This window comes from Lissotriton helveticus, chromosome 3_1 (assembly GCF_964261635.1).
Source record: "Lissotriton helveticus chromosome 3_1, aLisHel1.1, whole genome shotgun sequence".
Taxonomy (NCBI): domain Eukaryota; kingdom Metazoa; phylum Chordata; class Amphibia; order Caudata; family Salamandridae; genus Lissotriton; species Lissotriton helveticus.
This window is the reverse complement of record NC_136061.1, coordinates 1,781,414,883-1,781,559,061: the sequence shown is the minus strand read 5'-3', so window position 1 is coordinate 1,781,559,061 and position 144,179 is coordinate 1,781,414,883.

The window sequence follows — 144,179 nt, the reverse complement described above, 5'->3', positions numbered from 1 at the left end:
GTCACAAGGAGATGACTTGAATGATTCCACTACATTGATTGAAATTGAGAGCACCAATAATGAAATATTGTCACAAGGAGGAGATGACTTGTATGATTCCATTAGATTGATTGAAATGGACAGCACCAATAATGAAATATTGTCACAAGGAGGAGATGACTTGAATGATTCCACTACATTGATTGAAATTGAGAGCACCAATAATGAAATATTGTCACGAGGAGATGACTTGAATGATTCCACTACATTGATTGAAATTGACAGCACCAATAATGAAATATTGTCACAAGGAGGAGATGACTTGAATGATTTTTTTGATCAATCTGTTGATGGCGAATTTATCGAATGTTTGGAGGCCATAGAGTTAGAAGAATTATCATTGCAGACTTTTCATGAGGAAATTGCTGATGAGGACATGGTACTAGTTCTTTCAAATTTAGAAAATTCTGAAGAATAAATTTATATTTAGAAATCAAAAATTGTTTGAGACATTATTCATTTTTATTTTTAATTCATGAGGTTGTGGCGAAGTGATTGTAGTATAAAATGAGACTTATAGTATAGAGTGCAACATTTTTATGTTACATGGTAAGTTTACTCATATTTACTTCCCTTCTGCCACTATATTATCTCCAATGTGTATTTGACATCTCTTCTTCATCTACGGCCTCCTTTCTCTCACTGTGTGTCTCCGATGCATCTTATCGCTGCTATTTTGTGTAATTACAGAAGAGAGTAAAATAAAATAGTTCGGAACGTGAAAAGGGGGCAAAGTAGAGTACCCCTCACCCCCTAGGCCTTTTTAGGCGGTCCCAAAAGGATCAGTTTCTGCTTTCCTGAGAGATTATGGTATGAGTTCCATATACCACAATAATTTGCATTACAACATGCAAGATATCTATCTCCTATTACCAACTTTTGGAGATATTCGCGCTAAGCGCGAATATCTCCAAAAAGTAACACCTGCCCTGAGCAGTTCTTAGCCATGTTATCCAATGGGAGGTGGATAACATGGCTAAGAGCATTAGCTCGGTAATGCATGAATATCGCTGACTTTTTAGCGATATTCATGCATTGCGGCCGTTTATTATCGCATTTGCGATAAACCTTGATAATAGCAAGGTTTATCTTCGATAATTTCTGACGATGCTTAGCGGTAAACAAATTCGTTGGTAAGCATCGTTAGCGATAAATATCGCTTAACTTTGGTAATATGCACCAACGTCTGTTAACGTTCGATTGGAAGGAAATAAGGAAGTGTTGAAAAACATTGTCTGCGCCATCTTGCCTTTTTTGAAATGCCACACTTTTGTCGTGCACGGCAGCCATTTTAGATGCCTTGAGCAGACCCACTCTCTGCACGGTGTCGATTCGTAGCATGGCTCCCCACCCTCGCAAGCATCTTCCCCAGGCACTGGTCACCCCCGCTCTCTGTCTTATGCATCGGCAATAAACCTCCCCCCATCTGCGCTGCTCTTCCCTGAAAATCACACTCTGTGCCCGCCCGACACCTCCCTTTCGCCCTATTCACTACCGCACCCTCTGACACTCCTCTTCCTCTGTGTCCGATTGTCCAGGCTATCAGCTAGCCCTGCAGATGTAGTTTATGGCTCCAGCTGTAAAGAATCACCCCTCTTCAAAGGAGTTATAGTAGATCAAGGCCCACACCCGATGAGATCCGTCACACCACACGTGTTCCTACTATCTGAAAACCATCCTGTATTGTGATTGGGGAGGGGACCGAGCCTGAAGCGGAAGATTCTAGGAATGACTCTTTGTACATCAAAGTTTTTACAATTATGTGTCACATTAAAAATATATAGCACTCCAACAAAGTAGTAGGAATATAAAACTTTAATAACATATAAATATATACAACAAAACAAAAACAGTAAAAACATTTAAACAACGAAGAGACCGTGGCAATTTCTTTTGAATTATCCACTACATTTATTGAAATTGACAGCACCAACAATGAAATATTCTCACAAGGAGGAGATGACTTGAATGATTTTTTTGATCAATCTCTTGATGGCGAATTTATCGAATGTTTGGAGACCATAGAGTTACAAGAATCATCATTGCAGACTTTTCATGAGGAAATTCCTGATGAGATGATTGAAGAGGAAATTCCTGATGAGGACATGTTATTAGTTCTTTCAAATTATGAAAATTCAGAAGATGTTGCCTGGGGGTGGGTCGTCAGTAGCAGTCTGTTGTGCGAATAGTTCCAAGGCAGCAGAACGCGCTGAAATCTAGATGGCACGAAAGTGATGTCTAGTAAGTTGCCGCCCAGCAAATAACGGCGTGGGGCGCCGCGGGGGTGAGTGAGTCCAGTAGGCACCACAGCTATTCTTACCGGCATTGCAGAATTACTGCTGGGGACAATGCCTGTGCTGTAGCAGGGTCACAGCAGAAACAAAAAGGATTCTGTTGAAGATGTTGTTGGTTTTCAATTTGAAAACAGTTCTGGTGTCAACTGCTATGCTAATGTAGTGGTTAATGTTTTGTTTTCTCTAGAAAATGTAAAAGAGGGGGAGGCAGTCCAAAGTTCCGTTAAAAGGGCAAAGGAAAGGATCGGTGGTTTGAACTATCAGTCAAAAAGGGGAGGGGGTGCAACAATTTTTCCTACCGGGTCACACTGTGCTTTCACCGGAACTGAGGTCTGCAGGATTCTAGTAATTCAAAGTGAGGCTGGCGCCAGCATGGGAGCGCCGACGTCCCGCGGATACAGTTTCGTCACTCCACGGGCGATCATGGCAGTCATTCCCCATCGGGGGTCGGAGACTCCCGCGGCTCCTCTAGAATCTTCAAGGTCGTGGAGGACTACGGTGGTGGAGTCAACCAGTGACCGGGCCATTTCTTTATGCTGGGCCCGCTCTTGCCAGGTCGACCGCCATTTTGAGAGTTCGGTAGCTACTGGCGATCGCGGGGTCAAATGAGCGGACGGGCTCCACCCTGCCGGGCGAGACGTTGCAGCATGGCTACAGTGGAAGAACCCTTTTCCGGGCGCCTGGAGCGCTGAGGGTGCAGCTGGGAAGCCTCCACCTGGAGAGGCGGGAGAGGCCTGTTCGCACCGTCTCTCCCTCCCAGTGCACCCCACGGCGTCTCGCTTGAGATTTGTTATGGCCGGACCAGGCGATGAGGACGAGGGGGGGGGGGGTCGGAGGCATGTGCAAGACATCCCCCCCCCCAGTGTTGTCGCAGCCATTATTCAAGAAAGAAGAAGTGTCCCGTCCGTCTTCGGGCCGGGCTTCCGGTAGATGTCGGCCGGACGCCCCTGGCTCTGGCCCCATGAACGGGTTTCTTGGTTTATCGGCTGCAGCCGGATCCCGTCGGCCTCGGCCCCCCGACCGTTGGTGGCCGGACCGGAAGAGCATGTGGCGGGACTACCTGCAACTCTCAAGGGCCACCGCGGCCAGACTGGGAGAGAGAGGGGAGGGTCGAGGAGACATTCCCCCCCCCTGCAACTGTTCAGCGTTGTAAAGGCAATCCCCTGGCCGGGTCCCGCTGGCCTCGGCCTCTCCTCCGGCTACACCCTACGTTAGGATCTCCTGGCCGAGGCGTGGCAGCAGGACCCGCCTTATATGGGCTGCTCCCGGCTGGGCGTAGCCGCAACCCTGCCCCACCTTGGTAGTTTCCAGAGTGGGGGCGGATGTTCTACTGACTTGCATTTTCCCTAGTCTATCGATTTTTTTGGCGTGGCAGGCGGTGGGACAGCGAGGGGTGATTTGGTTTCTCTTACTGTTTTTCTGGTCTCTCACCACTGGCATATTTTAACGTTTTCTTGTTTCTAGGACATTAATAGGTTTTATCATTACGTTATGTTATCGTTTCTTTGTTCGTTGTTTAATAAAAGTTCATGTTCATCAGTGGCCTACTGATTTTCGTTTTCCTATTCTTTTCTTTCCAGGTTGTTTCATGCTAAAGTTTCTGTTAACAGGATACAGTGATCACTTCGTTATTATTGCATATGTCCTTTTCACTAGGGGTGCTCTCTGGTCGGGCCAGATGACCTATCTCTAGTAAATGGTCCGGGTCAAACAGGTGCATCAATCAGTGGGGAGTAGATAGGCATGACAGATTACAACGGGGGAGAAAGGTCCGCATTACGTACCCTTTCACTACTTGCAAAGATTTTCCTACGTTTATTTGCAAACCGGGAATACCTCCAAAAAGAACTAATTCCCAAACAGTCAATGTTCGGACAATCAATCAATCAATGAGGAATGAAATAGGTACGACGTGTTAAAGGCTTGCGTTACCTACCCTTCACTATCTGCAAAGGGAGAGAGAATATTCCTATTCTTCCTCGTTTGCAGGCAGAGAAGATCCTTAAGAGAACCAACTTCGAACAATTCAATGCTCGATTCAAACAATCAACAAGGGGTACTGTGAACACAAATGAACGCCGCTTATGTACATACACATTGCTATTTTCAACAGGTTGTTCCTAATGTTTCTATTTTAGCGAGGTCAAAAAGAGATCCCATTAGTGGCCTACTGATTTTGCTCGATTCCTTTTGTTTTTTTACACGATTTTTCGCTATCTGCAAAGACTAAACAGAGTATTGCGACTCTGTGCTTGTTTGTAAATAGAGAATGAACCAAAGAGAACAATCAATCAAATGGAGAGAGAAGCAGGCACGACGGATTACAACGGGGGCAAAGGCCTGCGTTAACTACCCTTCACTATCTGCAAAGAGAGAGTACTCCTAATAGAAATGAGGGGTGGGGAGCAGCATTCAAAGCAGATCAGTGTGCATAAACACGAAAATGTTTTTACTTACCACGTACTTGACATTCGACAGTTTATGATATTTGCTATTAAAAAACCATTGAAATTCACTGAAAAAACCATAGGTTATAGACCATATATAGTTAGGAATTAGCATTTACAAAACCTTGAAAATTCACTGAAAAAACCATAGGTTATAGACCATATATAGTTAGGAATTAGCATTTAAAAAACCTTATTTTACTCACACAAAACCATTGAAATTCCATATATAGTTAGTTGCACTAACTATATATCGCGCACCCGCAATCCACTGCTGATCATGTCACATATTACATCATTCATGACATGGTCAGTGACATCACTGATGACATCACTGATGACATCTCAAATGACATCACTGATGACATCACTGATGACATCTCATTTGACATCATTCTTGTGCTAATACGATAAACCTCTTAGATACACTCAGTGTATACAGACACTCACACACTGTCACTCATCCATGGAGTTACTCACACACCTAGTCAGTCATGCAAAGAAACAATCTCACCTCCATTTCTTCAACTATACAGTTATACACACCTTACTTATTCAAACATATACTAACACATATTTACTCTCTTATACAATCCCTGGTACAAGTTCACAATGATCCATACAACCACTCACATATTCAGTGGCTCTCATGCACAGTTATTTATATATGCCAACTCTCACATGTACTGTGTTTTACATATGTACTTACTATGACATGTAGCATTGAGATATCCATTCACTCATCAATACACTGATGCACACAGTCAACTGCCCATGTAGCTGTTTCCACATGCACTCTTGAACTCATACACCTAGTGAATCAACTGCTCACACATCTATGCACAGAGTCACACACCTCCCAGCCACCCCTACACAAACTCAATCTCCCATACAAATCATGGGCAACCAATCAATAACACATATAGCCTCTCGTATAGCTAATGATCAACACATGCAGCAGTTTACATCACAACAGACATAATAATGCACAAATTAAGACAGTTTAGTCACTAACCCATGCATTCAGTGAGACACATTTAATCACTCACTCATACAGTCAGTCACGCACCTACTAAATCCTTCATCCAGACACTTATACATCCACTCATTCTTCAATATGTAAGACATATTTTAACTTTACAGAAACATACAGTCACTGGATGTTGTCATCAGTGATGTCATCAGTGATGTCATTTGAGATGTCATCAGTGATGTCATCAGTGATGTCACTGACCATGTCATGAATGATGTAATATGTGACATGATCAGCAGTGGATTGCGGGTGCGCGATATATAGTTTGTGCAACTAACTATATATGGAATTTCAATGGTTTTGTGTGAGTAAAATAAGGTTTTTTAAATGCTAATTCCTAACTATATATGGTCTATAACCTATGGTTTTTTCAGTGAATTTTCAAGGTTTTGTAAATGCTAATTCCTAACTATATATGGTCTATAACCTATGGTTTTTTCAGTGAATATATATATATATATATAAATATATCCATCAACAAGGTTACCCCCTCGAAAGAGCCTCACACAGGTAGGTATTCTTCACGTTTTATTAGATGGAAGCTGCAGCGCAGTTTCAGGACATCTCAGCACAATGTCAGTAAGCCGACGCGTTTCGTGCTCCCTCGCACTTTGTCACAGGCTCAATTACTTCAACAACGTAGAGCATACCAAGCACCTGATATAATTGATGACACCCGCCCCAGTGGGCGTGGACAGTAGCACTGCCTGCTGGTCTCCGTAGTGCTCGTGCATCTTACTCCAGTGAGCTGCTTAAACGTTGCAAAATTTGAAAAATGAAATACCCCAGTGGGTTCTGAAAATGTCACATTCATCCTGGGCTGCACCTTAGGACTTTCACCACGTGCCTCCTGTTCAATACATTGCTGACTACTGGTTGACATCAGCATTGATCCGCAGTATGCGGCGGGGCTGCTTTCACGGCTGGGCCAGCCGTTTAAAATCCATCAACAAGGTTACCCCCTCGAAAGAGCCTCACACAGGTAGGTATTCTTCACGTTTTATTAGATGAAAGCTGCAGCGCAGTTTCAGGACATTTCAGCACAATGTCAGTAAGCCGACGCGTTTCGTGCTCCCTCGCACTTTGTCACAGGCTCAATTACTTCAACAACGTAGAGCATACCAAGCACCTGATATAATTGATGACACCCGCCCCAGTGGGCGTGGACAGTAGCACTGCCTGCTGGTCTCCGTAGTGCTCGTGCATCTTACTCAAGTGAGCTGCTTAAAAGTTGCAAAATTTGAAAAATGAAATACCCCAGTGGGTTCTGAAAATGTCACATTCATCCTGGGCTGCACCTTAGGACTTTCACCACGTGCCTCCTGTTCAATACATTGCTGACTACTGGTTGACATCAGCATTGATCTGCAGTATGCGGCGGGGCTGCTTTCACGGCTGGGCCAGCCGTTTAAAATCCATCAACAAGGTTACCCCCTCGAAAGAGCCTCACACAGGTAGGTATTCTTCACGTTTTATTAGATGAAAGCTGCAGCGCAGTTTCAGGACATCTCAGCACAATGTCAGTAAGCCGACGCGTTTCGTGCTCCCTTGCACTTTGTCACAGGCTCAATTACTTCAACAACGTAGAGCATACCAAGCACCTGATGTAATTGATGACACCCGCCCCAGTGGGCGTGGACAGTAGCACTGCCTGCTGGTCTCCGTAGTGCTCGTGCATCTTACTCCAGTGAGCTGCTTAAATGTTGCAAAATTTGAAAATGAAATACCCCAGTGGGTTCCCAGCCCACTGTGGTGTTATTTTATTAATTTTCACTCCTGCAAGTAACTCACTTGAAAACTACTTTGAAACTACGAAGACCACAATGCTCGGGGCGGGCCTTCGCCCAAACAGGCATGAGGTTGCAGTATATAATGACGGCAAACATTGCACTAGTGAACTACAATGCCTCTGATGAAGTGCGGCCATGCATGAAACGTGTCAGGCAGTTTGAATTTTGGTGAACTTTCCCCGGCGGTGCCTTGCAGCTTGTTCCAAATAAAACGCATACTTTCACCTACCTGCGAGTGGCTCTTCTAAATTGGGCAAAGCAATGTGTGGATGTATACCGGCCCGCTCCGGTCGGAGAAGAGCCCAGCCATGATCTGATGGACCCGTGCAGCGGATGTTTTCAGCAGCACAACAAGGGGCAGATTGGTGGCGTGGGGAAGTCGTATGGTGCAGGACGCTGTATCGAGGAGTCTTCCCAGCCCACTGTGGTGTTATTTTATTAATTTTTACACCTGCAAGTAACTCACTTGAAAACTACTTTGAAACTACGAAGACCACAATGCTCGGGGCGGGCCTACACCCCAACAGGCATGAGGTTGCAGTATATAATGACGACGAACATTGCACTAGTGAACTACAATGCCTCTGATGAAGTGCGGCCACGCATGAAACGCGTCAGGCAGTTTGAATTTTGGTGAACTTTCCCCGGCGGTGCCTTGCAGCTTGTTCTAAATAAAACGCATACTTTCACCTACCTGCGAGTGGCTCTTCTAAATTGGGCAAAGCAATGTGTGGATATATAAATATATATATATATATATATTCACTGAAATAAACATAGGTTTTACAGACGTTATAGTTAGGAATTAGCATTTAAAAAACCTTAGAAATTCAAGAAAAAAACATAGGTTTCAGGGACGTTATAGTTAGTTGAACATTTGACTCATATAAAACCAGAGAAATTCGCCTGTTATAGTTAGTTGAGCTAACTATAACGTCTGTAAAACCTATGGTTTTTTTCAGTGAATTTCAAAACACTTTTTAAATGTTAATTTCATATTTTAATGTTTATAAAACCTATTTTTTTTCTATTATATTTTTTAATATTTTGATTCTCCATCATACTTCTTTTTTTTTTTTTTTTTTTTTTTTTTTTAAACCTTTATTGTACAGAAAGCACTCACAGATACGGGCCTACAACCCATCGGGCCGGCCACCACAATGAAAGAAACATATCAGGCAATACAGAAGCTCCAACAGGATATCAAAGCAGTCCCTACAAAAAGCAAAGGCAAAAAGCCTCCGAGCAACCATCACAAACAGGATGAGAGAAGGTTGATTTTATAATAAAGGAAAGGGTGTCACAGAATAATGGCAATCCGTAAGGTCCAGAGGGCTGTGGTGGGCCGCGAGCAAGCAGAAGTATCGAACACAGGAAAATGCAAAAAGAACAGTCACATTTTGGCAAAGGCAGAACGTGAGTCCCACAATATTAGCAATTGCAACCGCTGCCCAGCGCCCCCACCACTACGAGAACACACACTAATACACAAAACTAAAATTAGATTTGCAAATCAAAAAGCCCTCTGCCACAACAACCCAGGGGATGAAAGAAAAGGGGGAGAGAGGAAAAACAAAGGGGATGAAAGGACATAGGAAAAAAGGGGGGGGAAAGTAAGGACGCAGCGTCATTGCACGCACCCCATGGCTAACGAAGCACTCAAGAATAGACCGGCACAAGGAACTAGTGGTAACAGGAGGAATGAATGCGTAGTAAACCGAGTCAGCAAGAATACCAGAAGGCCCATGCCAGCAAAAGACACCCCAGGGGGCCACATGCCGACACCGCGTCACGAAAAAAGGGGGGATACATAAGAGCCATAGAACAAAAAAAGGGGGGGAATGAGGGAAAAACACAAAAGGACAGACCCCCCCCCACCCCGCACAACCCACCCTGTACCCCTGCAGAAGGCTATGGCCTACCCCCCAGCAGCGTGCCTGTCGCCCTAATCAGAACCCGAAATATAGAAGAAATAAAGTAAGAAAGAACCACAAAGACAAAAAGAAGAAGGGAAAACAGGGAAGTAACAGTGGGAGAGGAGCCATATAATCAAAACCCCAGCAGCTCCCACCCCCCGTCCAAGAACACTCAGAGCCCACGGGAAGACAACAAGCACAAGGATAAAGTCCAGGAACATGAAAAAGAATCGAACATAGTCTTGCAGTTACAAACGGATCATCCGACCATACCGCAAAGAATAGTCCACCGAGGCAAGTTCATCTCAACCCTGTCCTTGTTTATCCCAAGCTGTAGTCGTCCAACGCACAAGGAACCAGATCATGTGGAACAGGAGGTGAATAACAGGGAGTCCGATCGGCAATCCACACAAGCCGCATCGATCGCGACCCGGATGAACAGGAAAGGACGGCAGCCACCTCAGGCAATGCAGGCACAGTTCCGAAGACAACATGAGGAAAGCCGAGCCGGCGGAGCAATCACAGAATCTTCGTTCGGCCAGTCGAGGCAAAAAAGGAAAGGGAGATCCAACGAAGTTGGTCTGGACGGTACCCGTCCGGCGGACCCCCAGCCCAGGACGGAGCACCGGATGAAGGAGGGCAGGAGACATCTCAACACTCAAGTCGACGGCAGCCGCCGGGCCTACGACCTCCAGGAAAGTTCCAGCAGCACACAACAGAGATGAAGCCGCACACACCGGGGGGGGCCCAGCGGGCCCGGCAAAACGATCCTCCTCCAGGTCAATGATAGGTGCGGACGTGGGAGTACCCCAGGAGCGCAGGGCGGCGAGGATGTCGCCAAGCGTAGGATCACCTTTACAGTATTCAGCAAACGTGCCTTGCGGCGGACCAGTGTCGCCAGTCTCGGCCAGGCCGAGAGACATGGGGCCGGCCGCCATCTTAGAAGCCCGGCGGGGCCGCGGCAAACTCCAACCCCCGTCCGAACACCGGCGGGGCAAACAAGATACGGCCGACCACCAGCAGAGGCACCACCAGGGCAAAAAGGGGGGCCACCAGAAGAAGGCGAGTCGCCGGCTCCCCACACGCCGCCGGCACCGTTCTCCGAGTCCGGGCGGCGGAACTCAAAATGGCCGGACCGGAGGACAAAGGGGAGACGAGCCACATACACGGTCAACCCCGTCCATGGAAGGCAGCGCCCCAACACCAGGCCGCAGGACCGCCGGACCAGGCCCGGATAGCCGTAACCGGTCTAATTGCACATCGGCCTCTCCGACCGAGCCCACACCGCCACCAAGGGCCGGCCACAGCGCCGCGTCAGGCCCGGGCGCCGCCAAGGAGAGTCAGGCCTGCTCGCTCCGGAAGCCCCGAAGCAGACAAGGGCACAGCTCAGGATCCGCGGCACCCAGGAGCAAAAGGATCAAACGGTAAGTGCCTGTGAAATGTCGCAGTTCCATAGTCCATCAAAGAATACTTCCCGGGGCAGGATAAAAGACAGGATAATAGTTCCAGACAGGAGAGCGAACGGAGCCGAGCTAAAACGTGGCCATCTCGGACGCGAGCTTGGCTCCTCCCCCCCATACTTCTTTTTTTAACTTTAAAAATGATGTAATGTTTTATATCTTCCCCCAAAAATATGTATCTCATTTTTTTGGGGGGAGAAAACTGCACTCCCATACCGGGAGCGTACCAAGCTCCATCACCATGCGAATCCAATCCACCATATTGCTAAACTCGTAAATTATGTGCATTTCGTATCCGACGAGTTCATGACACTGCGTCCCACGGAACATCATACACGCATGAAGTCGCCCCAGCTGCTACTTTGTTATCCGATGGGTACGCAGTACCAAGCCATGCGTTACGTCATGTACGTATGGGGTTGCGACCACTGCGCTTTGCGTATGCGACGAGTGCACGCCGCCAGGCCCTGTGTTACGTCACAGACGTATGGTGTCACGCCGGGTATGCCATTCGCTCTTTTTTTTGTCTCAAAAGTATATCTAAATAACTTTAAACAGTAGATGACAGCAAGCGATAATCTAAAATATTTTCAACATTTATATATTTCTAAATGTAATAAACTTATATTATGATGAATATATTTTCTCAAAATCGCATCGGGTGCAGCCTCCTTGCAGGCTCGGTGAGCGATTGCCATGTGACCTTAAAAAAAGCATTTGATTGCTTCATAACATTTCTCATTGTAACAGTTGGACGACCCCACCCATTTTAGTCATTCTCTCTACAGTGTTTGATGAGAGACACCACTTCACCTTAAACAGCTTTTTTGAAAAGATTTTTTCTGTGCACACATATCTCATACTACACACAACATGCAATGATCATCTTGATCGATATCCATGGTCTGTACATTAAGCCTTCCACATATGATGGCCATGCATCTCAAACGTTACATCAAAAAACAAATGTGTGTTACACGATGCCCCTGGTTTGTGTGTGTGCCCATTATTGTGCTGCCTTTCGGCCTGGGTATTGTTGGCTCTAAGGAGTATCATCACCCAGAGGCAGAGTGCACATCCTAGATCACATGTGACAAACAGTAATGTGTAGATTTGTATTGCTGTACGCTCTGTTGTTAGGCTTTACCTATAGAGTAGTGTGTCATATGTGAGACTTTCAGATTCACGTTTGACACACATTGCTTGACTGTAATGAGCATCATAACTGTGTATGACGGAGCCTCACTGCTGATCCTCCCTCCATCTGAGCACATTCACATGTCTACGCTTCGCGATAGCAACACTTTCAATAATACCGCACACCATTGACCTGCATGTCTGTGCATATGCACAACCTTGACAACGACATGTAATGTTCGCCATTCTATCTTTTCAAACAGCTTCTCATTAGCGATAGTTGCCGCCCTACCGATACATGCTACATTAATATAAATTATGCATTCTGTGACATCAAAACTGCAAAAGAAACACACATAACTACACTTCCTGGCCAGGCAGTAACTTAACAACGCCCAGATCCCCGGAACAATTATGCACACCCCTACGCTGGCCTGGCAAACGAAAGCCCAGCCCACTTTGCATACGTATAAATAGGATAACCCTACGCCACATGTCCCAGTTCTTCCACACTGCCTCAGGTGATATGGCCGCATCCACCTCGCATACTACAATGCGTAATAAAAAAAAAAGGATCCATGAGGTGTACACCATCCTGAAAATCAACACTGGTTCTAAATTGTGAAACCTACTGCCTGTTGTGTTTCCAAAGTGATTCATGAGGTGTACACCATCCTGCAAACAATACTACTACTACATTGTGAACACTGCTGCCCGTAGTGTTTGCACACACAACAATGACAGCAGGTGAGCAGTGGGGCCTGGGTGCACAGCGGCTCCAATCGAGCGTGGTGCTGCGGGAGGGGTGGGCTGCATCAGACTGACTGCGCAGGTGCGAACAAGCGAAGTTCCCTGCGGAATGATGTGATCTCTCACCTCATTCAGTCACATGTCTGTCTCATTTTAAGGACCTGCTGGACCGTGCTGTATGCGTGAGCCAATGTGCAGGGCTGCCATACAGACACATGGCGTTGGCTTTTAGGGCACTGTAGTGAGCTCATTACTAAGTTTACATGCACACAGGCTCCTGCCACTGCATTACACGCGCACATTATGCTTCTAGCATGCGCTCTGTTCCTTTGTATGTGAATCTTTGTTATAACATTATTATTTAACCTTGTGTATTGTCGTCCAACTCCTCTTTGAACCACGATTACCACTAACAGTTGGTAGATCGTACTTCAAAAACGAAGGATGCACTCAACTGGTGTTTTCTATTAAGCTTGAAATAAACCTTCATTTACCTCCAGACGTTTCCACCATTAAATTATTTCTCCCTTTTCAGACACTGAATTTACCGAAAATGCGTGAAGCGGGTGCTCACCCTGTGATGATGCCCTCGGCAGTCTAACGCCTTCCATCGCGGTATCAAGAAACCGTCCCCGACCGGAGACCTGCTCTCCCACCCCACAAAGGTACCCCGGACTCGGAGCTTGCATCAACACGTCGTTGAACACACCAATGGTGACAGGTGAGCAGTGAAGCCTCGGTGCGCAGGAGCTACAATTGAGCATAGTGCAGGGGAAGGTGCTGGGGTGCTGCACCCTGGGTGCACAGGTGCAGGCAAGCAATATTCCCGTAGCTAATAATTTAATCCCTGGCCTCATTCATATGTTTCATTTTAAGGACTTGCTCGACCACACTCTTTCTCGCGGACCCCAGCGTCCTAGACAAACGGGTGACGGGACGTAAACACTGAGGGCTGGGTGCAATAGGCTGATGCTCTGTCTCCTCCTCCCTCTGTTCTTTTGACTCTCCCTCCCCTTCTCCCTTCCACCCACTCCCTCTCCCGCCCATTTTCACTATCTTCCTTTCATTCGGACTACCTTTCTTTTTCTCTTCCACATGGCACACATACTTATGTTTCATTTTTGTCTTTCAGCTTTTGTACGCTGCTTCCGGAGGAGTCCCACCCACGTATTTTATGTTATACTGTTGTTTGTTCTAATAAATTTGTGTTTCCATTTATTTGTGTTGTTTAATAAAGATTTTTTTTTCCATAAATAAGTGAGTGTATAGGTTTTTTTCTGACAACACTTGTCTGTAGTTTATTGTGAAAATTGTCTGTTTATAGGAGGTTTAGAGAGAAAACATTTGTAATTTTGTGGTGCACCTACCAAATATAAACCAATAGATTATTACATAAATGAAGCCTGCGTAATTCTACAACTGCAAGGGTTCTATGCGTGTATCACTTTATAACACCAAGAGTACTGCCCGTGTGATTACAGAACCAATAAGGCACTGCCTAGGACCACCATGACTTCAGGATTTGCCGAGGCCCACCCTGCATATTTAAGTAAAGCCCCGGAGAATGGCAATCTCCAGACTTCAGTTGGCCTCGAAGCCCCCCGAACAATTAGTAAACAACACCCGAGAAGGTGGCGATCCCCTAGGCTACGAAACGTCTCTGTGCCCTTCCGCGCCTGATTTACATGTGACATTAAGATCCCCAGTCCTACAGAGACCCCGCAATATAATATTAGGATTAGCCATGGAACATTACCCACCAGGAGCCTAATTTAAATCAACGAGTGAGACCCCGCTTTTTTTTCTCCATTTTTACCATACGGATCCGCTCTATTAAAGTGATACAAGGTTTTCCTCCTCTCGCTTCAACTAGTCAAACAAGTATTTGCTTTCACAGGGTGGAAGCCATGCACCCTCCCTCTAATAGCAAACATAAATGTCCCGCGGATGCTCACCCCGGAACATTATATGAGATGCGCCTGGGGGGTCGCACTCCCTAGGACCATGATGCATTGGTTAGTATAAACGCATACTAACACTACTTACACAGGTGTAGTACAGCGACCAGAGTGTAGTGAAGAGGCAGAGGAAGCGCAAAATCTAAAGATATAAATCCTACCAGAGGTCGGATGACATAGTTCAATGAGCCGACGACCCTGGGATGAGTAGAAACAGCTACACGAAGAAAACGGGTCTTCAGCACAACACAAGCAACTTTGAAGTATTGGTGACTGCTGCCTTCTCTTTACCTTTTCCCGCTCATTGCCAAATTTATGTAGTGAAGAGGCAGACAGCAGTGGATCTGATAAGTAAATTTATTGCAGAAAAACAAGACACCTTAAACACCCACCAACAGGAGCAGACAGCAAGGCAACCGTCTTCTCCAGCGTCGTGTACTAACTCCCCAAGGTTCCCCTCATGACAGCCCTCCATTCTAACATTACATACTTACATTCTAGTAGAATGACATACTAACATTCTACTATGTCTTACATTGGTATACTACACAGAGCACATGACTTTACAGCAATGAGCTCATGGTTTCATCCAGGAGTCTTCAGACCGGTAGGAGTGAGTAGTTCGCTTCCCATTCCCTATATTATATAAACGCAAACTAACACTACTTCCACAGCTATACTACAGCGCCCAGAGCATATCACTTTACAGCAATGAGCGCCCGATTTAGGCTCACGGTTTAATCCCCGAGTCTTCAGACCAGTAGGAGAAAGAATTTTGCCACCCACTCCCTATATACTATAAACACATACTAACACAACTTACACAGTTATACTACAGAGGCTAGTATCCTACAGCGCCCAGAGCCCATCACTTTACAACAATCAGCTCGGTTTGATCCCCAAGTCTTCACACCGATAAGCGTGAGTACTTCGCTTCCGGTATAGTATACACACACGGTAGCGGTCAGTAGTTCGCTTCCCACTCCCTGTATAGTATAAACACCTACTAACACTACTTGGACACGTATACTACATCGCCCAGAGCCCATACCTTTAAAGCAATCACTTCGGTTTGATCCCCAAGTCTTCACACCGGTAGGCGTGAGTACTTCAATTCCCGCTTCGGGTGTAGTATAAACCCACGATAGCGGTCAGTAGTTCGCTGTATGGTATAAACGTGTACTAACACTACTTGCACACGTATGCTACAAAGACCAGAGCACATCACTTTACAACAATGAGCTCGCGGTGTAGGCTCTCGGTTTCATACCCGAGTGTAGCAGCATATCATCTAAGCATCATGTCACTCTTAGCAACACCGCACTTTCAGACCGGTAGGAAAGAATACTTTGCTTCACACTCCCCCACAGAGCTTACAGTGCTCCTACCCTCCTTTCCTACTTTTTTTGCCCTTTTTCCCCCTTACTCGCTTCAACGGAATCACAAAATAGCGGCCAACACTTCCTAGTTGCAACCGCTCGCACCGCTCGCAACCAATAACCAGCAAGCTCGTGCTCGTAACTCCTCAGCCAATCAGATGGCAGAATTCCCAAATATCAATATCTGTAAATTTCGATATTTCTCAAAAACTACTGAATGGATTTACACCAAATAAACAAAAGCGTGCTTTCTAGACCATATATATATATATATATATATATATATATTATGCGGCGCGTCCAGTTGTGGAGCCGCACTTCTGTGAGGAGCAGTTCCAAGATGACACAACGTTGTCTGCACCGGACAGGTAGACCGCTTTGTGAAGGGCAGTACACGGTAGTGCTCATAAGGAGGTGGTCTGTGAGGCGTCACCCACTTGGGTGAGATTATGTTGAGCAACAGCAGAGCCCACTGGGGCATTTAGCAGCACTGCAAGTACCATCATGTAATTCTTCCGGAAACCTGTATAGGCGGACTTTAAAATATAAATTGTGTCATGTGACTGCCATAATTACTGATGACTACCGAGGCCTGTGAGCAAGGGCGCAATGCCCGAAACGCGTAAGGCCACTGATGTTTCCTGGCCGCATCCCTGTAACGCTGCAACCTTCAATAAAGATCTGGCAACCTACCTGAAGTGCGGCTCCACTTGAGGGCAACCTTTTCTTCCAGTATTATGCGGCGCGTCCAGTCGCGGAGCCGCACTGCTGTGAGGAGCAGTTCCAAGATGACACGACGTGTTGTCTGCACCGGACAGGTAGACCGCTTTGTGAAGGGCAGTACACGGCAGCGCTCATATGGAGGTGGTCTGTGAGGCGTAACCCACTTGGGTGAGATTGTGTCAAGCAACTGCAGAGCCCACTGGGGCATTTGGCAGTACTGCAAGTACCATCATGCAATTCTTCCGGAAACCTGTATAGGCGGACTTTAAAATATAAATTGTGTCATGTGACAGCTATAATTGCTGATGACTACGGAGGCCTGTGTGCAAGGGCTCAATGCCCAAAACGCGTAAGGCCACTGATGCTTCCTGGCCGCATCCCTGTAACGCTTCAACCTTCAATAAAGATGTGGCAACCTACCTGAAGTGCGCCTCCACTCAAGGGCAACCTTTTCTTCCAGTATTATGCGGCGCGTCCAGTCACGGAGCCGCACTATTGTGAGGAGCAGTTCCAAGATGACACGACGTGTTGTCTGCACCGGACAGGTAGACCACTTTTTGAAGGGCAGTACACGGCAGCGCTCATAAGGAGGTGGTCTGTGAGGCGTAACCCACTTGGGTTGAGGTTCCGTAAAAATTATTACGACGTTTTGGGCATTACCGAATATGGACGAGTTTGGTATCTACGAACCGTAAATGGTGAGTTCGATAAGTGTACGCATTTTCGCTACACTACCTGATAGGGTTCGCCTAATATTACGTGTTCTTCATCTGAACCCTCGGGTTCCATTTTAGATACGGCATCCATTTTGTTTCTTGCCCTCACGTAGTCAGCGAGCAGGTAACTGTTCGCCTCCTGACCTTCTGTTTCCCAAGCCTTACGGAAGACGCATATTCCTTTCATGCGTCTTTATGGCCGGAGGAATGACACAGCGAAGGCAGATGGCTCAGCTTGAGGGTAATCTGGTCGTGCCGGTCTATTGTGACAGCCGTGCAGGCGATAGGATTCAACTCTTTGATCCTACGATCATGCTTCCGATATTACCCCCACACTCTTTTCTCTACACGTGTCTGACTTCCTTGCAGCTGCTTTTGTCTCTTTTCCTGGTCATTTACAACTCTAATGGGTGTGCCTAATGGTGGGAAGATGTGCTTTTACAGTTGGGAACCGGCATCGCTACTGTAACTATGTTCCGGGGTTCTGAAAACATGAAAGCGACCCTTTTGAAGTTTACTGTGGGAACTGGGTTGTAATCTTTTGTTCGCATGTTGTGCAATGGCAACATTTTGTATAAAAGAGAGCGACCTACATATGCAATTTGAAGCAGACTCGCAGAACCTACATACCGATGTACTTCTAATGACTCTTGTTTCCCTGCAGTAAATAAACGCTGATCTTTGACGCCGAAGGAAGTGTCCCGTGTCTCTGTCACTTGTGCGCCGAAACAGGTATCCCATGAAGGTTATAGGTGTTGTTCCCTGGCACCGCTGGTTCTTTTAAAAGTCCAGTCCTTCAGTTGGCGCCCAACGTGGGGCGACATCAGCGGTACCGGTCCAAAGCCTGATGATCGTGAGGAACTTCGTGTGAAATCTCCGAGGGAAGGTGCACCCCGCTTCATCGATCCTGTTGTCGAAATAAGTGGCCCGAAGATTTTCCCTGCGAAGATTCCTGCCTCCTGACGGCTGCAACGGACCGATGCCCTGACTGTCGACCTGTCTTCGACGCCCGGCGTAGACCTTACGTACAAGCGAGACGATAGACGGGCCTTCCTGGTGACGCCATTGAAGTTCTGAGTTAAGTATTTGTGGGTCGCTCCCAGTCCTTAGTGGTTGTTGTAGCTTATTGAAGCTTTGTTGTAGCTTATTGAAGCTTTGTTGTATTGCATGGTTCCATTGCATTTGTGGTTCTTAGTTGTGGTTCTTAGTAGTTATTTGACAGTTGCAATTGCCAAAAACCGAGGGTTTTGTCTTACACGAAGATTTAGCACTTCGGTGACCCTTGAAGTTTGATACTAGGTTAGTGTGCACGATGCCTAGCCATAGTGGTTTGTTTGGTTTCTTCAAATGTTGCGCAATGGATTCCCGGTTGGAGGACTCGTGTCCGATACCTCCAGTTGGAACTCCGATATATGAGCTCTATAGTCGACATGGTGTGGGCCCTATTATATATAATGAATATTGGGTCCGTTACACGAAAAAAGACGGTGTCCTTAGTTGGCCACCACATGGAAGTTTTGAACTTACGATTTTAGATAATCTTGAAGCTAAATTATTTCAAAAGAAAGCTAGGCCAGCTATGTTTGATTCTTTTCGGCTGTGGCGTAAAGAGGCCAAGCAGAAAGAAATCAAACAGCTTAAAAGGGATCGAAAAGAAGGGTTTGTTCCGATAATGCAAGTTGTACAACAATGTAAGCGAGAAAAAGAAGAAAAAGAAATAGAAGTTTCCACTAGACTACATCACATGAGTGTAGATAAATGTTATCCGGTTTTACCGACTGGTCTAGATAAGAAAGAAGAAGATTCGAAGGAGGATTCCTTGTTAGCGTATTTAATGAAATCGCCACCTCCATATGCACAGGGTGCTACGGCTCCTGTAGTTCCTCCTGTCGCTCCTCCTGTCGTTCCAGCAGCTGCGGGTCCGCCCGTTGTTAATCCTACGTTTGTCCCACCACTTGCCCCTGTTCCTACTGCTCCTGTATCTGTACCTCCTCAATCTGTTATCCCTGTTACCCCAACTACCTTGTCTGTTTCTACTAAGCCTAGTTTCACTTCTAATGTTGTTGCTCCTGCTCTTCTGTCTTCTTCTCCTTCTGTTCGGAATCGAAACCCTAACACTGTTGCTACCCTTTATTCACCGCTTTCTGGTCAGTTATTCCCGTCTGATCTTTCCGAAACTCCCCAGAGACGGAGCCAGATCCCTAGTGGAAGGGAAAAAGAGACATTAGTGACTATGGCACATAGATGGATAAGACACCCTGCTAACTACACTCCACATGTGGTCTTCGACACGTTTTCTCAGTTTAATGAGCCTACGCAGAGATTCGTGTTCGAAGAAATGTGCAACTTTTTGAGGGAAGAATGGTATAACGATGATCTAGATAACGTACCGCCCGATATAACTGAACTCCAGAGTCACTTTTCGAACGGTATGATTGTAGGGGGTGATGTACGACGTGCCTTGGAACGTTTGTTAGCGTTCAGATCCATAGTGCATTCTCGAGTGTCATTTGATGATGCCACTGAGAATTGGAAAGCGGCTCCTGGTCAGTATCCTATGAGAGAGGTTCCGCCACTTTGGGTGCCTGGTGATCCGCAAGCTAACCCTGCGGTTTTACCACATTTTCGAAGAGTATGGATACACCTCCCATGGAAACGATCGGAAGTTTTGCAAGTGAAGCAATCTTTGCCTGATCCGCGTAAGAATCCGGCTGGTTATTATAAGGAGCTATCCCAATTGGTGGAAGCTTCTGTTATGAACCTTGCCGACATCGACATGTTGTTTGGTAATGTTGTACCACAACCAGTTTGGGCGAAAATTCGCCAAGCAAACCACGCAAATGAGTTAGGTGGTGATTGGGCTGCACTGATAGCGGCCGATGCATTACAAGTCGGTGGGGCTAAGCCTGAGCAGTTGATCTTGGATTTACCTCAGAAAATCATTACGCTCATGAAAACTCTCATGCCGGCGATGAGGGTGAATTGGGATAAATTATCAGCCTGTAAACAAAAGAAGGACGAGAGTGTCTCGGATTTCTTTACAAGGTTTGAGGAAGCGTTTGTCGACCACAGCGGTCAGGACATGGGCTCCGAGGGAGGTCAGCGGTTGTTTGTCGACAAGTTCGTGTCGAATTTGGTGCCTGAGCTATGCAACAAATTGAAGAATTCAGAAAGTGCATGGGCTGTTTCAACCACTGCACAGATATTAGCAACGGCCCAATACTATGAGAATAGGGAAAAGGAAGAAAGTGATCGTGCAGATAAGAAAACGAAGGAGCTCAAAACGAAGGTTTTGTTGCAGCAAGCATATCCTCTACGATCACATCAAAATGATTCGCAACAGCAGTATCGACCGCGAGCACAGCCCGATAGGATGCAGCCGCGTTCTGACAACTCTGACTATAGATCTTCACTTGGGTATAATCAGTGCGCATATTGTAGAAGAGAGGGACACATAAAATATGATTGTCCTGCTTTACGTGACCGTCTAAATGGTGTGTCAACACGAGGAAACCGTGGTGGTGGTCCTCAACAGGCATCACGAGGTAGAGGTCGCGGTGCCCCCCAAAATCAAATTGATCGTCCTCAAAATCCATCAGATATGAATAATTGTTTTGACCAGCGAAATGCGGGGTCAGTTCGATCTGCACAATATAATGTGGACGATTATTACGTAGAACATGAGACTGTTGCAAACGACCATTACTAGGACAGCCACCGACAAAGAGAGGGAGTAGTATCAGTTCCGGTTGATCAGAGTGGACCTTACGTTGCAGTGGCTACATCGGGTGTAGTTGAGCCTTTTCTGTTAGACACTGGTGCGACGAAAAGTTCCATCATGCATTCGAAACTCCCTGGCGCACCTTTGTCTGGCTTAACGAACGTTTCCGTTGGATTCTCTGGCGCCCCTGTTAGCAACCCCGTCTCTAGCCCTTTGCCTCTTACGATTGGTCCTCGTGAGCTGAAGGCTCCGCTGATTCTATCTACCGGCTGTGGTGAGAATCTTTTGGGCCTGGATTTGTTGAAACGACTATATGCGACTTTGTATTGCTCTCCCGAAGGAGTGGAGCTTACATTAGGTCGGAGAGTGATCTCTCCTATGTACTTGACGATCGATAAATTCCCACCGGAATTGAGTTCCCTTCCTGCGTCTCTATGGGCCACAGGTCCCAATGATGTGGGCCTACTGGACATTCCACCTTATGTGATTCAATTGAAACCAAATGTGCGATTACCACGTTTACCTCAATATCGTATCTCTCTTGATGGTGAGCGAGCACTGTTAGCAATCGTTCATGATCTAATTAAGAAAGGTGTTGTTGAAGAAACTCGTGGAAACGTGTGTAATAGCCCTGTATTGCCTATTTTGAAACGAACTGACCCATTAAAACCTCCTGTGTATCGTTTCGTAATAGATTTGAGAGAAGTAAATAAAATAGTGATTCCACAATTTCCCGTGGTCCCTGATATCACGGCCTTGCTAACAATGATTCCGGCCTCTGCCTCCTGGTTCACGGTGATCGATCTAAAGAATGCTTTCTTTAGTATTCCGATTGCTGAGGAAAGCAGAGACCTATTCGGATTCGCATTAGGTGGTCGCAGTTTTCGGCTAAAACGCGCTCCACAGGGCTACTGTGAGAGTCCGTCAATCTACAGTCAAGCACTTAAAAGTCAGCTTGATGCCTTTGTGTTACCGACGGGTGCGGCTTTGATTCAATACGTTGACGACCTGCTAGTGGCAGCTGATACAGAAGCTATTTGCAAAACAGCAACAGTATCATTATTGCATTATCTGCATAACTTACATCACAAAGTATCACCTTCTAAGCTACAATATTGTTGTCAAGAAGTTACCTATTTAGAGTGTCAGAAAGGTTTTTCTGAATTGCGTGATGCGTTGTGTTCGGCTCCTGTGTTGGGTACTCCTGACTACAGTAAGCCGTTTACCCTATACGTTCACGAGAGGGATGGTTGTGCATTGAGTGTTCTGACACAACCTTTTGGCGGCAAACAACGTCCATGCGCCTATTTTTCTTCGACTTTAGACCCAGTAGCTAGAGCCTTGCCGAGTTGTTTAAGAGCAACAGCGGCAGCTGCGGCGTCCATTCGACAGTCCGCAGGTCTGGTCATGGATAATATGCTTACGGTGATGGTTCCGCATGCAGTCGACACTCTTTTGAACCGAACGAAGACTCAACATTTGACGAGCGCAAGATTGTCTGGATATGAGTTAACGTTACTGGCTAGTCATATACGGATAAAACGATGTAATGTGTTGAATCCAGCAACATTGCTGCCGATCGACACGGAGTCAAGTGGTGAAGCACTACATGACTGTTATCTAAGAACTGAAGAGGAAACAAAGGGTCGTATTGACCTAAAAGATACTCCATTGGTAGATCCCGATGGTACTTTGTATGTGGATGGTTCCTGTTTTAAGTTGCCGAATGGTGATGTGACGACTGCGTATGCTGTAGTAACATTGAGTACGGTTGTAGAAAGCGCAAGATTGAGTCAGAATTCGGCTCAGGCTGCTGAGCTGATCGCCTTGACAAGAGCGTGTGTGTTGTCTAAAGATAAACGGGTGAATGTGTTTACGGATAGCCAGTATGCGTTTGGTGTGGTCCATAGTTTTGGGCGATTGTGGAGAGAAAGAGGATTCCTTACGTCGCACGGCACGAAGATTCAGCATGGTCAGCTTGTGAATGGCCTTTTAGATGCACTCACATTGCCTAAACAGGTGGCCGTAATCAAATGTAGTGCGCATCAGAAAGTGACGGATGATGTGGGTCGTGGTAATGCGTTTGCTGATGAGACGGCTAAAGAGACAGCTAAAGATTTGACGAATCGAATGTATGTTACGAGTTCAGTGAGATGGCCAACGGAGACTAGTATGTGCGATGACACGATTGAGAGTGTGAAGGGAATACAGAATGAAGCCACTGAGACGGAAAAGACTAAATGGAAAGAGAGCACGGGAAGGCTGGATGAGAACGGATGTTGGGTTGATTTGTCAGAGAAACAGAGATGGATGTTACCAGATGCGTATGTGCTCGCTGTCGTTACAATGGCCCATGGTACAGCACACATAAGCACAAAAGGCATATGCAAGTTGTTGTCTCATGTATGGAAGAATGATGGGATTACTAAGTGTGCAGAGAGAGTGGTCAAGAATTGTATGGTATGTTTGATGCACAATCCTGGTAAGGGCACTCCCACTCCACCTGGCCATTTTGCCCCTCCTACGTACCCTTTCGAAGTTATCCAGTTGGACTTCATCCACATGGAGAGGTGTAACAACTTGAAATATGTGTTGGTTGTGGTATGTGCATTCTCCAGATGGATTGAGGCTTACCCCCTTAAGGATAATACTGCCTTATCCACGGCAAAAATTTTGCTCAAGGAGTATTTTCCCCGATATGGAATGCCTCGGGTTGTATGGTCAGATAACGGAAGTGAGTTCGTGGGAAGTGTGATGAAGAGTGTGTGTCGTGGCCTCGGTATAAATCAAAAATTTCATAGTGCCAATCATCCACAATCAGCGGGCTTGGTGGAAGGATACAATGGCACCCTAAAACTAAAATTGGCTAAAATTCAGGCAACAACTGGTTTATCATGGCCCGACGCTTTGCCTCTAGCTCTCCTATCGACCAGGGCAACTGTACACTCACGAGTAGGGCTTAGCCCATACGAGATTGTGTTCGGTCGTCCTGCTAATGTATGGGGAGTCCCAAGGCCTAAAGAGTTTGATAGAATCGAATATCCGATGTTGATTGATTATCTTCATGATCTGACTGCTAAATTGAGTTTGATTCATCAACAGGTCTTTGAGGCTCTGCCGTCACGAACAGAGGGTCCTGGTCATCGGCTCCAACCAGGGGACTGGATCCTTGTCCGTAATTTCGGCCAAAAACGGAACCTTGAGCCGAGATTCGTGGGACCATACCAGGTGCAACTAGCAACGAGGACAGCAGTTCGGCTGGAGGGACGGAAGCACTGGGTACATGCTACCCACACCAAGAAGGTCCCGCTTCCTTTGCCGTCGGACACCTGGATGAGAAGAGGTTTTACTTCATCTGAAACCGACGTTCCACAACGTTTTGTCCCATTCAGCGAAGCTCAGCTTGTCTCTGACACCCTTGTTGGTTCCCCTCAAACAATTTCCTTTCCGTCAGCCCTGGAAAATTCGAGGGCTGAACAGTCATCTGAACAATCGGACACTCATTTGCCGTCCAATCCACTATTTGATGATCAGACTCGCCCTGGGAGCAGCCGATACTTTCTTCGTCCACGTACAAGAAACTAATAAAAAGATTTTTGGTTTTAGGTTTCACACTTGCCCTGAACATAGTGGACATTGTATATTATATCTTTTTCCTTTTCGTACAGCCAAGAATGTTAATAAATTGAATGTTCAATTTAGTTGGAACCTATCATCCAGGTTGGCCGTAGGGCCGTGCGGGTACTTCCTTCTGTTTAGCAGCTATCGGCACTAGGTCGGTTTCTTTTGTCATTTTCTGGGAACTCCTGGGAATTGATAATCGCTACTCAGAACGAAGTGCGTCAAGAACGTCGCGGACGGTCGTTAGAGGATGGAATCGTCATTGTCTGAGCTGTCGAAAAGAGAGAAAATGTTGGCGCAAAGATCTGCATTAGATAAGGTGTTTCGTACAAAATGGTTTTTGCTACAGGTTTTCATATTGTTCCTGACTGTATCTATGTTACTGGTAGGGGGAGTATATTTTGGGTCCCAATTCTTACTGCCTTCTACTATACCTACTCTTCCATCTCATGATCTAAATTTCGTTTCAACTGTCTCTCCACATTCCTTTCATCTTCTGCCTCAACACGAACAAGCCAGACGTGCAGAATTTAGAAACAACTCCTTTATTCAACTCTTGCATCAGCATCAGTTAGTGGTAAACACTACCAATTGTTGGGTGTGTGGGTTAATGCCACATACCATGGATAAGGGTATTCCGTACTTGGTGCTGCCTTATAGCTCACAAGGGTCAGCTCGAGCATTCCAAACTATGTTCCGCAGCGCACTAGATTCCTACCCCCATCGAGAACCACGCTCAGCAAACTTTGGTCCTGGCCCGTACCACAAGACTCTGGCGAGAGCTATTGCGGATTTAGATAGAGATATTTTTTACGCATCGCTTATCGCTGAGGAGGAGGTGTGAGCATATAAGGAACTAGGTGAGACTGAGTATAGTGTATCAGTAGGTGATAGACAGCTTAAAAGCTCATCACCGATATGGATTGTACCTCACCTTGGTAACTTCTGCCTGAAAGGTCTTGGTCGAAATCCGAGAGCTCAGTTTGGGGAGAGTGCGTGTACTGAAACGTATGTCTTACCAACGCTCTCATCCCCTGTCTTCCTAACTGCCAAGGGTACCTATTTTGTATGTTATGATCGAGCCTATACGTGGTTACCTCATGACTTCTCGGGTACCTGCTACATTGCAAATCTTTTGCCTCCAACGTTCACTGTTGCCTCAAATTATCACAGAACTAGAGTTGTGAGAGGTGTTGTTAACAAAGAAGATACTGCCGGTCAAGAAGCAGGAGACTTCTTTAAGGGTTTCCTACCGTTTTGGGGCCCTATGGTCAATAGCAGGAACCTGAGGCAGTTAACTCGTGTAGTAGAATCAACTGCCAACATAACTGCAAATGCCCTTGGTAATTTGACAGCCGAGCTTCAGGCGGATAGACTGATGACGTTACAGAACCGTATGGTTCTAGACGTTGTTCTAGCAGATAGAGGTGGTGTGTGTAAGGTCATCCATTCGAGCTGCTGCATATTCATACCTGATAACGCTCCAACGGTTTATCAAGCCATCTCTAAGTTGCACAAAATTTCGGAATCCATACACGTGGACGAAGGAAATTGGACGCTTCTGGGATGGTTTTGGGGCCTGATATCGACTTGGGGTTGGAAGATTCTAATGATCATAGGGGCTGTTGTGACGTTCCTATTCACATGTTGTCTTTGTGTGCAATGTGGTCCTGCCTTATGTGGCCTTTGTGCTACAACGTGTATAAGACAGCCAGTTGTCACCAAAGAGGCATTGATGGATAGAATAATGTATCAGCAACATCTAAATGATCTGATGAATATCGAAATCGATTATGATTCCGACTAGTGCTTGCCTACATGAGGGCAAAAGGAGCGTCTGAGGTTCCGTAAAAATTATTACGACGTTTTGGGCATTACCGAATATGGACGAGTTTGGTATCTACGAACCGTAAATGGTGAGTTCGATAAGTGTACGCATTTTCGCTACACTACCTGATAGGGTTCGCCTAATATTACGTGTTCTTCATCTGAACCCTCGGGTTCCATTTTAGATACGGCATCCATTTTGTTTCTTGCCCTCACGTAGTCAGCGAGCAGGTAACTGTTCGCCTCCTGACCTTCTGTTTCCCAAGCCTTACGGAAGACGCATATTCCTTTCATGCGTCTTTATGGCCGGAGGAATGACACAGCGAAGGCAGATGACTCAGCTTGAGGGTAATCTGGTCGTGCCGGTCTATTGTGACAGCCGTGCAGGCGATAGGATTCAACTCTTTGATCCTACGATCATGCTTCCGATATTACCCCCACACTCTTTTCTCTACACGTGTCTGACTTCCTTGCAGCTGCTTTTGTCTCTTTTCCTGGTCATTTACAACTCTAATGGGTGTGCCTAATGGTGGGAAGATGTGCTTTTACAGTTGGGAACCGGCATCGCTACTGTAACTATGTTCCGGGGTTCTGAAAACATGAAAGCGACCCTTTTGAAGTTTACTGTGGGAACTGGGTTGTAATCTTTTGTTCGCATGTTGTGCAATGGCAACATTTTGTATAAAAGAGAGCGACCTACATATGCAATTTGAAGCAGACTCGCAGAACCTACATGCCGATGTACTTCTAATGACTCTTGTTTCCCTGCAGTAAATAAACGCTGATCTTTGACGCCGAAGGAAGTGTACCGTGTCTCTGTCACTTGTGCGCCGAAACAGGTATCCCATGAAGGTTATAGGTGTTGTTCCCTGGCACCGCTGGTTCTTTTAAAAGTCCAGTCCTTCAGTGTGAGATTGTGTCGAGCAACAGCAGAGCCTACTGGGGCATTTGGCAGCACTGCAAGTACCATCATGCAATTCGTTCGGAAACCTGTATAGGCGGACTAATATAAATTGTGTCATGTGACTGCCATAATTGCTGATGACTACGGAGGCCTGTGAGCAAGGGCGCAATGCCAGAAACGCGTAAGGCCACTGATGTTTCCTGGCTGCATCCCTGTAACGCTTCAACCTTCAATAAAGATGCGGCAACCTACCTGAAGTGCGGCTCCACTCGAGGGCAACCTTTTCTTCCAGTATTATGCGGCGCCTCCAGTCAAAGAGCCGCACTGCTGTGAGGAGCAGTTCCAAGGTGACACGACGTGTTGTCTGCACCGGACAGGTAGACCGCTTTGTGAAGGGCAGTACACGGCAGCGCTCATAAGGAGGTGGTCTCTGAGGCGTAACCCACTTGGGTGAGATTGTGTCGAGCAACAGCAGAGCCCACTGGGGCATTTGGCAGCACTGCAAGTACCATCATGCAATTCGTCCGGAAACCTGTATAGGCAAACTTTAAAATATAAATTGTGTCATGTGGCTGCCATAATTGCTGATGACTACGGAGGCCTGTGAGCAAGGGCGCAATGCCCGAAACGCGTAAGGCCACTGATGTTTCCTGGCCGCATCCCTGTAACGCTGCAACCTTCAATAAAGATGTGGCAACCTACCTGAAGTGCGGCGCCACTCGAGGGCAACCTTTTCTTCCAATATATATATTGACACGCATGAAAATTACCGATTTGAAAGCGGAGGAGGAGAGAAATCCTTGAAACGCGTCAAGCCAGAGGACAAATTCACGGAATGAGAAGCTGCCTGCCATTGTGAAAATAAAGGGTGTTTCCTTACCTGCAGTCAGAGTGCGGCCTTAACTTGCTGATGCAATTTGGGATATATATATACATACACACACACACACACACACACCCATCTATATGGAGTTGAGTGTGAATATGAGACCTTTTTCCTATGTAATTTCTCTTCAACTAAACGTGCAAGGGCTTCTGACTCCGCGGCCTTTAAGTTGCAGTAGACCAATGTGCATATGTATAGACTGGCTGTCATTGCAACCCTTGTGTAGCACAAGGAACAGGTGCACACCCCTCCTCGCAGGAAGAATGCAGCAGGTGAAATAGCTCAGATAGGTGACCGCCTGCGGCAAGAAGTGTCACGGACTCAACTCAGCTGTTCACCCTCACGAGGATGATAAAGGGAGTTCGACTGAGCTGGAAAATTGTCACACCTGTTGTTTTCTTTGCTACCCGTTGGTATTGTCAGAGCATTCAAAATGTCGCCCTTTGAGGCTATGCCATATCTTACTCACTTGAAATCACTTACAAGGCCTGTCACCTTTTGAAGGAAGAATACATACTTCTGCAAGTGCACGCCCCAATGCACATGCAGGCGCATCTCTCGAAATAGAGTGCGCTTCTTGGTTGATTGCCTAGAAGGGACACAGAATACAAAATGTACCGCCAGTAGACAATTTGAGAGAAAGTTCACTGACTGACAGCGCCGAAAAGACTGTGAACTGGCCCGAAGCACTTTATTTCAAAGCAACAAAGGCAAGACACAAAGCACTCCTCATGTAGATCTAAAGTTTAGTCATGCATCGGTCAAATATTGTCACTGCACAGTGCGTTTCATGTGAAAGGGCACTATCAACCTGCCTCTGCTTTGTGTCTAGTGTGGCAGTAAAGCGACTTATTTCGAAGCACTAGACTAGGGAGGTGAGATCGCCAATGAGGCTCAAAGTACGCTCTGCGGACCTTTTGCTTTTAAGTAAAGCTTCATATTTTTGGGAGTGCTTTCTCAAATTTTACTGCCACCAATAAGTGGTTGTTTATAAAATAAGAATTAGAAACTTCCAAAACAAATTAGGCTTATTATGGTGGTTATAAATCATATAATTCCTCCATATTAATAGCAAATATATGAACCTGGAAATATACACCCAAATCATCCCGTTGTTTCATGTTAAATAAGAGTCGTGTGCAGCCATTCTATTTTTTTTTTATAGAAAAATGTCTTTAGACTCACTGACAGCAGCAGCCGGCACAGGTAACCGTGGTGTGGCGGGGCAGGGTGTCGCAGATGATGAAGCCGACAGAAGATGGAATAGGTGTTATTTATTTATTTAATTGTGCCTATTCCGTCATCTGTTGACCCACTCCGCCCACTGTGCTTACCTGTGTCGGCTGCTGCTGCTCAGTGATGCCCAAAGTACGGCCCGGGGTCCGCATCCGACTCTCTGTACTTTTACAAGGGGCCACTTGACTCAACTCAGCACTAACTTTAACGATCATTTGCAAAGCTAAAAGGATTCGCCGATCCAAGATTTTTTGGCTTCGTAAGTTGTTCTTAGACAAGTTGCACATCAATGACTGCACTGCTAATATAACATGGCTGAAAATAAAGAAAATAGATCTTGCATTAGCAAAACCTATTGGCTTTGTCAATGCTTGTTGTTTCTGTTTGCATGTGTATGTGTTCATTTGTGTGTTGTGTGATGACATGAGTTCTTGACAGACAACTAAAGTTTTTTAGAGGCTCACATATTTCAGGAACATGGAGCAGCAGAAATTAGACCATTTTCATATTCATTTTTCTGCAGAATAAGTGACGGATTCTAATATGGTCTCCAGTAAAATCTCTTCAAGTGCAGGTACATTCTATGAGCTCTATGAACACTGTAGCAGTAGCGGCCAGAAACATTAACATCTGGCGGGGCGGAATGCCCAAAAAAACGTACCAGAAGTATGCTGCTGGCCACAGGGTCCGGTCGCTGTCTGTCTCTTCTTCTTGCACTCTCGAGCGGAAAGAGAGGGACTTCCTCCCTTGTGCCAGGATTGGTTGGAGCAGGATAATCTAGCACTCATTATGAGGCTGGGGGACTGCGGTTGCAATCCCTCGGCTCCTTCTCAGCTTTGAGGTTGCAGGCTCTGAAATGCGCAGGTCAGATTGGTTGGCTGTAGACACCCAGCCAATCTTTCATGCGCACTAGCAGGGGGCTGACCTAACAGTGCAATTGCACTAATCAGCCCTCGCTCTGGAGCAGCCCGAGCCTGCCACCCATGATACAATTGTATTTTTTACCATTTTATGAATGGTGGGCCTGCTGTGATGGCAGCAAGCGGGGCAACGCTCCTCCGCCATAACGGCCGAGCCGCCACTGCACTATAGTTCCTTATTAGAATTAGGGGAAGAAGATGTAATAACATGTAGGTTGAAACTGTATTGAGACACAAGCTGCAGGTCTCCTGGGTACATTTCAACCGGCCAGAAGCAAATCAAAATGATGCATTTGTGTAGAGTACAGCTGTTGGATTCACAATAGTAGTTAAGTGAGAGACTTCAGTATGTACTTGGAAGGTGTGAACATTTTTGTGATTCAGAACATGTTTGGAATCTAGTTCAGACTAGACTGAAGAGCAGATGTTGGAGGCATCGACTGGATGCAGGAGCCTCCACACTTCACACATCAAAGCGTGACCCAGAAGTCTAGGTTTGCCACCTGCGAAGACATTAAAGTAACTCTAAAGTTACTGAAGCCTCACATGCTTTAATTGCCGAGCGAAGTACTAGGACCCCTTCACCTCCAACTCCCTGATAAAATTATGAGCACTTTCCTCTCCAGAGTAGCAGTGAAGAAGACCAGGCTTGGATGGGAAGGTTGATGAGTCCAGTCACAGCTGACACAAGGGAAGTTCATTTTTCATAGAGTGACCGGGCATTCCGGATGTGCTGGGATAGTCCAAGTTTTCCACCAGCTATCCCGACGGATTTCGGGAAATGTAGCACCTATAAATTTTCAGAGAGGATCATCTGAAAAAAGAGAGAGGCACGATTTTATGTGATCTAAGGCAAGATTAGTTAGCAGGTCTGACCATAAATCAGTTTAGTTATCATGCATGATACTGGGTTTAAAAGTAAAATTTAATTCATTCCCATTGTGCCCTTGTGTCTATGTTCATGAAATAATCCCACAACCTCCATTATGAAGTGGAAATGGCCACTTTATTAAGACAGGGTTTGCGGTATAATTGTTAACTTCAATACAACTTTATCACAACGTCAACTTCTTCAATTCATAAAAATTCTCAATGTCTACTAACCGTTCACACCCCCGTATCTCCATGCCCCACCCTCATTCTTTCACTTGTCATTCACCATCTGCCTTGCAATCCTCGGTCTCTCTCTCACTTACCCTACCAAACATCCTCCAATGCAGTCTCATTGTCTTGCTCCAAAGCTCCACATGCAGTCTTCCCCTCCTCTGTGCTCCCCTTCTCCCTCCCGAGGGGAGGATAAACCAGTATCTAACTCTCCATCCCCCAAACTACCTCCAACCAGGAAAAACCCCAGAGGGCGTTTTCTTGCCCCACAACACATCATTTGCCTCCTTATTCATAGACACCTCTGCTTTCTCCCCCAGTTCTATCAGGTAATAAGCTTTCCCAAACTATCTAACCCATCATTACAAAACACAAACTAATCCTCTTCCTTAATGCAACCATACGATAGCACCTCAATGTTCATTGCCATAAAGAAAACCCACCTCACTCTGTTGCGCTTCCTCCTGGTTTTGTCAATGGCTGATTGCTGCAAAGCCCCTCTCCACTGTCTTCTAGGCACAAATTCCTTACAAAGCAGGCATGTTCCTGCAAATGTCCTCATAAACCGTAGCAAATCCTCTTTCATGTGCTGCAGAAGCATCAGGCCAGACAACTTAACTAGATCATTCTCCCCCAAGTGTATGAGTAGCATGTCAGGGCCAGCCAGGAAACCAGACTTGCTAAGAAAGGCAATAGGTTGCCCTATCACATCACGCTCCAACCCCACCATATCACCTCATGACTGTGACTGGTTAGTCCAAGGCTCCGTTCATAAATCTGCTAATCCAAGTACTTAGCTGTCCACCACACAAAATGATTCCTACTCTCCACGTTAACAATGTACTCTTCTCTGGACCACTCACACACCCTACAGTAAAAAACAAAGCATTATTAGCTTGTTGCACACCCTAACCTCCCCCACAGTCCCACAAAATCCTCTTATTTCCTCATGTAAACCTCATAGCATCTAGATCTCCAACAGCTCTATACTACTGATCTGGCCTCAATCCCACCTCAACTGTGCCAAAGCCATGACTGAACTGATCATGAATGAAGGCCTACCGTACTTGGCCAGGTCCACACCAACTTTTCACAGCACCACGTGCTGCCTCTGCTCTAGACATTTCTCGCAATGCAATACTCCTGCTTTCTCTACTGATCCCAGAAACTCTGAAACCCTAAATGCACCAAAGAACATCCAGAGCATGCATAACCTGAAAATAATAACTTCAAAATTGTCATAATAACAAACAGGCAATACTTCTAGGATGCTTTGCAACAAATCAAATGTTATGGCCTCTCCCATTCTAGTCGCCGGGCTCCTCTCTTTCATCCATCCATTCAGAATCCTCCCCACGATCTCGCAGTGAGTTGGGTCAACTCTCCAGCACAACTTGCCATAAAAAGAAACACCGGCCAATTTTCCTGATATGGTCATGAGACAATAATCCTTGGCAATCAAATACAGAGCAAAACTGATTACTCTCCCTTCGCTCTTCCTCGCTCCTGAGACGTCTTCTGCAAATTCTTTATTACTATTGCCTGGAGCACAGAGACATGTGAAAAGAGATGTAGTCATTTATGGTATGAAGCTAAAAGGATACTTTAATTCAAAATTTTAGTAAAAAATACAAATTTTTTAATATCAATATTATGTTTGAACCTTAACATTCAATAAGACATGATGAACATGGGTCTTCAAGGTTTTTATTTGTCCACAGGGAGGATATATTCAAATTAGGGCAAGTCATAGAAGGGGCTCTCTATCCTCTCCTCCGGAACCTTTTTTTCCAGTTCAGCTGCCACCACCAGCGGCAAAGCCTATGCCGATTGTAAATTATCTGCGTCCCCATGGTCCTTGGTATCCCAATTAAAAACCCTCTGTGAAGCCTCACCCTACTCTCAAAGCAGTCTCCATGTCCAGGTATGACTGCAGCCAATGGGCCAGCTTCTCCACTCCTAATGGCATAGGAGCCCTTGTGGCCAGCCAGGGCCTGATGTCCCCTCCCTCTTGGCACCTGCCATTGTTTTTCATGGGTGGCCAAGGTGAAACATTGTGTGATGGGGTGCCTCCCCCACACTTAGAGCACTCATGCTTGAACTTACAATGCTGTCTTGAGCAGAAACCTTTATAAAAGTTCCAGCATGTCCCTACATTGGGTTCTGTACTTTTTTGACCATACCCTAACCCTTGTTGATCCAGAAGGTGCTGAAAACACCATGTGCATGGTAGCAGGTGTCTGAGTGGAAGACTTCCACTTCAACCACAGGTCTAAATCTAAATCTTCACACGGCTTATCTCGATTTATGCTGACTCAAACCCTGAACTCCTCATCATATCTAAGCCACGCATGCCCCCCAAAATCATCTGTGATTTCTGGATAATATCGATGTATTTAAAGAGGGTTATCACCCTATCCGACTGCTTCTCACAATAGATACTGGCGTATAATATGAAAGCAGATGTCCAGTTTTCCATATTGATGGGAACCCTGGGCTATTTGGCCAGTTCCCATTCCTCCTCTTTAGAGCCCCACTTAGCCTGAATATCCCTATGTAAAAACGTAAACATATCAACGTATTTGTGCTTCCAAATCCTGTTTTTTGTCTTTTTTTATATATGTTACCCCAAGTGCATTGCCAGACCCATGTTTGGGAGCTTCTTCCTTATGCTGTGCCCCATCCTTGCCCTCCTCCCTCTTTGTCAGTCGTTGAGTTGTCTTCACCGGTCACTGTAGCTTTACTGCCCTTATCCTAGGCCTTCTCTTGCTTTCATGCTGTAACCACTCTGACTGTGTCTCACTCTCCTTTTCCCCTGTATTGTCAATCAACCCGTCTCCCACAGCAACCAATTTGCAAATCTTCTTTCCAGCCGCCATGTTCCTTTTGCCCCATGCCGACCATCCTTCCTTCGTACCTCTAGGCAATCTGCCACTGTCACCCATCTCCTTGAGGCATCCCCAGCCAGTTATGGGATGCTTTCCTCTGGTACTTCCTCCATCCGCTCTTGACCTCTGAAAAACAACAAGAGCGCCCTCTGTGGCCATGACACCCACACTGGCCGAATTCTCCTGCTAAAACCTTGCCTCTACCCCATTGCCATGTACCACCTCACATTCCTCCCAGTCATCAATGGCCTCATCATAGTCTAGCATCAACTGATCCACACCATCAGTCTGTCCATCATTTGTCCCCGGTCGCACAATTACTGCCCCAGATATGGGCACTTCCTGGACATTCATACTGATCTGTGGCATGTGTGCCATTTGTGAGAGAGCCTGTGGCATGGTGAGGGCAGACGACCCTTCCACCCCTTTAGGTCAACGTCCTAGGGCCGCAGCATGCCCTGTCGGCATTGCCAACTGTTTACCAATTTTACCTGTTGACATTGTCACTCTTCCACCCTCCAGGCTGAGCCAACCTGCAGGGAGGGTCTCCTTCACCATTGCGTTTTGAGCCATCTCAGTTCTCACTGTCCCTACCTGACTGTCTCCCATGTGCATCCAGACCCACTGTTACACACCTGCTACGGCATCCCATGGTCCCGTGCCCCTGCATGTCTACCCGGTTTGTATGTCCCTGACCTTTTTGTCCAGATGGCCTTGTTTCAGGACTGCCTCCCTCCCGCTGCACAACCGCTCCCATCTCTCCTCTGTGACCCTTAAAAACAACCGCTCCCATCTCTCCTCTGTGTTCTTAAAAACTACTGCTGTTCATGGATCTTTGCTGTGATGGCTGACCCTACCGTCACAGCACTAAGCTCTCACAATGCACTTGTATCAAGCCATGACCAATGCACATCTACATAGCACTGGGATGTGCACTAAATTCTCACAATGCACTCAATTCTCACAATGCACTTGTCCCGGCAGTTCCTCCCAATGTATTTCTCTGTTTGGATCTGTATGACGCAGCCCTGCACCAAATAGTTTTCTTTTTTTATTTTAAAACATAAAATCTCAAAATTAGATTTTCTTTTTGAAAATGAAAAATGTGATGCTCTCCTCACCATGGGAGTCATCTCCCATGGCAAGGGGGCTAAATTAGTATTTTGCCTCCCCTCACCACCAGGGTTTGTCTGGCTATGACAGACAGTAAAAAAAAGTTGCTATATGTCCGCCCATCCTCATTGGGGGGATAAACATATAGCCATTTCTCTGACGGCCATTACTCTGTCAGGTCATAGGAGAGGTTTGGCTATGTCAGTGATAGAGTAGTCATGGCAGTAGCCAAACCTATGGTCCACCCACAACTAAATCAGGCGGGCGGACCCTTATTGTTGGTGGTAAGGATACTCTGTAGCTGTTGCAACGGAGTATCTTCATTGCCATCATATATATCAGCCCCTAACTCACTGATGCACTCACCTCCAGGTCATTCAAGGGTGTAATGGGACAAGCCTGTATTCAAGCCCAATCTTACTAGGAGCCTTCATTCACCTGTTGCAAGTTATTGAGGCTCTTTGTTTCATACCAGTTTGCAACTGTTACTCGCCCCTCAGGTTTATATTTTGCTTCTTTCTCAGTTTCCTCGTGTTATGTTCCCCTTTATTTCTTTTTTCCCTATTGGATGCTTTATGGTGTTTAAGGTTCTCGACTAGCTTGGTTTGTGGTATCCTGGGGTCTTTGTTTATTATCCTGGACTGTTCAAAAGCTCCACATGTCACTTGGCCAGTAGGGACATTGTCGTTTAGCATGAGCACGCTGCAGCTTGCCTGCTGCTTTGCACACATTATTACACATCTTTATTTTTTGCAATATTTCTATGGCTGCTTTCACATGAGAACTCATCCCTGTGTTCATTCTCTGCATGTTCCCGGGATTTTGACTGAACATTATGTGCCAGGTCGAACAACAATGCCCCTTGTTATTTTGTTCTGGCCAGGCCTTAACCATAACATACCGATGCAGTGGTTGTTTAGACAAAGTACTTTGGATTTTAGTGGGATACACAAATAGGTAACACACACTTGGACGTTTCCAGGGAAAAGAGCGAGACAGCGTTTATGGTGTAGTTCTACCATCTATAGGCTAAGGTAAGGGGTCTGCTGACAAAGCCCAGATATCTTCTATTATATAATAATACTTCTTCTTAGCAAGGGGAGGGAGGTTAAGCACTATTGTCTCTTCTGCATTGTTTTTTTATGATGACATCTTCCTTCATGATATATGGACTAATTGCTAAGCTGACTGTATTTGTACTATGCATTTTCCTGCTTGTTGTGGCAAGTATACTGCATGTTAGGGCACATTAGTTAAAATAAATATTTTAAATGGTTTCATATCTCTGTCAGATCTTATTGTGGACAAGTCCAACAGTGCAGGAAAGGGTGTGTCTTGTTACCGCGATTTCTGAGAGATCTGGGAGTGTTGTGTTCTGTGGTGTCTAATCATGTGTTTCTCTGAGTGAGTAGGAGAGCAAGTGAGACACTATAGCTAGCCGGTCCTAGGCTCATGGGTAGTAAGGTGGTAGGAAGACCCAGTCCCTATACACCAAGGTCCCGTTTTCCTGGGCATAGTTGTGTATCCTTGCGACACACAAAGCAAAATCCACTGCAGAAACTGGTAAGCTTGCATTGCTTATGTCTTCTGGGTTCACTCTGGTAAGTACCTTCATACTCACCTGTAGTCCACTGTATAACCTTCATTTGGTTCAGTGGCATCCCATTCCTCAAGCACAGAGGTTCTGTGGCATTCAACAGCTGTGTTGAATGCATTCTGGGGGGCGAAATCCAGTTTTGTCTTTCTCCTTCACTCTTTTCCTGTATTTCCTCTGATTCCTACCACAGATGTGTAAATCAGCTTTCATATCTGCATAGGTGTTCAGGGATGGCAGGGACTTTTAGCAGGTGTGCTCACCAGCAACCCAACAGTTTGAGAGGCTAACCAGAGACTTGATTGAAAATGGATCAGGCCTTGCCAAGATACATGAAGATTTAGGTATTGCACATGCGGAGAGGGTGTTTTTGCTAAACTGAATTAATGAGATGACATCCATTCCCACTAACACTGCATAGTCTCCCAAACCTAGGAAATCATTTCTGCAGACAATATAATTTCACCGAAAATAGCAGTAATCTGAAAGCAGGCAAATATTCTACAACCTAACACTCTAGTTTGGGCATTGTTGGACTTGGCACTTTTTGCAAGGTCATCCCTGAACTTTTTGCCTTCCTCCTAGCCTTTTTTCTGACATGGTGTTGGTGGTTCTAGGACTCTAGGCACTTTAGCACTGTTGTCCAGTGTAAAGTGCGTGTGCTCTCTGTGGTAAGCATGGTAAGATCAGTCTACACCTGTTTGGCATATTTAATTTACCTGTCAGTCCCTTGTAAAGTGGTATCTCAGATACCCAGGGCCGGTAAATTAAATGCTACTGGTGGGTTTGCAGCGCTGATTGCGCCACCCACCAAAGTAGCCTTTCAAATCTGTCTCAGGCTCTGCCATTGCAGGGCCTGTGCGTGCAGTGTTACTGTCGCTGTGATGTGGCACCTAAAGTGTGTGCCATGTCTGTGACCCCCATTTTTGCTGCATATCAGTCGCCCCTAAGGTTGGCCCTAGCTAGCCCTATGGGTAGGGTGCATTGTAGGTAAAAGGTACAACATGTAACTTGAGTGTGTGACATGTCCTGGTAGTGTCAAACAACCATTTTGGGTTCTCACTGCTGCGAGGCTGCACTCCCATCGGAATGCATTGGGGATTCCCTGTTAAGTTTTTAAGTGGTAATTCCTGATATGAGAGGAGCAGCGTGGTCAAGTTATCACTATTTTGGAAATACCACTTTTAGAAGTTGGCATTTCTGTGTGCTATATGTCTGCCTGACTGATGTGTATTACATGTCTGGCTCTGGAGTGACAGTGGCTGGTGAGCTGTGTGTGGCTCCAGGGAGAGCAGGGTGAGTCAGTGCTAGGCTGAATAGGGGATCTGCATTTGGAGTATGCCCGGTGGAGCTGTCCTATGCAGCTATAGAGGAGTCTGGCTATGGTTCACCCCCTCGGCCGTCACCTACCCAGCGGACATCTGACATTGTTTTCTTTACCTCCCCGTTATATTTCCTTCCCTCTAACTTTCTCTGATGTCTCTACTCGGAATATGTAACTGAAGTAATTATGTAATCTTTAACTTGCTGATCCTCATGTAAAGCGCTCTGATACCTACGGGTCTAGCCAGCGCTATATAAAACTTTGCAAATAAATAAATAAACAAATAAGTAGTCTCCTGACCCTGAATCAGTCTGTGCCTGCCCAGGTGAATGCTAGCTCCGCCCTCCTGTGGAGTGTCTGATGACCAAGCCCCCACCTGACAAAGGGGAAGAGGAGCCCTGTAAACAGAGTGCTCCAAAAAACAAAACAGAACCAGTTGGGACTGGTTTCCCCAGCCCAGTGCTAAGAACAGAGCAAAGGAAGAATCTAGTATAAGTACTGGGGCTGTGACCCCATGAAGTGTGCTTCCTTGTGATTTGCTGCTGCAGGGCCCCCGGAGGAACCGCCCCAAGGGACTGCCTCTCTGCTGGAGGGCTCTGTGAGCTGGCCTGCCTGGGCCCAGCCTTGTGCCCCTGAGACTGTGGGCTTAGCGCCTCGAGAGCGCTATATGTTTACTCCAGGAGGAGTGCTGGGGGCCTACAACGTGAGGCTGCAAGATGTGGGGGATTCCCCCGTGCCTGTAGGAGAAGCAGGAGCCCACCCCACTGTTGTGTGCCCGGCGCTCCTGCTGCACAGTATTTCGAGGGGAACCCGACATGGGGATTCCCCCTCACATTGCCAGAGATAGCGGGAGCCCACCCCGCATGTGTGGTGGAGCGGGAGCCCACCCCGCATTTGTGTCCTTTTAGCGAGAGCCCACCCAGCATTTATGCTTCTTGGAAAACGGGAGCCCACCCCGTACAGTGGTGTCTACAAGAGTGAAGCGAGAGCCCATCCTGCTGTTGTGCCCCTTGCCATGTTGCGCTGCTCTCTGTGGGGATTCCCCCGTGCATTGAGGAGGCATGGGAGCCCACCCGGCATTTGGCTGGAGAAAGGAGCGCCAGTAAACAGGCAGAAGCCTGTGCCTAGTTGTGGAAGGGGCTCATTCCAGGCCCTCCAAAAGAAGCTGGCCGGGAAGAGGAAGTTGCCTAGGCTGCTAATGGCAGCGTGGCCGCAAGGGAAGTCGGGCAGGTTAAGCCTGACGTGGGCGGAGCTCAACTCCAATGACGGGAGAGAGCCCTGCATGCTGCCAAACCCGAGAGTGCCCCAGCAACACAAGAAGGCCGCCGAGAGGGACCAGAGCCTCGCGGGCTCCATGCTGGCATCCTGTGCACAGCCTGAGACCGGGGTAGTCAAGACAGAGAGCCCGGTGAGTGGGGCTAAAATTTGTACAGTTGGTGCCCGCGCCAAGGGGTGCTGATTTCTTCACAGCTGAACTGCCCATTGGAGGGCAGCTGCATCGAATGGGCACATTTTGTTTCTGTCCTGGAGTGGGACCTGAGCGAGGGAGCAGTGATGGAACGCTCTAGGCCAGGGTTTTTCCTTCTGCTTGCCACAGCTGCACCGCACAAGCGCGGGCAACTGCGACGTTGGGGCAATTGCTGTTCCCTGAGTGGGAGCTGGGAGGCACAGTAGTGCCAGTGCTTAATTTTCTCAGCTGGGCCGCTAGATCGTGGGCAGCTGCAAGGTGGGGGACAGTTCTTAGGTGACAAGGATGGAGTGAGATACATTCCCCTGCCCCCAGCGCATTGCGCATCTTGGTTTCACTGCTTTTGGCAGCCAGAGGGTTACTTGGGAGGCCCTATAATTGCACACCCTGACATTTTTGGACATAGGGTATTGGGCCCCAGAGAAAGGCCAGTGGGCTGGGGTCAGGGTGGGTACCACAGTATTGGTAGGGAGCAAGGCCCTAATGTGATGCCTACAGAGAGGGCATAATGTGTTTATGCTTATGAGGTTACAAAATGTGTTTTGCTGATGATGATGCCAAATGTTATGCACAATGTGTTTAGGCCTAATTTGATGTATGCATAATGGGTTTATGCTGAGGTGCCCAAATGTGATTTATGCCCATGGTATTTATGCATAATGTGCTTATGCTGCTGATGTTTATGTAGAAGGTGTTTTATGTTGCTTTATATGATGCTGAAGTCATTATTGTGCCAGTAGTTACTGGTGGTGTTTTATTTTGCTACTAGTACTTTCTAAAGGTTCTGACAGTGGCCCGATTGGCCCTGTCATGTGTATATAATCCCCTGTAAATATTGCCTAGTGCCATTTGGCACAGTGTATATGTGTGATTATGATTCTAATGTGTTTTGGATAATACAAAGGCTATTTTTTATATAACCTTGTGTGGAGTTTCTTTTGTGGTGTGCCTAGTATGTTGCTACTCTCTGTGTGTGTTGGTGCAAATGCTTTACACATTTCCTCTGGGATAAGCCTGACTGCGCATGACAAGCTACCAAAGGGGTGAGCAAGGGTTATCTTCAGCGTGTAACTGCCTTGCTATGACTAAAGTGGTGGTTTTTGCCTGGCTTAGGCACATGCCCTAGCGAACCAAAAATCCCTTTTCTAACAGGCATCATCTGAGAAATCTGGAGGGGAACTTCACTGTTAGATCTGACAGCCTTAAGGTGGTCTTCCCCCTAACATTTTTCCTTCCTCCTCCACTTTTCTGACCTTGTTTTGCTGGTATTATGACTCTGCGCACTTTACCATTGCTAACCAGTTCTAAGGTTCTTGTGCTCGTTCCCTTAAAAGTGGTAATATTGGTTCATCCCCAATTGGCCCATTTGATTGACTTATAAGTCCTTGGTAAAGTGGTGCTACACATACTCAGAAGCTGTATATTAGATGCTACTAGTGGGACTGCAGGGCTGATTTTGCCACCTACTTAAGTAGCCATTTAATTATGTCTCAGGCCTGCCATTGCAGAGCATGTGTGTGCAGTTTATACTTCCATGTCGACCTGGCAAAATAAACCTTTTGCAAGGCCCAAACCTTCCCATTTTATACATATACATAAATCCTAAGGTAGGCACTGGACAACCCAGAGGGCAGGGTGCAATGTATTTAAAGGTAGGGCATGTACATTTAGGTTTTACATGTCCTGGTAATGAAAAAATCTTTGATTCCTTTGACACCAAAGTAAGGCCTAAATCTCAAATAGAATAGCATTGGATTACCTTATTACATTTTATAAGAGTAATTCCCAAATGGAAAGATATTATTGATTCTAGGTTGATGTCTCTGGAATCCTAATTAAAAATCCTAATTTATGATATAGTCGGATTTTTAATTACAATTCTGAAAATGCCACTGTTAGAAAGTTCAAAACGAACAATTGATGGAGAGAATGCAGAAAAATGTCATAAATTGACCCCAGTACAGAGATCTGGGCCTAAATCCCTTGTTTTTTTGATCCTCGTGCCATTCCAGTTGAACCCAGCCATATGCAAATCAGTCTTGACCCTGTGCCCAATGTGAACAGTCCAGTCTGAACTGCCAGGCCAGGTCCTCCGTGGACTAGAAACAAGTATCCTAGGACCAGATTCGGGGTTTCAACACTCATCAGCCAGGATAGTTTGACTCCAGTGGCTTGGAAAGCATGGAACCCATGTCTGGGCATACCTGTCCCACTCGGGGTGACAAATGCAAGAAGATCAATTGAAGGACAGAATGCAGAACAATGTCATACATTCACCCCAGTACAGAGATCTGGGCCTAAATCCATTGTGTTTTTGATACCCATGTCATTCCAGTTTGAACCCAGCCATATGCAAATCAGTCTTGACCCTGTGCCCAACGTGAACAGTCCAGTCTGAACTGCCAGGCCAGGTCCTCCATGGACTAGAAACAAGTATCCTAGGACCAGTTTCGGGGTTTCAACACTCATCAGCCCTAGCTTGAATCCAGTGGCTTGGAAAGCATGGAACTCATGTCTGGGAATACCTGTCCCACTCGGGGTGACAAATGCAAGAAGATCAACTGAAGGACAGAATGCAGAACAATGTCATATATACACTCCAGTACAGAGATCTGGGCCTAAATCCATTGTGTTTTTGATCCCCATGCCATTCCAGTTTGAACCCAGCCATATGCAAATCAGTCTTGACCCTGTGCCCAATGTGAACAGTCCAGCCTGAACTGCCAGGGCAGGTCCTCCGTGGACTAGAAACAAGTATCCTAGGACCAGTTTCGGGGTTTCAACACTCATCAGCCAGGATAGCTTGACTCCAGTGGCTTGGAAAGCATGGAACCCATGTCTGGGCATACCCGTCCCACTCGGGTGACAAATGCAAGAAGAAGAATTGAAAGACAGAATGCAGAACAATGTCATACATTCACCCCAGTACAGAGATCGGGGCCTAAATCCATTGTGTTTTTGATTCCCATGCCATTCCAGTTTGAACCCAGCCATATGCAAATCAGTCTTGACCCTGCGCCCACTGGGAACAGTCAAGCCTGAACTGCCAGGCCAGATCTTCCCTGGACTGGAAAGCATCCTAGGACCAGTTTTGGGTTTAACCCCTCATCAGCCAGGATAGCTTGACTTAGTGGTATGGAAAGCATGGGACTCACGTCTGGGTGTACCCATCCCTTTTGGGGTGACAAATGCAAAAAGAACAATTGATTGACAGAAGATGACATCATCTTGCTTTAGCCCTTTGGCGCCTGTAGTCTGTCTCTGATCGCATGACTGGGTGTAGATGGCAGTTGGGCTTTGTCTAGTCCTCCTAGACAGCCACACAAAATAGAAGCTTAGGTGGAATGGGAGGGAGGTGCTGGGCACAACCTCATTTACACCTAAATAGGCAGTGTCCTGTATAAAAACAGGCAGCTATGTACCCCCAGCACTGAGACTGGAGCCAGGGTAGAAGGGGAGGACATCTGTGCACTTCAAAGGCATGTCTTTGAAGTCTCACCTACTACTCTGCCAGGAAGAAGGACTGCTGTGGTGGTGAAGGGCTGCCACTTTGCTGGACTGCACTCTGCTGGACTCCTGCTTTGCTGTGCTGATCTGCTGCCCTCTTGCCTAAGTAAAAATGACTGAACCTGCAACTCTTGAACCCAGAGTGATTCCAAGGGATAGCTGGCTGGCCTACTGATCTGAAGCCTCAGGTACAGAATAGACTTCCAACCCCTGCACCTTGACTCTGCCATCTGTGGGTCTACCCTGGTAAGTGGGACAGCCCCAGCCTTGGGAGATGGCCTAAGATGCTTGTCAGTGGAATTAACACATCTTCTCTGCTTAACAAAGCATCCCTGAGCAGAATTGACGCATCTCCTAGGCTGAGCGGTGCATCCCCAAGCAGAACCTACGCATCTCCACTACTGCGTGTATTGGATCCGTTCCAAAAGACTTGCATTGCTGTTGCCTCCTGCTTCTTGGGACCCATGCATCGCCTAAGGAACCAAGGCTACGCAACACATTTCTCGGTGCAAGCTTCTTGCATCCCTCATTGACAGCAGCCTCAATGACGATGACAAAACTTTGCATCACAGTTTCACAGCACATCGGAACCAACATAACCTCTGCTGCGCCTTGCATCCTCAACACTGGAATTCAGATTGCATGCCCTGCCGACAGGTTCCACCACATTGCAGGGCCTCGCACCGCAGCCTCGTTGCATCTCAGAATTGATACATTGCCTCTACTGCTCGACGCATCTTCTCTGGGATCCATGCAATGCTCCTCAACCAGAATGTAAGGTACTCTGTTCAGAGGGCCTAACTGGGACCCTGTGGCCGGCCCGTACTCCATCGACGTCGACCTGAACTTGTGGCTTTGTCCCAGACCAGAGCGACCTGATGGCCCCTATAGCACTTTGTTCTTTTTGGCACTATTTTTCACATTAAACTTTAAAAATCCATATCTCAGGTTCCACTAATTGGATTTGTTCTGTTTTGATCTTGTTTTATTTATTACAGTCTGATCTATTTTTCTAACTTGGTGTGGAATCATTGTGTTTGGTGTTGTCACTATTTTACTGTTTGAAGTGTTGCACAAATACTTAACACACTGCCTTTAAAGTTAAACCTGACAGCTCTGTTACAATCTACCAGGGGGTGAATACAGGTTACTTTAGAGTTTGCCTGCCCATACCCTGACTAGGATCGTGTTTGCTGCTTTACCAGGGCTTACATCACAGTCAACCAACAACCCAATTTCTAACACTAACCAATTTCAACTTTTTCGGGCACAGTTTCAGCTGCATTTTTTAGTTGGCCCATACTATTTTGCTGATGATATTTCCAAAGTAGCCTTTGTACTATCATATTTTACCATTGACTCTCCTCCATGTGCTCCATCAATTATTTTAAATCAAAGTTCTTAGGTAAGTAACTGGAATCAATTTGTCACACAGTTTAAGCAGATCTTTGTTAACAGGCACCCAAACCAATTGGGTCATGCATTGCCAAATTGTTGATGATAAAACGAAGTAAAAGGTAGCTTGTTCGTTATTAGCCACTTTCAACAGTTAGTCTCAGCAACAACCTGGATCGAAGAGGCGATGAAGGTGTGTTCTATTAAGGTCTTCAGGAAGACTTAAACGACACTTTGTCTCGGGTAGTCAATCGGCCTACGACCTCCACAGCTCTAATAGATATAGCACTCCAAATAGATGTTCAACAGAAGTTTCACCGGGCAGACAGGAGAGGTTATACTCAGTGATCCTCTATTCCTAATAAATTGGAACCCACCAAGACCCTGACTATTCGGGATGAACCAAGGTAGGTCGGGGAGAGCATGAAAGTATCTTACTAGCTTACAGCTCTATGGGCCAGATGTAGGAGCCAAAATACCGGTCGGTAACGGCCGAATTCGGCCGTTACCGACCGGTATTTGGGTTTTCAGATGTAGGGGCATATATTTTACAGATTCGGTAAATTTACCGAATCGGTAAATTTACCGATTCTGTAAAATACCGAATCAGTATTTTTACCGATTTGGTATTTCCAAATGTAGGTGGCACTCCTGAGAGTGCCACAGGCCTTACAGATTCGGTATTTTACCACCCAATCCAATTGGGTGGTAAAATACCGAATCCAGGTGTGCATGCACATGTGTGCATGGACACCTATGCCATGTGACAAACAGACATGCCCTTAGGGCATGTCTGTGTGCCACATGGCACACATACCTGTATTTAGGGTGCTAGAGGGTGTCAAAGTGACACCCCCTGCACCCTTGCAAAAATCGGTATTTACCGAATCGGTAAATACTGATTCGGTATTGCCCATTGATTCCTATGGGTTTCAAGGCCCATAGGAATCAATGGGCCTTACCGAATCGGTATTTACCGATTCGGTAAATACCGATTCTTACCGATTCGGTAAATTTAAAATGAAATTTACCTACATCTCAGTACTTCTATTTTACCGATTCATAAATACCGAATCGGTAAAATTCGGTATTTATGATTCGGTAAAATAGAATTACCTTCATCTGGACCCCTGTTAGTTTTGCTTGTTCTTCACAGGATCTATTGTTTGTAAAACTGATTTTAAATAACTGTGTTGAATTTGATTGTACTCTCCCACTACTTTGCACAACTTGAGGGCTTTGAAGTAACAAAGTAGAGGGTGGCTTGGAGCAGCTAAAAACTCTTCAATAGGGAAGTCAGTATTTTTTCCCTCACTGTGACCGCTAGAGGCACAATTTTTTGGTGGTGGGTGCTCTTGCTGTCAAGAAGGCCATATGCTTCAAGCTTGGGGCGCTGTGCAGACACGTCAACTCTAGGCTTGTTTTGCACAGGATTGCTATTATTTTTAAAACTGATTTTAAATAACTGTGTTGAATTTGATTGTACTCTGGCACTACTTTTCACAACTTGAGGGATTTGAAGTAACAAAGTGGCGGGTGGTTAGGAGCAGTTAAACACTCTTTAAGAGGGAAGTATGCTATTTTCGCTCTCAATGACAGCTGGAGGTGCCATTTTCTGGCGCTTGCGTTCTCTTGCTGTCAAGAGGGCCATATGCTTAAAGTTAGGGCCGCTGCACGTCCATGCGCAGCGTGTACACTGATGGCATGCCAAAGTCAAGCCCATCTGCATCCGTCAGCATCCCTACAGCGACCAGCTTCAGCCACCCTGTTTGTAGTTTACCAGGAGGTATCCAGCAAATTTGCTACCAAATAGACCTACTGTGTAGTTTAGCCAACGTACAAAAATGCACTTTATACATCCAGCCACTCACACTGCAGGACGGCTATTCCTCTACTCAATGTGGCTATCAAGCAAATCTTTCCCCCTCAGCAAAGACATCGTCCTCACCCCACAGGTTAGTAAAAATAATGCAGAGTTCTCCGCATCCTTGATTAATGTCCGTTCACTGCATGCAATCTGATGAAAATCCACAAAGGCTATGAGTGGAAAATGGTCCTTAATACTTGGTACAGTCATTTTGAGTTTCTTGTGATGCTGTTGAGGTTTCATAATGCTCCTGCCACCTTCCAACACTTTATGTTTGACATCTTCCATAGTCTCTTGGATGTTTACATGGTGATCGACTTAGATGACACCCTGATATATTACAAGACTTTAGAGACAGCATCTTACTCATGTTCGAGAAATTCTAACCTGACTGAGGAATATCCGCTATCTGCTAATGTCAAAGAATGTTTGTTTGAGAGTTCGAGCATCACTTTCTTGGGGTTTGATATTTTTAGGCAAGGAATAGATATCTACCCTCTCCAAGGTTGAAAAAGTCCTAGAAAGGCTAGCACCTCATTCTGTCAAGGAGGAACAAAGGTTAATAGGATTTGCACATTTTTATCTGTAGTTCATCCAAGACTTCTATACCATGTAGGAATCTGGCTCTGTATGTACTATACCAAAGTGAGGTATAGTGTGCACAGAGTCCAGTGGAACCCCAAAGGTAGGCAGAGGCAAAGATGGATAGCACGGGGGCGTGGCCAAGGCGGCGAGCATGGCGGACGCAGCTTGAGTGAGCTCCGTCCCGCCTATACACTATCCGCGCCACTTATCCTGCATATCCCCGGCCTGCGGACTCCCAGACCAGACACTTGGCTGCCGGTGGCGGAGGGGCGGCTCCGGTGGTGATTTGGGCTCATTCCGTGCACATACTCCGGCGCAGTGAACCGGACGAGGTGGGGCCTGCGCGACGCCCAGCAGCCGGGACCTTGAGTTTCGAGAGGCCCGGCCGGAAGTGAGGCGGCGGCGGGGTCGGTCGCGAGGCCTGTACCGGCTCCCCGGACCTACGGATCTCCGCTTGGGGCCGGAGGGCCCGAGAGATCCGCGGACATTGCGGAGTCGCCCTGGAGCTGAGACACTGGCAGCGGTGAGGTGAGCCGGCGGGGGGAGGCGAGCGCCACAAAAGAGGGGGAAAGCACTCTTCGCCACAGGCCGAACCCACTCGGCAGCCGAGTCGGGCTGCGGGGGCCGGGGGTCCCCGGAGTGCTAGGGGGCTCTTGCCTTCGCCCCTGCGCCCGGGGACACCTCCTTACTAGCGGACTTACCCCCCTCTCTCCCCTCCCCCCCCCCTGGTGGTGACCTACGCGACGGAGCTTGTGGAAGCCGGACAGTGGGCCTGCCCGGACTGGAGTGGGCTACTGCCGGGGGCCGAAGGCGAGCTGTGGCTGGATAGGGGTCGCCCTCTGACGGCCGGACTTCCCCCCCTGTTGGCCGGGGCCCTAGACGATCCTGTGGCACAGGGCCTCCTTGGGGGTCTCCTATCCCTGGCCTTGCGAACTGAGATGGGGGCATACCTCAGTGGCTGATGCAGAGGGGAGGTGGTGCTCTGCAGGGAGAAGACTCCACGAACAGATTCGCCGACATCCTTGGACACGTGCCTACTTTTCCTCTCAGATCAAGACGCGACCGGGAGCGGCTCACGGGGGTCCCTGGCCGAGAGGGGGGCTACCAGTAGCCGGAGGATACTTGGACGCCGGGCCCGCTCCTCATCATGACGCGAGGCGGCAACAGTGGAGGTGCTACGAAGCAGGGCCCCATAGATAAGTTTACGGGACCGAGTGGTGGAGCAGGAGCGTCCGGGGGCCAGCCCGGCCCAGGCCTTGGCCCGGACAATGCGGCCCTGATGGCGGCGATCACGCAGTCAAGGGACATGCTGGACGCAAAAATTGGGGCTGTTGGGGCCGATGTCACGCTACTTCGCCAGGACCTACGAAATGCAGTGGCCAGAATCACGGAAACTGAAACCAGAATCACGGAGGTGGAGGATGATGTGGTCATTCTTAAGAAGAAGGTGGCCACTCTGGAGGGGCTACAGAAGAACATGGCACTCAGGGTTGAGGACGCGGAAGGACGGGCCAGACGAAATAACCTGCGATTCGTGGGTTTGCCGGAGGATTGCGAGAAAGGCAACATGGAGGCATTCCTGACAAAATGGCTGGAGGGGTGGCTCCCCCCGGACTCCCTCTCAAGATGCTTTATTATTGAACGGGCGCACCGTGCGCTTCTCCCGAAACCACCGTTGGGAGCTCGCCCCCGCCCGGTCATCGCCAAACTACTTAACTACCATGACCGCGACACTATCCTCCGTCAGGCGCGAGCTAAGGAACCCCTGATGTACGAGAACCACATAGTCCTGATCTTCCCAGATTACACAAAACTGGTGCAGCAACAGCGACAATCCTTCACTGCAGCGAAGGCTCGGCTACGAGAACTTAAAATCCAATACGCCCTGCTCTATCCGGCCCACCTGCGTGTAGTGTTTCAGTCCAAGACACAGTTCTTCAACACGCCGGAGGAGGTCTTTGAATGGACAGATAAGACAGTCAGAGTGAAGGTGCATACACCCCGAGGCGCAACTCCGAGCCCTCCTCAGCGACGAGAACCTCGAGGACTCCCAGGAGATCGCATAGCAGAAGCAACTGGAGGGCACGCTCTCAGAAGAACCGGCCTCCCACGGATGGCGTGTCGGGAGGCGACGATGCAGCGGAGGCCCCGGATCCATGATGATACTTAACGACTTAAAGCTCCCTAATGGATGCCACCACATGCTTTACTGCACGACAGCGGTGTGGGACGAGCTGTGGGTCGGGGGATGCCCATAAGTGGGCGGTCATCACCCCGAGAACTAAAGTAGTTAATCGGGTTACGGGTTAGTTGAAGTTGGGTGGGTGGTTGGTGGGGATCCATTGGCATAGACGGTTGGGGGTCTCCCGTTGGGGGCTGAAGACTGTCTCTACCGCGACAGATACTTCAATGTTACTGAGGTATAGGGTAGGGGGGAGGGGGGTGGACAAAGTTGGGGACGTGGGGGGGATTGGGGAGTTGGTGGGGGTTCAGCGGATCAGGGGGCGGGTGGGGGAGGGGGTTTGTGGGAGATGGGATGGTTGTTTTCGGCACAGTATATTTTCAAGGCTGGTTGCTAGCACTGGAGTTTGGATGGCCCCGAGGGCTCAGGTCTTTGATCTATACACCTATTGATGGCGGGTGGTACACAGGAGACTAGTCCCACACGGGCGTTGTTTCGAGTGGTGAGCTGGAACGTCCGTGGGATGCTTGACAAAATAAAGAGGGGTGCAGTACTGCGGTTAGGGAAGAGAGAAAGGGCGGATGTGCTCTTCTTACAAGAAACTCACCTTCTGGGCAATAAAACACTTAGCTTACAACGATATGGCTATCACCAAGTGTTCCACGCAGGCTTTGTGAGGGGGTCACGGGGAGTGGCGATTCTGATACATCATCGACTAGCTTACACACATGAGACGCAGTGGGTGGATGCTCAAGGAAGGTTTATATTTATTAAAGGAATGGTGGGAGATGAGCCGATGGTCTTTGGCAGTGTGTATGCCCCACCCCCGCTGCAAGAAGCACTCATTGAGAAGTTGTTTGATGTCTGGGCCGACATACCTAGTGTGATGTCTATAGTGGGCGGAGATTGGAACGATGTCATGGATGGACACAAGGATAGATATAGATCGGATGGGGGGACTATTTCACACGTTCCCACTAAATTGAATGGTATGGTGCGAGGGATGGGGTGGATTGATGCATGGCGGTATCATCATCCACATAGCCGAGAATTTACCTACGTCTCAGCAGTGCACAAATCCTTCTCCAGACTTGATTGCTTGTTTGTTCCTAATGGCTGGATGGGGAGGGTTGCTTCTTCATCTATACTCCCGCGTGGCCTGTCGGATCACTCTCCAGTCGCAGTTGATGTATTTCTTGGTAAGACACGACAGCCATTTCGGTGGCGACTGTCTACATGGCAGTTACAACAGGACGACTACAGGTCACACATGCGCGAAGCCATCTCTCTGTACTGGGACTGCAATGATCAGCCCGACATGGACGCTATAACCCTCTGGGAAGCCTTGAAACCCGTGCTCCGGGGGGTAGACATCGCTTGGTGCGCGGCGGCACGCAAGGCCCGCAGGGGAGAGATAGAGGAGACTGTGCGGCGGGTTCAAGACCTTGAGGGAGAGAGTACTGCCGAAGGGTCTGTGGATACCGTTGAGCGGTTGTTACTGATGCAGCAGACGTACAACTCCCTCCTAATGGATGAGGCACGCCAGCTGTGGCTGGCTACACAGAGTAGGATTTAACAGTGGGGGGACAAATCCAGCTCTATGCTATACAGACTCTGTCAGGGAACTTTTCATGCGCAGACCCTGCCGGGACTTCGCGATGAGGCGGGAGAGCCTATGACGGCCCGGTGGAACTGGCGGCCAGTTTCGCCCGATACTATGAAGCCCAGTACGCCCCGCGAGAAACTATCCCTGAGGCAGACGTGGATAAATTCCTAGCTGATCTCCCGCCACGGGCCCTCTCAGATGAGGACTGTGACCTACTAGACCACCCACTGTCCTTGGAAGAATTGACCGCGGCACTCGGGGAACTGAATACTGGTAAGGCCCCGGGGCCTAATGGGTTCCCGTGTGAATTCCTTAAGGCATTTCATGTTCAACTGGGGGCGCGATATAGACAGGCGCTGGAGGAGGCCAGAGACTGTGGTCACCTGCCGGCTGACTGGCGCCACGCCGAGATTGTAGTCTTCTGTAAACCGGGAAGGCCCCCGGAGCAGCATGCGTCGTACCGACCGATTTCGCTCCTGAATGTTGAAGCGAAAATACTGGCGAAAGCCCTGGCCAATCGCCTTCTCCCGTATATTACAGACCTGGTACACCCGGATCAGGCCGGCTTTATGCCCCATAGGGCGACAAGGCACAATATCCGGCGCACACAGATGGTGATAGAGGCGGCCAGAGCCGCCGGGATCCCGACAGCGCTTCTCCTGGCTGACATCGATAGAGCCTTCGACTCAGTCAGCTGGGTCTATCTTCGTGCGCTTCTGACCCATCTGAATTTTGGGCCTCGATTCCTCTCGTATCTGCACCTACTATACACGGACCTGACGGCCTCGGTGAGGATAGCGGGAGCGATCTCGGCCCCCTTCCCCATAGGCCGGGCACCCGACAGGGTTGCCCCTTATCGCCATACTTATTCGCCCTGGCCATGGAGCCGCTGGCGGCATGGGTGAGAATTGACGCGCAGATGCGGGGACTTGAGTGGGTGCGGGGACCGTCTGATCGTATTGCACTGTATGCGGACGATGTCCTTTTCTTCCTCACAGACATTAATAGATCTGGACCCAGAGTTCTAGAAATAATGCGAGTATTTGGGGAGGTCTCTGGCCTGCACTTAAATACACGGAAATCCACGCTGTGGGTGCTGGGAGAGCGCGGACGACTTGGGCCCTGGGCATCGACGCTACAGGAAGCAGCGGGAGGCATCAAATATCTTGGTGTATTCCTTACGGACGTCCCGGGAATAGCCTGGACCCGTAATGTGGTGCCGGTCTGGGATCGCGTACGGTCCGACATGAAGGTCTGGTCCAGGATGCCCCTAAACATATATGGCCGCTCTGCCATTTTTAAGATGGTAGCTCTCCCGCGCCTTTTATACCAACTACAAAATCATCCATGCCCAATTGCGCCGCACTGGTTTAGGCAAGTGAACTCTGCACTGAGCCAGTTTCTCTGGGCTGGTGGGGCGGTCAGAGTGGCGCTCCGCACCTGTTTCCTTTCCACGTATTGCGGGGGCCTGGCGACTTCGGACATCATATCATACTACCAGGCTTCCCATCTTCTCATACTAAATGACTGGTGGTATGGGGACCGGGGCGACCCGGCCTATGCCCTTGAAAGATACCTGATGGACCCGGACACGCTCCATACCATCCTTTATTCGGCAGGCAAACGGAAAAAACTCCCAATGGTTACTCAAGTGGTTTTCCGAGTATGGCGTGGAGCCCTACGCCGCATGGGTTGGTGGAATGTCTTAACAAAAGAAACGCCCCTGTGGCACAATGGACGTCTACCGGAGCTCGCGGCTCTTCAGGGGTTCCGGGGCTGGGACGACATAGGCATCTCGACGCTGGGCCATGTTATGCAAGGCACGACCCTTAAATCGTTCCAGGTTCTGCGGGATGAATACGATATGCCGCAGACCCAATTTTATAAATATTTACAGTTCCGCCATGCTCTGTCCCCCTCGTTAATAGGATTGGACAAGCTGCCCGAATTTAGTCCTGTTGAAGCCAAGGTATTTATGGGGGAACTGGGGGACAAGAAAATCTCCAATATATATCAAACTCTGGTCACGCACTGCTCTGCCCCACTAGATAAGTTACGCAAGGTGTGGGAGGAAGATATTGGTGCCTTCGACGAGGATGACTGGAGGGAGGCCTTAGAGGCGCCACGAGGGGCGGCTGTTGCAGTGCGATTGAGATTTATTCAGTTTAAATATTTGCATCGTGCATACTACACCAGAGAACGGCTGTGGCGAGCTGGCCTGATTGCCTCCCCTGAGTGTCTGAGATGTGGTAGTACGGTTGGAACGTTCTTACATACAGTGTGGTCATGTGTGCGGCTGACGCGGTTCTGGTCGGGTGTGTGGGACTGCCTGTCCGAGGTGCTGGGCTGGGACCTCCCCCGCTCCCCGAAACTTGGCCTCCTTCACGTAATGGAACAGGTGGGAGGGAATATTTACAAACGCCATCTACTACTCCTGGGCCTTACAGTGGCCAAAAGAGATGTGGCTCGTGCCTGGAAAGACCCCAGGGCTCCTGTACTGGAGGTGTGGAAGAGAGGGTTGGACTTTACCATGGGGCTGGAACGTCCGGTCTTTGAAGCCAGGGGTTGCCCCCGAAAACACTTTAAAATATGGAAGCGTTGGGCTGAATATAGAGGGCTCTAGCTGGAACCGCCAGTGCAACGGGACTCCGATGTGGACCATTTACCGATTGACTCTGGGTGAAGGGGCCAACGCACTGATTGCGACTCCAAGAACTAATGCTTTGAATCATACGAACACTGTGCCGGGGGGGGGGGGGGATCCGGGAGGGGAGGGCCAGGGTGGGAATAGGGGGAGGGGAGTTGGTGGGAATCCTTTCATTCGAAAATGTTGATTGCACTGCTACTGTTTATTGATTGTCTTCTTGCTCACTAGACCCCTGATACATAGGGGACGGTGACCTGATTGTAAGCTATTTCAACGAAATAAAATTTGTTCTGAAAAAAAAAAAAAAAAAAAGATGGATAGCACCTTACTCTCTATTTGTGGTAGTGTGGTTGAGCAGTAAGGCAGTATCAGAGGACAGTGTTAAGCATGTGTTGTACCCACTCAATCAGCAAATGATTTGACACACTCAAAGACTGAACTTCCGACCAATAGGTTTTGTATAAAAATATTATTTTTGTTATTTTATTTTCTAGAACAAAGCAAGCCTGGCACAGGTAAGTTGATAAATACTTTACAGTAAATATACAGTTTGAAATGCAATTGTACATGTACTTTGAAATGGTTACAGTTTGAATTACTGGTAATGCAATACAATGAAATGATGTGCATATACTTTGTATCGACTTTGCAATTAATATTACAGGTAGGTTACTTTTGTGTTACTTTTGAGATTACTTTTTAGATTACTTTTTCTACTCAGTGTGATATACCTAGATATCACACTGGGACATTTCCTAGAGACAAGGTAAGTAAAATCAGTTTTGCACAATTGTTTTTTTTTCTGGTTTCCATACAAATAACTCCAGCTTAAAACATTTTTCTGAGAAAAACAGTCAATGGATTCCTATGGAGAGAAATTAAATTAACAGTTACCAGGTAAGTAATCGGTCTTTGGAGTTGAGCTTCTGGGGTTAGACCAAGTGTTCCCCCAGGGTCAAGGATGCACTCTCGTTACACCTTCAGCAGCACTAGGACGGCCTTGGTTCTAGCTGGTGTTTCAATGTCGGGTGTCCTGCTGTTTCAATGGAGAACCTCCAATTTGCAAAGGCACTGCAGGCTCGGGGATGAAGTTCTTCTGAGTGCGACCCCCACTTTGAGAGGTAAGTTGGGAAGTTAGGGGTTGGTTATGCACCATTGGTTTGGGCACACAAGGCTGTGGGGCATCGGGTGCAGGGGTGCCTTTTGGGGTCGGATCTTCTTACCAGCTCCTTGTCGCGGTTAGGGGGCCTTCTGGATTTAGGCTGGAGGCGTCGGCTGCAGGCGTGAGGCAGGTCGAGGGTCGCCAGATCTTGGGTCAGGATCGCTGGGATGACCTGCTTGTGGTGTTTGCCCACTCGAGCTCGGGTCATGGACGGCGGGTGCAGAGTGGGGCGGATTCGCTGTGTCCGGCTGAAGCCAGAGGTTGAAGGTGAATAAATCCGGTGTTCATGGGAGACAAAGTCTTTGTACTTGAAGGCAGGCAGGTCTTCCGGGGTTTTCAAGGTTGCTGGCTGCAGGATACACTGGAATTTTGCAGGAGCAGGTTCGAAGGGGAGACAGGCCGGTAAGGCTGGGGCAAAGTCAGTGGGCGTCTTCCTCTTGTTAACTGCTGCACGGCTGTTCTGTCCTTCTTCTTCTTCTTCTTGCAGGTTCTTGTCTGAGGAAACCAGGTTCAGGGGTGCCCAGACATACTAGATTTAGGGGTGTTACAGGTAAGTAAAAGGTAGGGACCAATGGGTCCCTTCCCTGGGGTGAGTACACCCCCTATTATGCCAGCCTCCAGTGGGAGGGGTGCATGAGCCTGACCCTGTTTGGATGAGTCCCCCCATCTTCAAGATTGCGTGGACTGAGAGTTGGGCTTCACCTCGCCTCCCCACCTGAGGGGGTGGAGTTGGCAGAGATGGGCACACCTCTCTACCTTACTTGTTTCATCCTGCCGGTTTTCCCACCCAAAGTCGGGGTCACACCAGTGGGGACCAGTTGCTGAAAGCAACAAGTGGCTGGGGAAGGTCATAAAGAGCGGCAAGCCTTGAAAGCTTCCCCTTCATGAACCCTGCCCATCCTGGGGTAGGAGGCTTGGTACCTTGTCCCAGGATGTGCATTGTTTCAGGCCCCAGACAGCAGCAGGCTCTCGACTCAGGGGTCCAGAAAAATGTCTGGTGGTGGCAGCTGAAAAGCAGCCACTCAGCCTGGACAGTAGTGGTAGGTTTTTTTCAGGGGGCATCTCTAATATGCCCTCTGTGTGCATTTCTCATTAAATCCCACACTGGCTCCAGTGTGAGTTTAATGTGCTGAGAGGTTTGATACCAAACTTCTCAGTTTTCAGTGTAGCCATTATGGTGCTGTGGAGTTCGTAATGACAAACTCCTAGCACCATATACTTTCAATGGCAGCACTGCACTTACAATGTCTAAGAATGGACTTAGACACTGTAGGGGTACAGGGACTAATGCACCTGTACCCTCACTACTGGTATAGTGCACCCAGCTAGAGGGGTGACTGACCCAGGGCAGTGGGTTGTAGGTATGGCACAAAGAGATGTGTAAACACAAGGAGATGATGGATGAAGCGCTGAAACTTTTCAGACACTCACCCCCAGTCACAGATCTGGGTTAAATCCATCATCGTTCTTTAGCTCACTTCACCACTGAAGTTCAGACACAGCCAGATGCAAATCAGTCTTGACCCTGTGCCTCATGGGAACAGTCCAGCCCAAACTGCCAAGCCATGTCTTCCCTGGACCGGAAACAAGCATTCTGGGACCGGTTTCAGGCTAACAGCCCTCATCAGCCAGGCTAGCTTGAATTCAGTGGCAAAGTGAGCAAGGGACCCACATCTGGGCATACCCTGCCAACTTAGGGTGAGCAAGGCAAACACAAGGAGATGATGGACACAGCACTGAAACTTTTCTGACACTCACCCCCTGTCACAGATCAGGGCTGGTTTCTGAACTGAGGTGGAGAAGTAAGCTAAAGAATGATGATGGATTCAACCCAGATCTGTGACTGAGGGTAAGTGTCTGAAAAGTTTTAGTGTTCTGTCCATCATCGCCTTGTGTTTGCTTTGTTCGCCCTAAGTTGGCAGGTTATGCCCAGACATTGGTCCCTTGCTCACTTTGCCACTGGATTCAAGCTAGGTCATCAGTCACAACGACAAAAGTTCTGCAAGGCACTGCACTATTCAGTGTCAGCACCTGTTTGTGGACGTTGCCATACGGTATTGACCCTATCTGGGTGATGTTCAAGGTCTACAGGTACCACTTTTTAGGGTGCTCACTAATTTTATAATCCCATGACCACGACCAAAAAGTGTGGATAGACCTTTTATTGGCCCCGAAGAATTGCCGTCCAATAAGCTGGTGGCAAGAAACATGTTGGCCTGACTTCATAGCGTTATACCCTGTAACCTTAAGAATAGGGTGACACTGACTATTATTTTAATCAGAATAGTGGCCTGCTTCATTAAAATAGTTCTGCCTGGACCACTATTTCCTTACATTTTTTCACATCCACACTCACTAGGGCCCTCACGCGCACTGCACCCAACGGCTAGGAAAAAAGATCTCTGCTAAAAGGCCCCATCATGGGTGCCGATCGAGTATTGCAGCGCCGAGCCGACGAGGAGCAGACTCAATGATAAAGAAAGACACCTAATTGCTGGGTGTGTGAGGGTCCTATTCAGAAAGGAGGACTACCTTCTCCTGACCCGATTGAGCATACTTAACACATCTACCTGTATTAAATAGGAACATACCCTTCTGGTTTAGATTGCGTTTTGGGCTTGTAGGCTGGACCTAGTTAAATATTAGCCTGAGTCCTTCTTGTTGTAGACAGAGCAAGGATCATCTAATGTTTTGCCGTTTGCCTCCCACCCTATTTTAAGCGGGCCAACGAATGGCAAATTTTCACAGTCCGTCACTTCCCTGGTAACTGCAAACTGCAAAATGCCCCTACCGTCATGAAAGGAAACTCCCATGGCGAGGGGGTCAATTACTTTTTTTTTCCATAACCAAGTTCCTTTGGGATTTGTTTTTTGAAAAAAAAAGATTGAAAGTACTGTACACCAGTACATGATTTAAATTGTACTATGCATTAAGATCCGGGAATGCCATCAGCTATGACTCCAGTGGAATGACTGGATGCTGATACAGTAAAGTACAGTTTTACTGACTCCATCTTTGCATGTACTTTTCTAGAGATGTGTGCTGTTTTTGGTGGGCTACCTGCATTTATCTTGGCCTAGCCAGGGTAGTATTGCAGGACCCACTGATAGAGGGATACCAATAGTTTTCAATAGTTTTGATCATCATTGATTCAATGATATACATAAATGGTGTGTTGTTGATTCTCGTTGATAATAGACAGCCATATAGATAGCCATATAATGTCTCTATTCCTGTCCATTTTTAGGCCAACAGCTGAAATGGAGGTTATTTGAAGATGCTCCTCTCTATCCCAGATTTAAAGTACCAGACACCACTCATTCCTTCTGTCTTCAGACCATCCAGAGGCGCATGTCCTACAAGAAGCTCTTGGAGAATATGAACAAAGCAGAGTATGTGTTTGCTTGGGACAGAGACCACAGTGGCTAGTGCCAGGATTGCTGTTTGCCCCCTAAACTTTATGACTATCCAACCAATCTCAATTTGTAGCACTAGGCAGGACGTATGACTCTTGTTTGCCTCTTCTTGTTTCAGTGTTTTGTAACAGTTTGTTAAGATGAAATCATTGCTTATTCTTTGAGGTTCCACTACAGATACCCGTGCCGCCAAACTTCCCAGATTGGATCTTTTTTTTATTTCCTGTATCTGGGATCCAAACCATCATTACTCAGGTATTTACTTCCTTTCAGTAGATGACATCGTAGTTTCTATGAAATTATTACATTTTGTGGTTGATGTTTTTGCCAAAATAAAATTGACGTTTGAAGTATAAATCTCTTCATAGGGGCTAATCGATCACCTGGCAAGGGCCGGATGCTCGCATTCCATTACTTCATTATCCGAAGATAAGAAAGTACTAAGGTTGGCATCCTTTGTCAGCTTCCAGGATTCTCGCTGGCTCTTTAGTGCGGTCGAGTCTTTAATGCTGGTAGCCCAATGTTCTTTTACTCAGGATGCTTCCAAACTCACTCTCTTTCCCCAGACATCAAAGCACATTTTCACTCTTGCTGCTACGCATTTGGCTGCCATCGTTTCTTCTAATTAACTATTTCGTATTTTATCATTAATTTTACAATAGTATATCATTTTTACTGCTACGTGTGTTATATTTAGTCGTATTAGAAAAATGTGTACTAAATCCATATATAACAATATAATCTGAACATGGATATTCCTGTACTTTCTGCTGCTCAGTTCAGAGGGATAGTCTTTCACTTTTATTATCCCTCCACTTTTTATGTTTATGTTGTCGGTGTCTGGCAGTTATGGATACAGCCTCTGTGCCGAAGGGTGACTGGAAAGTCCTGGATGGCCATAAATGCGAAAGGGCGCTAGAGCCGTGAGCTGTGCATTGTTACGGGTATTCTTGATTTGTGGCCTGGAGGAAAAGAGTAAGACAGGTAGCAATTGACAGATGAGCAAGAACACAGTCGAACAACACACACGTTCTTTGAAACGTCCATCAGTGTGTGTTTGGGGCGATCGCATTTGTTTAAAGGCAGTGACCTTGACTGCCGGTGCTGTTTGATAGCAGTCGCTATGCGGGATAAACACAGGCCGCAGGGCCCCTTAGATGTCAACACTTCAGCACATACGGGAAACTCCATGCCATTACTGCACACCACATTCCAGCCCACACATTTCCTGTGCTGTGAAGGGGCAATGCCCCGGGGGCACGTCGTCAAGCTCCCGCCTTCAGCGCGTTCCCAGCGTGGCTATGATTGGAGGAAACTCGTCCCATTAAGCCCTTGTTGTATCCATTTAACTTGTGTGTTCTTTTTCTATGCACTATCTCCATGGTGCTTGTATGCTATCCAACTCTGATGGCAATTTAAATTGTTCTAATGAAGATATGTCTGATAATTGCATTAATGATTGTGCTAATGTATGTATTGACAAGTCTTTAGTTCTAGATTCATCTTCTGTTGTTGGAAAGAGAAATGTTGTTATCCCTGCTAAGTTTAATGATTATTATTTGTATTGATATTTTGCTTAGTTCAGTGATTATTATTTGTATTGACGCTTTTGGTTCATTTAAATTTTTGTTTTACGAAAGGACATGTTGTATCCCTTTAACTTACGTGTTGTTTTTCTATGTTCTAGCTCCATTGTGCTGCTGCTGTCTGGTGGATTCTTACCCTGAGACTCGACCAGACAACAGTTTCACTGGAGATCCTGCTGTAGTCCGTGGGTTACTTCCCTGGAATTAATTACAAATAAACTCCTTCTTCAATTCCACATGCTTCCGTTTATTGTTGTGTGGCCTATACAACAGCCCCCCCCCTCCAAAATAGCATCCTTTCACAGTGGACTCCAGTGTGAGTACTCAGGGGCCTATCATGGGAGTGTGACTGTACTTTCTAAAAACACTTACATTATCATGCCCCCTGGCAAAGCAGGGATGTGCAACTCCCCCATCAACTTTTTGGGGCATGGGAATTAAAATCGAAATCCACTTACGTGCTAATGGGTCTCATCACAAGAGGTGTCTTCTTGTAGAGGGTCACAAACGACTTGTTAATGAATGTAATTAGTCAGGTGGCAATTTGCCCCCCCCCCCCCAACTGTTCCCCAACTTTACCCCGCCCCCCGCCCTTACAACCCCCACCCCTTCCCCAAGTGTGTGGCTGCTAAAGCAGGGATAGACGTCTGTCTGGGACAGCAGCTCTCCAATTCGGTATTCGTTTTCCAAAGCGGGAAATATGTGTTTTTTTAAAGCAGCTTGTGTCCAATATAAGAATAGGGCTGCTTTAAAAAAAAAAAAGTTCCCAATTTGGGAAGACATGGTGGGAGTAAGGAGCGGTCCTTTAGACCACTGCCTGCTGCTACTCACAACCCACTCCCGCCCAGAATACCATGTGTCACAATCTATTACCACCCCAACTAGAGCAAGGGTCCCTCACAAACTATCCATACGTTCCGTTCCAAATGACAAATAGAGGGGGCGCCCTTTTCATACCCCCTCCTATTTGCGATTCGGAAGCCATTGCAAAAAGATTGTTTGTGAATGCAAAAGGACAAGTGCCTCCTAAACTTGGAATATTTTAGACTTAGAACTGCAGGCTACTTGGATACAGATATAGGCAACCAATGCTCAATGTTTCCAGATGTGCAGTCTGCAGTGCATGCAAACATTCAGAAAATTCCCAGGTAAATGCATTCACTTTAGAAAGCATACTTGTATGAAAATGCCTGCATAGCTGTGCCCAGCAGGAACACATGCCTTCATAATACGGCCCTGGTACTTTCCAGGAGACATGAAGCATGAGCAAATGTCCCAGGTATTTGTGAAAATGTGCAAGTGGTAGTGCATAGCTCCATGCGTCCAGGTGCAGGACCATTAATTAATTATAGTCCCAACATGCCCCCTTTTGTCCACCTCCCCAGTGCCCGAAAGGACTGCCCGGGAGTGGTGTTTCAGCACACTTGCCTTATATGGCATATGCAGCAGGCTGGCCACCCCTTTCAGTTTATATGGCATAACCACATAATATGATCAATCTGATCCCGCGTTTAGTTGGGGTCAGTTGCCTTCGTCCTCCTAAACTCCTTGTCGTACTCTTTCCACCCCACGCCCGCATAAACATCATGTGTGCAAGCAATTCTGTTCTGGTAGCATGCCATTTGGGCTACCAAGCCAGTGAAACATTTGGTCATAACTGACTGATAATTGGAGAACCATTTAATCCAATTGACCAAAGTCTCTTCCGCCTTCTTTTTGTACGGCCAGTAGTCACATTCCCTGGAGTGCACACACTCCTTGCACCTTTTAACTTCCTCCCTAACAGGCTTGTCCATGAGTAAATCAAAGATATCCCATACTCCCCTTACCAGATCTTTTCTTTCACCTCCCATGAAATATGCCTGCCCAGATGCTCCCGCGGCGACCATATTTCCCCCAAACCTAAGCTTGTCAGCAGGTGTGCCATACCTGAAATAGCTGAGCCTTGATGCTTGGTGGATGCTTCAGTCGCTGCCGCACTGCCATGGGCTAGTTCAGGGGAAATCTTGCCCTATTCAGTGTTACCTTGGGTATCAGCCAGGCTGGCTGCTGAGCTCTAACTGTGCCACCTCCCCCTGCTGCCACGGCAGCCCCAGGCTGGGACCCTGGTGGCCTGGGCTCCTCTATCTGCCCCAGTAGCTTCCTGGCCTTCTCCAGGTCATCACCCTCTGACAACATGGCCCCACTCCAAGCCATACAGGTCCACGTACCAAACTTGGACAACCACTGTAGCACAGTGGCCAAATTGGTCCCTAAATCAGGCTGACTAGATTCACTCTCCCTGCTGGTACCTCACTTGGCGTGCTCAGCCCCACGGGCACAAGCCCCCTCCCCTCCTCCACTTTCCCCTTCCGTCCGCCCGAGGGCCCTGGTACCTCCTCTCCAGGTATCTGAGGAGTCCCTTGACTTTCGTTCCTGCCCTGCTTGCCCCTAGCCCTCTTAGGCACCACTAGCAGAAATGCCGCTTTAGAGGCCACCCCACCCAACTGGGCCTCTCTTCTGGTCCCCCTTGCCACCCGCAGGATGGTGGTTCCTCAACTCCGCCACAGACTGGTCCATGGTGTCCAGCCCTAGACAGCATTCCAATACCTTGCCAAGAAAGAAATTGCCTGGCAGCAAACGGCCTACTTGCACCCTTCCCTGCACCCCTTCACAACCAAGATACAGTATAACCAGTAGCTCCAACAAACACTGGCTGCTTAAAGGATAATCAGTTTTCTTTTTAATTGCTGCCCTTTAACAACCACAGTTAAGCAATTCTCCCATCCAAAAACTACAGTAACCCTTCCTGCATGCACCTTTTACTCAATGCCCTTTGGTTTGCACCCACAGAGATCGACAATGCTTGCACCAACCCATGGAGCTGTCTTAGCTGCTTCCATACACCACCTAAAAAAGCAAACCAACAAAAACCTGGCACCACCTAACAACAAAGGTGCAGAAAAACCTACAATCCCCTCTCCCCTAGGGCCTCTATGCCATAGCCGCCACCGCACTTGCAAAAATTGCTGGTTCAGGAGAGTCAAACTCAAGCCTGTGTGGCTCCCAGCTGGCCCTGAAGCGCTCCTGCTGCCCGGCGACACAGACGATGCCAGAGCCCAGCTCCTCTGCTGACTGAGGGTCTCTCTCCCTCGCTATAGTCCAGTCGGTTGCTGCTGAATTCGGTGTCCTGAAGAGTTCTGGATATCTGGGAGAAAGAAGCAAGAAAGCTGTTTAAAAATCCAGCCCCACTGGGGCAGCTGGCAGCACGATGTTGGAGCGGTGAGCAGTAAAAGAGACCGTTTTGCGGCTCTGCTGCCCCCTTTAAAGGGGCTTGGTCTGGCACAGACTAGTTCTCTGTGACAGTCCCTGCGCTGGGTGGGCCAATACCCATGTGTGTTGTAGGCTGGTGCCAGCGGCGTCACTCCCCGCCGTTACCAGCCCCCTTCTGGCCATAAGCGTGGCACTCCCCGACTGGGGCGCACCTTGGCAGTCACTTCCATGACATAAAAGAAGAGGAGAACGGTGTGGGGAAAACATGTAAGAGGCAGAGTAAATCCCTACAAAAATAAATTCCATGGACAGTTGCAACAGCTGTAGCACTAGAGATTACAGGTGCACAGAGCCGTGTTGCAGAGAGGTGTAAAAAGGGGCGTGGCCTCTGACCACCTCTCTGCAAAGCAGCTCTTTGTCGCTTACTGGAGGTACCTGGTGAGCTAGTTGGCTGGCAGGGACATTCAGGATTCAAGGGGACTTAATCCCCCAATTTACAAAGTGCTGGGGGTGCGTTTGTACAGTGGTGCAGGGAGGGGCGGTGAATGATATAAGACGTTAGCAATCCTCCTGTGTGGGACTTACTGGTGGTAATAAAAGGGGTAGTTGGTCCCCAAGGTTGACGTTGGGAGCTAACAACTTCTCCTGTTACCTCCAGTAAATCCCACACAGTGGGATTGCTAAGAGGTGTTTCGAAGGCCAGGCTTACCTTTCTCCCACACTCTGGAAACACAACTGGTATGTTATACTTAGAAATTTGCATGTAAAAAACTTTTGAAATTCACTGAAAAAACCATAGGTTTCAGGCACCACCTTTTGTACCCCTTTGTTCGCCATAAGTTGGCAGGGTATGCTCAGACGTGAGTCCCTTGGTCACTATGCCACTGGATTCAAGCTGAAGACGGCTGTAATGCCAGAAACCGGTCCTAGGAAGCTTGAATCCGGTCCAGGGAAGGCATGGCTTGGCAGTTCAGGCTGGACTGTTCCAATGAGGCACAGGGTCAGACTGATTTGCATATGGCCATGTCTGAACTGGGGTGGCAGAGTGGGCTAAAGAACGGTGATGGATTAAACCCAGATCTGTTGATTGGGTGTGAGTGTTTGATTGGTTCAGATTCTCCGTCCATCACCACCCCCTTTTGTATCGCTTTGTTCAAAAATCCAACCCCACTGAGGCAGCTGGCAGCACGATGTTGGAGCGGTGAGCAGTAAAAGAGAACTCTTTGCGGCTCTGCTGTCCCCTTTAAAGGGGCTTGGTCTGGCACAGACTAGTTCTCTGTGACAGTGCCTGCACTGGGTGGGCCAATACCCATGTGTGTTGTAGGCTGGTGCCAGCGGTGTCACTCGCCGCCGTTACCAGCCCCCTTCTGGCCATAAGCGTGGCACTCCCCGACTGGGGCGCACCTTGGCAGTCACTTCCATGACATAAAAGAAGAGGAGAACGGTGTGGGGAAAATATGTAAGAGGCAGAGTAAATCCCTACAAAAATAAATTCCATGGACAGTTGCAACAGCTGCAGCTCTAGAGATTACAGGTGCACAGAGCCGAGTTGCAGAGAGGTGTAAAAAGGGGCGTGGCCTCTGACCACCTCTCTGCAAAGCAGCTCTGTGTCGCTTACTGGAGGTACCTGGTGAGCTAGTTGGCCCGCAGGGACATTCAGGATTCAAGGGGACTTAATCCCCCAACTTACAACGTGCTAGGGGGTGCGTTTGCACAGTGCTGCGCAGGGGGGGTGCGGGCCTGATATAAGATGTTAGCAATCCTCCTGTGTGGGACTTACTGGTGGTAATAAAAGGGGTAGTTGGTCCCCAAGGTTGACATTGGGAGCTAACTACTACTCCTGTTACCTCCAGTAAATCCCACACAGTGGGATTGCTAAGAGGTGTTTCGAAGGACAGGCTTACCTTTCTCCCCCACTCTGGAAATATAACTGGTATGTTATAAATAGAAATTTGCATGTAAAATCCTTTGAAATTCACTGAAAAAACCATAGGTTTCAGTCATGTTAAAGTTAGAAATTAGCATTTAAAAAACTATTGAAGTTCACTGAAAAAACCATCGTGTTCAGGCACATTATAGTTAGAAATTAGCATTTAAAAATCCTTAGAAATTCCCTGAAAAAACCATAGGTTTCAGGCACGTTATAGTTAATTGGACATGTCACTCATTCAAAACCAAAGAAATTTGGCTGTTATAGTTAGTTCAGCTAACTATAACTCGCGCCCCGCAATGCACTGCTGATGACGTCACATATTACATCATTCATGACATGGTCATTGACATCACTGATGACATCTCAAATGACATCACTGAACATCACTGATTACATCATCCACGTGAAAATCTGATGCACCCCCTCACACCCTAATGTAACCTTTGATACACCCACTCTAAAATACAGACTACCATTTTCGAAACAACAAACACACCAATACCAGTTACTAAATACGCACTGACTAATTTCTAGGTGTACACGCACATTCACTCATTCACCCATACAGTCACTCATACATGCAGTCACTCATCAATACAACACTATCATATGCATTCACACACCTACACAGACACTCACATACCGCCACACATCCAGAGTTACTGACGCACCTAGTCAGTCATGCAAACAGTCAATCATACTTTCATTTACTCACTTATACAGACACCACCTCACTTATTCATACAGATACTAACACATAATTACTCTCTAGTAGAATCACTGATACAAGTACGCACTCATCCATGCAGCTACTCTCATAATCACTGATCTTACATATAGTTATTTATATACACCATTACTCACTAAACTGCCTTCTACATATGTAGTTACTCGCACATGTACCACTGAGACATCCCTTCACTCACCAACACACTCAAACACACACTCACCCACCCATACAACTATTTTCACATGCACTCTTGAACCCATACACCCAGGGAATCAACCACTCACACATCTATGCAGAGAGTCACACACCACCCACCCACACACACACTCAGGCAGCCATACAAACACTCGGGCAACCAACCATTAACCTATGTAGACAGTCATGTAGCTACTCACCAACCCATGTAGCAGCTTACACAACAACAGACAGACTGATATAGACATTCACACAGTTTAGTCACTACCCCATGCATTCAGTAAGACAAGTTTATTCACTCACTTGTACAGTCAGTCACGCTCCTACTAAATTCTCCATCTAGACACTTATATACCCACTCATTTTTCAATACACCTTAACATATATAAAATATATTTAAACTTTATAGAAACACACAGTCACTGGATGATATCATCAGTGATGTCATCAGTGATGTCATTTTAGATGTCATCAGTGATGTCATCAGTGATGTTACTGACCACATCATGAATGATGTAATATGTGACGTCATCAGCAGTGCATTGCGGGGGGCGTGAGTTATAGTTAGCTGAAATAACTATAACAGCCAAATTTCTTTAGTTGTGTACGAGTGAAATGTCTATCTAACTATAACGTGCCAGAAACCTTTGGATTTTTCAGTGAATTTTGAAGGTTTTTTAAATGCAAATTTCTAACTATAACATGCCTGACAACTATGTTTTTTTCCAGTGAATTTCAATGTTTTTTTAAATGCTAATTTCTAACTAGAACGTGCCTGAAACCTATGTTTTTTCAGTGAATATATATATTACCTACTGGCGTTCGCCAGTAGGTAGTTATAGTTACATTCTAGTTTCCATAGGAAAAGCATTCAGTAGTTTTTTAGAAATTCAAAGATAAGAGTCAAAAAATCAATTTCCCATAGGAAACTTTGTGCAAGGCTACAGCCGAAACTACTGAACGGAATTTCCCCAAATTTGGCAAAAAGGTAGTGCTTGCGTCAGAACGCGACCTTTTTTTAAATGGTGTAAATCCGTTCAGTATTTGCTGAGAAATTAGAAAAATAAAAGTTTTGATATCTGGGCGGAGCCTAAGGCCCATGCACAAGATTCACTGTGATTGGCTGCCAACACTCCAAACCAGGACGTTTTGGCATCCGTCCTGTGGCTCGGTAGAAGTGAGTCGCTAGAAAACAGAGAAATAAAGGTAGAAAACAAGAGAAGGGGGCAGGGTAGAAACACCCTGACCCCTAGGCCTGCTCAGGAGGTCCCAGAAGAACCCCAGGGCCTCAAAAAACATTTTCTTGTTTACTTTTTTTAAATCGGAGCAATTCGCGCTGGGGTCACTGGTTCCTGTGTTTTATTTTAATGAGAACCCGGGGTGGGCTAGGTCCCGGGGGCATTTCTTAAGAAATAATAGCGGGGGCACCCTAGGGCTGCGGGGCCCGCTGGGGTTCTCTGTATTCGATGGCTTCAGTGCCCAAATCGTGTAAATTCGAAGTATAAAGGGCTTTTACATCTGCTGTACACATCCAAAGTTCCTCCTCTTGGGAGATCGTTAGTTGATTGATTTTCACAATGAAATCAGTTGTGTCTTGAACATACGTACTGTTCTTAGTGACAAATATTTGAAGGTGTTTGTCTAAAAATGTTCCTACTGGCTCGTGAAAACTACCCTTAGTGGAAACAATTGGTCTGAATGGTGGTCGTTATGCACCTTGGGTAGCATGTATAACGACGGTGATCTAGGATTATTTTGGATCAAAAATCTTTTCACTGTTTCTGTTATCACAGCATTGTCCACAGCTTTCTGTACTAAATTCTTCAAGATGTTGAGGAACTGATTAGTAGTATTGTGATCCAGTAGCACGCAGGTGTTGGTGTCCGTTACGTGGATAGTGACCTGTTCATTGTAGAAATTGCTATCCATAATTACAAGGGCGCCGCCCTTATCAGCATTCTGAAAATCGATGGATGGATTGTCAGCTAAGATTTTTAAATTGTTCTTATCCTTCATCGTCAGATTGGAGTGTTTAGATTTGCGTGGACATTTTAAAGAAAGCAAATCATGTTTGGCCAAACTCTAAAACGTATCAAGATATTTGTGACCCATGCTCCACAAATGTGCTTCGAACACTGTTAATGTTTATTTTTGAATTGAACTGCTTTTGTGTGCTTTGAACACTGTTCCTTTTGTTTCTAAATATTTCCCTAGTCCACGTTTTTTAATGACTTACAATGAGTATTGTCTACATGGGCTTTGAACACCATTTATGTTCATTTTGTATTTAATAATTTCCTCAGTTTATGTCTTTTGTACTCTTCGAATCCGCTCCATACACATTGTCTGGTTTGCATTGTTCTCTAACACCTGCCCCTACACTCCACTTCAAGATGGCACCTACACTGGTTCGTCATCTCACTAACTAGTCACATGACTTTCTAACGCACTATCAAGTCCGCTGACTCTCGGAAACATATCTATTCAGTTTTCCACACGGCGTCCTCACACCAGATACAACACTTGTTTGAAGGGCCGGTCACCGCAGTAATCTTCTAACCTTCTAACCTTTCGTCTTGTACGTAAGTACCGTTCACGGACGCTTTCCTACTAATTTTACATCTCGGGCTCTTCACCCGTAAGACAACTAACATTTATCATCACCCTTCACAGGCAAACCAAGGATACCTATACGTTAATGTCAGAATCCCGTAAGAGTCTAAGGGCCAGATGTTAGTATCCAAATACCGGTCGGTAACGGCAGAAAAACATCGATTTTCGTCCGTTACCAATCGGTATTTGGATACTGAGATGTAGGGCATGAAAAAATACAGATTCGGTAATTTTACCGAATCAGTAATTTTACCGAATCGGTAAAATTACCGAATCTGTATTTTGAAATGTAGTAGCTGTAAACAGTGCTACAGGGCTTTAAGGATTCGTTATTTACCACTAACTATTAGTTGGTGGTAAATAGCGAATTGCTATGTAAATGCAAATATGTGTATTTACACCTGTGCAAACACTAATCAGGGGTGCAACAGAGTGTCAAAGTGACACCCTGCCACCCTTGACTATTTCATAATTTTACCGAATCGGTATTTACCGATACGATAATTGACATTCATTCCTATGGGCCTTCAGGCCCATAGGAATGAATGGCAATTACCGAATCGGTATTTACCGATTCGGTAATTACTGAATCTTAACGATTCGGTAAAAAATACCGAATAATTACCTACATAGGTTTTACCAATTCTAAAATACTGAATCGGTAAAATTCAGTATTTTAGAATCGGTAAAACCTTTTTACCTACATCTAGCCCTAAGTTTCCTTATTCAGCGCCTATGTTCACAGCACGTTTAACCCATTTGCAGTAAGCACGAACGTACCGCGATCACGCCTCACAGCTCATTTAGTCACCTTAGCATGACGCTTATTATTCCACGTCGTATTTTCTCCCTTTGCACCTTCTTGGCTATCCACTTTTACACACCCGGAAATTTCTTACAATGTTTACTGCATAGGCACCGTGGCATACTCACCTTTTTTCTTCAAACCGTTGTTCACCTCATGCAGGTGGTTATAAGGTTGCTTCTTATATGACACTTATTGACAGACATACAGGGTATGCCCATTTTATAAGACTTTTTTTGGTTGCAATTACAGATGTGTCCCCTGACGAAGGGCACAACGCTACCCGAAATGCATCGGGAATGATGTACATTTATGTTAAATTTTGAATGGATGATCTTATCTCTCATAAACTTTGAAGAAGTCTAAACTTGATGGATTGATGTAAATAAACATCATTTCACAACCAACGCCATCGGCTACATCACTTTTAGTTTTGAATATTAACCCACCAAGTGGGGCAAAGAGCTGTGCACAGAGGGACACCTCCTTTATAGGAGGTGCAACTTTATTGTTTCATTCAGTAAACACTTTGAGGATTAGAAAGTGAATCTCTAGAAGCCCACAAGAATACAACCTTCGGAAGACTTGGTAGTACGTGTCTTAAGCTATTTTGTCATATATTGGAATATTCATAGACAGTTTGAGGCAAAAGCATCATTAGTTGTCTAAAGGTGTCCTTCATTACCATTTCCAAACCTACCCTAGTCAATGTGCCTATGTCGTTACCACCACAGTGCACAATCATGAGGTCAGGGTGTGGAGATGCAAACAGGTTTTAACCAAAAAGGGAGCAATTGGTGCCACTTCAATCCTCTCTGTCCAAACTGTTTAATATCCACATTTTGTAAACCTAGGTCTAAGTCAATACGTCTCTGTTCTGCATACCTCTTGCTCCAGAAAACATAGCTATGTGCTATGATCCACACTAGCAGTTTGAAGGTAGATCTGGAAGATATGGATAGATGTCTGTAGCTCATGCCATCCATTCGTAGAATAAGAGATATGTTTAAAGATATTACTGATTGGGAGAGGAAAAGCATTGTTTACTAAAAAGTAGGGTGCATATTAGTTTGTAGAAAAGCATCTTTGTCACTGGTTAATAAAAAGCAGTTTCAACGTGGAGTACATATGATAGGATAAAATTTGCTCAGTTCAACCACACCTGCTACTTGCATTTGGAAGGCACGGTCCAAACTTAAAATAATGGTGCACTTTTAACTTGTAGGTGCGTTAAATGTTCGAGAAAATGTTGCAAAAAAATATCGTTAGGTTTAAAAGAATGATGAACTTTTAAACTGTAGGTTTCGTAGAACGTTCTATAAAGTGTGTCGATAGAATACGTTCAACGTCTCATCTGTATGTGTCCTTAAAATTTTTTACAACTGTTTATATGGAAACTTGAAAAATAACTAATAGAGAGAAGTTTTGCAATTTGAAAAAAATCAAGGAACTATTCTGATTTGTTCTTTACATGTATTTATGTGTGGAGCAACAGGGAAATTGTGCCATTACTGGTTCCATTCTTGATGAGAGCGGATGTATTACATATACTGTTTGACAAAGAAAGAATTATATGCGTTTGTGACATTTAGAATCTGCATACCAACTACGAATGTAAGTTAAATCATGCTTAGTGTGGAAATAATGGGGAAGGGGTAAGAGTAGACAATTCATGTGTTATTAACTTAACAGAGATAGAACAAAAAACAGATATGTTATGTGGACAATTTGTGGACTAATTTTTTATAATGAGAGGTAGATTTCGATATCAGTGAAGACTTGTGTGTTACTGGGAGGCTTTGGATTTTGGTGTTGTTATCAAATGGAATTTGTTTGGGAGCGTTTCTTCAGAAGACATTTTTTGTAAATATGTGTGAGATAAAAAATAAATGAAAATGTTCTGTGTATATTTTCAGTTCGATTTTGTTCAGAGTGCTAAAGTAAATGTGATTATTAGTGAAGTTAATTGTCAGAGTGTGTTTGTCTGCTGAATATACGCAGGCCTTTTAGTGGTCCAGGTCTTGTTGCTACTGACCTCCGCCACCCATTTAAGACAGTTGCCATTTTTTTCATTCCAATTAAAGCTGTTAATATACGTATAGTAAAGGGATGATACATAAAAAGTTTGGGAATTACACCTTTATTTACTCTGTCCAGCTCCCACCACCATTTTGTCCCCTCAGCGGTACTGTTTATAAAAATAATCTAATATAGTTCTTCGTATTATAAAAATAGCTTTTCTAAGTTTATTGCCATATTGGTAGGGTTTGTACTATATAGAGAATGTTGCAATCAGTTTTAATGGTATAAAAGTACATTGTGTTATGTTGGAAATATTACATATGCATAGGTTGTGATGTTATATTTTACACTGTGAGGTACATTTGAATATAAGTGAAGACATGTGTTATACTGTGAACCCGTTCAGAATGTGCACAGATTACATGGAGAGTAAATGGACAAAGTAACCGTGCATGTTCTTTTCTGTATGTATGCATGGTTAGAATCATTTGATGATACTTTGAGATATAATCTAAACAGTGTTTGTGCTTTATAATTGGGTACACTGCACCGTGTTAGTAGTTAGTGACTAGGTGCTGCTAAAGCGATTATTTATTGCTCGTTCTTACAAAAAAAAAGTGGAGGGGCGTTTCTTTCAAGAGATATTTTATAAATGTGTGAGAGATAAAAAAGAAAACAAATGTTGTTAGTAAATTTTCTGTACGATTTTTTCACACTAGTAAACTAACTGTGGTTATAATTGATGAAAATTGTTAGGTTGTTTCTCTGTGCTAAATATATGCAGTCCTTTAAGTGGACCGGGTCTTACCGGTGCTGAACACTGCTACCCCTTCCAGACATCCGCCATTTTTTTCATCCCACCTAAAGCCATGAATATCCATATATTAAAGGAATGGTACAATAAATGTTTAGGAATTACACCTCCGTGTACTCTCCTTAACTTCCACGCCCATTTTGTGTACCCAACAGTATTGTTTGTAAAAATTAAGTAATAGAGCTTTATCTTGTATGAAAATAGTACTTATACTTTTATTGGCAGGTTCGTTGGATCTGTAGTGTAAAGAGAAGGTCGTAATCAGTTTCAATGGTACAAAAGTGACGTGACATATGTTTGAAAGATTACATGGTTTTAGGAATAAGCTCTCAGTCTGCGAGTCTTCGGGCCTGCAGTTGTACCTCTGCAAGCCAATACTGGAAATAAACTGCAGCTCTCTCTCCCTCTACGAGACACCCCCTTCATGCTCCCTCTCCCCACATCACTGTCCCGCACATATCTCTTTAGAAGTGGACGGTCTGCACCTCTCCCTATACTAGTCCGCCCTTAGCTGTTCCTCTGAGAGCCGGCACGCAGCTCTCCCTCTTTGAGCCGACGTGCCGCAGCTCTCCCTCTATGAGCCAGGCAGTTGGCTCGTAGCTCTTCCTCTATGAGCCAGTCCACCGGCTCGCAACTCTCCCTCTGGGAATCACCTGTCGGCTCGCTGCTTCTCGTCTCCGAGTCTTCGGGCCCGCAGTTGTACCTTTGCAAGCTAATCCTGTAAATATACTGCAGCTGTCTCTCTACAAGATATCCCCTTCACGCTCCCTCTCTCCACATTACTGTCCCGCACGTATGCCTCTGCAAGATGACGACCGGCATCTTTCCCTATAGCAGTAGGTCCGCAGCTGTTCTTGTGCGTGCCGGCCCGCAGTTCTTCCTCTTTGAGCCGACGGGCCACAGCTGTTCCTCTACGAGCCAGCTAGTCGGCTCAGAGCTCTTCCTCTATGAGCCAGCCCGCCGGCCTGCAGCTCTACCTCTGCAAACCATTGTTCGGCTCGCAGCTCTTTCTCTGCGAGCCAACCTGCAGTTGTATCTCTGCAAGCCAAGACTGGAAATATACTGCAGCTCTCTCTGTCTGTGAGATACCCCCTTCACAATCCCTTTCTCCACATCACCGTCCCACAGCTATCCATTTGCAAGTCGATGGACCACACCTCTCCCTATACCAGTTAGCTTGCAGCTGTTCCTCTACGAGCCGGCCCGCAGCTCTCCCTTTGTGACCCGGCGTGCCGCAGCTCTCCCTGTACGAGTCAGTCAGTCTGCTTGGAGCTCTTTCTCTACGAGCCAGCCCGCCAGCACGCAGCTCTCTCTTTGCAAACTATTGGTGGGCTCACAGCTCTTCCTCTTTGAGCCAGCCTGCCGGCTCACAACTCTCCCCTGCGAACCACTAGTCGACTCGCAGCTCTTCGTCTGTGAGCCGTTGGGCCTGCAGTTGTAGCTTTGCAAACCAAGACTGGAATTATTCCGCAAGTCTCTCTCTACGAGATACCCCTTCACGCTTCCTCTCTCCACATTTCCTTCCCACATGCATGATTTGCAAGCCGACGGCCTGTACCTTTTCTTATAGCAGTCGGCCTGCAGCTGTTCCTGTGCGAGCTGGCCAGCATCTTTCCTTCTGTGAGCCCACGGGCTGCAGCTCTTCCTCTACGAGCCAATCAGTCGGGTCGCAGGTTTTCCACAATGAGCCAGCTCGCCAGCTCGCAGCTCACCCTCTGCAAACCATTGTTCGGCTCGCACCTATTTGTCTGCGAGCCGTCGGGCCCGCAGTGGAACCTCTGCAAGCTAATACTGGAAATATACTGCAGCTGTCTCTCTACGATATATCCCCTTCACGCTCCCTCTCACCACATTACTGTCATGCACATATGCCTTTGCAAGCCATCATGTCCTATAGCAGTCGGCCCGCAGCTGTTCCTGTGCCAGTCGGCCCACAGCTCTTCCACTGCAGCTCTCCCTCTGCAAACTATTGCTCGGCTCACAGCTCTTTCTCTGCGAGCCAACCCGCAGTTGTATCTGCAAGCCAACACTGGAAATATACCGCAGCTTTCTCTGTCTGCGAGATACCCCTTCACAATCCCTTTCTCCACATCACCGTCCCACAGCTATCTGTTTTCAAGCCGACAGTCCGTACCTCTCCCTATCCCAGTTTGCCCGCAGCTGTTCCTCTGTGAGCCGGCCCACAGCTCTCCTTCTGTGACCCAACGGGCCGCAGCTCTCCCTGTACGAGCCAGTCAGTCGGCTTGGAGCTCTTCCTCTATAAGCGAGTCGCCGGCCCGCAGCTCTCTCTCTGTGAACTATTGGTGGGCTTGCACCTCTTTCTCTACGAGCCAGCCTGCCGGTTCGCAACTCTTCCTCTGCGAACCACCAGTCGTCTTGCAGATCTTCGGCTGTGAGCCTTTGAGCCCGTAGTTGTAGCTCTGCAAACCAAGACTGAAAATATACCGCAGGTCTCTCTCTACGAGATACCCCTTCGCGCTTCCTCTCCCCAAATCACCTTCCCACATGCATGATTTGCAAGCCGACGGCCTGCACCTTTTCTTATAGCAGTCAGCCTGCAGCTGTTCCTGTGCGAGCTGGCCCGCATCTCTCCTTCTGCGAACCCATGGACTGCACCTCTCCATCTACGAGCAAGCAACCAGCTCGCAGCTCATCCTCTGCAAACCATTGTTCAACTCGCAGCTCTTCGTCTACGAGCTGTTGGGCCCGCAATTGTACCTCTTCAAGCCAACACTGGAAATGTACTGTGGTTCTATCTGTGAGATATCTCCATCATACTCCCTCTTCCAACATTTGCGGTCATAGCTATCTCTTTGCAAGGCACTGGCCCGCACTTTTTACTAGAGTATTTGGCCCGCAGCTGTTCCTCTGCTTGTCGGCCCACAGCTCTCCCTCTGCGTGCCATGTAGTTTAGCAATCTTGCTGTCAAGGTCATGCATTTCTCCAATCATCCATCCAGCACTATCTACTTACCCTATCACTCTGCCAATACGTAAGCACTTATAAATTCACCATGCACTCTGTTTGCAGCACTGTAATCATTCTAGTTAGTAGTTATGTACTTATGGAATTGCCTAGCCCCTAAGACAAGTATAGCTATAATATTCTGTGCAGTATCTATCCACACTTCTAACCAGTTACATACTATTGGTACACTCCTGTAAATACCAAGTTAGTACCCATGCAGTCTAGAAATCATGCTGTCATTCCCATGCACTTTTCTAATCACCCAACCAGCACTATCTACTTATCCTATCACTCCGGCAAAATCTAAGCACTTATACGTTCACCATCCACTCTGTTTGCAGCAGTGTAATCATTCTAGGTAGTAGCTATGTACTTATGGAATTGGCTAGCTAGTAAGACAAGTACAGCTACAATATTCTGTACACTATCTATGCACACCTTTACCTAGCTACATACTATTGGTACACTGCTATAAATACACAGTTAATACCTATGCAGGCTAGGAATCATGCTGTCAGTCCCATGAACTTTTCTAATCACCTATCCAGCATTATCTACTTATCCTATTACTGCACCACCAAAACCTAAGTAATTATAATTTCAACATGCACAATGTTTACAACACTGTAATCATTCCAGTTAGTAGTCATGTACTTATGAATAGCCTAGCCAATAACACTACTATAGATACAATATTCTGTGCACTATGCATGCAGATGTCTAACCAGGTACATACTATTGATATAGTCTTCTAAATATCTAGTTAGTACCTTTGCAGTGTAGGAATCCTCCTGTAAGTCCCATGCACTTCTCCAATAAACCATCAGCACAATCTATTTATCCTATCAGTTCACGAATACCTAAGCACTTATAAATTCACTATGCACTCTGTTTGCAGCACTGTAATCATTCCAGTTACTAGTCATGTACTTATGAAATTGCCTAGCCACTAACACAAGTACAACTATAATATTCTGTGCACTATCCATCCAGACCTCTAACCAGCTACATACTATTGGTACACTTCTATAAATGTCCAGCTAGTACTTATGCAGTGTAGGAATCCTCCTATCAGTCCCATACACTTCTCCAATCACCCATCCAGCACTATCTACTTATCCTATCACTCTGCCAATATCTAAGCACTTATAAATGCACTCAGGCAGTCTCCTTCTAGTATTGTAATCTTTTAGTCACTAGCCATGTATTCATGGAATGATACAGGTTGTAACCATGCAGTTCCATAATTAGATATGTACTATTAATGCTGTGGTCTAGTATCTTTCACACTACTCATACACTACTACAATTATGCAGTTAGCACTGTTCCATTTCTGAAATCATTGATCTAGTTTCTTTTTTTTTTAAATAATTAAAATTAAAACTCGACCTTTCTTCTGTATTTAAGAGCCATTTCTTAAATGTTATTTCATGCCTCATTCTGATAAGCATTTTCCTTTTTTTTTAATGTATTTATTGAGATGTTAAGGTGCAATTGAGGTATAAAAAAGTAGAAGAAGCAGGTACGAATAAATACATTAGCATCAATCAATAGCAATAATAAGAGAAGACATGTCTAATATACTTCATACCAAAATAGCTCAAATGGGATGAAAGCATCCGTTAATAACATTAATAAAACAACTCAAGGCTTCACAGAGTTAAAATGCATATCAGCACAGCTCGGGCAGGATATAAGGAGCAATTGTTCTTAAAAAAATATCTTCTAGACGGTTCTTAAAGGTTTAGCGCCTAGATTCCCCCCATCTTCTGAGAGGAGCCCAGATGTTTCTTCCCATTTCCTGCAATTTCTTTCCCTAAAATTTATATAAACACGCCTCTATATTATGCATTCCTAAAAATCTTGTGAGCCACATCTGGAAAGTGGGGGCGGTGGTATCCTTCCAACCAGCAGAGATAAGTATGCGTAACACTGCCACTGAGATACAAACCAGGGCTTCAGCATTTCTTGCCGCCTTCAGTTTACCATCAGTACCTAGTAAAACCACGGTAGGGGATAAATCGATGTTTTGATCTAGCAGCCCCTCCAAAAACAGTTGCATTTCCTTTAAAATTGGAGCCAGATTGGGGCAATGATAAAACATATGAAGTAAATCTGCGGGACCTGTATTACATCCAGGGCATCTGTCATCTTCCCTTACACCCCACGCAAATAGTTTCGCAGGGGTGTAGTATAAATTATACAGAGTCTTATAATGCTGGGCCTTTAGATTTGAGGATCGGAAGATTTTCTTATTCATAAGTAGGGCAAGATCTAAGTCAACATCTGGATCACCTAACTTCTGGGACAAGGTGGCTTCCGTTTTTTCCAGATCATCCTCAAGACCTTGTTGTAAAAGATTATACCCTATTTTAATTTTCCTACCACCTTTTCTCAGATATTCAACCATTGGGTTCTCCGCAGGGAGAGAAATCCTTGGCCTGAATGCCCGCACTGTCTGGACAATTTGACTGTATAACAGCCACTGGCTGGATGGAATACCAAATTTCTGCTGAAATATTTCAAAGACAAGGATATCAGCTCCTACCATAATGTCCCCCAAGCACTTTACCCCCCGCCCCTTCCAGAGTTGACTGTCTCTATTTTGGCCTAGATGGGGAAAGATGTTAGAATTCCAAAGATCAGTAATGCCATTTATTTTTGGGATATTCAAAAATTTCCTGACTGCCTTCCATGTCCCCCACACCCCTTCCATGATTTTATATCTCGCTCTCTTATAATACCTGCGGTCCACTTCACACGTTAGTAGCCCAGTAGCCTTTCTTCCCAATAGGAGCTCAAAGATGGAGGGGAGTGCCTGATTACCCGGCTGGCTTTCCAGTGCTGCAGGATCAGATTGAAACAATATATTCATTTGTACCAATAAACATGTCCAATGATACAGCCTGAGGTTCGGCATAGCCAAGCCTCCCCTCGCCAATGGTAAAGACATACGGGTAATTGATCTTCTGGTTTTGCCATACTGCCAAATGAACTGCGAAAATACTAATTCTAATTTTCTGATCACCCTTTCTTCTAACAACAGTGGAATGGCCCGAAATAAATACAGAACCTTTGGAAACATAGTCATTTTTAAAACATTCACCCTCCCAATCAGTGATAAGTGTAACACATCGATTCTTTTCAGCTCGGTTTCGATAGAATCTATCAGGGGTAAATAGTTATCTTTAAAAATCACATCCACATTGGCATTCACCCTTACCCCCAGATACACGGCTAAATCTACAAACCTTTGGTCTGTCTTATTGATATTGTTCTTGCAAATTATCTGAGTTTTTTCTTCGTTCAAACGATACCCAGATCGCCCCCCAAACTCCTTGGCCAGTTGACACAGCTCTATTATAGATTGATGAGGATCCGTTGTTATTATTGCCAAGTTGTCCGCATATGCTAACAGTTTAGTGGAATGAACGTTAAGCATCACTGGATTAATCAGCTCAGAGGCTAGAATTTTCTGGATGAGCGGGTCGATGTATAAAGAAAACAAAATTGGGGAGCACGGACATTCTTGGCGGGTGCCCTTCTAATTAATACTTCATCGGATCGCTGGCCCATGACCCTCATTGATCTAGTTTCTTTGTATGTATTTTTAAAGTTATACATGTGAATATTTATATATAATTATTTTAAATATATTAAATTGTTTTGAAAACTTTTCTTATTTTACAGATTTTTGGCATAATTTTTAAGAAAGAGTAAAAATGACAAGAAAAGAGCGAAGAAAAAGAGAACACAGAAAAGAGGTTTATTTTAAAAAAAAAAAGGAAAAGAGGAATCAGATCAACTACAGCATGGACCTTTAAAGAAAAGGTGTTCTGGTAAGAGAAGTAGAGATTTTTTTTAAAAACTTGTAAAAACAGTTTCATATTTAAAAAAAAAAAACAGACTGATACAACAAGGACAGTGAAACAAAAGGAAAAGAAAAATGTACAAAAAATGTACAAAAAAATATATTGGAAAAAGAATTATGTTGGAAGCAGGAAGAAATAATTTTCAGAAATTCGAAAAAGAATCTATAAAGTAGGGTACTCCAATATTTACTAAAAAAATGTAAAATATATAAAAGGAGGTCAGTATTTGACAGACAAAAAAGGAGATTCTAAGTGAAATTGAAAAAAGCCTTTGAATTGAAAAGAAAATATTTATCCTAATTACAAAAAGATTGAAGAATTTAAATACAATAATGCAGCGTATGAAGGACAAATGTAAAAAGAAAAGAATTGTAAATAGAACTTAATTTTTGTAAAATATTTTCTCGGGAATGAAAGCATACTTCTAGTACGGAACCTTTTTTTAATGAAGGAAGTTATTTCAAACTGAATAGATTACTGCATGCAGTTGATATTTGTGGTCGTTGTTATGAAGTGAAAAATGGATCTCCAATTGAAAAAGAAAAGATAGTTCCTAGAAATGTTTAACAAGTAATAGCTGAGGAAGTTCAAGGGAGACATACCCAGGCTCCAGTGTTTACATGGGATTGTAGTAGTATTTGTAGTATACGTCAATAATGTATTGATAGGGGAGGAGCTTCGCGCGCAACCAACATGGTCGCGTGAGCACAGGACTCCCCGGACCCTCGCCACCTCCACCGTCTATCCTGACTTCTATCCTGATTTGGACGACGGGTTGTTACTGGCACAGCCCTGCTGATCAATTATCAGTTTACGGAATTTGATTTGGACTTTGGGAGCCGAAGATACGGATCTCTGACTTTTTCAGGCCCGCTCCATGGCATTGCCCCGGGCTCTGTTTCTTTGCCAGCCGGACAGTAATTGAACAACAACGGTCCGCCCGAGTCTTGTCGGCTCGGTCGTCTACTTTCGGTTTCGTTTCTCGTCCGAGGACCTCCTTGATTCAGCCTGAGTGGCCTGTCCCGATCGCCTTCCACTCTACTACTTCTCGGAATTGTGACTTTGGCCTACTTCGGTTCACTGCCTGGCGAGAGGTGCTTACCCCACCCTTCTCATTGATGCTGGAGACTTGGTTGTAGCCATTTTTACCCGGTACCAGGCTTCCCTCCGGGGCTTCAGTTCTAAAATGGCCACCAAGCCTGAGGGTGAAAAACGCAAGACCAAGCCGGGTGTCCGAGGGGGTTCCGTGGAAACGAACGTCATGGATAGATATACCCTCGCTAAGGGCTCGCCGGGAGGACCGACTAAATCCCCAACTACTGCTAGAGATGACTCCTCGACTGGTGAGGACCTGTCGCTGCGGGACGTCATGGGCGCCATTTCTGCAATGAAGACCACGTTGGGGCAACAATATGAGGCCCTGTCTCACAAGTTAGACACGGTCGCTATAGATGTTAATCTGATCAGGGCAGATCTTGCGAAGACCAACGAGAGGGTTAAGTCCTTTGATCTTAAGACATCTAGCCTCACGACCGATGTCTCCGACTTGCAGGCCGAAGTCGGTAACCTACGATCCGCCCAGGATTATTTCTCGAGACGCCTGGAGGATTTCGAGAGCCGTGCCCGGCGGAATAACATCCGTCTTATTGGTGTCCCGGAAACATCCGAGGCCTCTTCGGTGGACCTACTGGTGGAGGATCTTGTATTGAATCATCTCGCACCCAAGGGCCTTAGCAAGTTCTTTGCTGTGGAACGTGCGCACAGGATCCCTGGTGGCACGCCGAAACCGGGTGCCACTCCGCGTCCAATCATCGCTAGGATTTTCAACTTTCGGGACAGGGATGCGATTCTACAGGCGTCACGCCAGTCTGGCCCGACTGCTTTCGAGAATGCTACAGTCAGTTTTTACCCGGACTTCACCCAGCAGGTCCAGAAACAGAGACTTGGTTTCCAAGGGGTAAAAAAGAGACTGAGGGACAGAGAAATGAAGTACGCTATGCTCTTTCCGGCCAGACTGCGTGTGGTCTACAACGAACGGACATTTTTCTTCGACCATCCTGGGGCCATAAGTGACTGGCTGGACTCGCTGCCTATGGGGCAGGATGACTCTGAGAACTTTGGACATTCCGGAGGTGCGGAGGGCGGCCCGGAGGAACAGGAATAGGGATCGTGGCCGGCCCCTTGTCCATCGCATTGACTTTTAACTTTGGTTTGATGCCATGATATTATTGCTGCCGACACCTGGTCACTTTTGGGGGTGGGTGGGTGCCTCTTCCTCCTCCGGGGTTCTTTTCGTAGATTAGTTGGGTACTAGGGCGACAGGCACACTGCAAGTTGGGGTGGCTTTTTAGTCTCACGCAGGGGTGCGGGGAGGGGGGTGTGATGTACGTTTTTTTTGGGGGGGATGGGGGGTTGGAGTTCGTGTTTCATAGTTCTTTACAAGGCACAGTAATGATGAGCTTCTGTTGTACGTTGTTGCACTGGGTGTGGAGTGGGGGCGGGTTTCACTATTGGGATGGGGGGTAGGGGACTTCGACTGTTGTGTTGGAACGTTAATGGGTTGGGGGATAGGATCAAACAGGGTGTGGTGTTGCAGTTGTTGCGACGTCTCTCCCCTGATGTGGCTCTGCTCCAGGAGACGCACTTGCTTGGCAATACGTGCCACACGTTGAATAGGTGTGGTTATCGTCTCCTGGCGCACTCGGGTTTTACTTCTGGATCCAGGGGGGTGGGCATACTGGTCCATAACTCCCTCCCTCTCACTATTGATGAGGTCATCCTTGACGATAGGGGACGGTACGCCGCCATTGTTGGGCGCTGGGAGGGGAAGGTCATAACCCTGGTCTCTGTCTACGTACCACCCGGCCTCCAGGCTACTACTTATGCTGATCTGGGAAGAGTGCTCCTGGGAGTCCCGGAGGGTCTGCTTGTGGTGGGCGGGGACTTTAATTCTGTAGTTTCGGGGATGTGTGATCGTTATCCTCCCCGGGAACTTTCCAAAGCTCAGTCCTGGTTGGGCGAATTCCTTGATACTCTGGGGCTCACCGATTGTTGGCGTTTGCTTCACCCGGGGAAATCACAGTATACCTTTCACTCTGGGGCACACGGCAGTCTCTCGAGACTGGACTATGTGCTGATGCCCTCTTCCCAGCCCTCCGCCATACGGGAGGTACGCCATCTCGCTAGAGGTATATCGGATCACTCCCCGGTGTGGTTGGTTTTGGATGCGCAGCTGGGGACGGAGGGCCGTGTGGCCCCGATTAACTCCTGGTACCTCCGTGATCCCAAGGTTAGAGTTGAATTGATTAAGACACTTGACCACTACTTTGCTGAAAACGTGGGCTCCGTCTCTTCCTCGGTTTCGTTGTGGGAAGCATATAAAACTGTTATCCGAGGCCAGGCCCTCTCTCTGATTAGTAACATTAAGAGGAGTAACCGAGCAGAAATTGTCCGTATTGAGGGTGAAATGACTGCCCTGGAGGGGGAACTCGAGTCAGAGGTTACCCCGGACAGGCTACACCTGTTGGGTCTCAAGCAATTTGAATATAGAGCGTTGGTCACAGATGCTGCGAAAGTAATGAGCAGGGAACAGCAGGGACGCCTGTATGATGTTGGTGATAAAGCTGGGAAGTTGCTTGCCTGGCTGGATAAGAGGGAGAGTGCGAGTCGGGTGGTCCCTGTGATTGTGGATGTGAATGAAGTGCTTCTTACTGATCCTGTTGCGATAGTTGAATGTTTCGCTGACTATTTCCGGGGTGTATATTCCCCTGTGTCTGATAGATCTGAGCAGGACTCCCGCTTGCTTTTGTGTGACATTGCGCTGCCCTGTTTGTCTGCTCCTGAGAGGGAACTCCTCGATGCGCTGCCCACGGTGGAGGAGGTTTCGATCGCCATTCGTTCGGTTCGCTCCGGAAAGGCCGCAGGCCCCAATGGGCTTCCTATTGAGCTCTACAAACTCCGTCCGGACACGATAGCCCCGTATTTACGATCGATGTTCCTGGAATCGCTAGAGATGGGTACCCTCCCTCCTGACCAGAGACTAGCCTCCATAGTAGTGATTCCTAAAGAAGGCAAGCCCCGCGACCGCTGCGCCTCCTATAGGCCGATATCGCTGATTAACGCTGAACCGAAGATCCTGGCCAAGTTGCTTGCCAATCGCTTGGTCACTGTTATAGGTGACCTGGTTCATCCGGACCAATCCGGCTTTATACCACACCGTAATACTGCGCTTAACCTCCGGCGATTACATGGCGTCCTCGCGCGGGCGGGAATGTTGCGGGAGCCGGCCGTCTTGGCATCCTTGGACGCCACTATGGCGTTTGATACGTTGGAGTGGCCATACCTGTGGGCGGTCCTTGCTAAATTTGGTTTTGGTCCGGTTTTTATTGACTGGGTGAAGCTGCTTTACACTGACCCCTCGGCTCAAGTGGTCGTGAATGGTCGGGTCTCTGCTTCCTTTGCGCTGGGAAGAGGTACGCCCCAGGGCTGTGCTTTGTCTCCTCTTTTGTTTGCCCTCGCCTTGGAGCCGCTCGCCGCTTGGCTGAGGTGGGAGCCGTCCTTGAAGGGCATTAGGTGGACTCTGGAGTTTGAGGACCGCGTATCCTTATACGCGGATGATATCCTGCTATACCTTACATCGCCGTGAAAATCGCTAATCGTTCTTTTTGACGTGTTGACCTCCTTCCGTAAGAATTCTGGCCTTGTCATTAATTGGTCGAAGTCTTGTGTTTATTTTCTTTCGGGAGACGCTCCTCTTTTGCCCCGTGGCTGTCCTATTGCGGTAGTGCGGGAGGGATTTAAATACCTGGGAATCTTTGTTACCCTAGACCCGGGGCTTCGTTACGAACGTAATTTGTTGCCCCCTCTCCGGCGCCTCCGAGCTGATGTCCTTGCTTGGGGTAGGCTCCCTCTCTCTCTCCCTGGGGAGGGCGGCGCTGTTTAAGATGATGTCGCTACCCCGGTTCCTTTATGCGTTGCAAAACACACTTGACGCTGTACCTGCTAGTTATTTCCGAGAGATTGAAAGTTTGCAGAGACAACTGTTGTGGGGGGGCCGCTCTCGTATTGCTATTGCTAAAATGACGCTGCCGTGGTACGACGGTGGCATCGCACTCCCTGATATTCGCCGCTACTACTGGGCGTCTCAGTTGGGGGCTATTAATCATTGTACCTACGGGCCCTCGCCGAACCCGGCCTTTGAGATGGATAGGTGGCTGCTGCCCGGTGGAAGCTACGATAGAGCTCTCTATGCAAAATCTCTTGGTGGAACTCTTACGGGCCCTACCAGGACGGCAGTCCAGGTTTGGCATTGTGCTACGGTGGCTTTGGGCTGGGCGGGCAGGTTGACCCGTGCGACCCCGTTGTACGCATCGGACAAACTTGACTCCCTTTGGCTGTCGAAGGGGTTTGATAAGTGGGACGTCATCAGTATCAGCAAGGTGAATGACGTGTGGATCAAGGGCAGGGTCAAGACGTTTGATGAGCTGAAAACTGAATATGAATTGAATGATAGAGAATTCTTCCGGTATGCACAAGTTCGACACGCGGTACTGTCTGTTTTTCCCTTGGGCACGGATATACCGGAGGCATCCCCGCTTGAGGATAGGATATTAGATGGGTACGTCCCTGACAGCACGATCTCGCTTATATATAAAAAGTTGATCAACTCTAGGACTGACCTATTGTGTCACCTTCGTGAGGCATGGACTAGTGATGGGCTGGAACTTGATGACGAAGATTGGCAGGCTGCGATCTCTTCCCCTAAGGAGGTGGCGATCCCGGCGCGCCTCCGGTTTGTCCAGCTTAAAATTCTCCATAGGATATATATGACCGGCCCCCGTCTGGTACGCATGGGATTTTCTGAGGATGGACTGTGCAGGCGTGGCTGTGGTTTTGTGGGAACGTTTCTCCATATCATTTGGGAGTGTCCTGTAGTGATGCGATATTGGTCACGTGTGCATGAAGTTATGAATGAGGTCACGGGTGTTCGGTCGATGCCCGAGGCGAGGAGATGCTTGTTGAACGTTTGGGAGCTGAATGATTATAGTGTGGCGCAGCTTCGATGGGTGACCTTAGGAAATATGATTGCAAAAAGAGACATCGCACAGCTATGGGGTGCCCAGAGACCGCCGACAGTTCTGCTATGGAAACAAAATTTGGATTGGTGCATGTTCAGGGAAAAAACAGTGTATGTTTCTCGAGGTACGCCTCGCAAATGGGGGAAGATATGGTCTCAATGGAATGTCTATCGTGGTGAGATATGTACTCCTCCCCTCCCGGATTTGGATACGGAACTAATGTCTCCCCGGCCCAGTGCTTCCTCCACGACGAATTAGACATCTTGATTGCTTCTTGTCCCTCTGCCCCCCCGCTCCTATGATGTGTTTCTAAACTCGCTTTGTAGTGCACCTCCCGCCCCCCGCATGATGCGACACTGTATTGTAAAGTAATGCCTTGTTTGTGTTTTTGTTTTTGTTTTTGTAATTTGTCAATTTATCTTTAGTAAAAAGTTTAAAAAATAAATAAATAAAAAAAATAATGTATTGATATTTTACTAAATTTCTTAAGAGAATATGCAAGAAAAACTGTGAAACAGAAGATTAAGGTATTACAAGGACTGGATCCTTGCAAAGTGAGAAAAAATACAGGGTTGCAAGATAATTCTCTGGCTTGTCTTTCTAGGAAAGTGTGTGAAAGTCATTTTTATCGTTTAAGAATGTTAGCAGTACATCATTCCAAAATGCAAAAGTTAATTAGAAGAGTATACTACGTGAAAAGTCCTGCATTATGTTTAAATACAATGAATACAGCTCTTTTGCATGGTTCACTGTTGGATGTAAAAAAAAGTTTGTGATGATATAGTTACATTTCTTTGCTGGTCAAGAGGAGTGTAGAGAAAGTGAGAGTTTGATAAGTGTAGCTGTTCAAGAAGAGATGGAAGATAGTGCTGATGTGAAGTTTGAAAAATAAATAACAGCTTTGGCTTTGTGACAGGTAGAGATACGTCTGCACATGTCAATATGGCCATCACAGCATTCGATGTTGCCTCTACTAACTCCTCCCCACTCGGCATGGTGCTACTAGATGCTGAAAAAGCATTCAACCGAGTGGGGTGGGACTATCTTTGGGCAACCCTCAAGGAGATTGGCTTTGGGACACGATCTTTAACAAGAATCCAAGCACTTTATGATTGCCCAAACGCGAAAATAGGGTATGCTAATTTATTATCCCCGAGTTTCCCAGTTTTAAGAGGCACTCGACAAGGGTGCCCCTTGTCTCCACTTTTAGTTGCTCTCTCTATGGAGCCATTCATTAATGCAATACAGGCTCAGGAACGCATCAAACCCTTTATTCATGGCATCCACTCCCTTAAAATTACAGCTTATGCCGACGACCTTGCAATTTATACTACTGATGTGGCAGAAGCCATGGCTGGGATTATTAAAGAAGCCAACGATTTTGGTATGGTTTCAGGATACAAATTAAATTTAAACAAAACGCAAATAATTGTAAACCATAAAATGCAGGTCCCAGTCATTGGTATCTGCCACACAGCCACTTACTTAGGCATAAAAATAACATCTAATATTAGGGATATTAAGGCACTAAACTATGACATTTTACTAAAGGATACAACATTGCTTCTGAAAAAATGGCATAAGGTTCCCCTAAATTTGCTTGGACGAATTAACCTTATTAAAATGAATATTTTACCTAAATTTCTTTATTTATTTAGGTCTATTCCGTTGCTTATTAACAACTTATTTCTTAGAAAATTGGATGGTATTTTTGGTAGCTTTATTTGGGGTTATAAAAAAAAAACGCAGAGCACTCTCCCTTCTGAAACTAACACCTGTTAAAGGCGGTTTAAATTTCCCGGATTTTAAAACTTATTTTTATGCTTCTTTTCTGGGCTGAATTCGTAGTCTCTTTAACTCTAAAAATCCATACTACTTTCATCAATTCATGTTAGGTCTTAAATGCATACAATTTTTAGCGAGAACCAACGATCCAAATTATTTTAAGAGAGTCAGGTTTAAGACTGCTACGCATTTGGAATATGATAATGGCTATTGATAAAACCTCGTTTTTTCACCCTAAGTTATCATTGTGGAAAAACCCGGGTCTACCCGACATTTTCAACGATTCCTCGAGGAGAATCTGGTCTAATCATGGTATAACCCAGTTGACGGACTTATATGGCTCAACAGGCTTCTTAGAATTTGATACCCTTAGATTACTTTATGAACTCCCCGAAAACATGCAATTTAAATATATGCAGATTCACGATTTTTTAATTGGTAAAATGAAACTGAAAGAAATTTCAGATTCAGAAATATGGACATGTATTTATGGGGAAATAAATAAAGTTTTAATTAGTCTAGGGTACAAATAATTTAGTCAATTTAAAACGGACGACAGCCCTAAATTGGCACAGAAATGGGCTTCTAAATTAGGGATTTGTATATCTCCAAACATCATTTCTACATTTTTTCATAATAGCAATAATTTGGTTCATTCATCCAGTTTAAAGCTTCAAGCCCATAAGACTGTATGTCAACTGTATTATACTCCGCTCAAAATTTCTAAGTGGTCAGGAAATAACACTACCTACGATCGTATAAAATGTCCAAAATGTGACCTGTTGGCGGCTGACCTGGAGGATATGATTGTTTCATGCCCAATTTTACATATATTTTGGGATAATGTGGAAAACTTGCTAAAACAGAAACAATTGATAAATACTTCATTATCAGCTGAGATGATACTTTTAGGAATGCAACCAATTACTTCTCCTTTCAGGGATTTGTTGTTTATTCTAATATCCTGTGCTAGATTGGTTGTAGCAAGGGCATGGATCTCGGATAAACCACCTTATATAATCGAATGGTGGTGGTTGGTGAAAGAAATTTATGATATGGAACTCTCCTTAGCTAGAATACGAGGTGAATGCCCAGTCAAGAAAGTTGATAACATTTGGGGAACATTGTTTCCACGTATGAGTTGACATTTTATTATTATTTAATAAGTGATTTGCACTTACCTTTTTTTTTTTTTACAGAATGATTTCTTCTGTTATGTGATCTTGTACTTTATGAACTCTGGAACTTTCTGAGTAATGTTTTACATTTAGTAATGAATTACTTCTGTAATGATTATATGCTTGTGTTGTCAATAAAAATTCTTTAAAAAAAAAGAAAAATAAATAACAAAATTTAAAGTAGTTTCTGGTGAAAATCCCAACTACGTTTGTATTTGTTGTCGACGTGCTCATTATAAAATTCAAACTAGGAATGTAGGTGTGTTTTTAAAAAGTGAAAATGAAAACAATGATAAACGGAAAGAATGTGCTTCTTATGTGTTTGTAGGAGGTCATTTTGAGTTAGGTACTGTACAATGTATTTGTAAATATTGTTACAATAAATTAGAAGAAAACGAAATGCCAGCTAGAGCTGTCCAGAATGACTTAGAATTAGTAGGTATACCACCTGAACTTAAAGATGTAAATACATATGAGGCCATCCTTATACAATTTGTGCACCCATTTCAGGCTATAATTCGTATGGAGGCTAAAACAGGTAAGCTGCCTCCAACAGATCTACAAAGAGGTTTAAAAGGAAGAGTTGTGTATTTACCTTTAGATTTTAAAAAAAATGTTAAAATTGTTGGTGTAGAAAGAGAGGATACTGAACCTGTAGTTGTAGGCAAGAGTTAGTAGATCTCACGAAAGTCCAAAAGACTACATTATATCTGGTGCAAAACAATATTTCCTATAAAAGTGTAAATGTGGAAGAAGAAGAAATGACTTTAGAAGATGAAACACATATTTCAAGTGGACAAATAGAAAAAGTGGAGAATTCCAGAAAAGAAGAAATGTATGAACATTATACTATACACCATCTACATTCAAAAGAACTGATAGGAGATACTATTGAATTGTTCCAGATGAAAAAAGCAAAAGTAACTCCCATGAGTGTGTGGGAAAAAAGTGTAGAAGCTCGATGTTTTCCACAGCTGTTCCCTACTGGAAAAGGTGGATGATATGATGAAGCTCCAGTTCAGATTCCAGCTTCAGAATATCGTACTTTACGACTGTACTCAGAAGAACCAAGATTTTGTCAGTGTATTCCATATTTGTTTAATCTTTTATTTGAGAGTGATCTGTCTGCACTTTCATATGCAATCAATCATATATTAAAAACTGGAACACATCTTTCACATGTTTCTGCAAAGGAATTTATGGACAAAGTTGAAGAAAAAGATGAACATTTAGAATCACAGTTAATTAATTTGATGGCATGTCAACGTGGCACTAATGAATATTGGTATTGACGTCATGCGGAATTAAAAATGTATGTTAAGAAACTTAGGAACTCCTACCTGGTTTGTTACACTTAGCTGTGCTGAGTACGCATGGGATGATTTACTGGATTTTCTAAGAGAAGCAAATTCAAATACAGAAAATATTGAATTGAAGACACCTGGAGAACTGTGTTCCCTAGATCCTGTAAATGTCTGCAGATATTATAATCATAGATTTAAAGCTATGATGTCTTTCATCTGTAATAAAAAAAATCCACCTATTGGCGAAGTTATTGTTTTTTTTTAGAAAAGAATACCAAGCAAGAAGTGCTCCTCATATACATATGCTTTTATGGATCAAGGATGCACCCAAATTTGGAACTGATTCGGATGAGACTGTTTTATCTTTTATTCAAGAGTATGTTACCTGTGGGATTCCGAAAACAGGAGGAGAAAATATCTTAAGACAGAACGTTTTACGGTTTCAGAGTCATCAATGTGGAAAATATTGCAGACGGAAATATGAGTCAAAGGATACATTTTACACAAAATGTTGATCTGGCTTTCCACGTCCAGTGATTTCCAAAGGAAGAGTGAACAGTTTTATGTCAGCAGTGAGGCATACTATCACTCGAAAATCACCCGAAAATACTTATAATATAAAAAGAACAGAAGAATAAAAGTACTTTAATGATTACAATCCGATGATTTTGAAGATGAGGAATGCAAATATGGACATAAAATATGTTGCAGATAACTCAATTGCTGTTGCTCGCTATGTTACGTCATAGTTTACCAGGTCTGAGAAGACAGAATTGAAAGAAATGTGGGAAGAAATTTCAGAGGAGAAGACACTTAGCAAAAAATTGTACAGCTTCAGCTTGAAGATGCTATCACTTCGAGAAATTGGATCCTACGAATGTTCGGATTGATTGACATCTGAAAGTTTATATTCAAAGTCATGACGAATCATCTGGATAAGTCTAGGCCTTGCTGCAGCATGAAATCGAGTTTTGAAATCTGTACAAGAAATTGAATACTTGACACTGAATTAACCGGAAAGTACAGATATTCTGAAATCAAATATGTTGGATACATACTATCCAAATAGAAGTCCATAGCTGGAAAACAGATGTCTATATAAAATACTACAACATTATAGTTTTAAAAAAATGTTACCGAAAAAATAAATAAAGGAAAATATGCTGTAATTGGATCTGAAGGATGTTTGGTAAAGCATGACAAAGGAAATTTGAATAATCATAGGAAATTAAGTTGTGATACTCCAGATAAGAGAAAGTTTTTCTCTTAACTCTTCTGCAACTCTTCAAACCTTGGCGGACTGAAATGGAATTACTTGGAGATTTTGGCTACTATGAAGATTCTTTTAATACATGTAAAGATAGCATTGAATGCACAATTTTTCCAAATTATCTCCAAATGTTGAACAAAGTGATTAATCAAGAAAGAACTATTCCCCAGATGCATCAAGAAGAACCCATTTTGCGATTCCTTAATAGCGAAAAATACCGATTCGCTATTAAGGAATAGCAAAATGGAATGCATCAAGAAATCACAAAAAAATAGCGATTTCTTAGAATTCCTTAATTGCGACTCGCAAATTGCAAATTGCAATTAAGGAATACCTCCCCATTCATTCCTATGGGCCTAGAGGCCCATAGGAATGAATGGGAAGACAATCTCAATTTGCGAATCGCAATTAGCGAATCGCAAATTGAGATTGCGATTTCAAGGGTGCAGGGGTGTCCAAAGGACACCCTGTTGCAGCCCTTAAATTGATCTGTGCACATATGTTGTGCACACACATGCCCTTAGGGCATGTGTGTGCGCAACATGAAACTTTGAAAAATGCACTTTAGTGCATTTTTCAAAGTTTTAGCAAATTACCATGAAGTTGTACTTCATGGTAATTTGCGTGCCCTATTAGCGAATTCGCTATTTTTAAAACTTTCATGCATTGCATTTAAGGAATCTCAATTTGAGATTCCCTAAATGCAAATAATCGCAATTTAGCGTCCCAAATGCAAAAATACCGGTCGCAAAGGGGCAGATTCTCAGAATCTGCCCCTTTGCGAGCGGATTTTTGTTTGATGCATCTAGCTGTATGATCGCTGAAATTGCTAGAGATAGTTCTCAAGATAGTCAGAGTTCTGCTCCACAAAGTCCAGATCCACTAGGAGAAGCCATACTTGAAAATGAAGTGGCAATAGCAATGAGTGAAGTGGAAATGGTGATGCAGCAAGCACAACGGGACAATATTGATTTGGAAAATTGGAATACTGAACAGAAAGAAATATATCACCAAGTTAAACAACAGATACAACATGGATTACTGCATGAAAAGAATGATTGCCAATGTACATCATTTAGACCTATTATTTTGTGCACCAGTGGACAAGCTGGAGCGGGGAAAAGTTTCTTGATTAAATGTTTGTCAAATTATCTACAGAAAACAACAGATTCACATTTGTCTTGTGTTGTAACTGCTCCAACTGTGTTAGCAGCACACAACATTAAAGGAATTACATTACATCGTCTACTTATGTTACCAGTAGAACATGAAAATAAGTTGGAATACCACAAGCTATCTGGACAAGCTTGTTACCAAGTTTCAAGAGTACTGAAGAAACTGAAACTTCTGGTAATTGATGAAGTAAGCATGGTCTCAAACTTAATGCTTGTGTTTGTACATTTGAGGATGCAGCAGATTTTAAAAGCAAATTATGATGTTTTATTTGGAGGAAAACATGTAATTGTATTTGGTGATCTACTGCAACTCATACCTGTGAAAGGCCAACCAGTTTTTAAAACCCTTCTTCATGAAGACACTAAAAAATCTTTGGGAAGTATTGGAAATGTGAACATCTGGAGTTATTTTGAATATAAGGAATTTACAATTTTTTAGAAAATCTACACCATGCAATTATGGAAAATCAAGAAAAAAGATTGTGTTCTTTGTTACATTATATTTTTGAGAAGTTGAAAACAGATAAAACGAAAATCCAAACTGCTTCTGATGTGCGGAATCTTCTGGATATATGTTTTGGATCTTCACAATTTACACAGAATGTACAGCAAGATGCTCAGGAATTTCTTATGTTTATGCTTGCAGTATTAGAAGATGATGGTATACAAACAAAATCTGCTTGGACTACGTTACAGATGGTTTCATACATGTGACAGCTGTTCATTCTCATCTACTACTAAAATAGACACTGAACGATTCATATATTTGACAATGCCAGATTTGAAAACAGTGAGTTTTAATGATCTAGTGAAATTAGCTAATCAACATAAGGAATGTACTCAGTGCAAATCGGAAATGTTGTCAACATTATTTATACAAAGTTGTGGACAATATATTTTTTTTATGCTGCAACGTTGTAGAGCAGATGGAACAAAATTGGAAACCAAAATTAACATTTTTGTGGCAGATCAAGTTTCAATTTCAGGTAGAACTTTTAAAACAGTGGCTAATTGTTTTCCACAATGGAACTACTTCAACATGTGGACATTATACTGTATATTTAAAATGCAATAAAGGATGGACACTATGTAATGATGCACATTTAGAGTATAAATGTTGGTTGCCATTATAATGAATTACCAAATTCATATGTAATATTTTTGATGCCAAAATTCTGAGAAGATATCAACATAAATTACTGAGTACATTTTGTATATTTCCACTGCAAATGATTTTAGATATATCATTCACCCTATGGAAACATTGGAATATGATTTTAGAAGTCTATCTTGGACATCCTCATTGCAAATATTTTCAGAAACATCATTCGGCCTATTGGGAAGGTGTGTATATGAATTCAAAAGTTTATTTTCGATATACTTAATGGAAATATTTACAGAAACATAATTCGGCCAGTTGAGAAGATGTTGGTAGTTACGGATTCAATTATTGATTCAGTTGTTTCATATTGCGTTTTAAAAATTGTGTTAGAAAGAAGGTGGTCATATATTTAGTCTTTGTATTATATATTATGTAGCTAAGGATGTTCATTTGTGAAAATGTAAATACCAAGCAGCGTTTGTTGTAGATATTTTGAAGAGAAATATGTTTTTTTTAACTATCTTATTAATTGTATTTTTTTGTCCGCTGTCATCTGATGATTAACATTGAAATCACTGTGTATGGTGAAATTGAATACAATCTGACGACAGAAAAAAAGGCAATTTGAATATGTGATGTAATTGTATGTTTTTTTTAGTTTTTTTTTCAAAGTCCACATATTTTACAAAGGCTATGAGCGAGATCATACTGAAGGTCTGCAAGATCTAGGCACCAGGTACCTTCTAACATCTATGCTTAGGCCTTTTCCACTCACAGTTGATAAATAAGTTGGTGGTATCCACCACCGATCTCGACAACCCATTGAGCTGGTCTTAATCCTTGGACAAAAAAAAACAAAAAACATACAATGATGTCATGCATGCGAATAGCCGGAATCAAGATAAGCAAAGGGGGGTCCACATTTTTTCTTTTGTTAGCTGACCCCAGTTGGCAGTCTAGTCTCACTATATGTCTTGCAAAGTTTATCCAGCCCACACATGTAGGGGGAAGTTCAGAGACCACTTTCACACAAATTTCCCTGCGCGCAATTGTCAGTAGGATAAAAAACATATGAAGTTTTTCCCCCAGTTATTTTTATCCACCCCAAATCTAACCAAGGGAAGGCTTACCTCAGAATTGCAGCCCATCATTTGTTCTAATACATCACCCACTTCTTGCCAGAAGATCTGAATGACTGGACAGTGCCAAAAGAGACGTAAATTGTCTGCATTTTCCAATTTCCATTTCAGACAGCATCTTCTTCTTGTTCCTCTCATCTTGGCCAATTTCTTGGGGGACCAGTAGGCTCTGTAAAGGGTGAACCAGTGATTTTTCCTAAGTGGAGCCGAAGTTACTAAGGCCCAAAGTGTAGCAGCTGATACTTGCCGTAGGTTTTGGATATCACAGCCCGGCATGTCCAGCTTCCAGATTTCTTCAGCTAGGGCTCCAGCATTATCCTCTCCTTGAGCTAGTACCACTTGGAGACCTCCTTCTTGTAGTTTTGTGTCTTTAACCCTTTGTGTGCTGGTGACGGAACCACTCCGTCACCAGCCACCGACGGGCTGTGCTAATGACGGAGTGGTTCCATCACGGCCCGGCCGCCACGCCTGCGCGGCGGCGATTTTGCACCTGTGCTGAGCATTCTATTGAGCGGGCAGGGCCGTGACGGAACCACTCCGTCACAAGCACCGCGTGCCCGAGGCTCGTGACAGAGTGGTTCAGTCATGTGCATGGCGGCGTCGCACGGCCCCCCTCCCCCCTAGCGCTGCGGCGGAATTACCGCCGCAGCCAAGGGGTTAATAAGTCTTTTTCTGCCTCTGACTCCATCCCAAGGCTTGGCTGCGTACGTTACCAGCTGACCAACTTGTAATACTTAAATCTAGATAACTTAAAATCTGTTTTCTGGCTTAGTTTGGCCCATGTTAATATTGTGCCTTCCTTCATTAATTGGCTCCATCTTAAAAGACCTGTGTTTACCAAAGGCAGAGATAAACTATCCATCATACATGGTGGTATTCCTGGGGAGTTCCAGATTGGAGCCATAGCACTATAGTAAGGAATCCCTAGTGTTTTTTTACCCGGATTTAAACTTTACAGGCTGCTGCTAGTGTCTTAAATTGAATTTTTTTTAAAGAATTTAACATTGGCAAATTTAAATAAAAAAACCTTTGCCTCCTCTTACTAGGTTTCTTATTATCGCTCTATATCTCATTGGCATATCCTTAGGAGTCATCAATAATTGCCTAGAGTTTTTCAAAAAGAAAGCCCAATAATACAGTTGAAAATCAGGGAGGGCTATGCCTCCCTCCAGCTTTTTCTTATTATGTTTTTTCCAGGATATTCTCACACATTTATTCTTCCATATAAAACTGCTAAGTTGCCCATGAAGATTTTTATAGAGGGAGAGTGTTAAACATAAATGTAAATTTGGGGAGGATTGTCATTTTGATTACATTTGTTCTTCAGGGAAAAGAAAGTGGTATTGTATTTAATTGTATACTTATATTGTGTTTCAAAAACTATAAAATTATATGTAATAACAGAGTTTTTTCTTCTCTTTTACAGACCTTACTACTAAAGTTTAAAATAGTTTAAATTTGCATTAAAAAAAGAAGTGAATATATATTACTATTAATTTGATATCTACTTGAAAAGAAATAAGATTAATTTACTCAGGTATTGCCCTTGCAGTCTATCAAAGACACTGTCACTCCCCATGTCCATCTCCAGTCACCCAGCCAGTACTATATACTAATGCAATCTGTCCACTAATACCCAAGCACTTATAAATACACTTTGCACTCTCTTTACAGCACTATAATCATTCAGTTACTAGTAACGTACTCATGAAATGGCCTAACTACTTATACAAGTACAGCTACAATATTCTGCACACTATCCATGCAGACCTCTAACCACCTATATTCTATTGATACACTCCTATAAATACGCAATTAATACCCATGCAGTCTAGGAATACTCCTGTCCAATGCACTTCTCCAATCACCCATCCAGCCAATACATAAGCGCTTATAAATTTATCATGTACTCTGTTTGCAGCACTGTAATTATTCCAGTTACTAGTCGTGTACTTATGTAAAGGACTAGCTAGTTACACATGTATCCGCTATTATTAATAATAGTAGCTTTCAGGGTGAATTTATTTAGAAAGTAGACTTTAAAAAAACATTGAAATTTACTGAAAAAACCATAGGTTTCAGAGACGTTATAGTTACAAATTAGCATTTAAAAAACATTTGAAATTCACTGAAAAAAACATAGGTTTCAGGGACATTATAGTTACAAATTAGCATGTAAAAAACCTTTGAAACTCACTGAAAAAACAATAGGCTTCAGGGTCGTTATAGTTAGTTGGACATTTCACTCATACAAAACCATAGAAATTCTGCAATTATAGTTAGTTGAGCTAACTATAACTCGCGCCTCCGCAATGTACTGCTGATGACATCACATATTACATCATTCATGACATGGTCAGTGACATCACTGATGACCTCACTGATGACATCTCAAATGACATCACTGATGACATCATCCATGTGGAAATCTGATGCACCTCCTCACACCCTAATATAACCTTTGATACATCTACTGTAAAATACAGACTACCATTTTTAAAACCATCGACACACCAATACCAGTTACTACATAAGCACTCACTGATTCATAGGTCTACACCCACATCCACTCATTCACCCATACAACCATTCATAAATGTAGTCACTGATCAATGCAACACTATTATATGCACTCATACACCCATACAGACACTCAGGCACCACCACTCATCCTAGTCAGTCATGCAGTGATCCTAGTCAGTCATGCAAAGAATCAATCACAGTTCCATTTACTCACCTACATAGTTATACACACAGCACCTCATTTATTCATACAGATACTAATGCATACTTACTCTCTTATATATTCACTAATACAAGTACACACTCATCCATACAGCCATTCTCACAATCACTGACTCTCACGTATTGTTATTTTTATACACCAACTCTCACATACACTGCCTTTTACTTTTGTACTTAGTTAGACATCTACCACAGAGACATCCATTCACTCACCAACACATCCATATACACACTCACTCACCCATACAACTGTTTCCACATGCACTGTTAAACTCATACATGCAGTCAATCAACCACTCACACATCTATGCACAGTCATACACCCACCACCCAACCACACACACACTCAGTCTCCCATACAAATACTCATGCAACTAATCAATCACACATATAGACATCAATGTAGCTACTGATCAACGGATGCAGCAGGTTATACAACAACAGACAGACTGATACAGACATTCACACAGTTTAGTCACTAATCCATGTATTCAGTAAGTATATTTAATCAGTCACTTGAACAGCCAGTCACACACCTACTAAATCCTCCATATCCTCCATCCAGACACTTATACATCCACTCATTCTTCAATACAACTCGGTATATATATATATATATATATATATATATATATATATATTTCCATCTTCACAGGACTCCAATTCGACAAAGGCCACAGCAAGTTAAATTCAGCTCCGTCTTTATTTCTCTGCAACTTGCTGAATGATCCCCGGCACAGAAAAAACATCCATACTGGTAGAACGCCAGACGCGTTTCGGGAAAATGAAATCCCTTTCTCAATGGCGTGCAGTTCATGGAAATGAGTCCCAGCGCTCTATACTCTGCACTACTTATTGACCTTTACCTGCCACGTGGGCGCCGCCCACTCAATGGCCTTGTGGGAGGTGTAGTGCATACATAACACCCGAGTGGGTGCGCTGTCTCTCAGTCCTTATTAAAACATTAATGTTCCCAAGTGGGTTGATGTAGATTCAGGCGGGCTTCAATTCTTGCTTTGTAGAAGCCGAGACGAGCTCATACTGAACGCCCCCTGCAAGACGCCAGCATTCTTGCTTCCTCAATTCAAGCACCAGCCTGGTGCTCATCTGGACCCGCTGCAGCAGTGAGCCTTCGTACGCGACCGGAGAGCCGCACATAATTCCATCTTCACAGGACTCCAATTCGACAAAGGCCACAGCAAGTTAAATTCAGCTCCGTCTTTATTTCTCTGCAACTTGCTGAATGATCCCCGGCACAGAAAAAACATCCATACTGGTAGAACGCCAGACGCGTTTCGGGAAAATGAAATCCCTTTCTCAATGGCGTGCAGTTCATGGAAATGAGTCCCAGCGCTCTATACTCTGCACTACTTATTGACCTTTACCTGCCACGTGGGCGCCGCCCACTCAATGGCCTTGTGGGAGGTGTAGTGCATACATAACACCCGAGTGGGTGCGCTGTCTCTCAGTCCTTATTAAAACATTAATGTTCCCAAGTGGGTTGATGTAGATTCAGGCGGGCTTCAATTCTTGCTTTGTAGAAGCCGAGACGAGCTCATACTGAACGCCCCCTGCAAGACGCCAGCATTCTTGCTTCCTCAATTCAAGCACCAGCCTGGTGCTCATCTGGACCCGCTGCAGCAGTGAGCCTTCGTACGCGACCGGAGAGCCGCACATAATTCCATCTTCACAGGACTCCAATTCGACAAAGGCCACAGCAAGTTAAATTCAGCTCCGTCTTTATTTCTCTGCAACTTGCTGAATGATCCCCGGCACAGAAAAAACATCCATACTGGTAGAACGCCAGACGCGTTTCGGGAAAATGAAATCCCTTTCTCAATGGCGTGCAGTTCATGGAAATGAGTCCCAGCGCTCTATACTCTGCACTACTTATTGACCTTTACCTGCCACGTGGGCGCCGCCCACTCAATGGCCTTGTGGGAGGTGTAGTGCATACATAACACCCGAGTGGGTGCGCTGTCTCTCAGTCCTTATTAAAACATTAATGTTCCCAAGTGGGTTGATGTAGATTCAGGCGGGCTTCAATTCTTGCTTTGTAGAAGCCGAGACGAGCTCATACTGAACGCCCCCTGCAAGACGCCAGCATTCTTGCTTCCTCAATTCAAGCACCAGCCTGGTGCTCATCTGGACCCGCTGCAGCAGTGAGCCTTCGTACGCGACCGGAGAGCCGCACATAATTCCATCTTCACAGGACTCCAATTCGACAAAGGCCACAGCAAGTTAAATTCAGCTCCGTCTTTATTTCTCTGCAACTTGCTGAATGATCCCCGGCACAGAAAAAACATCCATACTGGTAGAACGCCAGACGCGTTTCGGGAAAATGAAATCCCTTTCTCAATGGCGTGCAGTTCATGGAAATGAGTCCCAGCGCTCTATACTCTGCACTACTTATTGACCTTTACCTGCCACGTGGGCGCCGCCCACTCAATGGCCTTGTGGGAGGTGTAGTGCATACATAACACCCGAGTGGGTGCGCTGTCTCTCAGTCCTTATTAAAACATTAATGTTCCCAAGTGGGTTGATGTAGATTCAGGCGGGCTTCAATTCTTGCTTTGTAGAAGCCGAGACGAGCTCATACTGAACGCCCCCTGCAAGACGCCAGCATTCTTGCTTCCTCAATTCAAGCACCAGCCTGGTGCTCATCTGGACCCGCTGCAGCAGTGAGCCTTCGTACGCGACCGGAGAGCCGCACATAATTCCATCTTCACAGGACTCCAATTCGACAAAGGCCACAGCAAGTTAAATTCAGCTCCGTCTTTATTTCTCTGCAACTTGCTGAATGATCCCCGGCACAGAAAAAACATCCATACTGGTAGAACGCCAGACGCCGGGGATCATTCAGCAAGTTGCAGAGAAATAAAGACGGAGCTGAATTTAACTTGCTGTGGCCTTTGTCGAATTGGAGTCCTGTGAAGATGGAATTATGTGCGGCTCTCCGGTCGCGTACGAAGGCTCACTGCTGCAGCGGGTCCAGATGAGCACCAGGCTGGTGCTTGAATTGAGGAAGCAAGAATGCTGGCGTCTTGCAGGGGGCGTTCAGTATGAGCTCGTCTCGGCTTCTACAAAGCAAGAATTGATGCCCGCCTGAATCTACATCAACCCACTTGGGAACATTAATGTTTTAATAAGGACTGAGAGACAGCGCACCCACTCGGGTGTTATGTATGCACTACACCTCCCACAAGGCCATTGAGTGGGCGGCGCCCACGTGGCAGGTAAAGGTCAATAAGTAGTGCAGAGTATAGAGCGCTGGGACTCATTTCCATGAACTGCACGCCATTGAGAAAGGGATTTCATTTTCCCGAAACGCGTCTGGCGTTCTACCAGTATGGATGTTTTTTCTGTGCCGGGGATCATTCAGCAAGTTGCAGAGAAATAAAGACGGAGCTGAATTTAACTTGCTGTGGCCTTTGTCGAATTGGAGTCCTGTGAATATGGAATTATGTGCGGCTCTCCGGTCGCGTACGAAGGCTCACTGCTGCAGCGGGTCCAGATGAGCACCAGGCTGGTGCTTGAATTGAGGAAGCAAGAATGCTGGCGTCTTGCAGGGGGCGTTCAGTATGAGCTCGTCTCGGCTTCTACAAAGCAAGAATTGATGCCCGCCTGAATCTACATCAACCCACTTGGGAACATTAATGTTTTAATAAGGACTGAGAGACAGCGCACCCACTCGGGTGTTATGTATGCACTACACCTCCCACAAGGCCATTGAGTGGGCGGCGCCCACGTGGCAGGTAAAGGTCAATAAGTAGTGCAGAGTATAGAGCGCTGGGACTCATTTCCATGAACTGCACGCCATTGAGAAAGGGATTTCATTTTCCCGAAACGCGTCTGGCGTTCTACCAGTATGGATGTTTTTTCTGTGCCGGGGATCATTCAGCAAGTTGCAGAGAAATAAAGACGGAGCTGAATTTAACTTGCTGTGGCCTTTGTCGAATTGGAGTCCTGTGAAGATGGAATTATGTGCGGCTCTCCGGTCGCGTACGAAGGCTCACTGCTGCAGCGGGTCCAGATGAGCACCAGGCTGGTGCTTGAATTGAGGAAGCAAGAATGCTGGCGTCTTGCAGGGGGCGTTCAGTATGAGCTCGTCTCGGCTTCTACAAAGCAAGAATTGATGCCCGCCTGAATCTACATCAACCCACTTGGGAACATTAATGTTTTAATAAGGACTGAGAGACAGCGCACCCACTCGGGTGTTATGTATGCACTACACCTCCCACAAGGCCATTGAGTGGGCGGCGCCCACGTGGCAGGTAAAGGTCAATAAGTAGTGCAGAGTATAGAGCGCTGGGACTCATTTCCATGAACTGCACGCCATTGAGAAAGGGATTTCATTTTCCCGAAACGCGTCTGGCGTTCTACCAGTATGGATGTTTTTTCTGTGCCGGGGATCATTCAGCAAGTTGCAGAGAAATAAAGACGGAGCTGAATTTAACTTGCTGTGGCCTTTGTCGAATTGGAGTCCTGTGAAGATGGAATTATGTGCGGCTCTCCGGTCGCGTACGAAGGCTCACTGCTGCAGCGGGTCCAGATGAGCACCAGGCTGGTGCTTGAATTGAGGAAGCAAGAATGCTGGCGTCTTGCAGGGGGCGTTCAGTATGAGCTCGTCTCGGCTTCTACAAAGCAAGAATTGATGCCCGCCTGAATCTACATCAACCCACTTGGGAACATTAATGTTTTAATAAGGACTGAGAGACAGCGCACCCACTCGGGTGTTATGTATGCACTACACCTCCCACAAGGCCATTGAGTGGGCGGCGCCCACGTGGCAGGTAAAGGTCAATAAGTAGTGCAGAGTATAGAGCGCTGGGACTCATTTCCATGAACTGCACGCCATTGAGAAAGGGATTTCATTTTCCCGAAACGCGTCTGGCGTTCTACCAGTATGGATGTTTTTTCTGTGCCGGGGATCATTCAGCAAGTTGCAGAGAAATAAAGACGGAGCTGAATTTAACTTGCTGTGGCCTTTGTCGAATTGGAGTCCTGTGAAGATGGAATTATGTGCGGCTCTCCGGTCGCGTACGAAGGCTCACTGCTGCAGCGGGTCCAGATGAGCACCAGGCTGGTGCTTGAATTGAGGAAGCAAGAATGCTGGCGTCTTGCAGGGGGCGTTCAGTATGAGCTCGTCTCGGCTTCTACAAAGCAAGAATTGATGCCCGCCTGAATCTACATCAACCCACTTGGGAACATTAATGTTTTAATAAGGACTGAGAGACAGCGCACCCACTCGGGTGTTATGTATGCACTACACCTCCCACAAGGCCATTGAGTGGGCGGCGCCCACGTGGCAGGTAAAGGTCAATAAGTAGTGCAGAGTATAGAGCGCTGGGACTCATTTCCATGAACTGCACGCCATTGAGAAAGGGATTTCATTTTCCCGAAACGCGTCTGGCGTTCTACCAGTATGGATGTTTTTTCTGTGCCGGGGATCATTCAGCAAGTTGCAGAGAAATAAAGACGGAGCTGAATTTAACTTGCTGTGGCCTTTGTCGAATTGGAGTCCTGTGAAGATGGAATTATGTGCGGCTCTCCGGTCGCGTACGAAGGCTCACTGCTGCAGCGGGTCCAGATGAGCACCAGGCTGGTGCTTGAATTGAGGAAGCAAGAATGCTGGCGTCTTGCAGGGGGCGTTCAGTATGAGCTCGTCTCGGCTTCTACAAAGCAAGAATTGATGCCCGCCTGAATCTACATCAACCCAATTGGGGAACATTAATGTTTTAATAAGGACTGAGAGACAGCGCACCCACTCGGGTGTTATGTATGCACTACACCTCCCACAAGGCCATTGAGTGGGCGGCGCCCACGTGGCAGGTAAAGGTCAATAAGTAGTGCAGAGTATAGAGCGCTGGGACTCATTTCCATGAACTGCACGCCATTGAGAAAGGGATTTCATTTTCCCGAAACGCGTCTGGCGTTCTACCAGTATGGATGTTTTTTCTGTGCCGGGGATCATTCAGCAAGTTGCAGAGAAACAAAGACGGAGCTGAATTTAACTTGCTGTGGCCTTTGTCGAATTGGAGTCCTGTGAAGATGGAATTATGTGCGGCTCTCCGGTCGCGTACGAAGGCTCACTGCTGCAGCGGGTCCAGATGAGCACCAGGCTGGTGCTTGAATTGAGGAAGCAAGAATGCTGGCGTCTTGCAGGGGGCGTTCAGTATGAGCTCGTCTCGGCTTCTACAAAGCAAGAATTGATGCCCGCCTGAATCTACATCAACCCACTTGGGAACATTAATGTTTTAATAAGGACTGAGAGACAGCGCACCCACTCGGGTGTTATGTATGCACTACACCTCCCACAAGGCCATTGAGTGGGCGGCGCCCACGTGGCAGGTAAAGGTCAATAAGTAGTGCAGAGTATAGAGCGCTGGGACTCATTTCCATGAACTGCACGCCATTGAGAAAGGGATTTCATTTTCCCGAAACGCGTCTGGCGTTCTACCAGTATGGATGTTTTTTCTGTGCCGGGGATCATTCAGCAAGTTGCAGAGAAATAAAGACGGAGCTGAATTTAACTTGCTGTGGCCTTTGTCGAATTGGAGTCCTGTGAAGATGGAATTATGTGCGGCTCTCCGGTCGCGTACGAAGGCTCACTGCTGCAGCGGGTCCAGATGAGCACCAGGCTGGTGCTTGAATTGAGGAAGCAAGAATGCTGGCGTCTTGCAGGGGGCGTTCAGTATGAGCTCGTCTCGGCTTCTACAAAGCAAGAATTGAAGCCCGCCTGAATCTACATCAACCCACTTGGGAACATTAATGTTTTAATAAGGACTGAGAGACAGCGCACCCACTCGGGTGTTATGTATGCACTACACCTCCCACAAGGCCATTGAGTGGGCGGCGCCCACGTGGCAGGTAAAGGTCAATAAGTAGTGCAGAGTATAGAGCGCTGGGACTCATTTCCATGAACTGCACGCCATTGAGAAAGGGATTTCATTTTCCCGAAACGCGTCTGGCGTTCTACCAGTATGGATGTTTTTTCTGTGCCGGGGATCATTCAGCAAGTTGCAGAGAAATAAAGACGGAGCTGAATTTAACTTGCTGTGGCCTTTGTCGAATTGGAGTCCTGTGAAGATGGAATTATGTGCGGCTCTCCGGTCGCGTACGAAGGCTCACTGCTGCAGCGGGTCCAGATGAGCACCAGGCTGGTGCTTGAATTGAGGAAGCAAGAATGCTGGCGTCTTGCAGGGGGCGTTCAGTATGAGCTCGTCTCGGCTTCTACAAAGCAAGAATTGATGCCCGCCTGAATCTACATCAACCCACTTGGGAACATTAATGTTTTAATAAGGACTGAGAGACAGCGCACCCACTCGGGTGTTATGTATGCACTACACCTCCCACAAGGCCATTGAGTGGGCGGCGCCCACGTGGCAGGTAAAGGTCAATAAGTAGTGCAGAGTATAGAGCGCTGGGACTCATTTCCATGAACTGCACGCCATTGAGAAAGGGATTTCATTTTCCCGAAACGCGTCTGGCGTTCTACCAGTATGGATGTTTTTTCTGTGCCGGGGATCATTCAGCAAGTTGCAGAGAAATAAAGACGGAGCTGAATTTAACTTGCTGTGGCCTTTGTCGAATTGGAGTCCTGTGAAGATGGAAATATATATATATATATATATATATATATATATATATATATATATATTCACTGAAAAAACCATAGGTTATAGACCATATATAGTTAGGAATTTGCATTTACAAAACCTTGAAAATTCACTGAAAAAACCATAGGTTAGAGACCATATATAGTTAGCTGGACATTTTATTGACATAAAACCAATGAAATTCCATATATAGTTAGTTGCACTAACTATATATCGCGCACCCGCAATCCACTGCTGATGATGTCACATATTACATCATTCATGACATGGTCAGTGACATCACTGATGACATCACTGATGACATCTCAAATGACATCACTGATGACATCACTGATGACATCTCAAATGACATCACTGATGACATCATCTAGTGTCTGTGTGTTTTTGTAAAGTTTAAATATGTTTTACATATTGAAGAATGAGTGGATGTATGGAAGACTGAGTTTGTGTGTGGCTGGCTGGGAGGTGTGTGACTCTGTGCATATCAATGTGTACTTGTATCAGTGATTGTATAAGAGAGTAAGTATGTGTTAGTATATGTGTGAAAAGTATGGTGTTCTGTGTTTAACTGTATAGATGAGGAAATCGAAGTGTGATTGATTCTTCACAGGACTGACTAGGTGTATGAGTGCATATGATAGTATTGTAATAATGAGTGACTGTATGTATGAGTGATTGTATGGGTGAATGAGTGAATGTGTGTGTAGATGTAGGAATCAGTGAGTGCGTATGTAGTAACTGGTATTGGTGTGTCATGATGTCATCAGTGATGTCATTTGAGATGTCATCAGTGATGTCATTTGAGATGTCATCAGTGATGTCATCAGTGATGTCACTGAAGTATGGTGTTCTGTGTTTAACTGTATAGATGAGGAAATGGAAGTGTGATTGATTCTTTACAGGACTGACTAGGTGTGTGAGTAACTCCATGGATGAGTGGCAGTGTGTGAGTGTCTGCATAGGTGTATGAGTGCATATGATATTGTTGTAATAATGAGTGACTGTATGTATGTGGAGAAGTGTGGCTCACTGGTTAGAGGAGGCAGACCTGGAAGCAGAGGTCAGCCCGGGACCAGGGTTCAATTCCCGGCTCGGCGGGGTCTTGAGTCCTAAAATGTCCATGGACTCGACAATTCTCGCTCCGGTGCCTACTCGATTCATGGGTTCACACTCTGCGACTCTGGGCAATAGCTTGCTTAATCTCCACAACGGCCCCTCGCGGCGGGATACCTGGCTTTCACCTTGCGGATACCCTGCCGGGGTTATCTCACAGGGGAATACCAGGACGGGTTCCCTAAGCAAGCGCTTAGAAACCGCTCGGTGATTTGCGCTATATAAATTCCTGTACATTTACATGTATGAGTGATTGTATGGGTGAATGAGTGAATGTGTGTGTAGACGTAGGAATCAGTGAGTGCGTATGTAGTAACTGGTATTGGTGTGTCATGATGTCATCAGTGATGTCATTTGAGATGTCATCAGTGATGTCATCAGTGATGTCATCAGTGATGTCATCAGTGATGTCACTGACCATGTCATGAATGATGTAATATGTGACATCATCAGCAGTGGATTGCGGGTGCGCGATATATAGTTAGTGCAACTAACTATATATGGAATTTCATTGGTTTTATGTCAATAAAATGTCCAGCTAACTATATATGGTCTCTAACATATGGTTTTTTCAGTGAATTTTCAAGGTTTTGTAAATGCAAATTCCTAACTATATATGGTCTATAACCTATGGTTTTTTCAGTGAATTTCATTGGTTTTTTAAAAGCTAATATCTATAGCTGTAAAATATATTCTTTATTACGTGACGTATCACGTAGCCACGTGAGACGCCTCATGACGCGTCGCATAACCGTGACGTATCGGCTCTGCAGCGCAAACAAAACCCGTAACGTAAGCGTGCCGGAGCACGCTTTCAGATATATATATTTTTTTTAACCTTAATTAGACAAAATCCACACGTGCACATATCTTGAGGCCTTGCAAAGGCACATCAAACAAACAGTCCCTACAATTTTGCCAAGTTTGCTGGAAATCTATTCCCTTAATTTTTTTTTACTGTTTCTCTTGGTTTTCCCCTTGTTACGCTTACCGGGACGCTACCCGGTACGCGAACTGGACGCTCCAAAAACACAAGATGGCGGACTCCCGTTACGCTGCCGGTTAGCTGCCCGGTTCGCGTACCGGGAAGCGCCTCTACCGCGAAAAATCGCGGGGGACTTTAATATCCCCCTCATCAATCCTAGGGGGTCAGGAGTGGTCTACCTTGCCCCCTATCCTTCATTCCCCCCTTCGTTTTTCACCACATCTTGTCTCTCGATCATACCGAGAGACAAGATGGCGGCCGCTCCGGACTGTTTAGAATGTTGACAGACACCGGAGAGCCAATCAGCTTCGCTTCGCGAAGTTCCGTTACGCGTTAGGTACGCGAACCGGGGCGCTAACCGGAGCGCTGTCACAGATATATATATTTTTTTAAACGTTAATTTCTCAAAATCCACTGGAGCACATATATTGAGACATAGCAAAGGCACGTCGGGCAAACCATATCTACAATTTTGCCAAGTTTCATGTAAATCTATTCAGCCGTTCGAGCTAAAAGTGAGTCCAACCGCCCTATGGAAAAATGAATGGGAAAAACGCGTTTTGGGACCCCCCTTTTTTCTCGCCCCCCCCTTGACGAAACTCCCCCAAATTTTCAGGGGCTGCTCAGAAACTAAATGTGCAATTTTCCTGAAGATTTCAGCCAATTCCGTCCACAAACGCCAACGTTATTAGACATAGAATTTTCAGAAATCCCATAGAGAAAAAATCCTAACTATATATACCCACTGGCTATCGCCAGTAGGTAATATACATATATAAACATATATAATCTGCATATCTATATAAATATAAATGCATGCATACATATACATATATGCATACATATGCATGTTATTTACATGAAAGTTTTAAAAACACTAATAAAAGCAAAGCTAAAAAGCCACCTCATTACAAACAGAATGGCTTTAACTTAAACGAGGGCGAGATCTATTGCATTTTCAATGCTTGTTTACTTTGGTTCTATCAAGAAGGCATTCAGATGTGTCACACATTTGCCATAAATTCTGAATGTTAGCACTCTAGTTGCTCATTAGATCACTGTAGTAAAGCTAGTGCTCACCGGGGAAGTCTGCTGCTAATCATGGTTTGCAGCCATTTTCCCGCATTTTTTATCCCGCAGACTTTAAGTCCGCATACCATTATCCCGCAAGGTCATTGACCTCGCATACCATTATCCTGCATTTTTTCAAAACGCATGTGCATTTATCGCGCATGCCTTTACAAAGAATTACTTTTTAAAGGCATGTATGGTAAATGCATTTGCGTTGTGAAAACCACGATGACGAGAGAGGTAAGTGGGTTTGTGTTAATTTTTTCGTGGGTTAGTGATTGTGTAGTGTAGTGTAGTGTTGTGTAGTGTAGTGTTGTGTTAGTGTAGTGTAGAGTTGTGGTGGTTGTTTAGTGTAGGGTCATGCTGGGGGTAGTGTTTTAGGGTTTAGGGTTGTGTTGTAATGTTTGCGTAGTGTAGGGTCATGCTGGGGGTAGTGTTTTAGGGTTTAGGGTAGTGTTGTAGTGTTTGCGTAGTGTAGGGTCATGCTGGGGGTAGTGTTTTAGGGTTTAGGGTTGTGTTGTAGTGTTTGCGTAGTGTAGGGTCATGCTGGGGCTAGTGTTTTAGGGTTTAGGGTAGTGTTTTAGTGTTTGCGTAGTGTAGGGTCATGCTGGGCGTAGTGTTTTAGGGTTTAGGATAGTGTTGTAGTGTTTGCGTAGTGTAGGGTCATGCTGGGGGTAGTGTTTTAGGGTTTTGGGTAGTGTTGTAGTGTTTGCGTAGTGTAGGGTCATGCTGGGGTGTAGTATTTTAGGGTTTAGGGTAGTGTTGTAGTGTTTGCGTAGTGTAGGGTCATGCTAGGGGTAGTGTTTTAGGGTTTTGGGTAGTGTTGTAGTGTTTGCGTAGTGTAGGGTCATGCTGGGGTAGTGTTTTAGGGTTTTGGGTAGTGTTGTAGTGTTTGCGTAGTGTAGGGTCATGCTGGGGTGTAGTGTTTTAGGGTTTTGGGTAGTGTTGTAGTGTTTGCGTAGTGTAGGGTCATGCTGGGGGTAGTGTTTTAGGGTTTTGGGTAGTGTTGTAGTGTTTGCGTAGTGTAGGGTCATGCTGGGGGTAGTGTTTTAGGGTTTTGGGTAGTGTTGTAGTGTTTGCGTAGTGTAGGGTCATGCTGGGGGGTAGTGTTTTAGGGTTTTGGGTAGTGTTGTAGTGTTTGCGTAGTGTAGGGTCATGCTGGGGGTAGTGTTTTAGGGTTTTGGGTAGTGTTGTAGTGTTTGCGTAGTGTAGGGTCATGCTGGGGGTAGTGTTTTAGGGTTTAGGGTAGTGTTGTAGTGTTTGCGTAGTGTAGGGTCATGCTGGGGGTTGTGTTTTAGGGTTTAGGGTAGTGTTGTAGTGTTTGCGTAGTGTAGGGTCATGCTGGGGGTAGTGTTTTAGGGTTTAGGGTAGTGTTGTAGTGTTTGCGTAGTGTAGGGTCATGCTGGGGGTAGTGTTTTAGGGTTTAGGGTAGTGTTGTAGTGTTTGCGTAGTGTAGGGTCATGCTGGGGGTAGTGTTTTAGGGTTTAGGGTAGTGTTGTAGTGTTTGCGTAGTGTAGGGTCATGCTGGGGTGTAGTGTTTTAGGGTTTTGGGTAGTGTTGTAGTGTTTGCGTAGTGTAGGGTCATGCTGGGGGTAGTGTTTTAGGGTTTAGGGTAGTGTTGTAGTGTTTGCGTAGTGTAGGGTCATGCTGGGGTGTAGTGTTTTAGGGTTTTGGGTAGTGTTGTAGTGTTTGCGTAGTGTAGGGTCATGCTGGGGGTAGTGTTTTAGGGTTTAGGGTAGTGTTGTAGTGTTTGCGTAGTGTAGGGTCATGCTGGGGGTAGTGTTTTAGGGTTTAGGGTTGTGTTGTAGTGTTTGCGTAGTGTAGGGTCATGCTGGGGGTAGTGTTTTAGGGTTTAGGGTTGTGTTGTAGTGTTTGTGTAGTGTAGGGTCATGCTGGGGGTAGTGTTTTAGGGTTTAGGGTAGTGTTGTAGTGTTTGCGTAGTGTAGGGTCATGCTGGGGTGTAGTGTTTTAGGGTTTTGGGTAGTGTTGTAGTGTTTGCGTAGTGTAGGGTCATGCTGGGGGTAGTGTTTTAGGGTTTAGGGTAGTGTTGTAGTGTTTGTGTAGTGTAGGGTCATGCTGGGGGTAGTGTTTTAGGGTTTAGGGTAGTTTAGTTGTTTAGTGTATGCTAAAGGCATATTCGTTCTAAAAGTTTTCGTTATTTTAATTTGCGGCCTAATAGTACATGCGGGATTTCGTCATATATTCGCTAATCATACTTTCTATGGCAAAATGAACCCCCTCATTTTGTTCCTTTTTAAATTAAATGTTTTAAGAGTTACCACTTTATTCCAATCAAGATGGCTTCAGGTGTGCCATACCTTTGTAATAAGTAGGACTGTTAGCACTCAAGTTGTTCTTTAGAACACTCTGGGACATTCTGTCATTGGGCTATAGTTGGGCTACATCTGGCTGATATTTGGGCTACATTTGTTTTTTTTGTCTCTGGTGGCCATCTTTGGGCTACATTGGGCTACATTGGGCTACATTGGGCTACATTTGGGCTCCAACATATATATAGCCCAATGTAGCCCAATATATATTTTTCAAAGTTAATTTTCGTAAAAACCACTGGAGCCTATATCTTGAGACATAGCAAAGGCACATCGGGCTACCAGTCCCTACAATTTTGCCAAGTTTGGTGTAAATCCATTCAGCCGTTCAGGCTAAAAGTGAGGCCAACCGCCCTATGGAAAATTGCATGGGAAAAACACGTTTTGGGACCCCCCTTTTTTCTCGGCCCCCCCTTGACGAAACCCCCCCAAATTTTCAGGGGCTGCTCAGAAACAAAATGTTCCATTTTCCTGAAAATTTCAGCCAATTCTGTCCTCAAACGCCAAAGTTATTCGACATAGAATTTTCAAAAATCCCATAGGAAAAAAATCCTAACTATATATACCTACTGGCTATTGCCAGTAGGTAATAATATATATTTAAATTTGAAAGAAAAACACATTCATTGGATAATGTCACCAGTGATGTTATCAGTGATGTCATTTGAGATGTCATCATCAATGTCATCAGTGATGTCACTGAGTATGTCATGAAGGATGTATTATATGATGTCATCTGCAGTGCATTGTGGGGGTGCGAGTTATAGTTAGCTCAACTAACTATAATGGCGGAACTTCTATGGTTTTATATGAGTGAAATGTCCAACTAACTATAACATCACTGAAACCTATGGTACATATATATATATATATATACATATATATATATATATATATATATATTCACTGAACAAACCAAAGGTTTCAGGGATGTTATAGTTACAAATTAGCATTTAAAAAAACTTTGAAATTCACTGAAAAAAACATAGGTTTCAGGGACGTTATAGTTAGTTGGAGCGCAAACTGGTGGTAATGGCACGGAGGGGGGGGCAGAGCTATAGCAGGTGCTGCTTAAACGTGACTGTGTGGCACCCGCTAGTGGTGTCCCAGAGAAGTGGTGCCAAGTGACCCCATACCCGCCTGGAAGATAGACGGACATATATCCTCTGTGGTTGCCGTGGTCGCGTCGCGCCTGTGCTGACTGCATCTGACAACAACCGTGCACACCACGAGCGGTCTCAACAATGCATGAGCCAGGACTGTAAGGGCAGTAGTGCAGCACTATTGGGCCAGTAGGGTGGACAGATGGGATTCCCGCACTGAGACCGGGGAGCAGACTACACCTAGTAGCCCAAGGGTGACTCAAACAGCAGCTACAGTTGGCACGGAATAGGCGATCTTCCTCACAGCTGCGAGAACAGGAGACACGCCAATTGAGTGCCGGGCCTCAGAATCAAGGTGTCACTTATAGGGAGGATTGCCATTTGAATATTATTCTAGCCGAGTGACATGAGGGATTTTCTAATACAACTGAGCCCGGAGCATCCTGGGGCAGAGATCAGTGGCCTATTGTCGGGAAGAGCTTCTCCACACAGCAGACTGCCTGCAAATGCCAACAGTACAGCAGCTTGCGATGGGCCGGCTGCGGGACAAATCGCATCTGGGACAGGCACGAGCGGGAAGTCTGGAACCTCCGCAGGCACGTCACGGCGGAGATATGGAGCCACAAGTGGCGGTTCTCCCGGCCAAGATGGATTCAGTGCTTGCAGCAGTGGAAAAGATTAGCACCACTCTGGAACAGACTAAGGAGTCACTGAAAATGTGGATCGACAAGGTCACATTGGATTTCACTCTCCTCCACAAGGATCATCGTAAACTGGCAGAGAAGGTTGCGGTGCATAACCAAGCAATCCAAGAGCTTCAGCCTGTCACCCAGACCCACACTGCCGCACTACAAGACATGATCGACCGTGTTCAAACGCTTGAAGACAGAGTAGAAGATGCAGAAGGGCGCTCTCACCGCAACAACATTCGCGTGGTGGGCCTTCCGGAGGGAGAGGAAGGCAGACACACGGAGCAATACGTTGGGCGCTGGCTGCGAGACATGCTGCTTCAGGGAGCATTATCACAGCAGTTTGTAGTGGAGAAAGCACAAAGGGTGCCGGCACAGAAGCCCAGACTGGGAGCAAGGCCCAGACCGTTCCTCTTCAAACTCCTCAACTACTGGGATCGGGACGTGGTGGTACGCGAAACACAGAAGCTGGGTGATCTGAACGTGGGTCGAGTCATGTTCTTCCCAGACTACACTGCAACTGTGCAGCGGCGCAGAAGCAACTACATGGCAGTGAAGCGTCAACTTAGGGAGTTGCCTTACTCACTGCTGTTTCCGGCCCGATTGAGAGTGGCCACGAAAGTGGGGACTCGTTTCTTTGACTCCCCAACTGAAGTGTTGGACTGATTGGAGGAGTCGGGTCTGTGGACAGGAACGCAACATTTGGGTTCGGACACTGGTGGCTTGCTGGAGCTGATACCTCAACGACGAAGGTGGCCTGGGATACCTCAGTCTGCAAGGCCTGTTCCAGTCACGCCCAGTCCATAGAAAATCCGGATGGAACGTCAGGAAGCCTTGGAGGCGGTAGCATCTCTTGGGACTGTGTACAGCAGCGACCGCATAGAAGCCTACATGAGAAGTGCTACAGGAACTAGTGGCTCATCCTCTCCGTCCACTGCAATCACTGAGGACTCGAACCTACCAGTGGTGACCCCACAGACTGCTGATCAGATTATGTGATATTATGATGCTCTGCTGATCCTAGATGCGGTCGATGAACACAAGTAGCGACTTCTGTTTTTTCTTATCTCTTAATGCATGTGGTTCAGATACGCTGTGCACTAGGGGTAACACCGAGATCCAGGGAGGTACATGTGCGACCCCGATGGTCGGCCTGATGAACATGGCTCGGGCTGTGCTTAGCATTGCGTTAGCTTGTAGTTACATACAATCCACCGTGGCCGGCACCAGACGTACACGCTGTTCTAGATTACTGCAAGTCGATGCACCTTCCATACTCACCGGAGGACATGGGAGGAGATAGTGCGGATGAGACATCGTCACCGCCCACACCCCACCAGGCACTACACTGGACTAGCTCACGCTCAACTGTTGTTACTGAGGTTTGGACAGATGCCCCATCGGGGACACGCCCCAACTGTTATATTGTTTGCAGTTGTTATGTTGTTTTTGTTGCAGCACACGATACGCTCCCCCTGATCATGGCACCAGAACGCCGGTGCAACCCCCGTGCTCCAAGATGCGACTGACTAACCAGCTTAGCAATGACACATACTAACATCGTGACCTGGAATATACGAGGTACGCTCACACACTTGAGACTTTACTCTATCTTTTCCTACCTCCAACCGCACTCAGTGAGTATCGCCCTTTTGCAGAAAACACATATGACCCAGACCTAGCTTGACAGGCTTCGAAGGCGTTGGAGAGGGTAAATATATGGCACCATCTTTTCAGCGCACGCATGAGGTACACTGATCTGGGTATGGGCGGGCACTCTTTTCATTTGCAAAGAGGTGATAGTGGATCGGGAGCACAGGTATACCCTAGTGTGTGGTAAATTCAATGGTCTAACAAGACTGCTGGGGTCGATATATGGCCCTAACATAGATCAACCGTCATTTCTAACACAGCAGTCACAGGTATTGACCCCCTATCCTGGGATCCCTTGGCTACTAGGTGGGGATTTTAATATGGTGCTGGATGTTCACTTGGACAGATCTTTTCCCCCCCTCTGAGCGACAACGGAGGTGTCCAATGTGCAGGCACTCGGGGACTGGCTCTCAAATTGGGCATTACAAGATCTGTGGTGCACCCTCCACCCGACTGACAGAATCTACTCCTATTACTCAGCAGTCCACGACCTGCATGTTTGGTTGGATGGGGTGGTGGGTTCTCAGTCTTTGCTCTCGCTTGTTGCGCAATCAGAGTATTTGGGGTGAACACACTCCGACCATAAGCCCCTATGGTTCGAGATTAGCTGGGAGGCGGATCACCCGCCTGTGGCCACATGGCGCCTCCAGCCGTGCGCTCTGGAGGATTTAGAGTTTCACGCGTCCCTGGGTACGGCTATTCTAACATATTTTGGTATTATTGAAGGGACGGCAAGCAACGCACTAGTAGAATGGGACGCCCACAAGGTGGCTGTCAGGGGTCATTGCCTGGGGGCCACGTGGAATATACGTAAGACGCTATCAACCTCCCTTACACGCTTAGAAGCCAAACTATTACAATAGGAACATGAAGGAGAAGGGGGCAGAGATTCTCGTCGGCTGGGGGACCTTCGTGCCCAGCATGCAGAACTTCTGGAACGTTTGTGATGCCATAAGTACATGGAGCACACGACCCGAACCCACGCCAGGGCTGATAGAGCGGGCCGCCTGCTGGCCTGGTTGCTACGGCAAGAGGGCAGTCGCGCCCTGATAGGAGCAATTTGCATGCCAGAGGGGACACTGGTGTACACGCAGCGCGATATACACCGAGTTCTAACTGACCACTATACGCAATTTAACAGAGCCAGAGGAATTGGCCCCAGGCATATCTTGGAGGGATTCTTGGACTCCATCCAACTGCCCACAGTTTCAGAGGAGTAAAAGGAGGCGCTTAATGGGCCTCTCTCCTTAGAGGAAATTGGGGAGGTGATCAACTCTATGGATTCTGGGAAGACGCCGGGCCGGATCGTCTGCCTGCTGAGTACTAAGTGTACCGTGAGTCCCTGGCGCCATTACTCCACACGTTGTATAGCACAGCAATAGAGGAGGGCACATTACCCCCGTCGATGTGGGAAGCATTCATGGCTTCCTTGCTAAAACCAGATAGGGACCCCACAGATTTAGGATCATGTAGACCCCTGGCGATGCTTAAAGTAGATTACAAAATCCTAGCAAAAGTTTTGGCGGAACGACTGGCGCCGGTGGTCTCACATCTAGTTCACGCTGACCTGAATGGGTTTGTCCCTGCAAGGTGCACGTCGCTGAACGTACGGAGATACTTCAGGGTGGCAGCTGAAGCCACACCAGAGTGGCCCCGGGCAGGATGTCTCATCCTCGACCTGGAGAAGTAATTTGACTGCTTAGAATGGGGCTATTTGTCGGCGGTGCTGCTGCAATATGGGTTGGACATAGGGTTCCTCCAAATGGTCGAACTACTATACAAAAACCCCACTGTCCGAGTACGGCTAGGCCCATGTGTCTCTAATGCCATACCAGTGGGACGAGGCACCAGGCAGGGTTGCCCTTTGTCCCCATTACTGTTCGCACTGGCAATTAAGCCCCTACCATGCGTGTGACTTTGGGGGAAGGCTTACCGCTGGGGGACGCTGTCCACCAAGTGTCGCTTTACGCAGACAACCTGTTGGTGTACGTGAAGGACATAGGGCGCATACCTGAACAGTTAGCCCAGCTTCTGCAGACCTTCGCCACCATCTCGGGACTCAGAGTGAATGCGGGTAAATCCTGCCTTAACGCTTTAGGGGAGGGGAATGTCGACCCGGGGTACTCTCTTGGAGTTACACAAGTCCAGTGGAGGAAGGGTACCTTCCGTTACTTTGGAATACAGATCTACCGCCGACCAACTGACCTGTTTGATGGGAACCTGGGGATGGCAGTTACGGCACTTAAATCACAGGTGTGCTTCTGGAACACGCTTCCGCTGTCGACCACAGGCAGGATGGCACTCGCCAAAATGGTCATGCTCCCTTGTGTCCTGTACTACTTCGTTAACCTGCCCCTATTTATTGCGACTGCCTTCTTCACCATGCTCACTAAGCTGTTAAGGGACTTTATCAGGGGCACCGCTAGGCATAGACTGGCACTAGCAAAGCTATATTTGCCAACGGATCAGGGGGACCTGGCTGCGCCTTGTTTTGAACACTATTATCTTGCCGCCGAGCTGCAGTGGGTCGCTCGCTGGCTAGCAGACAGGGGTGGAGATGATACAGCTACAATATTGCCGCCATAGTCGCTAGAACAAAAAAACAGACTTTTTCACCCTGCCGCTAGTGTTGTGCGACCGATGGCGCTCCCTTGGCAGTGGCATACAAATGTTACCGGAGGGCCCTATACCTCACTAAAAACATCATCCCTTACGCACCTGCAATACCTCTGGAAGGATATCCTAGTGGTGAAGGGGTGCTTACAGCTCCAGCACTTGCAGAATGGCAAGAGGCTAATATTCACACACTCGAAAATGTATACCGGGTGGTGCGCTCATACCATACGAGTCCCTGGTGGCAGAGGAGGGGCTACCAACCGGGGGGTTTTTAGCGCATCGCTCCCTGCTTGCGAAGCTGGCTGCCAAATGGCGAGATATGTCTATGGAGCCCGGTCAACATCTAACCATACAGTACCTACACGTTATGGGGAAAGGCAGGCACTTGGTCCGCTGGTTTGCAGCGTCGCTACGGACGCATGCGGCCTTCAACTTGGACCCGCTCCGCTATAAATGGGAATTGGAGTGGAGTGGTGTGGCTCAATGGTTAGAGGTGGCAGACCTGTAAGCAGAGAATGGCCCGGGACCAGGGTTCAATTCCCGACGCGGCAGGGTCTTGGACCAGGGTCAACGGACTCGATAATTCTCGCCTTGGTGCCTACTCTAACCAAGGAACACACTTGGCAACTCTGGGCATTAAGCTTGCCTCATCTCTACAACGGCCCCCCACAGACGCCGGGGATGCCTGGTTTCACCCTGGAGATACCCAGAAAAAGGGACCATCTCACAGGGAAAACCAGGACGGGTTCCCCAGCGGTCTACAGAGCCAGGACACTCGGGTAGAGTAACAGTGCGCTTTACAAGTATCCCACATTTACATTTACATTTACATCTGGGGCGACACTGATCAACAGATACTTTCATCGTAATGATGCGCTGTGCCCTAGGTGTAGGGAGCAGGGGGCAGGATTTTTACCTATGCTATGGAGTTGCCCCAGGCTAGGTACATACTGGCGCGCAATCAATGGGCTGCTGCAGGGTTGCACAGGTCTCAAAATACCCTTTGATTGGCCCGAGCACCTGTTACATCACTTTAGGAGGACTCCGAAGGGCAAGGTAACGTCCAGGTTCCTGGATCTGGGACTAGTGGTTGCAAAACACCTCCTCACAAAGAGGTGGAAGGCGCATGACCCACCACACTCAAGGTCGTGGAGCTCCTCACTTCAGACATGGTTTAGGGCAGAGGGGATTGCCATCCGAAGGGAGGAAAAACTGGGGCTGCAGAAGGGGGCTATGGCAGCTCATTGGGAGTGGATACTTGGAGCACTTCAGCAAATAGAACGGCAGGGATCCGGGAGACACTCCGAGGGAACGGATAACGTTCACACAAATGGAGGAACGCCATCTATTAATGTGCCGCCATGATATTCCAGTAAACTTTAACCTTGTTCTAGCTCTTGTATAAGTGCAGTCACGATAATGCAGTAACAGCCATGAAACACATAAGGGGCCCCAGGGGGTGGGATGTGGGGGAGGGGAGGGAGTTAAATGTACATGCACTGGTTTATGCTGCTAATGTTATGGTTCTTTTGCTTCATACGTACGCCAGCTGTTTAAATGTCCAAGGTGAATGGCCAGTACAGAACCGCACATACTGTCAGGAGGATAACAAACTGCTCCTATACTGTAAATTCAGAGACTGCATCATGACTTTCTGAACTAAGTTCCATTTGCTCCTGCGTGAGCGCTCCTCTTGCTACTTACAGTAGTCAGAATGAATGTGAAGCCTATGTTGCTACACATCGAAATGTTGGCAAGCAGCCTTATACATGTTTGTAAGTTTACAGATGAGATGCCTGGCATAACTATGTGAAAATTGTAACCAATAAAAACAGATTTGACAAAAAATCAGCGATTGTATAAGAGAGTAAGTATATGTTAGTATCTGAATGAATAAGTGAGGTTGTGTGTGTATAACTGTATAGGTGAGTAAATAGAAGTGTTTTTGATTCTTTACATGAGGGACTAAATGTGTGAGTAACTCTGGATGAGTGGCAGTGTGTGAGTGTTTGTATAGGTGTATGAGTGTCTATAATACTTTTGTATTGATGAGCCACTGCATGTATAAGTGACTGTATGGGTGAATGAGTGGATGTGTGTATCGACCTAGGAATCAGTGAGTGCGTACCTAGTAACTGGTATTGGTGTCTCTATTGTTTTGAAAATCGTAGTCTATATTTTAGAGTGGGTGTATCAAAGGTTTTATTAAGGTGTGAGGAGGTGCATCAGGTTTTCACTTGGATGATGTCATCAGTGATATCAGTGATGTCATTTGAGATGTCATCAGTGATGTCTTTAGTGATGTCACTGACATGTCATGAATGATGTAATATGTGACGTCATCAGCAGTGCATTGCGGGGGCGTGAGTTATAGTAAGCTCAACTAACTATAACGGCGGAATTTCTATGGTTTTGTACGAGTGAAATGTCCAACTAACTATAATGTCCCTGAAGCCTATGGTTTTTTCAGTGAATTTCAAAGGATTTTTAAATGCTAATTTGTAACTATAATGTCCTTGAAACCTATGTTTTTTTCAGTGAATTTCAATATTTTTTTAAATGCTAATTTCTAATTATAATGTTCATGAAACACATGGCTTTTTCACTGATTTTAAATTATCATTCCATTCTCAACCTAGTGAAAACAGCAGATATCCCCAGTATTCCACCAATAGCTTTTGCAAAAAAAAATGACACAAATGAGAGCAACAACTAACGGTAATAATATGCACAGTAGGAGTTCCCCGTGCAAAAATAACACAAAAACATCACTTTCAGGTTGCTTCTTCCTCAGGGTCTGGAGTGATGACATAAAGGGCCCACCTCTCAATACCTCCAACTCTGATTGTAATGATTACACAGAGTATTGAAGTGATTAAGCGGGGGGGAAGGGAATTAGGAAGGGAACAGCTGGGAAGGAGATCTGAAAAGGAAAAGTTACTCACAAACAAAAATACACGCACTTTCCTCTGCACAAAGACGTAAACTAGGACATCAGATTCTGTCCTTCTATCAGGAACTAGCTTAAGAGCTTTGTGGCTTGCGTTTATTCAGACAATCAGACTCTTAATTGACCTTTCTTAGATCCGCTATATTGTGGCGATAATACTTCACTTCAGTATCAACTGCTCGAAGGCATAAGCGGCAGAATTTGGTTTAGGACTTTCTATGACTAGGTTTTCAATCACCTAAACAATCATGGAACTACTTATAGAACAAGAATCACACTAGTGAATATGAAAATGAGCTGGAGAAAACATGCATAGAATTTCTACTGAACAAGATTCACACTCGTGAATAAGGTAATGATCTTGAGAATCAAAACGAATGTTCTTAATAATTCACTGAAATGTTTTTTTAACAAGATTCGCAATCTTACCTGTAGAGTACGACCTACTCTACTTCTGAATCTGGGTTAGTGACAGGTAATCCCCCAAAAGCTAACCTCACCGGGAGCCGATCAAGAAGAGAAGCCTCAGCAGATTCTAAACTCCTCCTGCAGCTCAGCGAGCGTTGTAGCAGTCTTCAGGCACCCAGAACTCTCCACCGATCAAAAGAAAAAGGCTGGAGGAGGAGCTTCGCGGGCATCCAAGATGGTCGCGTGAGCAGAGGGCTCCCGAGACCCGTGCCGCCCCTCCGCAAATATCCTTATCATATCCTTATTTTGACCATGGGCCTTTGAAGACGAACTCTCGTGGACCTCAACATCCTTTTCAAAATTGAATTTGGACGTCGGGAGCTGTTTTTATATCGACTTCCATTTTTCCAGCCTGCCCCGGACGGAGCCGGGGTGCTGTGTTGTTTCACTGGCCGGGGAGTAGTTGAACAACAACGGCTGGAGGGATCCTCCCCGGTCGGCCTCATCCCCACTTTCGGTTTCGCTTTACATGAAGAGCTCCAAGTTGCTGACACTCTCTAAGACCTATTCCGGACTTGGCGCGGCTTTGCCTTGTTGTCGGCCTCTACCTCTCCTCAGGGTTTAGGCCCCCCTGCTCTGCTGCCGTTTGATCAACTTTTGGCTCATTTCTAGTCTTTACTGGCCCCACCAGGTTCGGCCATTTTAACCAGGTCTAGGGGGCCCCTTCGGGGCACTGCTTCCAATATGGCCACCAAACCAGAGCTGGAGAAGCGCAAGACAAAGACGCCGGTCCGCGGGGGACATACCCAGACTAACGTCATGGATAGATACACCCAACCGATGGGAACCCCCGATGGTACCGGTCGTATTCCTGACGACCCCAGGGCTGACCCGCCCGTGCCTGCGGATATCTCTCTTTGAGAAGTCATGACTGCCATTACCAGCATGCAGGCCTCTATGGGACAGCAATATGAGGCTCTTGCATCTAAAATCGACACTGTGGCGGTGGATGTCACGCTGATTAGAGCGGACATGGCCAAAACTAATGAGAGAGTGAAGGAGTTGGACTTAAAGACCTCCAGCCTAATCGCTGATGTCATGTATGTACAGACTGAGATCGGCAACCTGAGATTGTCGCACGACTCGATGGCCCGTCGACTCGAGGAACATGACAATAGGGCCAGGCGCAATAACGTACGCATCATTGGCGTGCCGGAAAATCCCGATAACTCTGCTGTCGATCTCCTGGTGGAGGACCTGGTCCTGAATCATCTAGCTCCCGCCGGACTCAGCAAGTTCTTTGCGGTTGAGCGTGCATGCCGTATCCCGGGCAGGAAGGTGAAACTTGGTGCCCCCTCGAGAGCGATTGTTGCTAGGATTTTCCATTTTCGGGATAGAGACGCTATTCTCCAAGCATCTCAGGAACATGGCCCCTTGAAGTTTGACAATAACGCCGTGAACTTTTATCCGGACTTTACTCCTCAGGTCCAGCGACAGCGACAGGGGTTTCAGGGGGTGAAGAAACGCCTACGAGACCTGGGCCTCAAGTATGCTATGCTGTTTCCGGCTCGACTCCGGATCGAACATGGGGAACGCACCTTCTTCTTTGACCGTCCGGACAGTGTCAGTGACTGGCTTGATTCTTTGCCGAAAAGGGATGATCGATCTGAGCACCCCGGTGGAGCCGAGTGGGGCGCGTTGGATCAAGAGTGACATTATGATTCCCGACGTCTGTTCTTTATTGTTTTTCGCCTGAGTTTTGCTAATTGCTCCTTTATTATTGTTTCTAATGGGCCCAGGGGTGGCGAGGGTGTAGGGGACTTTTCCTCCTCCTGGGGTTCTTTGTGTAGACTATTTTAACGATTGGGCGAAAGGCACACTGCAAGTTGGGGTGGTTTCCAGTTCGTATGCAGGGGTGCAGGGTGGGGGGTGTTGTAACGGGCTTTTGTTGGGGGGTGGGGGATGGGTGTGTTTGTTCCTTTGTTTCCTTCACAAGGCACAGTATTATCTGCCTAGCTCCTTCTCCTGCGGGACTTAGTGGGGGTGGGGCGTTGGTTCCTTCTTGGGATGGGGGTAGTGAGTTGAGATTACTATCCTGGAATGTCAATGGTTTGGGAGACAGGATAAAACGAGGGGTGGTGCTGCAGTTCCTCCGACGACACTCCCCTGATATTGTCCTACTGCAGGAAACGCACTTAATTGGGAATGCTTGCCAAGCGTTGAATAGACGTGGGTATCGATTGGTCACACATGCCAGATTTACCTCTGGCTCCAGAGGGGTGGGGGTTCTGATAAGGTCCTCTCTTCCCCTCGAAATCGACGAGGTAAGCTTGATGATCGCTATGCTGCGCTTTCTGGGAGATGGGAGGGTAAGCCGCTTTCTGTAGTCTCCGCATATGTCCCTCCAGGCCACTACCTTCGCTGACTTAGGGCGGCTTCTCCTGGGGCTGCCTGAAGGTTTTCTGATTCTTGGCGGGGACTTTAACTCTGTGGTCTCCGGCACTTCTGATCGTTACCCCCCCCCCCCCCGGTCTTGCCTAGGTCCCAAATGTGGCTCACTGAACTGATTGAAATCTTTGGATTAACGGATGGTTGGAGACTTCTTCACCCTACGCAGTTACAATATACGTTCCATTCCGGGGCTCATGGTAGCCTTTCCAGGCTTGATTATTTCCTTATGCCTGCATCGCAAGCGTCCTCCATTAGGGAGATCCGCCATCTTCCCAGGGGCATCTCTGATCATTCCCCCCTTTGGTGTAGTGTTGAGGCTGGGGTGGGTACTGCAGGTAGAGTTGCTCCTATTAATCCGTGGTATCTTCGGAATCCTGCGACCAGCTCCGCCTTGGTGAAGGCTATTGATTGTTACTTTACTGAAAATGTGGGGTCTGTTTCTTCCTCTATCTCATTGTGGGAGGCGTTCAAAAGTGTGGTTCGTGGGCATTCATTGTCATTGATTGCTGCTGTTAAAAAGGCTAAATGTGAAGAACTTGCGCGCATCGAATCTGAAATTACTGTGCTTGAGAACGATCTCGATGGTGATTTCTCCCCTGCTATATTGCACTCCCTTAGCTTGAAACAGGCGGACTATAGAGCCATTGTGACTGACGCTGCGAAAGTCATGAATAGAGACCAACAGGGTAGAATATATGATGTGGGTGACAAAGCGGGTAAGTTGATTGCATGGTTGGATAAGAAAGAGAGGATGAATCGGGTCGTGCCTGTGATTGAGAAGTTGACTGGTGAGTGCGTTACTGACCCGGTGGGTATTGTTGGGTGTTTTGTGGACCACTTCCAGACGGTGTATGCCTCGGTCAGTGACAGGGATGAACGTGACTCTCAGTTATTATTTTATTTTATATTTTATTTATTGAATTTATATTGCGCTCAGCTACCCGTAATGGGTTTCCCGGCGCCAGGGACAGACTAGAGAAGAAAGACAGGTAATTGCTGAAGCAAGGGATAAGCAGAAGCAGTGACCAACTAAAACAAAAAAGTTTTCAACTTCTTGCGAAAAGCAAAAGGATTGGTCTCCGTTTTAAGCGCCAACGGAAGAGCATTCCACATCTTCGGCCCCAAATGGGCGAATGAGCGGCCTCCCATTTTTGCCAAGCGGATTCTGGGAATTACAAAATTGGCTTGATTTGATGACCTGAGAGGACGACTGGGCTGGTAAGGCTGAACAAGATTGTGCAGGTAAGTGGGGGCAGAGCCCTGACGAATCTTGAACAGAAGACACAAGGTTTTAAAAGCCACACGGTCAGGAATTTTTAACCAGTGAAGGTCACACAGGGCTTGCGTTGCAGACATTCTTCGTGGAACATTGCACAAAAGGCGGGCAGCTGAGTTCTGTACAACCTGGAGTATATTCATTGTAGCTTTGTCGGCTCCTAGATAGAGCACATTGCCGTAGTCGATACGGGACATTACAAGAGCCTGAACAACAGTTCGACGAGTGGACTCAGGCAACATCCATAGGATCTTCTGCAACCAGCGTAAGGTATTAAAGCAGATTGCAGCAACCTTAGTTGCCTGTTGTCGCATCGAAAGTTTCTCGTCGATCAGAAAGCCGAGGTTACGAACAACTGGCACGGGGGTAGGCAGTGGACCCATGTCACTGGGCCAGTGTCTAGAGCCCCACAGATCTTTATGTTTGCCAAGTATGATAACCTCAGTCTTATCACCGTTGAGTTTTAGCAGATTAACCTGCATCCAGGCCGCAACCCGAGAAAGGCCTATTTTAAGGGCAGAGGTGTCCTGAACCCTACTGCCAGACAGGGAAAATACAATCTGCGTGTCGTCTGCATATGAATATATGGACAGACCGGCGTCCTCTACGATAGTAGCGAGGGGTCTGATGTAGATATTGAACAACAGAGGGCTCAATATAGACCCCTGAGGGACGCCGTAAGCAGATGAACAGATCGCCGATTCAGCTTTGTTTGAAAATACCTGAAATGTGCGCTCATTAAGAAATGAGGCCACCCAGGCAAGCGCAGATCCAGCAACACCAAGGGAGTGAAGGGACTCCAATAGAATGGAATGCGACACGGTATCGAAAGCCGCGCTTAAATCCAAAAGGATAAGCGCAAAGGTCTCACCACTATCAATACCGTGTCGGAGTCGCTCAGTCACCCCCAGAAGTGCGGATTCGGTGGAATAATTGGCGCAAAAGCCTGATTGGGATGGATGAAGATATCCCGTATTTTCAACAAACTCGTTTAGCTGAATGTTGACATGGCGTTCTAGTATTTTGGAACAAGCTGGCAGCAGGGATATAGGCCTGAAATTGGCCAGGTTAGTAATGTCCACACCAGATTTCTTTTGTAGGGGAACGACCATGGCATGTTTCCAATCCTGTTCAACACGAGATTCACTGAGGGAGATGTTAAGTAGCCTCATTAAGAATCTACGTGGTTCGAGGTCGAGTTGTTTCAGTATCTTCATAGGGACAGGGTCCCGAGGAGAGCCTGACCTAATGCTTTTTAAGCACGACAGGAAGGAAACATCGTCAAATAATTTCCAGTTGTACAGAAACTCAGTGGGAGGGACAAAGACATTGCAGCAGAAACCAGGTAAGGGAGGATCAGTAGAAGGTGGAAGGGAAGCTAGGGATTGATGAATGCCCTGAACCTTCGATATAAAAAAGTCCGCAATAGCATTGCAATGTATACCATCTAAAGCCGGCAACGCGGGGACAGTGTCAGCACCTGTAAGTTTCTTGACAGTAGCAAAAAGAGTCCGGGGACAATTCTGCACTGAAGTGATAGTAGAGGTAATGTAAACAGCTTTGGCCCGTTTACAGTTGGCATGATAAGCTTTTAGCTCATCCTTGTAGATCAGTTTAGAGGGAATGGAATAGAACCTTCTCCACTTCCTCTCCAAGGCTTTACATTTAACACGTTGGATTTTTAACTCATCCGAGTACCAAGGTGCTGGGGGACGCAAGGATCGAAATTTACTGCCAGAACGAGGGGCATGAACAGATACTGCATCTGTTAGCCACCTAGAAATGGGGGCATTCATATTGCTGCGCGATATTGCCTCACCCTGCCTCTCTGATGAGGATAGGGCCTTAATGGATGCTCCTATCACGGTGGACGAGGTCGCTGTCTCCATCCAAGCCCTCCGGTCGGGTAAGGCCATGGGCCCTAACGGATTGCCCATTGAGCTCTATAAGCTGCGGCCGGACAAAATGGCGCCTCACTTAAGGAACATGTTCCTTGAGGCCCTTGAGACTGGTGTCCTTCCCATCGATCAGCGTCTGGCCACTATAGTTGTGATTCACAAGGAGGGTAAACCACGTGATCGTTGTGCCTCATATAGGCCTATTTAGTTGCTTAACGCCGAGCCCAAAATACTTGCTAAATTGTTGGCCACTCGTTTGATAAGGGTGATTGGTGATCTGATTCATCCGGACCAATCCGGTTTTATTCCGCACCGGAACACCGCCCTTAACCTCCGGAGGCTCCATGGAGTCCTCGTGAGAGCTGGGACTCTGACTGAGCCGGCCATTTTGGCGTCCCTTGATGCCACTATGGCTTTCGACACCATCGAATGGCCGTACCTTTGGGCTACTCTCGCTAAGTTTGGGTTCGGTCCGACATTCATCGCCTGGGTCAAGCTTTTGTACAAGAGGCCGCTGGCCCAGGTGGTTGTTAACGGGAGGGTCTCTGGCACTTTCACGCTCGGCCGAGGTACCAGGCAGGGCTGTCCATTGTCCCCATTGCTTTTTGCCCTTGCTTTGGAACCGTTAGCTGAATGGCTTCGCTGGGAGCCCTCGTTGAAGGGCATCCGATGGACTCCTGACTTTGAGGACCGAATTTAGCTATATGCGGATGATATCCTCCTCTACCTCACGTCCCCTCGAAAGTCCCTTAATGTGCTCTTTGATGTCCTTACCTCCTTTGGGAAGAACTCGGGCCTTGTCATCAACTGGAACAAGTCTTGTGTTTATGTTTTGGCCGGAGAGCTTCCTCCGTTACCCAGTAGATTCCCGATCCAGTTAGCTACATCCGGCTTTAAATATTTGGGTATTTACATTTCCTTGGATCCCGCCGTTCGATACGACCGTAACCTTCGAGCCCCCCTTCAGCGGCTTAAGCTTGATGTTGTTCGATGGCGCCGGCTCCCTCTGTCACCCTTGGGACGTGCGGCTCTCTTTAAGATGATGTCGCTACCTCGATTTTTATATGCCCTCCAGAATTCCTATGATCCTATTCCCCCTGGCTATTTTCGAGAAGTGGAAGGCCTTCAGAGGCGGCTGATTTGGGATGGGCGTGCGCGCATTGCCCTCTCCAAACTCACTCTTCCATGGTACGATGGGGGTATTGCCCTCCCGGACATTAGACGCTATTACTGGGCCTCTCAACTGAGTGCTATTAACCACGCCACCTATGCCCCCGGTTTGACGCCGGCCTTTGCAATGGATAAGTGTCTTCTGCCTGGTGGAAATTTTACCAGGGCGCTGTACTCTACAGACCCCTATAAGACTCTGGCCGGTCCCACTAAAATTGCTGTGCGAGTGTGGCGTGATGCGAATGCTGCTCTGGGTTGGAAGGATAGATTGACTCGTGCAACTCCGTTGTATGACTCGGATGGTTTGGGCAATTTGTGGAGGTCGAAAGGTTTTGTTCAAAGGGACATGATAGGTATAAGCAAGATTGATGATCTTTGGTCCAAAGGGAATGTTAAGACTTTTGAGGCGCTTAAGATTGAATATGAGCTTGACGATCGGGAATTTTTTCGGTATGTCCAGGTATGGCATGCCTTGTTGTCTGTCTTCCCCAAGGGGGCAGAGATCCCCGAGTCCTCGCCTCTGGAGGACCGTATCCTTGATGGCTACGTACCTGACAGCACAATTTCGCTGATTTATAAAAAGCTCATTAACAACAGAATCGACTTGCTTGTGCGCCTTAGGGCATTGTGGACTGCTGATGGGATGGAGCTGGACGATGAGGACTGGCAAATGGCCGTGTCCTCCCCTAATGAGGTGGCTATCCCTGCTCGCCTTCGGTTCGTCCAGCTCAAGATCCTACATCGAGTGTATGTCACTGGTCCGAGTCTGGTACGTATGGGGCACTCGGTGGATGGTCTGTGTAAACGTGGATGTGGTATGAGTGGCACCTTCCTTCATATACTGTGGGAATGCCCTGAGGTGGCAAGGTTCTGGTCCCGAGTGCATACCACCATGGAGAGGGTTACGGGGGTCACACTCCTGCCTGAAGCCAGACGCTGTCTCCTCAATGTATGGTAACCGAATGATTATAATACTGCACAGATCTGTTGGGCAACCCTCGGTAACATGATTGCTAAAAGGGACATTGCACAATTATGGGGTTCCCACAGGCTTCCCACTGTATCTGCATGGAAGGAAAATATGGACTGGTGCATGTTCAGAGAAAAGACGGTGTACTTGTCCCGGGGCAGGCCTAAGAAGTGGAACAGAATTTGGTCTCAATGGAATGCCTATCGTGGGAATATATGTGCTCCCCCTCTCGATTTTGCCCTTAATATCCCATTGTCTCTCTAAGTGACATTCCTGGTTCTCGCACTTTAAATGTATATATTCACTGGTTTCCTTGCTGCCCCCGCCTAATTCTGGAATTGATGTTTGTAATCCTATATGCATAAGAACTGTGATTGCTCCCCGCTCCTACATGCATCCGACAATGATTCTTGCCTTGTGAAGTGTACTTGTTGTCTGTTATGTTTTAATTTCAATAAAACTTAATAAAAAAAATTTAAAAAAAGAAGAAGGCTGGCCTCACCGAGAAACGGAGCCCCAAGATCCTCTTCCTCCTTCACCAAAAGATGCTGAATAGTGAGCACAGGGAACTGGGCGCGGCCGCTGACGTCATCGTAGGCACGCCCATGCCAAATCTCACGCATCTCACGCGAGATGCCAAATCTCACGCATCTCGCGTGAGATGCCAAATCTCACTCATCTCGCGCGAGATGCCAAATCTCACGCATTCTGAGTGGGAAAAAAGGTTGGTAAAGAGAACAAACATACTAGGACACAAGAACATGCATCTTTAAACATTTTCGCCACCACAATCCTCCAGGGGCTACTCTATGACTTTTACCACATAAAGGTTGATCGCACAGGAACAGGCGTATGTGCCAACAGGATGGGGCGGGCCCTAGACCGCAAGCCGCCCTAGTCCTGACAGTACTTACCCCTCCCCAAAGCAGTTTAGGGCCTGGCTTCAAAGGATTTTGAAGGTGGAAGTGTTGTATCAAACGAGAAGCATGCACATTTTCAGCTGGTTCCCAAGAATCATTTTCAGGCCCATATCCCTTCCAGGAAATGAGATACCATAATTTAGCACCTCTGCGTTTGGAATCCAAAATTCTCTGTAATTCATACTCCCAGTTCCCATGAACCAGAAGAGGTGCTGGTCTTTTAGACGTAGTTTTCCCAGCAGGTTTTAAAAGAGAGGTATGAAATACAGGGTGAATTCGCAAAGTCGTGGGTAAAAGTAATTTGTACGTTACTGGATTAACCTGACGAATCACTGAATATGGACCTATGAACTTTGGATGGAACATGTTTCTTTGTTTAAAGACAAAGTTTTTTGTGGATAGCCACACTTTGTCTCCAGGAACATACTGGGGACCAGATCGATGATGCTTATCAAATTGTTCTTTGTATTTTTCTTTACTTTGCAAAAGTCGTTTGTGGATCTGTTGATGAACGTTCTGCATGAATTGAACAGTGTCCTGAACAGCTGGTGTATTACACTGAATATTGGGTAGAGTTAAAGGAATGGTGTTAGGCACGTAACCATACAACCCTTCAAAGGGAGTGGACCCAGTAGACGAATGAGGTGATGTGTTGTAAGCCACTTCTGCCATCCATAACAAATCCAGCCAAGACCTCTTGGTGTCAGAGACATAACATCTTAGATATTGTTTCAAAGTTTGATTTAAACGTTCAGTTTGACCGTCCGTTTGTGGATGGTAACTAGTTGGCATGTTTGATGACATTTGTAAACTGCGACACCATTGTTGCCAGAACTTAGATGAAAACTGAGATCCACGATCAGACAGCTGTACAGATGGTAACCCATGCAAACGGACAATGTTTTGTAAGAATATCTGTGCTAAGTGTCCTGCAGTTGGCAATTGTTTGCATGCGATAAAATGAGCATATTTTGTTAAACTGTCTATGACTACCAAAATAACTGAATGTTGATTTACTTGTGGCAGTCCAACAATAAAATCCAACGAAATATGATCCCATGGTTTAGTGGGCGTAGGTAGAACTTGTAACAAACCTTTTGGTTTGCTATGATCGGTTTTAAACCGTGCACAAGTTTCACAGTCTCGAGCCATATCGTAGACATCTTGTTTAATTGTTGGCCACCAAAATAATTTTTTAAGTTTTTCCATGGTCTTCTTTGGTCCAGGATGTCCTGCCAACGGGAGGGAGTGTAACCAACTGAACGCTGTTTCTTGTAATTTCTTAGTGGGTAGATACACTCGTTTTCCATGGAATGGTATTCCTTCCTTGATGGATTGGGTTGTATCTTGTTTTAACCATTGTTCCCATAACGAAGGAGGAAAATTTTCATGGAGATCATCAAGGAATTGATCTGCTGTCAAAACACAGATTACTTTGTCGGGATTGATTATAGCTTGAGGAATACCTTCACATCTGTGTAATGAGGAATCTTTTCTGGAAAGCGCATAAGCTTTTTTATTATCTTGTCCTGGACGATAGGTCACAATAAAGTCATATTCGGCGAAGAACATCATCCACCGTAATGGACGTGGAGTTAATATTCTTGCAGAACTCATAAATTGTAAGTTTCTGTGGTGTGTGTAAACAGCCACTGTGAATCGTGCCCCCCAAAAGATAATGCCTCCATTCTTTGAAAGCGTCATGTATGGCAAGCAGTTCCTTTTCAGCTATAGTATAATTCTGCTCAGCTGGATTTAGCTTTCTTGACATGTACGCCACACGATGCGTTTGACCTGTGTTTTGTTTTCTTTGAGAGAGGATGGCACAAATAGCTACATCCGAGGCATCGGCTTCGATAATAAAGGGTTCACGAACATCTGGATGCATCAAAATCGGAGCTGCTGTAAAGGCTTGCTTCAATGTGTGAAATGCGTTATTGGCTTCAGCAGTCCACTAAAATTTTACCTTCTTTCGTAGCAACCGAGTGATTGGTGCCACTACAGCAGAGAAATGGTCTATGAAGCGACGATAAAAATTCCTCATGGGTGGGTAAAGGTATCAAGCAGTTCTCAGGGGATTGTATTATTATCACCTTTGAAGACCCCTGGGCGGCAGATTACATTAGTTCTTGGGATCAATCCAATGAAACCGGAGGAATTAGAATCAAGCCACTTTCCTTTTTTTATCCTTTTATACAAACCATAAACAGTAACTTTTTTGAGGACTCAGTCCCCCCTTGGATAGAACGACCCCAGCGCCAACCCACAGTGTATGAGGCCAGGCATTACGCCCCCCCTCGCCCCCGAGAGCAGGAAAATCCCTGGGTTACAATTACCCCACGACATCATGGACCAAATTGGGGAGAATGGGGATACCACCAGCAGAGAATGCCTCGGAGAGAACCGCCAAGATGGGAATCCTGGTACAATATCCCTGTAGGAAATAGATATAGCTCTCTGGAAATGGTGGACTGACCACTAACAGACACACAGCACACTAACCCTACCCTCCCAGTTTCCCCTTTGGTAATAAATAACATTGTGATGACTCCACCAACCCCAGTTTTAAATACCAACCTTCATACATTATCATTTCTATTCTGGAACGTAGCGGGTCTACGGTCCAAGACCAAAGACCCGATGGCTGTTAATTTCCTTGAACAAGGTGAAATTATCTGTCTCCAAGAGACTTGGCTAACTTCGGAGGCCCATCTATTAGGGTATAAAACCTACTCCTCCCTAGCGATTAGTAGCACAATAGGCAGACCCAAAGGTGGATTAACGACTTACATCGCCAACACCCTATCCCGCCTAAAAGTCACTAACCTTCTCACTGACCCCAACTGCCAGATTCTCTCTCTCTCCTTCCTAAAAGAAGACACCACCATCATCCTCGTTAACACCTATAATAATCTTTCGGATAATGATTTCCTGAGTTTCATTGAAAACATGCAGGAGAGATTAGTATCTCTATTACAGCGGGAGACCTCCTCCAAACCGATTCACCTCATTTGGGGAGGTGATTTCAATCTCCATCCATGCAGAGCGGCAACCTCCCAACAATGTGGATTCGTGGACGAGCAAGAAACCCCACTAGCTCATTTCGCCCATAACAAACCCGGCAAAGCTATGAACATCATTTTGTCAGAGTTTGACTTAGTGATTACCAACTCCTTAAAGGCGAAGGAACACCAATTCGATCCAACCTATGTGGGTAGAGGCCACCAGACAACAGTGGACTATATCCTGCTTTCTCAAAGATCGATCACTATGGTCACGGACCATCAAGTACTGGTTAATACATTAAGCGACCACTACGCTCTCAGGATAGAGCTCCTTCTTCCAGACCATAAATCCAAAACCCCTTACATAGCGAAAGCTCTTGCACAAGAAAGCTTGCAACTGGGGAAATACAATGGATACTCCATAAAGTGGGAGAAGATTGACCCGCAAAAGCTCACGAAGAAACTAGTGACCCAGACATACTCAAAGATCATTAATTGCCTGGACCCAGCGATGAGCCATGCAGAGGTTCTCTCAAACTTCGGAGAAATTCTGGCCGTGGCCAAGGACCTACTCACAGGGAAAGTAACAAATAAACACCACAAAAGAATAGGCTGGTTCGATCATAATTGCACGAAGGCCTTAATTGACTTGAAATCTGCCCTCCACAAAAAGCCAAGAGACGTAGGTCTCATCCAACGTTTGAGAAGGGAATATAAAAAGGACCGCAGGACAAGATTACTGGAAATGAAAGACAACCTTTGGAAAGAATTAGATAGGAGTTCCTTATCAAAAAATGGCAAGGACTTCTGGAAAACGGTTAGATCCCCATATCTAACAGATAACAACTTACCGAAGATAGAGGTGGCCATCGATGAAGGAACTTGGGTAGCCCATTTTGAGAGTATATTCAAAACACACGAAACCTCAGACCATCGATTAAGTCAAAACTTCGAGGTTCAATACCCAATCCCAGTAGCCTTTGACATTTCGGAAATCCTGGTCGCTCTGGAAAGAAGTAAGACAGGCAAAGCTCCGGGCCCTGATGGCGTCCCAGTCGATCTTTTTAAGAGCAATCAAGACTTGTGGTCACCCATCCTCACAAGAGTATGTACAGCCGCAGCTAGCGAAGGCATTTTGGATTCCTGGACAACATCAGTCATGGTCCCCATTTTTAAAAAGGGGGACCGCCAGGATCCAAAGTGCTATTGTCCTATCTCGCTTTTGGACTCCCTTGGTAAAGTGATGGGGAGGGTCATTTTGGAGAGATTCCAACAGTGGAGTGAGGAAAAAGCCATCATTTCTGATCTTCAATTTGGCTTCAGAGAAGGCCTCGGGACAGTAGAGCAGGCACTGAATCTTAGCCTCATAATGGCTAAATACACGCAGGTCAAGAAAGCTACGGTCTACATGGTTTATGTAGACTTATCTGCCGCCTTTGACTGTGTTTCACATTCCAAACTATGGGCAGTTTTAAGAGAAATGGGTATGGAGCTTCCCTTGCTGGATCTCCTGAGAGAGCTATACTCTGGGGCCTCGGCGAGAGTTCGCTTCGGAAAGAGCGGTGAGCTGACGGACTCGTTCCGGGTGGAGCGGGGAGTCAGGCAGGGCTGTGTCCTGGCCCCCTTTCTCTTCTCTCTCTATACAAATGGGCTGGAAGAGGAGATGCTGAGGGGGGCTCAGGACATCCCAAAAATGAAACAGAGACCAATTCCTGCGCTCCTCTACGCGGATGACGCTGTCATCCTGGCCCGAACCCCTCGTGAACTCCAGTCCTCGCTCAACAGGTATACTTCATTCATGAGCTCACTGGATCTAAAGGTCAACATAAAAAAAACTTTTGTTATGATCACTGGGGGTGCAAAGAAAGATACTAAAAACATCTTTCTGGATAACCAACCTTTAGAGACAGCTACCCAATACCCATATCTTGGGATTATGATGGACCACAAGTTAACATGGAAACCAGCCGTGGAAAACAGATGTCATCTTTTTAATCGCTCGATAGCGGCCCTACAATCCTTTTCACAGAAACTAGGTAGGAGACGCCCAGTAGAACTTCTGAGAATTTACAAAGCCAAGTGTCAGGCTATCGCTCTCTATGGAGCAGGAATCTGGGGCCATACGGAGGTTGGCGCCTTACAGAAAATCGAAAATAAATTCATCAGTTTTCTCCTCGCCACACCAAAGGGCGCATCGATCTACGCCATGCACTTGGAACTCGGAATTCCTTACCTCCAGGATCTTATTAAAATCCAACCTTTGTTACTCTGGAGACGCATCTGGGTATCGGACACAAATATATTAACCAAATTGATCGTGACCGACACAATTTCACTTGATCACTCTCCTAGACTGAAATGGCTACGCTATATTAGATCTTTCTTCACCCACCTTGGGCTCGAGAAATACTACCTCCAACCAGAGGCGATTGCATCCCTTCCCAAAAAAGAGCTCAAAGAACTTGCTCTACGACATCTGGAAACACTAAGACTGTCCAGTGACGCTGCAAAACCATCAGTCATCCAAGCGAACATAGTCCAACATTCTCTCGGCATCCAACAATATCTTACTCTACAGACTAAGCTATACGAGAGGATGTTGTTGACTAGGTTCAGACTGAACCTTTTTTTCAGACTGGTCGTGTTTCCTACAAATAAGGCCTGGGAACATAGTCTGCCCCCATGTCCTTGCGACGGGATATCTACTCAATCGAACATCCATGTGATCATGTTCTGTAAATTTTACCACCCTCACAGAAAAAACTGGATCCTCCCGATATGCAAGAGATGGGGTCTGAGACAGTGTCGACCGGCCTTTTATCGCCTGCAATCACTAGAGTCCGAAGAACTTTGCTATCTAGTTACAAACTTTTTAAAGTCCATCGTGAACCACAGGAAAAATCTGTAGCTTTATGTACAAGTAAAAACAATGACTTTTTTAATATACGTATATTGTATTAACTGTATTTTATAAATTGCTGAAATTGTTGTCTTTTATGGTTATCCTTGTGATTAACCGAATAAAGAATTTATTATTAAAAGTCGTTTGTGGATCTGTTGATGAACGTTCTGCATGAATTGAACAGTGTCCTGAACAGCTGGTGTATTACACTGAATATTGGGTAGAGTTAAAGGAATGGTGTTAGGCACGTAACCATACAACCCTTCAAAGGGAGTGGACCCAGTAGACGAATGAGGTGATGTGTTGTAAGCCACTTCTGCCATCCATAACAAATCCAGCCAAGACCTCTTGGTGTCAGAGACATAACATCTTAGATATTGTTTCAAAGTTTGATTTAAACGTTCAGTTTGACCGTCCGTTTGTGGATGGTAACTAGTTGGCATGTTTGATGACATTTGTAAACTGCGACACCATTGTTGCCAGAACTTAGATGAAAACTGAGATCCACGATCAGACAGCTGTACAGATGGTAACCCATGCAAACGGACAATGTTTTGTAAGAATATCTGTGCTAAGTGTCCTGCAGTTGGCAATTGTTTGCATGCGATAAAATGAGCATATTTTGTTAAACTGTCTATGACTACCAAAATAACTGAATGTTGATTTACTTGTGGCAGTCCAACAATAAAATCCAACGAAATATGATCCCATGGTTTAGTGGGCGTAGGTAGAACTTGTAACAAACCTTTTGGTTTGCTATGATCGGTTTTAAACCGTGCACAAGTTTCACAGTCTCGAGCCATATCGTAGACATCTTGTTTAATTGTTGGCCACCAAAATAATTTTTTAAGTTTTTCCATGGTCTTCTTTGGTCCAGGATGTCCTGCCAACGGGAGGGAGTGTAACCAACTGAACGCTGTTTCTTGTAATTTCTTAGTGGGTAGATACACTTGTTTTCCATGGAATGGTATTCCTTCCTTGATGGATTGGGTTGTATCTTGTTTTAACCATTGTTCCCATAACGAAGGAGGAAAATTTTCATGGAGATCATCAAGGAATTGATCTGCTGTCAAAACACAGATTACTTTGTCGGGATTGATTATAGCTTGAGGAATCCCTTCACATCTGTGTAATGAGGAATCTTTTCTGGAAAGCGCATAAGCTTTTTTATTATCTTGTCCTGGACGATAGGTCACAATAAAGTCATATTCGGCGAAGAACATCATCCACCGTAATGGACGTGGAGTTAATATTCTTGCAGAACTCATAAATTGTAAGTTTCTGTGGTGTGTGTAAACAGCCACTGTGAATCGTGCCCCCCAAAAGATAATGCCTCCATTCTTTGAAAGCGTCATGTATGGCAAGCAGTTCCTTTTCAGCTATAGTATAATTCTGCTCAGCTGGATTTAGCTTTCTTGACATGTACGCCACACGATGCGTTTGACCTGTGTTTTGTTTTCTTTGAGAGAGGATGGCACCAATAGCTACATCCGAGGCATCGGCTTCGATAATAAAGGGTTCACGAACATCTGGATGCATCAAAATCGGAGCTGCTGTAAAGGCTTGCTTCAATGTGTGAAATGCGTTATTGGCTTCAGCAGTCCACTAAAATGTTACCTTCTTTCGTAGCAACCGAGTGATTGGTGCCACTACAGCAGAGAAATGGTCTATGAAGCGACGATAAAAATTTGCAAATCCTAAAACACATTGTACATCACGAACTGAGTTTGGAATAGGCCATTCTGCAACTGCTTGTAGCTTTCTGTCAGTCATTTTCATGCCAGTAGGTGTAAGAAGAACTCCCAAAAATTCGACTTCAAAAACATGAAAATCGCATTTAGACAATTTGCAAAAAAGATTATATGTTTGTAATGTACCCAACACCTTCTTAACGTGACCTTCATGACTAGCTATGGAATCGGATTTGATCAAAATGTCATCTATATAAACAATGACGAAAAGGTCTAGATATTCCCGTAATACATCGTTTAAAAAAATCTGGAACGCAGCTGGAGCGTTACAAAGCCCGAAAGGCATGACCAAATACTCAAACAGGACATATCGGGTTTTAAATGCTGTTTTCCATTCATCGCCATTACGAATGCGCACCAAATGATACGCACCTCGAAGATCTAATTTGGTGTAGATCACAGCGGTCTTCACCTGGTCCAAAAGAACTGGGATCAATGGAAGAGGGTAGTTGTTCTTTATTGTGATCTTATTCAATGCTCTATAATCAATACATGTTCTTAATTCCCCATTTGCCTTAGGAATAAAAAACAACGGAGAGGCCGCAGGTGACTTAGATGGGCGTATAAATCCGTTTTCCAAGTACTGATCAAGATATTGTCTCAAATGTTGGATTTCTTTTTCTGATAATGCATATATCCGACAGTTAGGCACACATGAACCAGGCACAAGATCAATTTGACAGTCGTATGACCGATGAGGAGGGAGGGTCACTGCTTTTGCTTCACAGAAGACTTCTTTAAATTCCTCATAGGAAGTTGGTAGCACGGTTTCTTTCTCTTCCGCGGTTGCAATTTGTCCCAGCGTAGATTCTTTGGTCTTTAAACATGTGGAGTGACAATATTGAGAAAGAAAAACAAGTTCCCTTTTTTACCAATCTATTAAAGGGTTATGCAAGCAAAGCCAAGGCATTCCCAAAATAAAGCCATATTGTGGGGCTTGGATTACATCGAAATGAACTTCCTCTTTCTGCTGTTGGTTATTTGCATCTATGCAGAACATATGAATTTTAGAGGTTTGCATGGTAACTGGGCCTCCAGACAACATTTTGCCATTTACTGCTTGCACAATTTCTGGAGTGACCTTTTTCTCACAAGCAATTTGTAACCGTTGAGTTGTTTCAAAATCTACGAAATTCCCTGTTGCGCCTGAGTCTATTAGGACTTCCATTTGGTATATTTTTGACTGAATTTGTACTGCCAAACGGAAGTGAGCTTTGTAGTTGGATACACAGGAATTTATTGAAGGGAAGGCGATGGTTCCCAAGAGATCCCCTTCTAAACATCTTGGGCACAATAGTTTCCCGACGTTTGCTCAGTTGTAGTCACAGCCACAGACTTGTTAGCACTCACAGTCTTACCTTTAGGTTTTATTGTGCAATCTTTCACGAAATGTCCCTTTCGACCACAATAAAGACATTGGCCATTTTTACGTCTATTATCTTTTTCATCTTTTGACAATGGTTGCCTAAGAGTCCCGATTTCCATTGGTTCTGTAGTTGTTTATGCTGTTGGTTATTTGCATCTATTCAGAACATATGAATTTTAGAGGTTTGCATGGTAACTGGGCCTCCAGACAACATTTTGCCATCTACTGCTTGCACAATTTCTGGAGTGACCTTTTTCTCACAAGCAATTTGTAACCGTTGAGTTGTTTCAAAATCTACGAAATTCCCTGTTGCGCCTGAGTCTATTAGGACTTCCATTTGGTATATTTTTGACGTCAACTGAATTTGTACTGCCAAACGGAAGTGAGCTTTGTAGTTGGATACACAGGAATTTATTGAAGGGAAGGCGATGGTTCCCAAGGGATCCCCTTCTAAACATCTTGGGCACAATAGTTTCCCGACGTTTGCTCAGTTGTAGTCACAGCCACAGACTTGTTAGCACTCACAGTCTTACCTTTAGGTTTTATTGTACAATCTTTCACGAAATGTCCCTTTCGACCACAATAAAGACATTGGCCATTTTTACGTCTATTATCTTTTTCATCTTTTGACAATGGTTGCCTAAGAGTCCCGATTTCCATTGGTTCTGTAGTTGTTTCTGAATTACTAAGTTGATTTCTGAGTTTACTGTCAAACTTCCAACTTGACTTATCATATTTTTTCTTGTCAGTTCTTCTTTCGGACAGTCTATGATCCAGACGTAAAGTTAGATTGATTAACTCAGAACAAGTAGTTAGTTGAGGATCGATTTGAGCAAGAACGTCTTTCAGATCATCTTTTAACCCTTGATAAAAGAGTGCTTCCCTCTTTTCTTCAGGCCACGAGGTTTCTGCAATTAACCTATTGAAATGTGACAAATAGGATATAAGGTCTCTATTCCCTTGTCGTAGCTGTAATAGTTCGCGATCTGCTGACAGAGTCACTTTTCGCCTGTCAAAGATTTTTTCAAACTCGTCAACAAATCGCCGCCAATTGTACAACAGAGGACTGTCTTGTCGAACCAACGGAACCGCCCAATTGGCAGCATCCCCCGAAAGATAAGAGATTAAGAAGGCTATCCTGGATTGGGGGTCAGGAAAGGCAGCTGGTCTACAAGTAAAATGCAACTCGATTAGAGTTAAAAAAAAATTGCACTTTGGAGAGGTCTCCGGAAAAGCGTTCAGGTAGTGCTAAAGGGATTTGAGGTGGAACAGTTACAGAAATATTTGTGGAAGACTTTGTTTCTATATTCTGAGTATCAGGAGGAAGCGGAGTACTTAATTGATGTATTCTATCTACTTTATCAGAGAGCATTGGAGTGGCATTCCTAGCTTCAGTTAAATCTGTTTGCATCTGAACAATAACCCTCATTAAATCATCCATGGTGGCCATTATGTCAAAACTCTCAGACCGGGAGGAATATTATTCGTGGGCTCACTATTCTGTCAGGTTGCTTCTTCCTCAGGGTCTGGGGTGATGACATAAAGGGCCCACCTCTCAATACCTCCAACTCTGGTTGTAATGATTACACAGAGTATTGAAGTGATTAAGCAGGGGGGAAAGGGAATTAGGAAGGGAACAGCTGGGAAGGAGATCTGAAAAGGAAAAGTTACTCACAAACAAAAATACACGCACTTTCCTCTGCTCAAAGACGTAAACTAGGACATCAGATTCTGTCCTTCTATCTGGAACTAGCTTAAGAGCTTTGTGGCTTGCGTTTATTCAGACAATCAGACTCTTAATTGACCTTTCTTAGATCCGCTATATTGTGGCGATAATACTTCACTTCAGTATCAACTGCTCAAAGGCATAAGTGGCAGAATTTGGTTTAGGACTTTCTATGACTAGGTTTTCAATCACCTAAACAATCATGGAACTACTTATAGAGCAAGAATCACACTCGTGAATATGAAAATGAGCTGGAGAAAACATGCATAGAATTTCTACTGAACAATATTCACACTCGTGAATAAGGTAATGATCTTGAGAATCAAAACGAATGTTCTTAATAATTCACTGAAATGTTTTTTTAACAAGATTCGCAATCTTACCTGTAGAGTACGACCTACTCTACTTCTGAATCTGGGTTAGTGACAGGTAATCCCCCAAAAGCTAGCCTCACCGGGAGCCGATCAAGAAGAGAAGCCTCAGCAGATTCTAAACTCCTCCTGCAGCTCAGCGAGCGTTGTAGCAGTCTTCAGGCACCCAGAACTCTCCACCGATCAAAAGAAGAAGGCTGACCTCACCGAGAAACGGAGCCCCAAGATCCTCTTCCTCCTTCACCAAAAGATGCTGAATAGTGAGCACAGGGAACTGGGCGCGGCCGCTGACATCATCGTAGGCACGCCCATGCCAAATCTCCCGCATCTCTCGTGAGATGCCAAATCTCACTCATCTCGCGTTGATGCCAAATCTCACTCATCTCGCGTGAGATGCCAAATCTCACTCATCTCGCGTGAGATGGCAAATCTCACTCATCTCGCGTGAGATGCCAAATCTCACGCATCCTGAGTGGGAAAAAAGGTTAGTAAAGAGAACAAACATACTAGGACACAAGAACATGCATCTTTAGACATTTTCACCACCACAATCCTCCAGGGGCTACTCTGTGACTTTTACCACATAAAGGTTGACCACACAGGAACAGGCGTATGTGCCTACAGGATGGGGCGGGCCCTAGACCGCAAGCCACCCTAGTCCTGACAATCACTTCCCGATATTTTCAATGAGCAGGCAAATTTGGGGTGCAATCCAAAAACAGGCAATAAGCCGCGCTAGCAGTAGGAATCTAACATCTGCCTTTTTCTGATGTAAACCATGACGACTACCTACAGTGTGAAAGGAAGCCCAACCCAGAATCACATCTGAAGACCAACACATGTCATAAACTTACTGACCATGCAGCTCCGACACCCAAGAAGGCCACAACACCCACTGTCACCACCCTTAGAACGTCCCCCCCGGACCAACCCCCACCCTACTACCACCGAGGCAGTGCAGAACAGGACAGCGGACCTTCCAAAAACTGCATCGTCCCTTGGCCACACAATACTGGAATGTTGGCAGATGTGGCCAACAAGTATGTGTGAAAGGCGCAAGTCACCCATCAATAAAAATGCACACAATACCAAGTGTAGCGGTGATGTGATAGACAGACCTCACTATGCAGAGCACAAACGTCTCCATGTGTACCTATACTGCTGGTGCTTGTAGTGTTGTGGACAATAGACGTAACCATGTTACCTCAAGCAGTGGGGAAGATCTCGGTCATGTAGCTATGTTTTCCCCCCCTGGAAGCAGAGTGGGCTGCACCGCACCACAGACTTATGTCTGTACAGAGTACTGCCTTCGATCAACACTGCAGACAGCAGGGCTCACAATTCAGATGGAGTGGCGATTGCAGATGACGCGGTTCAATACGCAAGATACATTGCTCCTAGTGCGGCCCCCCGGGACCACGCTCATCGCTAGCTGCACACACACTGAGCGTAAAAGGTATTCAGTGCACCATAAGTCATCGCCACATGGCCTTATTAAGGCAGAATTCAATAGACAAAAACATTGCTGCCAATGTGGCCGCCAGGACCACGCATCATCGCAGGTGCGCACATGCTGAGTGTTTGAGGTGCCACTAACTCACTGCACCCAAAATCATCGCCTTATGGTCTTATTAAGGTAGAATTCAGTAGGCAAAAAACATTGCTCCCAGTGCAACCCGCCCGGACCACGCATTATCGCAGGGTGCGCACTCGCTGGTTGCTTCAGGCGTCACTAACTCAGTGCACCACTTATCATCGCTAGCTGTACATTTGCTGAATTGACAATAACTTTGCAGCTCAATTCAATGCCACGTGGCTGTGGGCCTTTGCTCACCGCTGCCTCCTGCCTACACTGCGGTCATCAGGGCTCACAATTAAAATTGAGTCTTCATTCATTAATTACTGAGTGCAGTAGCCAACTAACTACAACGTCCCTAAAACCTACATAACATCCTTTTAGTATCCTTGCTTCAAGAACTTTTTTGATATCGATTATAGCATCATTGCAGGGTGCGCACACGCTAAGTGCATCAGTGCAGCACAGCTCATGGACCCTTTATGATACAATATTTTCTTATTTTCAATAAAATAGATTACTGCATGCAGTTGATACCTGTGGTCGTTGTAATGAAGTGAAAAATGTCTATCCAATTGAAAAAGAAAAGATAGTTCCTATAAATGTTGAACCAGTAGCAGCTGAGTAAATTCACGGGAGACGTACCCCAGCTCCAGTGTTTACATGGGATTGTAGTATTTGTAGTATACGTCAAAAATCTATTGATATTTTTAAGAGAATATGGGAAAAAAACTGTGAAACAGAAGACTAAGATATTACAAGGAGTTGATCCTTGCAAACTGTGAAAAATACAGGGTTGCAAGGTCATTCTCTGGCTTGTCTTTCTTGGAAAGTGTGTGAAAGTCATTTTCATCATTTAAGATGGATAGCAGTACAACATTCCGAAATGCAAAAGTTAGTTAGAAGATTTAACTACGTGAAAAGTCCTGCATATGTCTAAATGAAATTAATACAGCTCTTTTGCATGCTCCATTGTTGGATGTAATAAAAATTGTGATGATATAGAGTTACGTTTCTTTGCTGGTCAAGAGGAGTGTAGAGAAAGTAAGAGTTTGATAAGTGTAAGTGTTGATGAAGAGATGGAAGATAGTACTGATGTGAAGTTTCAAAAATAAATAACAAACTTAAAAGTAATTTCTGGTGAAAATCCCAACCATGGGCCCGATTATGATGGTAGACGGACCTGCGTCCATCCGCCACCCCCGAGGTGAAGGGACCGTCCACAGGGGCTGCGGCATTCCCTCCATGTAAATTAGGATGTGACACATCCCGTATCTTTAACCTTGCGGCGGGTGCTGCTTGAAGCAGCACCCCCCGCAAGGTTAAAATTGCATGCTTTGCATATGCATGCACAAAGCGGCAGGCACCGCGCGGTGCCTGCCGCTTTGTGCATGCATATGCAGGGGGTACCATAGGTATCCCCCATGTGCACCCCCCAACACCCTGGGGGCCCGCAACGGGCCCCCAGAAGCAAAGGTACACATGCTTTTCCATGGCGGAAAATCCGCCGCGGAAAAGCATGTTTCCTCACCCTTCGTAATTTGGCTGGCGGTGTCTTGCAGACACCGCCATCAAATTGCAGACAACATCCCGCGGATCAGCGGCAGACGGACTTGCCGTCCGCCGCTGATAACACCGCCATCCTAATGTGGCTGGTGGTGTTTTGGAGGTTCGCAGCGGTGAATCCGCATCCTCCGGGCCGGCGATGGCTTCCGCCGGCCCGGAGGATGCGGATTCACCGCAATCCTAATAGGCCCCTATGTTTGTATTTGTTGTCGACATACTCATTATAAAATTCAAACTAGGAATGTAGATGCGTTTTTAAAAAAAGAAAAGGAAAAAATGATAGATGGAAAGAATTTGCTGCTTATCTGTTTGTGGAAGGTCGTTTTGAGTTAGGTACTGTACAATGTATTTGTAAATATTGTTACAATAAATTAGAAGAAAACAAAATGCCAGCTAGAGCTTTCCTTAATGACTTAGAATTAGTAGCTATACCTCCTGAACTTAAAGATTTAATTACATATGAGGCCATCATTATACAGTCTGTGCACTCTTTTTAGGCTATAATTCGTATGCAGCCTAAAACAGGTAAGCTGTCTCCAACAGATCTACAAAGAGGTTTAAAAGGAAGAGTTGTGTATTTACCTTTAGATTTTAAGAAACATGTTGAAACTGATGGTATAGCAAGAGAGGATACTGAACCTGTAGTCATTCTTGTTAATGGTGTACCCACAAAGAGTTGAAAAATATGGCAAGAGTTAGTAGATGTCAGGAAAGTCCAAAAGGCTCCATCATATATGGTGAAAAACAATATTTACTACAAAACTGTAAAGGTATAAGAAGAAATGACTTTAGAAGATGAAACGCATATTTCAAGTAGACAAATAGAAAAAGTGGAGAATTCAAGAAAAAAAGACATTTATGAACATTATACTATACACCCTTTACATTCAAAAGAACTGATAGGAGATACTATTGAATTGTTCCTGATGAAAAAAGCAAAAGGAGCTCCCATGAGTGTGTGAGAAAAAAGTTTGGAAGGTCGTTGTTTTCCAAAGCTGTTCTCTCCTGGAAAAGGTGGACGATATGATGATCGACCAGTTCAGATTCCAGCTTCAGAATACCGTACTTTACAACTTTGCTCAGAAGAACCAAGATTTCGTCAGTGTATTCCATAAATGTTTCATCTTTTGTTCCATACACCTAATCTGCGGTCAGCAGAGCTCACAATTTAAATTGAGACATGATTTATTTATTGCAAAGAGAATTTTACTCTATGTCCTCGAATTTTGTCAAGAGGAAGTGACTAAAAGCATTCCTTGATGTCTGTGCTGACTACTGCCTTCTATGTACACTGCGGATGGCAGGGCTCACAATTCACATTGAGTCGCAATTGTAGATGACACAGTCCAGTAAGCAACACACATTGCTCCCAGCGCAGCTCGCCGGCACCACGCATCATCGCTGGCTGCACAGACACTAAACGCTTCTGATGCCTCTATCTCAGTGCAGCACAACTCAGGGACCCTACCACATTACATTGTGCTCTGGACAGCGTATGCCACCAACTTACCTTT